This window comes from Panthera pardus, unplaced genomic scaffold (genome assembly GCF_024362965.1).
Source record: "Panthera pardus isolate Hobbes unplaced genomic scaffold, ASM2436296v1 HiC_scaffold_1, whole genome shotgun sequence".
In the NCBI taxonomy this organism is placed as follows: Eukaryota; Metazoa; Chordata; class Mammalia; order Carnivora; family Felidae; genus Panthera; species Panthera pardus.
Window position 1 is genome coordinate 4,433,570 of NW_026526654.1, and position 144,179 is coordinate 4,577,748.

A 144,179-nucleotide genomic window follows, 5' to 3' on the forward strand; every position below is an offset into this window, starting at 1 on the left:
GAGTCTTCTTTGTCTTCACTGTGAGCTTTTATCCTCCCCTAGGCTTGCTGGTAGTACCTCAACTCTTCTGTTTCCACCTACCCCTCCTCCTGTTTCTGTACCACCATGGGTGGAGCAAGCATAACTGGCTCCTGTACCAGTCTCCATGCCTCCAGTGCCAGTGGCTCTGCTCCTTGTATCCTTTTTATCTAGGAGAAAAGAGCACCCTAAGCTGTTGCAACACCTTCTTATGAGGTTCAAACCAGACATGTCCCTAATAAACTTGAAAGGGCCCAAGGGTTCTCTTGGATTTAATCTACCCACCCCGTCTCCCCACAGGTGCTGCACATCTGTCCACATGGACAGTGGGAACAAGGTGACTGGCTCTTATGTCGACCTAGATGCAAAATATTCAATATTGAAACTCATATAAGTTTGTTAGTTCAATTATAGTAGTTAGTTCAATTATAGTAGACTTGTCTTTAGATATATCAGCATTAAGTATAACTTTTCTTCTACCAAGGTTTACTAAAGGCAAACATCTGGACAATTTTCAGGTCATTAGGTCAACATAATGGGAAAAGTTGTATGAAAAACAGATTTCTTCTGAGCTGTGGGGAATAAGCTTAGGAATTCCCTGGGTTTTCACAGATAGGTTAATAAGGCATAAAGAATTAGAAAGTCACAGGATGCTCACACCCAAATTTAGGTAAGCAAGATTAAATAAATAGGTATAGAAAGGGCAGGGCAAAGGTCCCAGTATTGAGAGCACAGGGCAAAGGCCCCAAAACAAACTTATATGAGGTAAACAAGATTAGGTATTCAGAACAGAAACACACTCAACTTAGTACTGTAGCAGAAAGCTGCTTTCACAGGAAGGAAGGACCAAATCAGGTAAACAGGTAAAGAGGGCTATAGACTGCTGTGGGGCAAAGTTGCCCAGAGTGGAGCTAATTAGCAAAGGAAAGGTGCCTTGTTGACCCTGAGGTAGCTTGCTCTATCTTGTCCCCTAGACCAGTTTAGGTAAACAGAGGTGGTACCTCATGTCTGCTGTAAACAAACTTCCACAGGGCTGCCTGGCACCAGGATTTTGTTTGTATTAATTCAAACCCCCAACCCCGAATATCTTCAAAACCCCCTTTCCCTCACTTCCATGAGTTAATGTTCACAGTTTCATTGTCTCTTTGTGCACATCCATCACCATGTTTGTAAGCCTTCTGATCATAACAAAAACGGAGGAAGGACACTTAACTGGAGCTCTTCCCTTCCCCCAGACATTAGCCATCTCTTGCATTTTAATCCTGCATCCCGCTTTCTTGCTAGACAAGAAAGAACCCTAGACCCAGAGTCTAGGACACTGAGCTAAGTTCCAGGGTAAAGAAAAACACAGCTGTTCCTTCGTCTTATTAACCTACACCTGGCCAAGGAAACAGACCTGAGAGAAGAAGGGTCCTGATGCTCACACATAAAGGCTGCCTCCCAGTTGGGGGGTCTCAGTGCTGGAAGGCCAGACCTCTGTCCTCCCATGAGCTATCATGGGTCACAGTCCTGAATTTTGGTTCACTTACATTCACACCGTTTTTAAAATACTGTGAACATGATTCCCAAACAGAAAACTAACTTGTTTGGCCACTCACATAGGGGAAAGTGAAAGCAGGAAGTAAGTGGACTCTGAACAAAATGACTCATGCTTCAAATAGTAAAGGATCAAATAAGAAAGAAGATTAAAGCAGAGTTATTGATAACATGATGAAACAATCTCCTTACAGAATGAAGATAACTTTAACCCTAAATTCTTCATTTCAGTATGGAGATGGTTTTCTGAATTAGAATTTAAACCACTCTTTTACTCTTTCAAGGAAAACAAAATTAGTGACATTCAAGTTGTCTTAATTGGCAGAAGACAAACATGAACAGTGTTACATAATACAGACAGGAGTTCTGTGCACAAGTACAGAGGTTGTGAGATGCCCGGACCTCAACATAGCGCTAGAGAGGGTGTTTCAGGGATGAATTTTAGTAGAGGGAGTCTTCTCCTTTCATCCTACTTTTGGGAATAAGCATTGGAGCACCTGTGCTACATATTTTAGCTCCAATATGTACACAAAAATCAAAAATCAAGAGTAAAAGTGAAAAAAAATAAACTACTTACAAAACTGGGCCAAACAACCTAAATAGGCCTGGTTTACGGTTTCTCTATGTTCGCCATAGACTATATGTGGGTAATAAATACTTATATGAATATATGTACAACATCACTAGCCACAAAGAAAGTATGAAATTAAACCATTATGAGATATCATTGTACATCTGTTGTAGCAAATTAACGTTGTGGGTTTTTTTGTTATGTTTTTTGTTCTTGTTGTTGTTTTTAAGTGACAATGCCAAAAGTTGTAATGGTACAGATAAACTAGATCAATCATACATTGTTAATGTGAATGTAAAATGGTACACATGCTCCAAAAAATAGTTTTATAAATTCTAATAAAACTAAACATCCGAATGCCACATAACACTAAAATTTTATTTTATTTTACATTTTATATTATATTACATTTTATTTTATTTTATTTTATTTTAATTTATTTTATTTTATTTTATTTTTTATTTTATTTTTTAATACAATATTGTCAAGGTAGCTAATATATAGTGTATACAGTGTGCTCTTGGTTTTAGGAGTAGATTCCCATGATTCATCGCTTACATGCAACACCCAGTGTTCATCTCAGCAAGTGCACTCCTCAATGCCTATCACCCATTTCCTCCTTCCCCCTCATCCATCAAACATCAGTTTGTTTTCTGTATTCAAGGGTCTCTTATGGTTTGCCTCCCTCTCTGAAATTATTACCTTCCCCCATGGTCTTCTGTTAAGTTTCTCAAGTTCCACGTGTGAGTGAAAACATATGATATCTTTCTCTTACTTACTTCACTTAGCATAACACCCTCCAGTTCCATCCATATTGTTGCAAATGGCAGCATTAACAAGCAGTATTCCATTTCATATATAAATCACATCTTCTTTATCCATTCATCAGCTGATGGATATTTGTCCTCTTTCCATAATTTGGCTATCGTTGACAGTGCTATTATAAACATTGGGGTACATGTGCCTCTATGAATCAGCACTCCTGTATCCTTTGGATAAATTCCTAGTAGTGCTATTGCTGTGTCATAGGGTAGGTCAATTTTAATTTTGTGAGGAACCTCCATACTGTTTTCCAGAGTGGTTGCAACAGTGTGCATTCCCACCAGCAGTGCAAGAGGGTTCCCATTTCTCCACATCCTCGCCAACATCTGTTGTTGCCTGAGTTGTTAATTTTAGCCACCTGACTGGTGTTAGGTGGTATCTCAGTGTGGTTTTGATTTGTATTTTCCTAATGATGGATGATGTTCAGCATCATTTCATGTGTCTGTTGGCTATCTGGATGTCTTCTTTGGAAAAGTGTCTATTCATACCTTCTGCCATTTCTTCACTGGATTATTTGTGTTTTTTTGGTGTTGAGTTTGGTAAGTTATTTATAGATTTTGGATAATAAACCTTTATCCAATATGTCATTGCAAATATCTTCTCCCATTCCATCAGTTGCCTTTTAGTTTTGTTGATTGTTTCCTTTACAGTGCAGCAGCTTTTTATCTTGATGAGGCCCCAATAGTTCATTTTTGCTTTTATTTCCCTTGCCTTCAGAGACGTGTTGAGCAAGAGATTGCAGCAGCTGAGGTCAAAGTGGTTGTTGCCTGTTTTCTCCTGTAGGGTTTTAATGGTTTCCTGTCTCACATTTAGGTCTTTCATCCGTTTTGAGTTTATTTTTGTGTATGGCATAAGAAAGTGGTCCAGTTCATTTTTTTTTTGCATGTTGCTGTCCCGTTCTCCTAATATTTTAATTCTTGGCCATATTCACAGAGAAATAAAAATTATGTTCAAAAAAGTTGTGTACAGAAATGTCCATAAGCTTAATCTGTATTAGTCAGAATTTTGAAGTAATCCTAATATACTTCAATGAGTGAATAGTTGTACTGTGGCAAATCCATACCATGATATACTACTCATTAATGGAAAGGAAACTGTTGGTACACGAATCAACTTGATGGATCCAAATGGAATTACACTGTGAAAAAATCTAATGACATAAATTATATACTGCATGTGTCTAGCCATATAATGTTTTCTAAATTATAAAATTACATTAATGTGGATTAATTAAGTATTTCACATAGGTTAGGGACTGTGAATAGTATTGAGGTGTAGGGTCGAAGACAAATGCAACTTAAAAAGTGTAACACAAGAGATCTTTTTTGGTGATCATACCTTTGTATTTCCTGGTTGAGGTTGTTACTCACATTACACATAAGTTAAATTGTAAAAAACTACTCAAACACACAAAAAGAAGTCAGTGAGCACATTAAAGCAGTAACACCTGAAAAATTTCTGTGGATTTTAGTCAATTCAGTTTCGTAGTTAATGACATTATGCTGGAGTTCAACAAAATATTACCACAGAGGGAGACGGGAAGGAACTCCCTATACCAATTTTGTTACTTTTCATAAGTCTATGATTACTTCAAAATTAAAAAAAATAAAATACAAAATTTAAGAAAGACAAAGTCATAGGTGCACTTGGGTGGCTCAGTGGGTTAAGCATATTTTGGCTCAGGTCATGATCTTGTGCTTCCTGAATTAAAGCCCCACATTATGCACTGTGCTGACAGCTCTGAGCCTGGAGCCTGTTGCAGATTCTGTGTCTCCTTCTCTATCTGCCCCTCTCCCACTTGCACTCTGTCTCTCTCTCTCAAAAATAAATAAACATTAAAAAAAGAGGAAAAAGTCATAGAAAAAGCATTGATACTAAATGATAAAAGTTGATTTTATATATAGGGGCGCCTGAGTGGCACAGTCAGTTAGGCATCCGACTTTGGCTCAGGTAATAATCTTGCGGTTTGTGAGTTGGAGCCCTGCATCCGGCTCTGTGCTGATAGCTCAGAGCCTGGAGCCTGCTTCAGATTCTGTGTCTCCCTCTCTCTCTGCCCTTCCCCTGCTCATGCTCTGTCTCTCTCTGTCAATAATAAATAAACGTTAAAAAAAATTAAAACACACCATGAGAAACTTAAAATAATATAAATCAGTGTTCTCAGACTCAATGAAATTAACAATGAAATAAAGAGAATGATAACTTTGAAACTTAAAAATACTTGGGCACCAACTGATTTAAACACAACATATGTGTCATGGAAGAAGTCTCTAAAAATTCAAAATAATTCTGAAGTAGATAAAAATAGAAATACATCTTATCAAAATGTGTGGGATGCAGCAAAAACAGTGATTAGAAATAAGTTTATTAATATTAAATAAATAGAAAAGAAGGAAAACTAAAATCAATAATCTAACCCGCCTTAAAAAAATTGGAAAAAGAAATGCAAATTACATTTAAATAAAGAGAATAAAGTAAATAAAAATTAGAGTAGAAGTCAATATAATTGAATCAAGATATAAATAAAGGAAATCAACAAAAACAAGAGCTTTTGATTAATTTTAATTAATTTAATTAATTTTAATTAATTGAAATAATAATTAAAATTGATTAAAGCTCTAACCTGAAAGAAAACTAACTTAAAGATCATTGATATTAGAAATTCATACTAGAAAAAAGTATGGTATCACTCAATTCAAACAGTTAAATATTTAAATATTAATAAGTGAACATGTTTTTATTTTAAGTATTTATTAAAATTCCAGTTAGTTAACATACAGTGTTATATTAGTTTCAGGTATAGACTTTAGTGATTCATCATTTATATAAAACACCCAATGCTTATCACAAGAGTCCTCCTTAATATACATCACCTATCTAACCCATTCCACTGCCCACTTACCCTCCAGTAACCCTTAATTTGTTCTCTATACTTAAGAGTCTGTTTCCTGGTTTGCCTTTTTTTTACCCCCTTATCTTCATCAGTTTTTCTTCTTAAAGTCTACATGAGTGAAATCATATGTATTTGTCTTTCTCTGACTAACTTATTTCACTGAGCACAGCACACTCTAGCTTCATCCGTGTCCTTGTAAATGACAGTATTTTATTCTTTATGATGGTTGAGTAATATTACATTACACACACACACAAACACACACACACACATACATACATATGCCACAACTGCTGTATCCATTCATCAGCCAATGGACATTTGGGCTCTTTCCATAATTTAGCTATTGTTGAGAGCACTGCTATAAACTTTGGGATGCACTTCCACCTTCAAATCAGTATTTTGTATCCTTTGGGTGAATGCCTAGTACTGATTTTCTGGATGGTAAGGTTATTTCTATTTTTAACTTTTTAAGAAGCTTCCGTTCTGTTTTCCAGAGTGGCTGCAATAGTTTGCACTCCCACCAACTGTGAAAGAGGGTCCCATTTCTCTGCATCCTTGACAACACCTGTTGTTTTTGTGTTGTTAATTTTAGGCTTTCTGACATGTGTGAGGTGATATCTCATTGTGGCTTTAATTTGCTTTTCCCCGATGATAAGTGGTGTTGAGCATCTTTTAATGGAACTTTTAGACATCTGTATAGTCTCTCTGAAAAATGTCTGTTCATGTCATCTGCCCATTTCTTAACTGGATTATTTGGTTTTGGTTGTTGAGTTTGATAGGCTTTTTATATATTTGAATACTAACCCTCTTCAGATACGTAATTGGCAAATAGCATCTCCCATCTCCCAAATGAGTGTTTTTGTCATTAAAGGGTGATGGAATATATCAATTTTTTGCATCAACTGAGATGTTAATGCATTTTCCATCTTTCTATTAACATGGCTTCATGTTGCATTACATGCTTTGATGTTGTATGTTGATAGTTCTTGAATTCCAGGAATAAATCCTACTTGATCATGGTATACAATCCTTTAATATGTTGCTTAATTTAGTTTGCTAGTGTTTTTTTTTTAATTTTTTTTTATTTTTCTAAATACATATTTTTAAAGTTTCATTATTTTGAAAGAGAGAGAGAGAGAAAGAGAAAGAGAGAGAGAAAGAGATCTGGGGAGGAATAGAGAGAGAGGGAGACACATAATCTGAAGCAGGTTCCAGGCTCGGAGCTGTCAGCACAGAACCCAACGTGGGGCTCAAACCCACAAAGTGTAAGATCATGACCTGAGCCAAAGTCAGATGCCCAACTGACTGAGCCACCCAGCATGCCACTAGTGTTTATCTTAAAATTTTTACCAATATTCATTAGGAGTATTGGTCTGTGACTTTTTTCATGTAGTGTCTGTATCCTTTTTCAGTATAAAGACAATTATGGCTTCTTAGAATGAATTCAGAAGTGTTTTATACTTTTAATTTTTTAGAAGAATTTGAGGAATTTTGGTGTTATATTTTCTTTAAATATTTGGGAACTAGAATATATTATGTTAAGCAAGTAAGTCAGAGAAAGACGAATATGATATGATTTCACTTATATGTGGAATTTAAGGAACGAAACAGATGTACATAGGGGAAGGGAAAGAAAAAATAAGAGAAAAAAAACAGAGAGGGGGCAAAATATAAGACATTCTTAAATACAGAGAACAAACTGAGGGTTGCTGGAGGAGGGATGTTATGTAGGGGGGGTGTTCTAAATGCGTGATGGGCATTAAGGAAGGCACATGTTGGGATGAGCACTGAGTGTTGTATGTAAGTGATGAATCAGTAAATTCTGCTGCTCCTGAAACCATTTATTACACTATATGTTAACTAAATTTATGCTTTAAATAAAATTTAAATAAAACGTATAAATCACGTAGCACAAAAGAAACTCCCCAAACATGAAAAGGCCAAAAATGAAGTTGTAAAACTGCTGCAAAGATAAAGGGAATAGATCCTAAGTCACCTTAAGTTTAAGTTTTAGTCATGCTTCTCTCAATTTATAGAAGCAACAGACTGACAGGGATTCAGACTGACCTAAGGTTAAATCATGAACTTAGTATTCATTAAGTATATAACTTTTGCCCAGGTACACAAAGACAAGTCTCAGTCTTTCTTTTCTTTTTTTCTTCTTTTTAAAGTTTATTTTAGAGAGACAGAGACACTATGGATGGGAAAGGGTGGACCGAGAGGAGAGAAAGAATCCCAAGCAGGTTCATCACTGACAGTGCAGAGCCTGATGTGGAGCTGGAACTCGCGAAACTTAAGATCATGACCTGAACCAATCAACAAGAAGTGTAAATTAGAAACTTAAGTTTTCTAATTTATACAAGTAATAATGTATGTAATGTGAGTAGGAAAGGATATTAAGTGTATGGTTCAGACACATTTCCTACCTATCATCTATGGGCTTTGCTTTTCATGTCTGTTCAACTTTTAAATATTTGTTTTTAATTCTTAGTCTGATTATTTCTACACCTCTTTATGAGAGTGTGATGCTGATGTTCTTTCCATCTCTTAGAATCTCTTTCTTGACTTTTGTATGCCATGTAATCTTTTTTATTGAAAGCTGGGCCTAAATACAAGGTAAAAACACTGAGGTAGGTAGGCTTTCAGGGGGAAATTTTATGTTTATCTAGCTAGGAGTTAGTCTGTGTCTACTGTTTGCTCTAGCTGTAGGTGTCAAAGGCTAAAATGTCTGCTATTTTTTTAACTCTCCTTTTGCATTTGGGTCTCCATAGAGATTTCTACTTCAATAAGATCTGAAATGTGTTTCTTTTGTTGTATTTCTTTGTTATTTTACAGGATGCTTATTGATATGGTGGTAAGGTAAGGATAAATGGCATACTTTATTTCTATAATTAGGTTCCAATCTTTTAGTGTGCCTGTGGCTTTGCACAACACTTTGTATAAGAGTTTCAAAGCTGTCCCCCTTTTCCTACCCTTAGGTGTGACAGCATGGTTAGTAGGGGCTAGGCTGAGGCTGGGTATTTTGCTCCCAAGTTTGCTAAAGCTCTGGTAAATCTAGTTTTTAGGGTTTGTTAAAATAGTTTCTTTTGCAAACAAGCCTTTTAGGAACAGGATGATTGAGGCAGATTTCAAAATTATCACTTTTTTTTTTAATTTTTCCTACTGTTTGTATGATGGAGGAGATTTTTCTTCAATCTTCACTATGATAATCTAGAAAAGCTCCTGGATGTAAAATTCAGAAAACTGTATAGGTCCCCTTAAGAAGGAGTTCTTTCTTTTAAGATTTAACTCTCAAGTTTATCTATCTCAAACCTCCAGCATTCATCCATTACAGTTTAACTTTTTTCCTGAGTTCTCTTGATGGTTCCTACTATAATAAACTGATTCTCTATATCTATCTGTTGGTCTTTAACTTTGGAGCAGGTGTTTTCTCTGTGATATCAACTTTCTGATGGACCAAAGAAGAGTTGATCCTTTTCAGTTTGTCTTTGAGTTTGTGTGTATATGTGTTGTGTGTGTCTTGTGAGAATTGGAGTGAGGACTTCCACGTTCTTTCCTTACATGCCAGACTGAAAACCACAATCTCTGAGAGTTTATTTATTTTAAATATCAGTGTGGCTTAAGGATATAGAAATTAATGCACATACTAACTACAATGTTCAATGAATAAGTCAAGAGTGTCTTCTAATTTCCAAAAAGCCTTCAACAGGAAAGGGTTTTTGAAATTAGAAAATGCTCTTTTATAAAAAGAAAAAAAATAAGTTTTTTGCTACAACATATGAGTAGTGATATCTCATCAAGGTTTTCTTTCATATTTTCTTTATGGCTACTTATGTCATAAATATTTTCATACAAGTATTTATATGCCTATTCCTTCTCTATAGCTAACAAAGTAACCATAAACAGGACGGACTGTTTATGTTGTTTGGCCCCGTTTTGTAACTAGTTTATTTTTTTTTTCATTTTTACTCTTCATTTATGACGTTTGTGTGTATATTAGGGCTAAAATATGTAGCACAGGTGCTCCCATGCTTATTCCCAAATGTAGGATCAAATAAGGCGAATTTTCCACTGCTAAATCACATTCCTGAAAGATCCTCTCTCCCCAGATGCTTTGGTCTACACATCTCACAACCTCTGTACTTGTAAACAGAGCTTCTGTCTGCATTATGTGACACTGCTCATGCTTGCCTTCTGCCAAGTAAGATAACTTGAATCTCACTCATTTCATTTTCCTTGAAACAGTAAAAAAGTAGTTCAAATTCTAAATCAGAAAACCAATCTTGATACTGAAATGAAGAGTTTAGGGTTAAAGTTTTCTTCATTCGGTAAGGTGATTATTTCATCCTATTATCAGTAACCCTGCTTTAATCTTCTTCCTTATTTGGTCTTTACTATTTAAAGCATGAGTCAGTTTGTTCAGAGTCCACTTACTTCCTGCTCTCACTTACCCCTATGTGACTGGCATAACAAGTTAGTTTTCTGTTTGGGAATCAGATTCACATTGTTATAGAAACGGTGTGAATATAAGTGAACCAAACTTCAGGACTGTGACGCATGATAGTTCATGGGAGGATAGAGGTCTGACCTTCCAGGACTGAGACCCCGACTGGGATGCAGCCTTTCTGTGTGAGCATCAGGACCCTTCTTCTCTCAGTTCTGCTTTCCCGGCCAGGTGAAGGTGAGTAGGACAGAGGAACGACTATTTTTCACTACCGTGGGTCTTCGCTCAGAAGTCATTTTTTCCATAGAACATTCCTTGGACTTCAGCTTTTTTCCCATTATCTAGATGTGAAGACTTGAGAATTGTTCTCATTTCAGTTTATCTTTTTTTTTTCTGCCTTCCTGTGTCCCTTTCCTTTTCTACACTTTTTAGAATAAAATCATATAATTATGCAAATGTAATTTGTTAATATAAATAATATATGAGTAATATTCAAAATACTGGTATTAATCCTGCCTAGTTTATGTGGCGCATTTTCTAAGCTGAGCCTCGAAAAGGAAACTCAGTTTGCTGTCCTGAGGGATGCTCTCTATCCACTGCTGCCAGAACCTACAGTCGGAATCTTTGGGATCCCATGGTCATGTTGCACCCATGCCCTTCATGACCATTGGTAGGGCTATTAAATACTTTTGGCCTTAATAAATGCCTTTATGCTTACATGAGTGCATTGAAATAAGTTTGAATATTACTTCCAATATAGAAAGTTTGTATTTAAATAGTGCTGTGAGGAAATTGGTACAATTGAGAAGACACACACTTGCCAGACAGCAAGTTAGTTGAAAGAAGTTCACGATATTCCATTTGAATTCAAATGTAAACAGTGGAATATCAACACATTTTGTAGAGAATATTCATATTGATTTTAGTGAAAAAGGGGCTATTGAACAATAAGGTAAGTATACACACTTTGCCAAGCAGTAAAAGGGATCCATTTTAAATTCTAAAACCGCATCCTAGTCCACTACCTCAGAAACATCATCTATTAAAAATACAAGAAAACAATTAGTACATTAGAAAATTAATGTGTGCCGTAACTGGAAAAGTAACCTATCATATCTGTGAAGCTCTCTACTTAAAAATTAGTTTTAAAGAGATCAAACTGATATATAAAATTCAAATATTTAACATATACAATTTGTAATTTTGGACATTCACTATTTTGTTTTCTTTCATAAAATAATAAGGTGCAGCCACCATAGGGTATACAGGAGAGGGTCAGGAAAACAAAGCTTGTCTTTCTCACATGTCCTAGATAAAGTCCTATTCCATGAAAAGGGTTACATTGAGAAAGACAGAGAAAGTGCCTGGGGAGGGGGGTCAGCTAAGCAGTTTGAGAGCCTAGACAGTGGAAAGCTCATTGGCAAGTATCGTTATTGGAATCAAGGTGGGATCCATAAATAAAAGGCACAAATAAATTTCTGCATTTGAATATCAAAAGGACCTAGTCTGAGAAGGGCAAGACAGGGAATTTGTGGCAAAGGTCATCTTATCACAGTGGTGCCTGTGGTCACCTAGGAAAAGTGCTCCCAAATCTGTTGGCATGTTGAGGTATCAGGAAACGGTAACATGTGAAAATTTACAATACAAATGCAAACCCTTGTGTAACAATCACCACAATCAAGTTAATCAATATATCTAGAATTTTCCTCCTGCTATGCTGTTATTTTAAATGTGTATGTGTGTGTGTATGTGTGTGTGTGTATGTGTGTGTGAATAACACTTGAGTTATCCCTCTTAACAAATTTCTAAGTGCACATAGTACAATATTGTCAAGTATACATCCTATGTTGTAGCAGGTCTTTACTACTTATGAATCTTGCCAAATGTGAATTTCTCTTTAATTGCAAAAAAGGAGAAGTGGGATGCAGTTTTTGTTAGGGGAGTAGGTAAAATGTTCTTCTGTTAAGCATGTTGCAGGATCATTGAGCATGGCACTCAAGAAAGAAATTTTAGACATTTTACATTGAAGCTTGTTTAAGTTCATTTATGTAGCATGGGGACAGGACCCATGGGCAGAAAGAGCTGCACTTTTTCTGTATGAAGCTGGTGTTTATATGCTTAGTGCTCAAAGGGGAAAGGGTCTACACTGAGTATAAGTATTTTGAGTATAAGTACACTGAGTCATAAGTATTTTCTTCAAATTTCTACTCACAAAATTACTTTTGCAAGATTTCTCTGGTGAATATCATTCAGCTCCATATTGACTTTCATGAGATGCACAGGCAGTCATGACTCTCTTTAAGAATGTAGCAACCAACACATATTTGATCCTTATTGCAACTATGCAGGCCATAGCTAAGCTCTCTTGGTTAAAGGTGAACATTTTTTTGCTTCTAGCTGTCATCATTTCCCTCTGACCAATTTTCATTGCTTAAATCATTAAGGTTTTTGAAGGACAAAGGGCTCATCATCTGTAACTTCTTCAACCTGCAACCTGACAAGGATTGTAGAGATGTCACTACATATGGACTAAAATTGGTCACTATCTGTTCTCCAAGTAATCATTACAGAAGGCTCTTGCTTTAGTGTCTAGAGTGGCCCTCAGGGTGAATTTGTTTCAAGTAGAGGACCATTTGATGTGTAAAGGGTACAGGAATAGGTTGTGTGTATCTCAATAATAGGAGACAACAAAGTGAAAAATACAACATCTCAAAATTATTACTGTAATAAAACTAAAAATTATGATAAGAAGATGTTTTAGTGTGGGCCAACCAGGTAGATCCAACCAGGATCTTAGCCAGTCTTGATTACCCCAAATGTAGGGTTTTAAGAGCACCAATTTGGTTATTTATATCAGTAAGTAATCCTGTTATAGTTTTGTTAAAATGTGTAATGTAGATGCAACATTCCACTTTAATAATGACATATGTTCGTGGTTATGCTGCTGTTAAATTATCTAGTGACATTTTATTGTGTAGAATTTGTTTATGCTTTTGAGTTACTTCAGTGTTTAATAATGTAAAGCTATTTTGTGTTATTTAAGGCCATAATCGTGTATTTATCAAGGGCATCCATGTGCTATATGACATCTAAAACTACTGATGGAAGAAAAATAGATGCTAGATAGTAATACCAAAGAAATATGTATCTTGCCCATTATTGTTTTATGTATGGAAGATTAGTTGGACTTGTGATAGTTAATGCTACAACCAGGTACCCATGCATAACCTATAGTCCATTTCCTAATCCAGCCTTCTGGAAGCTATGGCCACTAATTTTGCCCAAATAGCAACTGTGTTCTGTTAAGTGCCAGCCATGTGATATTTGGTCGCCTTGTCCAGTCAGTGGCAAACCAATTGGTTGCTGGCAAAATAATGGTATGGTCCCAGGCTTCTGGGGGGGGGGGGAGCCATTGCTTTGGTGAGTACCATAGGGTCATGAATCAAGTGTATGTTCTTTCTGTTCCCAGCATAAAAGGACCACTTGGCTTAGTTGTTTTATTGTGGGAGTAAGCCTAATATATCCATCCCATATCTTATCTATTCCTTCCTGAGTGTATTGATAGGAAAGACTACATAGATGTGGAAAGTGTGGTAATGAGTCTACCTGTTGGTTGGCATATTCAGTTAAAATTTTGATAATTCAAGGATAAGAGAAAGGCCTCCTATGACGTGGAGTGGCCCATCTAATTTTTAGCATAATACAGCAAGAAACATTATTATTTTGGGGTTCCTGGGTGGCTTCAGTTGGTTAAGCATCCAACCCTTAACTTCAGCTCACAGTTCATGGGATTAAGCCCCACATCAGGCTCTGTGTTAACAGTGCAGTGCCTTCTTGGGATTCTCTCCCACCCTTTCTCTGCCTCTCTCCTGCTCACATATTCTCAAAAATAAATAATAAAAAAAAAAACTCTATTATTTTTATTAATAGAAATTTCCCTATATGTGCTGGGACTGGGGTGACTTTCTGTTGGGTTTGGTTAAACATGGCCACTGTATGCTTGGCTAAAGCATCTACCTGAAATCTTGGTTCAATAGAGGTGGCTCCAAGGATAAATATGACTAAGGGATTAAACTATGAAGAAAGCTTCTTTGCTTGATGTCTAGACTTAACTATATTATACTTGAAATGAATCACTGGCAAGTGGGCTATGATTTGCTCTGTGAGATAAGGGTATCACCAAGTTCATTCTCCAATCAAATTTTAAGGATTTTATCTCCACAAGTTCATAGCTAACCCCATAGAGTGGGATGTGTTCTGACTTTTAAAGAGCAATTTTGTTATCTCAGCCACATGGAATTGGTCAAGTTGACAGCTAATTTACACAGTTGTTGGGGATTTTATTTTATTGTCTAGATGTTAAATAATCATATGTCCATGGAACACCTGTTATTAGCCCCACAGAGTAACAAATTAGAAGATGGTCTATATGCAAACTCTTATGGCATTTTCTCTGTTTTACCTCAAGTTGTTTAGTTTAGGCAAGTAACAAACACTTAAAGATAATTAATGAAAACTGGAATCTAGCATCCAAAAGGAAACGTTATTAAAACATGTATTTTCTCTCTACATTCTCCTTTATTTCCAGAGATAGCCAAACCAAGGCTAATTTGCTTGTAGATTAATTCCAGTTTTGACAAAATTGGGTTAATTATTTACATAAGCTCACCAAGAATAGTTATTGACCATATACAGCCTTTAAAATCTTGCTGGATTTTAATCTTTCTGGAACTTTTTATGAGGAATCTCTAGACTGAACTCTTAATAGCCTCTTGAGGCCAGAGCCAAGCCAATATTTGTCATCACACTTGCCTACGATACCTGTATATTTTGGTGTATTCCTATTCTTGAGGTCTCCTGGAAATATATATCATCCAATCTATCCTGGATATATATTTCATCCAATATATGCAAGAAACTTGATGTCCCTGGAAGTGATGTTCTCTGCTCACCCGGTAAGACTGCTGGGAACTCTTAAACAAGATATCAGGCCAATATTCTCAAGGGGAGTTATTGGCTTCAAAACATCAACCTTAATTCCTTAAAGCTGTCTGGTCATATATGTGTCTATGCATGTCTGTTTAAAATATTTCACTTCAGATAAAGTCTTGGTAATATAACCAATGTTCCAGTGGTGTCCTGATATGAGGAGACCAGATTTTCATGAAACTTATTCAAATAATTATAATTTCCATGGAAGAAAGAACACTCACTAAGAGTTTCTGAATTCTGGAGGATTCAGTTAGGGGAAAATTTTAAATGCTTCCATTTATTCAACAAGGATTATTCTATCATTTTTTTCAATTCAATCAATTTTGTGTTTTTAATTTTTGTTCATTTTAAGTGCAGCTTGCTCATTAGTTCTGGAAATCTTACCTGGGTCAGTTTTATGATTTTAAAGATACCAAAAACTTGTATTTGTAAAAAATCCTTTCTATGAATCTCCTTGAAGATGAAACACATTTTGCAATAACACTCAAATAATAATTATAAATGACAAAATAAAACCACTCAGAAATGCACATGGTTAAAAATCTTGTATGAAAATTTGTTATAATGCAATTGGCAAGGACATCTGATTATTTCTGTGACATACAGAATTTCAATAATACAAGCAATGACTTTCTATGAGGACATAGAAACTTCAGGAATTTCATATATTTCCTAGAATAATTATAGATTTATCCATAAAATACAATCTAAAGATTATCATTATTGGTTTGAAAATGTCGTCCAAGTAACTTCAAATACCAAATAAACAAATGTAATTTGAAATAAAAAAAAAAAAGAAAAAAAAAAAGAAAACTTCCTGTATAATTAAATCTTGTAAAGCTTGTTAAAACCCTCAGAAAGTTTTAAGCACATTCCTAAAAAGTGTTATAGATAATTACAAATCTAATATTTATATTTAACCAAGGTGACAATAATGGACCCTATTAGGAAATCATATATCAGTTAGCAATACTATACTATTTCAACACTGGAAAGTCTTAAGGTTCTTTTTTTTTTTTTTTTTTTTTCTTTTAATAGGTTCCACACCCACTGTGGTGTTTGAACTCACAACCCTGAGTTCAAGAGTCCCATGTTCTATCTACCCACCCAGGCAGGCACTTTCTTAAGTAATCAAAGACCTGATAAAGACAAAACATAGAAGTTTTGGTTTTCAGGGCAGATAAAGAAAAACACTGGTATTCTGGGTAGACAAAAGAGAAAAGCCCCTTTCTTTATTTTCTTATCATGAGCAGACCAGCAATCTAAATTAAAAAAAAAAAGTCTTTTTAAAAATGAGGAGAAACATTTTCAAACTTATACCAGTGTGCCTTAAATTCCATTTATTTCAAACTTAACCACATATAAAATTATTTTCCAAAGATTCTCCTTCACAAACGTCCTACAGCTTTCTTTTTCATTCAGAATTTGTCCTAAGCCTGTTTTCTCTAAACAACCGGTCTCATTTTAGGATAAAATTACATTATTTTTCCCTCAACAATATTTGTCCTCATTCCTTATGCCTTTCTTATTAAAAACTCATCTTTTCTTAAATACATAGTTTCTTCCCTTATTTCCATCAGTCCTCATTACATTTAGCAGAATTTTATTTTTAGAAGCTTTAGTGTACAGTTAAAGTTAAATAGGAAACAATTGTGAACTGTTCCTCCAGAATTCTTAAGATAGGAAATTCATGCTTACCTTGTATAATTCTAAAAACGTTTTCCATAGTATTCTTTCAATAAAGCATACCACATATTTACCAACAGGCCCAAATATCTTCAGTTTCTCTGCAAGAAAAACCCCAAAACACAAACCTATGTTCAGTAATCAATGCTTTTCTACATTATTTGGACAAGACTTACATATCCAGTGAATTCAGTCCAATTTTATCATTTAATTTAGCTAAAATTCAAATTTTAAGTGACCAAAGATTTTGAAAGCTATGAAAACTTTTGTGTGTAAACCTTTTAATTTATTTCATTTTTTTAAATTATCCATGAAAAGTTTAAGAGAGATGAAACAAACATCTTTTTAAGTTATTTATTTATTTATTTTTTTTGCTGACAAATTACAACAGAAATCACATGAGCTTATTTCACACTTAGTAAGCCTTGGTAGAATAAAAGTTATATATTTAATGCTGATAACTCTAATTTTTTAATGTTTTTATTTATTTTTGAAGGGGAGAGAGACTGAGAGAGAGAGAGAGAGAGGGAGAGAATGATCGGGAGAGGAACACAGAGAGAGGGAGACAGAGAATCCGAAGCAGGCTCCAGGTTCTGAGCTGTCAGCACAGAGCCCAATGCAGGGCTTGAACCCACGAACTGTGAAATCATGAGCTGAAGTCAGACACTTAACCAACTGAGCCACCCAGGCACCCCTAATGCTGATAACTGTAAAGACAAGTCTTCCTTAGTTAAACTAAAAAACTTATATGAGTTTAAATACAGAATATGTTGCACCTAGGTCGACTTCAGAGACAATCCACTTGTCCCCACTGTGCATGTTGACCTGAGGCGTCTTTGGGGAGAGGAAGTGGGCAGTTTAAGTCCAAGAGAACCCTTGGGCCCTTTCATGATGACTGGGGACATATCCAGTTTGAACTTGATAAGAAGGTGTTGCAACAGCTTGGGGTGCTCTTTGCTCCTCAATAGCAAGGGTAGAAGGAGCAAGAGCCAATGGCACTGGATGCATGGAGACTGGTCCAGGAGAGTTATGCACACTGCACCCACTGTGGTGCAGAAACGGGAGGAGGAGCAGGTGGAGGCAGAAGAGGTGAGGCTCTACCAGTAATCTGGGGGAGGATCAAACCCAGAGTGCAGACAAAGAGGACTTCTAGTCCTAAAACTCATCAGCTCATACAGGAACATACACATATTTCTTTCCTCCAACAAAAGTGAAAAAAAGGCAGCTCATGTCAAGATAGAGAAGTCAGGGCAGACACACATTTATTTTCTCCAACAAAAAGTGAAAATAGGCAGTCCATGTTGAGCTGTAGAGATCAGGGAACCTCCCTGAAACAAAAGGAATTTTGGCATCTGCTTGGGAATACTCCTTAAATTCCCTGTCCAGAGGTAGCTGAACCAGATAATTGGCTGCAATTAGCATAGCCATTAATCTAGTAGATAAATGAAGGAGAAAAGTCCACTGAGAACAAGACTCAGGAAATATTCCTCCAGGACTCTCAAAATCTATTCCTGATCCCACATAACAGAAGAAGAAACAAGAAGGAAGCTAGTGAGTTAGGAAAAACACAGCAGGCATGTATAGGATCTTGTTAGCAAAGTGTTTATAAGAGAGACAAGGTGGGGGTGCATAGAAAACATGACAGAACACAAGTGATGTGGTAACTTAACAGAAGTAGAAGAACTGATGCAAATGGGTAAGAAGAAGTTGTCTTTAGTCCCCGTAAAGGAGTATAGACAGATCATCCTTGTGGCACAGGGCCATAAAGATCTGACCAAATGTGATTTTGTTCCATTTTCCCTGAAACCTACAAAAAAGGTCTATCTATAAATAGTATTGAATTTGAAGGTCCCATTAATGGACCAATTTTCATCATTCTTCAGAGAATGTTGAGGCCAGGCACTATTACTGAAGAAGATGAGATGCTTCCTTAAATCCTGTTGTCCAAGGTCACCCCAGTGTGTTAGGAGACAGCCTGAAGGGAAAATCCTTTGGGAGTGAGGAAGTTGATCACATGGTCGATTCATAGAAAACAAGGAGATCACATTAACAATCTAGGAGTCCATTACCAAAATCCCCCTCAGCTCTGAATGCCACCACATCATGAATATTGGTGAAGGTTCCTGGGATCAGAGTGGTGGGAGGCATCCTTCTTTGGTGACCACTCTGATACTTTTGTACTACCTGAAAAGGAATGTTCAAATTTTCACTGCCCTATTGTATCCTAGGCTACAACAGGTGTTGGTGAATGGACTGAAATGCCACAAAGAGTGTGATTTCTTTCCATTTTGAAGGAGTCAATATATTTGGCAACTAGTAATAGCCTCAAGGTCTAGTATTAATGGATAAGGCATAGGTTGTTAAGAAGGGGCAGCTATTTGATATCATATTAAGCATCATATACCTAGGGTAGAAGTACTTTCAATCTCTTGATTTCAGCTCAGGTCATGATCTAACTGAGATTGAGCTTCACATTGTGCTCTCCCTGATAGTGTTGAGCCTGCTTGGGATTCTCTCTCTTAATGTTTCTCTCTGCCCATCCCCTGTTCATGCTCTCTCTCAAAATAAATAAATAAACTTAAACATAATAATAATAATGACAATAATAATAATAACACCAAACCATACTGCAATGACATTGTAAGCAATCTGCTAATGAAATTTGTCGTGGAACAGTCAGTAAGGTTTCAAGAGAGAAAGAAACCTAGCCCACTTTTCCAGCCAAGCTGGTTCAGTCCATTACTTGCATATCTCAAAATATATGATAAAAACTGATACTTAAGAATAATAATATGAAAGTAAATTTTGTTTTAAATTCATTTAGTTATTAGTGTGTTTATCTGTACAACTTTCCTTACATTAATGACATGTGAGCAGTTAGAACTTGGAGCCATGCATGCCTAGGTTAAACATACACAGTGACAGAGTGAAAGTGGTACTATCATGTTTGATGTTTACATTTCAGAATGATAGCCCTCCATCCTTAAGAAAGATATATTCGATGGTGACTTGGGTGGCTCAGTCAGTTAAGCGTCTGACTCTTAATTTCGGTTCAAGTCATGATCTCACGATTTATGATTTCGAGCCTGACATGGAGAACTGCCATCAGTCTCTGTGCTGACAGCATGGAGCCTGCTTTGGAGTCTCTATCTCTTTTCTCCATGACCCTTCCTGCTCTCTCTCTCAAAAATAAATAAATAAACATTTAAAAAATATATTTGAATTTCAATATTGGAACAAAAGATTATGTAGCCTTTTAAAATATATAAGCCAGGTAAAATTTATTGTTTTAAGATTGGTTTTAACCAATGGTTACTCTTTATGCCTATACTCAGAGAGAACTTACAGTAAAATTCTAGAAAATTTATGTTGTAGACAGGATCTCATACTTATGTTCTAAACTGGGTAAATATTATGAATAGAATTATGTTCTTTCTTAACATAACCATTTAAGTTTTAATAGTTTCATCTTATATTTCTTTATAGATTATATTATATAATACATGGTGTAAAGCAAGGAAACATTTGGGTATTACTATTAGAATACTTAGATCATATAATCTAACAAAGAATAAGTATTTAGGGGCAATTTAACATTTACTGAATCCATTAATCATTGACTCAATTATTAATTGTTGACTGACTCAATACTTTCATCTGTTAAATGATAATATATTCTATAACACATGAAATTTTTATAAGCCATAAACAATGAGATTTATATAATTTGAATTCTAATCCTAGGAAAAGGGAAAAACAATTAATATATTTTTTTTAAGATCAAATGACTATTGCATGTTGGCATTATGTTCTGTATTATCTTTTATGCTAACAGTGTATTTGGGCATCTATATTTTATTTTATTTTTTATTTTTTTTTTGTTTTTAACATTTATTTATTTTTGAGAGACACAGTGTGAGTGGGGGAGGGAGAGAAGGAGATGCAGAATCTGAAGCAGGCTCCAGACTCTGGGCTGTCAGAGAAGAGTCTGTTGCATGGCTCGAACTAAGAACCATGAGATCATGACCTGAGCTGAAGTCAGATGCTCACCCATCTGAGCCACCCAGGCACCCCTGGACAGCTTTATTTGAAATCTGTTCATTAATCATCTACAATTTCCTATGTTAATTAAACTGGTCTAATTTTTTACTGATCAGATGGCCACAACCATGCTTGTCAAGGTCTCAGTAATGATTCCATTGTTTTAAAAATTATTTCCAGGGCAATTCCAGGTCATAGGACCAAGAGCACCAGTCATTGCCTTTGTTGGGGAAGAGGTTGTGGTTTCCTGTCATCTCAACCCATCAATAGATGCTCAGAACATGGAAGTGAGATGGTACCGAAATGATCCTTCAGGCTTGGTGCATTATTATGGGACTTCCCAGGATCATATGGACCAGCAAATGCCAGAGTACCAAGGGAGGACCAAGTTCATGAAGGAGAATATTACCAAAGGGCTTGTTGCCCTAAGGATCCATTACATCAGACCTTCAGATGAAGGGGAGTATGTGTGTTTCTTTGAAAGCTCTACATTCTACAATAAAGCACAGTTCAAAGTGTTGGTCACAGGTGAGTCTTTGCAATTAAAACTACTGTCCAAATTGTATTATTTTGTTTCCATCAGCAGTCTAAAGTAGTGTTGTATATGGATAGAGGTGGCTAAATCTATACAAACACTATGACTGAATGCTAAGAAAGTTAAATATGCAATCTAATCAGTCTGCCTCAACATTCTTGGGTGGTAGTAAAAACACATTTTAATCATTTGTCAACATAATTTCTTTGAAGAAAAGAAAAAGTAGGTATTATAGTATGTTCTATCTCAGAAGAGTCCCAGAAGTGTATCTTAGTCTATCTTCTAAATTTCAGAGGGAGTTAAAAGAGACAGAAAGAATATGAGTAGCCTGCCCTCTGGCTAGGTTTTCTACACCTTGCTGCTACCCACTCTGGGAAAAGCCCAGTCACATGTGGTCTTGTTCACTATTTAGTATGACATCCTTCTTTATTCAGATCCCTGCATAATTTGTCCCCTTAGATCTCACTCCTGCTCAGATATTGACCAAAACACACACACACACACACACACACACACACACACACACACACCCCAAAACAAAAGAAGAAAAACCCCACAAAACTATATTGCCAGAGTGAAAGACTAAAGAAGGACTGTAATTCAACCACACACTGAGCCTGAAACACCATTTTCTCTATAGACATTATAGGGCCTTTACTGAGCTCAGAAGATGAGTTTTTGTATCATCTTTCTTACAATGGACATAAGATAAACTAACCCAATATAATGAAAGAGACAGTAATATTGACCTTCCTCCCAAAGGCAGGAAAACGTTTTCCTTCAGAACTCCCTGACCTGTGTGCAAATGCTCCTTCCTCTTATTTAGTGACAATTGTGCATAGGTCCCAAGTAACCCTTATTCCATGTTTACACAATAAAGGATGTGTTCTTCTATAATTATTCATAAATTAAAGGGGAGCATGTGCAAAGACACTCGCCTGCAAGTTTTAAACACCTTTTTGAGTTACCATTTTTGTAACCAGACATTTTGAGCCACACATCCTCTGATAATATTTCTGATGAATCATGGAAAGAATAGTAACCTCCTTCTGAGATTCCTTCCTGAATTTAAAGAATATCTGCTTTTTATGCAAGTATACTCGTGTTCTTCACTGCAAGTGTCTATTGTATGCAAATGACTTTCAGTGTACTGGAGACATTTAACCAGTCACTAAGAGGCATGAATGAAACCAATTATATTCATTCATTCATTCATTCATTCATTCATTAAGTTTTCCCTTTTGAACAGGGATCTTTCACTCTATTGTGGTAACTTCTGAAGCAATCCAGGAGTTAGACATCCACTTCTATAAATCCTACAAACATTTCCTAAACTTTGGATAAACTCTTATCAAGGGCTTTGGATTTGAAAACTGTAATTGCTTCTGCAACGAACAATATGTCATTCCTCAGAATCATCTCAATTTCTTTATCTCAATTTCTTTACTTGCTCCTTGTTGAGAGTAACTCTACCACTAAATAGAAAACAAATTTCCACTATGTGTCCTTTTTAACCCAGTCTTTAGAAGAGTGCATTTCCTACCTTGATGCTCTTGGCACTAAACTCTGACATCATCCTTGTGATTGAATTTGTTTTGAGCTTCAACAATGGTTAACTGACACACCTTCCCGAATCTCTTATATCTTGTACATGAGTTTTTATTATACATCAACTCATTGTTTGTTCCAAATCATTTATGCAAGGGAAGTTGTATTTGCTACCTAAGCACAAAAAGCCAGTGCCAAGCACTTTAATTTGCACTGTGAATATATATTTTAAAAAAAGTATGCATTCCACCCATCTTTTTTATGAAGCCCAGAAGACCCCACATCATCCAAAGATATTTGGTTTTTCTCTTGTTTGGCTTTTCTCTTGTTTCCTGTGGGCAGTACAAATATGTGGATTTAATATTTGAACTAAGTAAAATATTTGCATAAACAGCCTTTGACTTTAGAAATTAATGAAAATAGGTGTACTTTTAAATTCTTAAGAAATTATATCATCCTCTGGCCTATTGTAAAATAAACTGGTATCTAAATATTGACATAATAAGTGATTACAAATAAGCTTTTAAGAATCCAGATTTTTTTCCAAAAAAAAAAAAAAGACTTCTGTACTACTAAAATGTAGGTGTGCTGCTTTTTTGCCACATTTTGTTGATTTTAATGGGAGATATCTCATTTTTGGACCTGCAATCCTCATTCATTATAAATAAGAAAAATAAAGTCCTATATTGATAAAATGCTCTGATGTTCTTACCTCTTCCAGATGAATTATCCATGAGCTTGTGTAGTTCATCCTGGGATGGATCCATTTGTTTCCAATCCCATATCCACTGCAAAATAATATCTGGTGCTGTGTGACTTTATAGTTTTCATTTGTGCCAGATCTTGAGACCAAGTCCTTGGTTTTCTCTAGCTGGATACCTCATATTTTTCTGTGATTGCCTTAGTTACTATGATTTTTGTCATGAATTTCTTTGAAATATCTCTCCATGGAGGAATAACATTTTTCTCAGGGTCAGTAATCAGTTCTGATAAGGATGCAGTCTCTGCAGGCAGCTCAAGAATTCTATACTATCTCCTAGAGAAAAGATTCTTCTGTATCTTGAGTCAAATGGAACCAACTCATCTCCTATTATGTTTAAATACCCAGGAGGTTCTGGGTAACAGAATTTCTGCAGAACCCACAACTGCAGTGAACACCTACATTAAATTCTACTTAAATACAATAAGCATGACTAACTTCTATCTGTTTGATAGTTGTAGAGTATAGGTAAGCAAATCTATCAATCAATAACTATTAAGGCAACCACAAATATAGGTTGAAAACATAACCAAAATATTTTCTAGGAGATAAGAGATAAAAATGAAGGCCCTGATATTAGGTAACATAATCAGATGGTGTCATAATGGTGAAAACTATGAGATTTCTCTCCCTGCCATGGTCATAAGACAATACAAATCCCAGACTCTCAAAATAGATACAATATGTATTAAACTCAGCCTGTGCTATGTCAGAAAACATATAGGTCTCAAGTATGCCCATTAGAAACCCATGAAAGTAGAACCATGGTGACCTAGTTTACTCACCTGCTGGCAAACTTTTCTCCACTTTGACCCTTCAGTCTTGACTTGATAATTCATAAGAGAACATTAATGGCTAAGGCAGCACTTGGAACACATTTTTCAAGCCTGTGAAATTATCCATACCCAACACCCCTAATTTCCAATCCTATTTTTAATTGATGCCAGACCCAGAGGTTGTGTTCTACCCTTAGCTCCCAAATTTAGTAAGGCAAACAGAATAGCATAATTCGAAATACAACTTTTCTCTCTATAGAAAATAAGATACGAATTAAGCATTTATTGTGTTTCTACAAAGACCTGCCAAATATAATCTTCTCTTTAGAAATTACCCATTTCCCTTCAACTCGTAGCAACCAGCCTAAACACATGAAATACAATGGATGGCCTTTCAAATTGAAGGATCCAGCAAATGAAAACCATATTTTCTTTGTATTCTTAATTTATTATTTCTTTAAGATGAATAATATTTATTACAACATAGTAAGCACTATATATGGAGTAATATTTATAGCCATCATATGTGTTGAGACTCTTTTTTTTCCTGGTTTTATAAAAAGGGAATGGAGGCACAGGAAGACTGAGTCATTAGATACACTGGGTCACTAGTCCCAGCAAGTACAAGTGTAACTCTTTGACTACAGAGCCTATTCTCATAAGCATGATGCTCTACTGATTCTCAAAGCCATTGCATTCTGAGAATTCCATGTATCAGTACTAGCACTGGTCGGCACCACTCTGCCACTTAGGTCATTACTGACTTGACACACTATATACTAGTCACCAAATGGTGTTAAGGGTTTGGCCATCCATGCAATATCAGAGATCATTGGATAATTTTCCTTCATAAACTTCCTAGGATGACTATCATAACAAATTACCACAAATGTGATGGACTGAAAACAAAAGACATTTATTTTATCACAATTCTGGAGGCCAGAGTCCACAATCAAAGCGTTATCAAGGTTATGGTCCATTGGTAGCATCTAAGGAGAATGATTCTTTGCCTCTGACAGCTTCTTGTGGCCCAGGCATTCCTCTGCTTTTGTTGGGATCATTCCAATCTCTGGCTCTATCTTCAAAGGACCAGTTTCCCTGTGTCTCTGTGCCTAAATTCCTTTCTTTTCACATAGACAATAATCCTTTTGGATTAAGACCCATCTATTCCAGTATAATTTCATTTTTACTAATTACATGTACAGAAGGCATCCAAATAAATGCACAGATATTAAGGATTAAGACTTGAACATATCTTATAGAAGACAAAATTCAACACAAAACAAGGATAGTTTTGTCCTAATAAATTTTATTTTTTGTAATAGACTGTAATAGTTACTGTACATAATACTGTACAGAATGCTACACTACTATTCAATGAACTCAACACACAGTAGCTTAAACCAGAATTTCTCCCGTGGTACAGAGATAAAGGAACTAGAACTGGAAGAGTAGGTACACACTGTGAGGTTTACACATCTCTCTTAACTTGATGTTTTGCCATATCCACAAAATTCACCTTTTAAGATGATTCATAGGAACTGTCTGTGCTCCAGTCCTTGAGAAGTGAGAAAAAATGAAGGAAAAAAGTGTATCTCCTTTCTCTGAGGGAAATATTCCAGAAAGCACATATATCATTTCCATTTCACAACACTTCTATCAGCATATCAAGGCCACTTTTAAATGTAAGGTGGTTTGGAACATTTAGTCTTAAACAGGACTGGGATATTCATAGTTAAAACTTATATTATTCCCCGAAATGTTCTATCCAAAATACCAGTTACTAACTGCATATTTCTCTTAAATTTAAATTTAGTTGGAATGGATTTAATTGACTAAAATATGAAATTCATTTCCTAACAAAATTTCGGGTGCTCAGGAACGACCTGTAGCTAGTTATTTGGACCACATTGATGTTCATAGCATTCCCAATGTCATGAGAAGTTATTTATTTAAAAATAACTTCTTTAGAGTTAGGCATTAAAAGACAATTGTAAAGTGACTACAAATTTACTACAGAAAACCATCCTGTGTTCCTTTAAATTCAGTGACTGCAAATTAATTGATAGTTTTTCCACTCAACTTAGTTTTTTAAAAATATTTATTTTTTTAGAGAGAGAGAGAGAGAGAGAGAGAGAGAGAGAGAGAATATGAATGATCCAGAGAGGGGCAAAGATAGAAGGAGACACAGAATCCAGAGCAGTCAGCAGGCTCTGAGCTGTCAGCACAGAACCCGATATGGGGTTCCAACCCATGAACTATGAGTTCATGACCTGAGCCAAAGTTGGACACTCAACCAAGTGAGCCACCCAGGTGCCACATTCTTCTAACCAACTTTAAGAATCATCAAATAATATAATCAGTGATGTTTCAACTGGGAGGGCGGCAAAGGAAAACAATACAGACATGCTTGGTATGTGGGTACTTTATTAAATGCTGATACAGCTGATTTTTCCCCAAAGTTCTTTGGCTTAGTTATTTTTCTAAGTCTCTTTTATGAATAAGAAAGATGAACTTCATAGAAGTTAATTAAAATGTAAACTGGCAAGAAAACTCTTGGAGATGCGTACTTTCTCTGTCTCTCTTTGGCTTTCCTAGTCTCGGGTACAGCTCCTCATATTCACATTGAGCCTGGCAATAGGATGGACATGAAGATGACCTGCACATCCATGGGGTGGTATCCAGAGCCTGAGGTACAATGGAGGGACCTTCAAGGCCTACGCTTGGCACCAGCCTTTGAGACAAAGAAAATAGAAGAAAATGGACTGTTTCATGTGGAATCGTCTATCACAGTTGATAAAAATTCAAGAGCAGATGTGTCCTGTGTTATAAGGAACCTAATACTCAGTGTGGAGAAAGAGGTGCATGTCTCCGTAGCAGGTCAGTTTCCTCCAAAGTTGATATCTTGAGAAGTCCCTGTTGATCAGGAAGTTCTTACTGGTAAAGACCTATGACTGACACACCAGAAGGATATTCTAATTTATCCATTTCTAAATTTTAATGCAGATAACCTGGAAAAAGTCATATTCTGTCTTGTTTTATATTTCCTCTTATGATGGAAATGTCATTCTTCTACTTTATGTAGATGAATACATGAGTGGAAAAAAGTAATAACGTTTTTGAGGAAACGATCAAAGTTCTTTCTAAACTTCTCCTAATCCCACTGCCTAGGGAAAGCATCTTTTCACAATTTTCTGTTTTCTCCCATCTTTCAAAATGAATTTGAATCCTGGCAGTGCCATTTATCAGCTTCATGGTCGTGAGTAACTATTGACCTGCCTGTGCTTAGTTCCCATGTGTTAAATATGGATAATCATAGTGTCTACCTCATAAAGTTGTTATGAGTATTAACTCTTATGATTAATAGCACAGGCAGAGAAGAGCTCAGACATTCTGATAACTATCCAAAGTGACAGTTCAAAGAAATAGTTTGCCCATGTGATCTCTTCCAATTTCCTGGATATACAAATATCCTTATTTGAAGTATTGTAGCCTGTCAATAACATTATTTATCTCTTGTCCTTTCTAATCTTTCCAGCTTCATCCTTCAGTCCTGTCTTCCTTTGCCTCCATTTCTTCCTACCCCTCATTCATTCCCAGAACATATTCATCCATGCAATATCCCATGTAGGCTGTTATTGACACATTTCTTCTATTTTTCCTCTAACCAAAGGTTTCTTCCTGCTCCCTCTATATTTAACCTTAACCTCTCAGAAAGCTATTCTGTCTTAAGTGCCCTCTTTACTCATACGTTATTTTGATTATATGTTTCACTATTTCCCTAGAATGAATATAAACTTCTGAGGATACTGTATCTATTTTTTATATCCCCGTTACTTAGAAAAATACCGAGCCACAATATATTTTTCTACAATGCATAAATTTTTGTATCACCTTTAATCAGTAAGTGAAGTGACATTTCCTTTGTGCTTTGGTTTGGGACATCACATTGGTTTAAGTTAGAAAGAAAACTTGAGGTGGAAAATGTGAAAGAAGCAAACACATACACCATGATAGAGAAAACATTTCAAAAATGCTCATATATTTATATATACATATATGTTTGAGATCATCAATTAAAAATTACACAGACATTTTGGGGCATCTGGGTGACTCAGTCAGGACCTCTTTTGAAGTAACAGTATTAAATAAAAGAATATAAAAATTATACTCATTTTTACAGATTTTATTTGCGAGATGACAGATATCTCATAAGAAATGGGGAATTGAAATAATCTCTGTCTCAAGAACCTAGACATGAATTCCATTTAGCTTATCATCCAAGATGTCACAATTTTTCCTTTAATCTTTGGAAAAGCTCCACATGCTTCTTACTCATTGGTATATTGTCAAACTCACATATATATTTATATAGAAAATAATCAGATAGAAAAGACACATGGCAAAGTCAGTGTGGGGTCTGTAGCAGAAATAATGGAGAAAAGGTTGAAAAAATACTTAAATGCATTTTTAGACTTTTATTTGTTGTAAGAGAATTATTTGTTGCAAATATAATAATATTTGTTAAATTTTGATTGTAGGTACATGGATGCCTGATGAATTATTTGCATGTGTTCAGCATATTAAAACATTTGATAATTTATAAAATAAACATCTGAGTCTCCATATATCAAGAACAGGAAAGGAAACTGAAGCCTCTTTAGGATTCCAAAATCCTTTAGAATTGCAGGGAGAGGTAGATGAGGCTTAGAATCTGTGCTCTTCCTCATAATGTCACCTAAAGGAAAATATCTAGGGATTTGTTCCCAACAGCCAAGTCTCTGATAGCAAGCTGGATACTAAGTGAGAAATTTTATATTTTTCAGATACCTTGTTTCCTGAGGACTGTCCTTGGGCAGTGGGGTTTGCAGTCTTCCTGTCTCTCCTGGCCTTTGGTGCAACAATCAGTGTTCTATTTGTGTGTACCCGAAAAGCCAAAGGTAAACTTAAAAAATGGTGAATTGGCTCATTTTTGGAAGAATTAGAATATAACAGTAACAAAAAATTCATAAATGATCTGTAGGTGGTCTTTAGCATTTAAAATTGGGAATAAGAAAACCTGAACAGACTCATCCACAAACTTATAGCTTTGAGTGTTTGTCAGAAACTAGAGGTTATCTGATGAAGGTCAATTACTTCATCAAGGAAAAAAAAAACATGCTTGGTTTGTTTATGAACTGACACTTAAATTTGTGGGTTCAGAAACAAGATTATATAATGCTTTGTTTATGTGTTTATATATGCACTCAGAGATAATCAAATTCTCTACAATATAATTTAACTGAAATCTTAGTGTAGCATTAAGATGTTTTTTTTTTTTTTCTGTCATCAGAATGCCATTTTTCTCTAATATTGGGAGAGGGGGCAGAAATCAGTATAGCAGTATTCAGAACATTTCTTTGTGAGCAAAAGCAAGAAGATATTAACAGATTAGAGCTTTTTCCAGGCCATGAGTGCCTGTGACTGCCTTTCTCCAGTCCCTAGAAAATAATGCATCATAAGAACCCATTTTTCTGTGCTCTGGCTTGATTACGTTTCTCTACATAGGCCTGGCTACCCACAGCCTGTGGCACTTCTGTCCCTCACTCTCAATGTGTTCAGTGAGTTCTTTAAAGAAATGCTCTGTTCAGAAATAATATTTGTGCTGTAGACAGGCTTAGGTCATTATTCCTGTAGAACTATGATATATTTCTATTTACATTTGTACTTCATTGATTGAATTTCCAGTATCTTGAAGGTTACTTTCCTGCCAATGTGATTTACCTCCACTAGGTAGGAGAAGAGAATCAGGGCAGTGATCAAAAGTAAAACAAAACAAGCAAACAAACAACAAAACAAAACAAAACAAAACAAACAAACAAAAAAAAACACAAAACCCTGACCATGAAGAGAAGCATTGCATTGTGTTAAAGTTCTTCTCTCATCACCTGTCAGTTCACAAAAATGATATAGTTCATACTCCTAAATTTTTATACAACTTAGAAATCCCTTTAAATATCCAATACTGTCTACTTGGTCAATATGAAAAAAAATAGTTTTTTTTTCTAAAAATGTGAGAAATATATTTTCATGGCAGAAAAATGGTATTTATCAGTTAGAGCATAGCTGATAAATTTTATTTAATTGAAAACAATTGTTAACTGTACTGGAATTAAAATGAAAAACTTAATAAAAATGTATAGCTGACAATACTACGTTAGTTCCAGGTCTACAACAGATTGATTCAAGAACTCTTCACATTATGCTTTGTTCACCAAAAGTGTAGCCACCATCTGTCACTAACAGCTATTACTATACATAAATTATATTATTTAAGCTGTACCTTTCATTCATGAGACTTACTCAGTTCATAACTGGAAGCCCATACCTCCCACTCCCTTTCACCTCTTCCTCCTCCAGTCCTGCAACAACCAGTGTGTTCTCTGTATTTATGGTCTGGTTCTCTTTTATGTGTTTGTTTTGTTTTGTTTTGTTTTCCACACATAATTGAAATCATATGTATTTTTTCTTTGTCTGACATCTCACCAAAATACCCTCTAGTTTCATCCATGTTGTTGCAAATGGCATGATCTTATTATTATTTTTGGCTGAATAATAATCCATTGTATAAATAATATTTATTCTTTCATCTTTCCAAGGCATTTAGGATATTTCCATATCTTGGGTGTTGTAAATAATACTGCAATAAACATAGTAGAGCATATATATTTTTGAATTACTTTTTCCATTTCTGGGGGGTTAAATACCCAATAGTGGAATTACTTGATTTTACCATATTTCTATTTTTAATTTCATAAAGAAACTTCCTGATATTTTCCACAGTGGCTGCACAAATTTAGCTTCCCACCAACAGTGCACTAGGGTTCTCTTTTCTCCATATCCTTGCCAACACTTAGTATTTATTATATTTTTGATACTACTCATTGTGATAGGTGTCAGAAAACATTGCCTGGTTTTGAATTGCATTTCACTGATGATTAGAGAGGCGGTTGACGATTATTATATGTGTCTGTTGGCCATCTTGGAAAACTTTCTATTCAGATAATCTGCTCATTTTTTAAATGAATTACTCATTTTCTTTTTCTTCCTTTTTTTTTTTGCTGCTGATTTCTTTTAGATATTTTAGATATTAAGCCCTTATCAGAAATATCACTTACAAGTATCTTCTCCCATTCAGTAGGTTGCCTTTTGCTTTGTTGATAGTTTCCTTTACTGCACACTTTTTTTTTTTTTTTTTGGTACAGTCCTAGTAGTGTACTTTTTGCTTTTGTTGACCTTGTCTTAGCAGACATATCCATTAATACGTTGCTAAGATCAATATCAAAGAGATTGCTGCCTATGTTTTCTTCCAGGAGCTTTATGGTTTCAGACCTCAGATATAGGTCTTTAATTTATTTTTATTTTTGGTACGGTGTAAGAAAGTGAGTCAGTTTCATTTGTTTGCATATAGTTATTCAGTTTACCCAGGCCATTTATTGAGGAAGATTTTTTTTCTCCTATCGTGTATTCTTGCCTCCATTGTCATAAATTAACTGACCAAAGAAGCATAGGTTTATTTCTGGGCTCTCTCTTTAGTTCCATCGATTTGTGGGTTTCTTTCTTTTTTGTGTATCAATAAAATACTTTTTTAGTTATTACAGCTTTGTGGCATAATTTTAAAATCTTGGATTGTGATATATCCAGCTTTGTTTTTCTTTCTCAACATTACTTTGGGTATTCAAAGTGTTGTGTGGTTCCATACATTTTATAATTATTTGTCTTATGAGAAATTGCTATTGGTATTTTGATAGGGATTACATTGAATCTGTATTTTGATTTGGGTAATATGGATATTTTAGCAGTATTAATTCTTCCAATCCAGGAGCATGGAATATCTTTCCATTTGTTTCTGTCATCTAAATTTCTATAATCTATATTTTATAGTTTTCAGAGTACAGGTCTTTTTCCACTTTGGCGAAGTTTAGTCCTGGGTATTTTATTTTTTGGTGCAATTTTGAATGGGATATTTAAAGACATTTTTTTTTCTACAGCTTCATTATTAATGTTTAGAAATGCAGCTGTTTTCTGTATATTAATTTTGCACCATGAAATTTTACCGAATTCATTTATTAATTTTCATAGTTCCTTGGTGTATTCTACAGGGTTTTCTAAGCATAATATTTTGTCTTCTGCTAAACGGCACAGCTTTCCTTCTTACTGATTTGGGTGCATTTATTTCTGTGCATTGTCTGATTGGTGTGGTTATGATTTTCATTACTTTTTTTTTTCTTTTTAAGTTCCATTTGTTTTATTGCCATTTATTTATTTATTTATTTATTTATTATTTAACATAATTTATTGTCAAATTGGCTAACATACAGTGTGTAAAGTGTGCTCTTGGTTTTTGGGTTAGATTCCTGTGGTTCATTGATTACACACAGCGCCCAGTGCACATCCCAGTGCCCTCCTCAATGCCCATCACCCATTTTCCCTTCTCCCCCACCACCCCTCATCAACCCTCAGGTTGTTCTCTGCATTTAAGAGTCTTTTATGGTTTTCTTCCGTCCCACTCTGTAACTATTTCCCCCACTTCCTTTCTCCAATGGTATTCTGTTAATTTTCTCAATATCCACATATGAGTGAAAACACATGATATCTGTTTTTCTCTGACTGACCTATTTCACTCAGCATAATACTTTCCACTTCCATCCATGTTACTGCAAATGGCATGATTTCATTCTTTCTCATTGACAAGTACTATTCTATTGTATATATAAATCACATCTTCTTTATCCATTCATCAATTCATGAACATTTAGGCTCTTTCCATAATTTGGCTATTGTTGATAGTGCTGCTATAAACATTGGCATACATGAGCCCCTATGAATCAACACTCCTGTATCCTTTGGATAAATTCCTAGTAGTGTTATTAGTGGGTTATAGGGTATTTCTATTTTTAATTTTTTGATGAACCTCCACACTGTTTTACACAGCGGTTGCACCAGTTGGCATTCCCACCAGCAGTGCAAGATGGTTCCCTTTTCTCTAAATCCTAGGTTGCATGTATTGATTCCTGAGTTGTTAGTTTAAGTCACTCTGACTGGTGTGAGGTGGAATCTCAGTGTGGCTTTGATTTGTATTTCCATGGTGATGAGTGATGTGGAGTATCTTTCCATGTCTGTGTGGGCCCTCTGAATGTCTTCTTTGGGAAAGTGTCTATTCATGTCTTCTGCCCATTTCTTCACTGGATTATTTGTTTTTTGGGTGTTCAGTTTGGTCAGTTCTTTATGTATTTTGAACACTAAATTTATCCAATGTGTCATTTGAAAATATTTTTTCCCATTGGGCCAGTTGCGTTTTACTTTTGTTTATTATTTCCTTTGTAGTGCAGAACTGTTTTATCTTGATGAGGTCTCAATAGTTTAATTCTGCTTTTAATTCCCTTGCCTTTGGGGATGTGTTGAGGAAGAATTGGTTGCAACTGAAGTAAAAGAATTGGTTGCATCCTTTTTCCTCTACAGTTTTGATGGTTTCCTGTCTCACATTTAGGTCTTTCATCCATTTTGAGTTTATATTTGTGTATGGTGGAAGAAAGTAGTCTAGTTTCATTTTTCTGCATGTTGCTGTCCATTTCTCCCAACATTTGCTAAAGAGACTCTTTTCCATTGTATGCTCTTTCCTGCTTTGTCAAAGATTAATTGGCCATACTTTTGTGGGTCCAATTCTCGGTTTTCTATTCTCCTCCATTGGTCTATGTGTCTGTTTTGTACCAATACTGTACTCTCTTGGTAATTACATCTTTATAGTAGAGGCTAAAGTCTGGGATTGTGATGCCTCCTACTTTGGTTTTCTTTTTCAATATTACTTTGGTTATTCAGAGTCTTTTGTGGTTCCATACAAATTTTAGAATTGTGTGTTCTAGCTTCAGGAAGAATGCCAGTACAATTTTGATTCAGTTTGCATTTAATGTATAGATTGCTTTGGGTTCTATTGAGATGTTAACAACATTTATTTTTCCAATCCATGAGCATGGAATGTGTTTCCATTTCTTTGTTTCCCCTTCAATTTCCTTCATAAGTTTTCTATAATTTTCAACATAAATATATGTTATATCTTTAGTTAGGTTTATTCTTACATATTGTATGGTTCTTGGTGCAATTGATAATGGTACCAATTTCCTGATTTCTCTTTCTGTTGCTTCATTATTGGTGTATAAAAATGCAACAGATTTCTGTACATTGATATTTTACCCTGTGACTTTGCTGAATTCTTGTATCAGTTCTAGCAGCATTTTGGTGGAGGCTTTCATGGTTTTCCATGTAGAGTATCATATCATCTGCAAAAAGTGAAAGTTTGACTTCTTTTTTGCCAATTTTGATGCCTTTTATTTCATGTTATTGTCTGATTACTGACGCTGGGACTTCCACCACTATGTGAAACAACAGTGGTGAGAGTGGGCATCCCTGTCATGTTCCTGATATCAAGGGAAACACTCTCAGTTTTTACCCATTGACAATGATATTAGCTGTGGGCTTTTCATAAATGGCTTTTATGATGTTTAAGTATGTTCCTTCTATCTTGACTTTCTTGAGGGTTTTTTATTAAGAAAGGATGATGTATTTTGTCAAATGCTTTTTCGGCCTCTATTGACAATATCATATGGTTCTTATCCTTTCTTTTATTAATGCATTGTATCACATTTATTGATTTGTAAATATTGAAGGAGCTCTGCAGCCCACGAATGAATTCCACTTGATCATGGTGAATAATTATTTTTATATGCTGTTGAATTTGATTTGTTAGTATCATGCTGATAAATTTTGCATCCATGTTCTTCAGGGATATTGGCCTGTAATTCTCTTTTTTTATGGAGTCTCTGTCTGGGTTGGGAATCAAAGTAATGCTGGCTTCATACAATGAGTCTGGAAGTTTTCCTTCCCTTTCTATTTTTTGGAACTTTTTGAGAAGGATACGTGTAAACTCTTCCTTAAATGTCTGGTAGAATTCCCCTGGGAGGCATCTGAGCCAGGACTCTTATTTGTTGGGAGATTTTTGATAACTGATTCAATTTCTTCACTAGTTATGGGTCTGTTCAAATTTTCTATTTCTTCCCATTTGAATTTTGGCAGTGTGTGGATGTGTAGGAATTTGTCCATTTCTTCCAGGTTGTCCAGTTTGTTTGCATATGACATTTCATAGTATTCTCTGATAATTGCTTGTGTTTCTGATGGATTGGTTGTGATAAATCCTTTTTAATTCATGATTTTATCTATTTGGGTCCTCTATCTTTTGTTTTTGAAAAGTCTGGCTAGGGGTGTATCAATTTTGTGTTTTTTTTTTCAAAACAACAGCTCTTTGTTTCATTGATATGTTCTACTTTTTTTTTGTATTCTATATTGTTTATTTCTGATATGATCTTTATTATTTCTATCCTTCTGCTGGCCTTGGGGTTTATTTGCTGTTCTGCTTCTACTTCCTTTGGGTGTACTGTTAGATATTGTACTTGGGGTTTTTCTTATTCTTTGAGATAGGCCTGGATTGCAATGTATTTTCATGTTAGGACTGCCTTTGCTGTGTCCCAAATGTTTTGGACTGTTGTGTTTTCATTTTCATTTGTTTCCATATATTTTTAATTTTCTTCTTTAATTTAATTTAATTTAATTTAATTTAATTTAATTTAATTTAATTTCTTCTTCTTTAATTGGTTGACTCATTGATTTTTAATAGGATTTTCTTTAACCTCCATGCATTTGGAGGTTTTCCCAATGTTTTCCTGTGATTTATTTCAAGTTTCATAGCATTGTGATCTGAGAATATGCAAGGTATTATCTCAATTATTTTATATTTATTGAGGTCTATTTGTGACCCAGTATGTGATCTATCTTGGAGAATGTTCTGTGTGCACTTGAGAAGAATGTGTATTCTGCTGCTTTAGGGTGAAAAGTTAATATATCTGTAAAGTCCATCTGGTCCAGGGTATCATTCAGGGCCATATATTTTCTGTATTGATTTTCTGTCTGGATGATCGGTCCATTGTTGTAAGTGGAATATTAATATCCCCTGCCATTACTGCATTCTTATCAATAAGGTAGCTTATGTTTGTGATTAATTATTTTATATATTTGTGTGCTTCTGAATTGGGAACATAAGCATTTATAATTTTTAGCTTTTCTTGATGGATAGATCCTATAATTATGTTATAATACTCTTTTTCATCTCTTGTATCAACCTTTATTTTGAAATCTAATTTGTCTGATATAAGGATGGTTACTTCAGCTTTCTTTTGAATTCCAGGAGTATGGTAGAGGGTTTTCCAACCCCTCACTTTCAATCTACAGGTGTTCTCAGGTCTAAAATGGATCATTTTTAGACAGCAAATAGATGAGTCTGGTTTTTTATCCATTCTGACACCCTGTGTCCTTTAATTGGAACATTTATTCCATTTTCATTCGGTGTTATTATTGAAAGATATGGGGTTAGAGTCATTGTGTTATCTGTAGTTTTCATATTGTAGTGAAGCCTGGTCCTTCGTGGTCTTTGCAACATTCCACTCACAGAGCACCCCTTAGGATCTCTTGTAGGGCTGGTTAAGTGGTGATGAATTCCGTCAGTTTTTGTTTGTCTGGGAAAACGTTTATCTCTCCTACAATTCTGAATGATAGGCTTGCTGGATAAAGGATAGTTGGCTACATATTTTTCCTATTCATCACATTGAAAATTTCCTGCCACCCACTTCTGGCCTGCCAAGTTTCAGTAGATAGGTCTGCGACTACCCTTATGTGTCTACCTTTGTATGCTAAGACCCATTTATCCCTAGCTGTTTTCAGAATTCTCTCTTTATCTTTGGATTTTGCCAGTTTCGCTATGATATGTCATGCAGATCAATTCCTATTACATATGAAGGGAGTTCTCTGTGACTCCTGTATTTCAATGTCTGTTTCCTTCCCCGGATTGGGGAAATTTTCAGGTATGATTTGTTCAAGTACACTTCATGTCCTTTTCTCTCCCTTCTTATTCTGGAACTCCTATGATTCAGATATTATTTCATTTCATTGGATCACTTAGCTGTCTAATTCTCCCCTCATGGTTCAGAATTTTTTATCTCTCTTTTTCTCAGCTTCATCTTTTTCCATAATATTATCTTCTATTTCACCTATTCTCCCCTCAGCCTCTTCCATCCTCACTATCACTGCCTCTAGTTTATTTAGCACCTCATTTATAGCATTTTTTAAATTCATCATGACTACTTTTTAGTTCCCTGATATCTGGAGCAATAGATTCTCTGCTGACTTCTATGCTTTTTTCAAGGCCAGTGATTAATCTTATGACTATTATTCTAAATTCTTGTTCAGTTACATTGTTTATATCTGTTTTGATTAATTCTTTAGCTGTCCTTTCTTATTGGAATTTCTTTGAGGAGAATTCTTCTGTCTTGTCATTTTTTCTAGTTTTCTGTCCCTTCTGCATTTTAAAAGCTTGTTGTGTACACTGCACCTGCGAGCACTACTATATTATAGAGTGGTCATACACTGTCTAGGCCCTGGCCTTTCAGCAGGTATTTCTTGGAGTATGTTACTTGCTCTTTGTTTTTGTGACTCTGGTTGCTTTATCTCCCTACTCAAAGTGATGTTTTGGACCCTCCACCAGGTGTGCTTTGATATGTTCACGGAAGTGGCCCTATGACCCTCCATGTTGTCCCCATGGGCCCCTGGAGATGTCTTTGTCACTTTGCAGCCCAGACTCTTGGAATTCAATGTCCTTTGGACTCAACACTGCTTTTTTTTGAGGGAGGAGGGAACTTTGGGTCCCCCTACTTCTCCACCATGTTGTATCTCTTCTTCATTACTGTTTTGAATACAAGTGACAAGAATGGACATCCTTCTCTTGTTCTGTTGTTAGAGGAAGAGCTGTCATTTTTTTAACCATTATATATGATAATAAGTGTGGTTTTCCCATGTACAAAATTAATTACATTGAAGTATGTTCTCTCTAAACCCATTTTGCTAAATTTCTTTATCATGATAAATATCAAATTATGTCAGCTGGTATTTTCTGCATCTATGGAGTTGATTACATAACTTCCATCCTTTATTCTATTAATGTGTTATATAATGTTGATTGATTTGTGGATACTGAACCATCCTTGCATCCCCAGAAGAAACCCCCTTGATCATGGTGAATGACGTTTTTCAAGATATTATTAAAGGTGGTGTGGGAATAATTTGTTGAGAATTTGCATCTGTGTTCATCAGGAATATTGACCTGCTTTTATTTTGTTTTGTTTTGTTTGCTTTAATGTCTTTGGTTTTGTTATAAAGGAAAACATTTTTTTAATCTTGGAATTATTTGGAAAATTAATTCGTTTTACATTTTTTGGAATAGTTTGAGCAGAATCAGTATTAACTCTTCTTTAAATTATGTGTGCAATTCACTTGTGAATACATCTGGTCCTGATGTTGTATGTCAAGAGTTTTTGGATGCCAATTCAATATTATTACTCAGAATTGGACTGTTCAGATTTTCTGTTTCTTTGTGATTCAGTTTTGGAATATTATCTGTTTCTAGGAATTTATCCATTTGTTTTGGTTGTCTAGTCTGTTGGTGTCTATTTTTTCATAGTGGCATAATTATAATCCTTTATATGTCTCTGGTGTTGGTTTTGATTTCTCCTCTTTCATTTCTGATACCATTTATTTGGGTTCTTTCTTTCTTTCAATAAGTGTATCTAAAGGCTTATCAATTTTGTTTATTTTTTCAAATCACCCCGCTCTTGGTTTCAGTGATATTTTCTATTTTTGTCTCATTTTATTTATTTTCATTCTCATCTTTATTATTCTCTTCCTTCTACTAACTTTGCATTTTGTTTCTTCTTCTTTTTCTAGTTCATTTAGGTGAAGTGTTGATTGTTTATCATGTATTTCTTGATCTTGATGTAGGCATCTATAATATTGAATTTCCCTGTTAGAACTCTTTGCTGAATCCCAAAGTTTGTGAGAAGTTGTATTTTTATTTTCATTTGTCTCCATGTATGTTCTTATTTCCTCTGATTTCTTAGATTACCCATTTCTTGATTAAGAACATATTGTTTAGCCTCCTCATGCTTGTGTGTGTGTGTGTGTGTGTGTGTGTGTGTGTGTGTGTGTTTTCCAGTTGTTTTCTTGTAAGTAATTTTTAGTCTCTTACTGTTTTGGTTCAAAACATTCTTCTCCTGATTGCAATTTTCTTAAATTTATTGAGTTTTTGTTTGTTTGCTTGTTTGCTTTGTTTTGTTTTGTTTTGCTTTTGTCCTAATGTGATCTATTCTGGAGAATGTTCCTTGTGCACTTGAAAAGAATGTGTATTGTTATGTTTGAATAGGATGTTATGTATAAATGTGTTAAGTTCATCTGGCTTAATTTGTCAGTCAAAGACATTGTTCCCTTATGGATTTTCTGCCCTGCTGATCTCTCCATTGAGATTAGTGGGGTACTAAGGTCCTTTACTATTATTGGATTACTGTCAATTTCTTTTTTTCATGTTTGATAATATCTGGTTTGTGTATTTAGGTGCTCTAGTATTGAGTGCATTGATAATTACAATTGCTATATTCTCTTTTTGGATTGTTTATCTTTAGATAGTGTCTTTCTTTTTCACTTCCTAGAATATTTGTTTTTAAGCCTATTTTGTATAAGTACATCTAACCCACATTTTTCTTCACTTACATTTGCATGGCAAATACTTTTCCATCCCTTCACTTTAATCTTTATATGTCTTTATGTCTAAAGTAAGTCTCCTTCAGGCAACATATACATGGGTCTTGTTTTTTAATCCATTCTATCATACAACATCTTACATTGAAGCATTTTGAACAGTATATTTTAAATAACTATTGATAGGTACATTATTGTGCTTTTATTTGTTTTCTTAGCTTTTTTCATCTTTCTCAGTTTATTTCCTCCCTTGTTCTCTTTTCTTGTGATTCATTACTTTTACTTAATGGAATTCTTGGCTTTTTTCTTTATATTTTTGTAATATCTAGTATAAGTTTTTGGTTAATGGTTACCATGAGGTTCATACATAAGATCTTAAGTATATAACATTTTAACATAAGTTCATGTTCAATTAAATTCAAATACATTTTAAATGAACTTCATTTATCTTCTCACTCTCCATTTTATATATCTATCTATATCTATATCTGCATCTGCATCTAAATCTACATCAACATCTACATTTATATATATCTATATCTATCTATCTCTATCATCTATCATCAATCTATTGATATCTATCTATATCATCTATATCACCTATCTCTATTATCTCTATATCTATCTATGTATCTATGTACTTATGTATCTATCTATCTATCTATATCATCTCTCTACCTATATAGTCATATTTTACATCCTTTTATGTTGTGAGTCCCCTTATCAAATTTTTTAGATATAATTGATTTTAATAGTTTTGTTTTTTAACCATTATGCTGACTTTTTACATGTCTGCTCTACTAACTTTACTGTATTTTGCTTTTACTCATGATTTTTTTTTCCTTTTATAAATGTCTTCCTTCTCATTATGGTCTGTTCGTTTTCACTTAAAAGTCCTTTTAACACTTATTGTAAGGCCTGTTTAGTGGCTATAACCTCTTTTAACTTTCCTTTTTCTAGGAAAGTCTTTATCTCTCTTTGAATTCTGAATGATAGCTTTGCCATCTACACTGTTCTTGGTTGTAGTTTTTATTTATTTTTTCTTTTCAAAACTCTGAATACAGTAGGTCACTCCCTTTTGCTCTACATGTTTCTGCTAAAAAAAATCAGCTAATGGACTTATTGGGATTTTCCTTTTTAGTAACTACTTGCTCCAATATTTCTGCATTTATGTATGTATGTACGTATGTATGCATGTATGTATGTATGAATGTATGTATTTAGTACAAAGGGGGATGAGGCAAAGGGGGAGAGGGAGACAATCTCAGTCAGGCTCCACCCTCAGCATGGAGCTCTATATAGGGTTGATCTCACCAACCTGGGATCATGACCTGAGTCAAAATCAAGAGTCAGACACTAACACACTGAGCCACCCAGTGTGTGTGTGTGTGTGTGTGTGTGTGTGTGTGTGTGTGTGTGTGTCGGTTTGCTAGTATTTTATTGAGAATTTTTGCATCCATGTTCATCAGTGATATTGGACTGTAGTTTAATTTTCAGTGAATACTTTATTCAGTTTTGGTATCATGGCAAAGCTGGCCCCTTAGAATGAATTTGGAAGTTTTCCTTCCTTTTCTATTTTTTTTGTGAAAAATTTGAGAATAACAGTTATTAACTCGTCTTTAAGTTTTTGATAGAATTTGCCTATGAATATAAGTGGCCCTAGATATTTGTTCATTGGGAGTCTTTTTTTATTACTGATTCAATTTATTTTTTTTTTTGATTACTGATTCAATTTATTTTTGTTTACTGTTTTGAACAAGGTTTCTATTTCTTCCAATTTCAGTTCTGCTAATTTATATGTTTCCTTTCTACTCAAAGTTCTGTGGAAAGATTTGCCCCTAGTATATGGGTCTTCCCTTGTATGTTAAGGCCTACTTTTGTCAGTGTATATTGCAAATTTAATTACAATATGACTTGGTGTTGGCCTGCTTTTGTTGCTTTGATAGGAGTTCTCTCTGCCTCCTGGATCAGGATGTCTGTTCCCTTCCCCAGATTAGGCTGTTGTTTAGATATTATTTCTTCAAATAAATTTTCTGCCCCCTTATTTTTCTTTTCCTCTCTGAGACCCCAATAATATAAATGTTATTACATTTGATGTAGTCACTGAGTTCCCTAAGTTTATTCTCCTGTTCCATAATTCTTTGCTCTCTCCTTTGTTCAGCTCCATTATTTTCCATATTTTTTCTATGGAAAAATAGTCACTAATTTGTCACTCTGCTTCTTGCATCCTTCTCTTTATTTCATCAAGCCTGTTTCCAACCTTGTTTATACATTTTTAATTTCTTAATTATTCTTTTCTCACTCTCTTATATCTATGGTAAGATTCTCTCAGATGTCTTCTATTCTTTTCTCAAGCCTAGTGAGTATCCTTATGAATGTTGTTTTAAATTCTCCATCAGGTATGTTTATTTGTTTGGCTTAGATTTCTGATCAGGGCCTTATCTTATTTTTTCATTTGAGGCACAGTCATCCACCCTTCCATTCTGTCTAATTACCTGCCCTCTACAGCATGTCAGAAAAGCTGGTTATGTCTCCTGCACCTGAAAATAATGACTTTATGAAGAACAGACTGTGTATAATCTAGGACCTGCCATTTCATGAAGTTTCTTGTATGAGTGCTATATGTATTCTGCTATAGTGCTTTAGATGATATAACTTTTAGACCAGTCATTTTAGGAGGCTCCCCTTGCCTTCTGTGGGCAGTGTTTGAGGTGAGACTCTGGTCTACTTCTCAAATGAGACCTGACACTACCTCAATAAGAACAGAGGATGTTCAGAACTCTCTGGTTGGGAAATGTGGTATGGGTAGGGTTTATGCTGGTCACATGGGGGTGGAGCCTACTGCACTAGGACTGAGGCAAGTTTGAGTGAGAAGGGTAATCCCATCATAGTTCAGGGGTGTTGCACTTGGTGTAAACAAGTTAGGAAGACAACTTTGATGCTAACCTGCTTCCTACACTTGGCTCTGTATTTATCCTTAAGGGTGGGTGAAAGAATATAAAGCATTATATTTGACAGCCCCTTGGATCTATAGATAGTCACAGAAACTCCTGTGTGATTTGGTGGCATTCTAGGGCTGGATCTTCTCTATTCTAGTTGGTCTTTTTAAACTATGGCTTTTTTTATGTGCTACAGAATGTCCAGGGCTGGCATGGGTCAGGAGTCTGGGGCTCACTGAGGCAAGCCACTTATGTTTCTTAAACTATGTCCCTGTATGCAGTATTAAAGTCGATGGTGTGGGACAAACAGTGGTGCTACCAGCCCCTCCCACACAGAGTTCTACCAGTTCCTGCACTATTTGGCAGGATTCTAGGGCTGGTTCCATTATATTCTAGTTACCTCTTTAAACTACTGGAATATTTTGTGCCCTAGGGCAGACAAATCTGCTCATAGTTCCTTAGTACTATCTTATTTCACTAAAATTTACAGCACTGGGGCAAGATTCCATTTATTTCCATATCTCCATATATCTTGCCCTTTTCTATCTTTTTGTTATGTAGAAACTGTCCAGTAAGCCATCACCTCTTTTTTTCAGGAGGAATTACTCTGTAAATTCAGTGTGTAGATTTGGTGTATCCGTGGTAGACAAGAGTACAGAGTCCTACTACATCACCATTTTCCAAACATATCCACAATAATTTTTTTTTGCTATTTTCATTTTATATTATTTTTTTAATACAGATATTAGCCTGAGCTAACTCCAGGGAAAAAAACAATTAAATAGTCATATAATTTATTGTTGGTAATATATATTTAAAATTTGTTCAATTAATTACTTTTCTTAAAACAGATTACTTTGGGTCTCTGTACATATTTCTGAATGTTAAAACTAAATTAAACTTGTAACTGTGTACTATAGGTTGTAAGAGTGACTTACCAATGATCTGCTACACTCATACTAAAGGATACACATTTATTCATTTATTTTGGATGCATTTATTAAGAAATACTATGCATCAGGATGGTTGTACATTAAGAACATGACAGGCACATTACAGGTGTGATTTCAGTACTTTTGTGGGAAGAAAATGTGTTTTAATCATTTTGTCAAAAAAATTACTTAGTGTCTTGGTGCTCAGTGCATGTGTACTTTTGATCAAGGTATTGATATTTAAAGACAATATGAACCAACAGTCTTAGAATCACCATGTATTTGATGAATGTTAACCTTTCTCCCGCACTAATCTTACCCTCTAAAAAATTGGCATCAGCAGTTGTGAAAGCGAAAGTAGCATTTAAAAGCTGTTTTCCAAACAGTGAACAAAATGACAGAGTTGCCAACCCTAAGCTCTCATTCCCATATAGAAACATCAAAACAAAGTCTCAGAATTGATCATAACCAATTTGTCAGAATTCTGAACAAAAATAAAAAATTTACAAGTAAGCAGAAACTAAATTAATGAAGTGACCATTCAAATGGTAGGGGAGTTTTGTGTCAATTGTAGTTGCCTTTGATTTACCCTGTCTCTGTTGCATTAAGGGTCTTCATTAGGAAATTGCAGGAATCTGCATTAAAAGTCTGGACCCATTTCCCTGAGTTGACAGAGAGAAGGGCAGATAATTCATAAATTATTACATATATCTATCCCAATTATTACATATATCTATCCCAAGTAACATCTGTGTGGATGTTACTTGACAGACTGATGTAAGATGTTTATCTTGGTTTTGCCTATCTCAGAATTGAGAGTTAAAGAGCACTTAGCATTTCTCCAAAACACTACAAGCTGAACTAGCAATTCTTAGAGGACTGGACAAAACATGGTAGCCAAACCAAACAATAGACTGCCTAAGATGAACTCTGGGAAGTTTCTTAGGGAAGCCAGGGCATTCACAAACAGCCTCATGCATGTCCAAAGTAAGCCTCATTCAGAAAAAGTCTTACAAAAATACAATTTTTTTTATCATGGGTTTTCTTCAGGCTCAGTAAAACTCTGACTGAGTGTTAATGGAGAGCCATGAACAAAACCAATCAGCAAACACTAGGGGAGACATTTGCCTTTCTTTTTTGTTTGTTTCTTTGCTTTTTTTTTATTTAATACATTTTTAGTTCCTGAAATTCAAGTAAATATCTTTCTAAACAACTAGCTGAATACAAGTTAAAGAACATGGACTTCGTTGGCCATACATGATAATGTATGATCTTTGTAAAGATAACTTTGGAAAGTAACTAAACAACAACTTCAACAAAATATTCTTGAAGAAGAGCTATGACTTACCAAAAAAGGACTCTAAAGCAAGTTTTAAAATATAATCAAATAGCTAAAGAACACTATGGAAAGAAAGAAGGAAAGAAAGAAAGAAAGAAAGAGAAATAAAGAATGAAAGAAAAGAAAAGAAAAGAAAAGAAAAGAAAAGAAGGAATGGTGGAAGGAAGGAAGGAAGGAAGGAAGGAAGGAAAGAAGGAAAGGACAGAGGGACGGAAAGGATAGGGGCACCTGGGTGGCTCAGTTGGTTGGGTGTCCGACTTCAGGTCAGGTCGTGATCTCAAGGCTCTGAGTTCAAGTCCCTCATCAGGCTCTGTGCTGACAGCTCAGAGTCTGGAGTATTTTTGGATTCTATGTCTCCCTCACTTTCTGCCTCTCCTCCACTTGTGCTCTGTCTCTCACTATCTCAAAATGTAAATAAACAAAAAAAATATTAAAGAAAGGGAAAGAATTAGAGGAAGGAAGTAGGGAAGGAAGGAAGGAGGGAAGAACAAAGGAAACCAGAAAAACTGAATGGACAAAATAAAATTTTAATAAAAATACAAAAATATAAAAAATCAAACAAAACTTGTGGAGCTATAAAATTCAATAAATAAAATTTAAAATTTACTAGAGGGGTTCAAATGCATTTTGAATACATGTTCTAAATAACTAGTGATGATTGCAAATGTTAAATCTGAAAAGCAAAAAAAATATATAGAAAAATTAACAGTCTAAGGGACTTGTGGAACACTGTAATGGTAAATTTTGTGTCTCAACTTGAATAAGTTAAATGATGTCAAAATAACTGATAAAGCATTTCTGGATTTGTCTGTAGGAGTGTTTATGAAAGTTATTTACATGTAAATTAATACAGTAAGTAAAGAAGATAATCTTCACCAATACGGGTAGTCATCATCTTATCCATTGATGCCCAGAATAGAACAAAAAGGGTGAATAACAGAGAATTGACTCTGTTCTTGAAGTGGGACATCCATTTCCTACTGTTGGATATTGATGCACTTGAGTTTCAGGCCTTTGGACTCAGACCAGAATTTACATCATTGGCCTACTCAACTATTAGTCCTTCAGACTCAGATTGAGACTTATGTGATTGGATGTCATGCTTGTTAGGCCTCTAGATTTTGACTGGAACTACACAATGGGGTTTTCTGGGTTTCCAGCCTAAAAGTGGCCAATTTGGGATTTCTCAACCTCCAGAAATGTGTGAGCTAAGCCTACATTATTAAATTTCTTTTCCTTTCTCTCTTCCTCTTTCTTTCTCTCTTTTTCCCTACCAGTAGATTAGATAGATAGATAGATAGAGATATATATATGATCTATCACCTATCAGTTTATACCATATTGGTTCTGTTTCCAGGAGAAGATGGACTAATACAGAATTTTTTACTAAGAGTGGATCTAGAGAAACATCATTTTAAAGATGGGTTGATTCTGATTAGATTTGAAGATACTAGTGACTTAAGGCACCTCGGTGGCTCAGTCTTTTAAGCTTCTGCTCTTGATTTTGACTTAGGTCATGATCTCCCAGTTTATGGGCTTGAGTCCTGTGTCAACCTATGTGCTGACACTAAAGACACTGTTTAGGATTCTCTCCCTCTCTCTGCGCCTTCCCCTGCTCGCTGGCTCTTTCTCCCTTTAAAAATATAAACTTAAAAAATATATTAATGACTCTATTTCCAGTAGTAAAGAGAGCACAGATAGTTCATGTTTTTGACTGTTTATAGAAATATACAAAATATCTGCTTTGGATATTCCTAATCAACCACTTATAAGAAACAAGTAGTTGCATGACTGCATATGATATTTTTCATTTTTTTTAAACTAAAAATGTAATGATGTTGCTTGGTTACTCCTATTGCCACTAGGCAAAGTGATGCAAGAAAAAGATGAGCTCAGGGACTACAATTTCAGCTCAAGTGTGACATAAATAATCTAAGAACTTCTATGTGTGCCTTGAAGAAGTCCCTTTCTTCTTGTAGTTGCATGGTTAAAATTGCTTAAAACCAAACACAGAACCTCAGCCTGTGACTAGGAGAATTGAAACATAAGATAAACTCCCAGTACTGAATGTCATCTACTCTTTTTTAAAATTTTTAAAAAAATGTTTTTAATGTTTATTTACTTCTGAGAGAGACAGAAAGAGAGAGAGAGTGAGTGCAAGCAGGGGAGGGACAGAGAGAGAGGGAGACACAGAATCTGAAACAGGCTCCAGGCTCTGAGCTGCCATCACATAGCCTGATGCGGGGCTTCAAATCACGAACTGTGAGATCATGACCAGAGGTGGAGTTGGATGCTTAACCAACTAAGCCACCCAGGCTCCCCTAAATGTCATCCACTCTTAAAGTGACAACATTGGTGAAGGAGAATGGAATTTTATATGTTGAGATGGGTATGTGGGGAGACCCTGGTGAACCTGGGAACATGTGGCCCCTAAGTTCTGATTTTTTTTAACCAATGGAAGAAACTAACCTACCTCCATGAAGGTTTCCCTCCTCAGTTCTAGATTTGACCTCCCAGCCCACAGAAGTGTCCTGCATAACCCCAGTAGCAGCGGCATCCTTACCCACACTGGCCTCTGAGTCCACCTCCACCTGATGGGGGTTAACTCTGTATTACCTAAAATTAATAATGGTTTCCTCTGAGGAAATTGCCTTACAAGATAATGGTGATTCTCACAAGACTTATAGCACCTTTTTGCTTCTATACTTCTAATTAGACTTGAGTCCCAGCAGAATCCTAAATGTGGTATTAAAGTGTAACCCATGTGGAGGTGTGATACAATCTAAAGGAGTGTAAATTAGAAACTTAAGTTTTCTAATTAATACAAGTAATAATGCATGTAATGTGAGTGGGAATGGATAATAAGTGTATGGAATAATTGTAGAAGGGACATAAATTTGGATCAGGTAAACTTTATTGGTATGAAGTCTGCATTTAATTAATGTTGCAACTCAAGTGGTCAGAAAGCACTTTGTTTGGATGAAACACTGAACAACAAATGTAAGTGAACTGGGTATACCAGACATTACTTTCTTTAATGTGAAGGAAGGAATTCGAAGATTTAGGTAGATTATAAAGTTAGAATGAATTTGTTTTTTAAGACCAGTCACCCATGCTAGGAGGGTCTAAATGACATACCTCACATCATAACTGTGAGGAATAAATTTATGAGACGAGCCTCATTAAGAACATCCTTGAAGTGTACTGTGATCACTCATCTTTCTGGGTCAGAATTCACAGTGGTAAATTCAGTCACTTACTTGAAAATTTTAAATGCAGTGGGAGGAATTAGACCCCAAGGTGGTAAGGGTTAAGTGGAGGCACTCAACCTCCAAAGTCACAGGGGGTGGGACTACTGTAATGGACAGCAGAGTCAAAGCAGCATTTTTAGGAGTCTGACTCATGCAGACTTATGCTGTTGACTAAACATGGTGGTCTTAGAAGTAAAATAGGAAGTCTGCTAAATTTTTGCTTGATTTGTACAAGCAGAAAAGTTCTAAGTCAGGTAAACAGAAGTCTAACTTAAATCATAAAAAAACATAGTCACAGTCATTCAATCATTTTCTGATTTGAGCCAATTTATAGACCAAAGTCCTTAAGTAATGGCAATTTGTGTTTCTTTGAGAATGAACTCCACCATATTACTGAAAATTGATACTCAAACTTTCTCACAGACTTTCCCCAAGGGTTCTAAGACTTTTACCAGAGTAAATGTACATTGCAGTAAGGGAAATAAACAGACAATTTGGGACGACTACACACTATATCTGAACCTACACTAAGTCTAGGAGACCAAAAATGTCACTGTGTCTCACCAGAGTAGAGACAAAACAGCTTCCACAATAATATAGACCTACCTAGTTCAGGGTCCCACACGAAACGAGCAGACTATTGAATCTGTAAATGAGAGAAAATAACACACCCAACTGGGGAAAATATTGCCTACCAAATCCAACGCTGCCCAATGAATGGTGTGCCTCATTCTTGGTTGTAGGAAGGTCCAGATGCAACAACTTATCATGTACCTTGGAAAGAATATCTCAACATGTCCCAAACCACTGCACCCTTAGAAGTTTCTAGACAAGCCCTGAATTTTAGTCTGAAATGTTTCCACCCCCTTTTTTACTGATAAGTATAGAATAGTTGTTACAATTTATCACTAAGTCCAATCAGCATGTCATCAATATTATGGAACAATGTGATATCTCAATGAAGGGAAAGGTAGTAAATAAACTTTAAATGCTCAAGTAGAACACCAAGTAGGTTGCAATATTCACAGGACCAGGAGAACTTTCTCCTGAAGAATGTGTCTGCTCTGAATCAGCATTCAATCAATGGTGCTGATTATCTTAATTCACAAATCTTGAAATCAAAGCAGAGCCAATGGAGTGGCATCATTCACAGTTACCTACAGTGAACCATAAACAAAATTTTAATTTTTGTTCCCATGACTTTATGTTCTGTTGGCCTAGCAGACTTTGTTCCAGAGGGAGGAATGTTCCATTGGGATATACAACAATAATTCCAACCAAACTGGAAGTTGAGAATGCCACCTGGCCACATAGGAATCCTTATGTGTCTGAGCCAACAGGCAGAAAAAAGTTACAGTGTTGGTTGGGGTGACTGATCTTCATTACAAGTGTAAATTGGATGGTGACTCAATAAACATGCCTTAATCCACTTTGAAAGTTTGAAGTCATATTTAGACTTTTTAAACGTCACTTGGAAAATTTAGAAATATGTCAAAACTCAACAATACAAAATAATTTAGTAAAAATTATGATAGAAATTAGAAAATATAGATGAATGAAGGTGAAAAAGAACACAACATAGCAAAGTTTATGGAATACAGTGAAGAAAGTGGCCATAGAGAAAACTATAGTTGTAAACAACACAGTTCTAAAAGAACATCCTTAGTAAATAAAATTAGACATGAGGAAGTAGAAGATTAAAAAAAAAAGAGCAATTTAAATGAAAAGCTGAGAGAAGAAAAGGAAACAATATAGAATAGAAAAAAAATAAATTGGCACTTTATAGTGCCTTTTATAAGGTCAAAAAATTTAGAAGCATTTGACTAGACTGGAAAGAAAAATAGAAGAAAAGAGAATACAAACAAAGCATAAATGAAAGGGGACAGTACTAGGATCTGTGAATAAATCCGAGTTACAATGAGAATATTATGAACAATTGCTTACCAAAAATTGCATAATCAAGACATATAGAACAAATCTCTAGAAACACAAAAATTACCAAAACTGACTCAAAATAATCTACCATATCACAACAGACCTATAAAAAGTAACAAAATTGAATAAGTAAACGTAAGTCTTTCAAAATAAGAATTTTCAGGGCAATATGACTTTAGTGGTGAATTATATAAAAATTTAAAGAATTAAAAACCATGCTTCACAGCACTTCCAAGGAATAGAAGAGTCCAGAACTCTCCATAAATCATTTTATGAGGCAAGCATTACCCTGATACCAAAGCCTGATTGATAGAAAGAAAGAAAGAAAGAAAGAAAAGAAAAGAAAAGAAAGGATACAGACTAATATCCTTACGAGTATTTAACAAAATGCAACCAAACTGAATCTAAAAGCATCTTAAACAGCATATGAAAAGATTCATGCACTATAACCAAGTGGAATTTTCCCGGGAATACAAGAGTGTTTCAATATAAGAAAATCAAATAATGTAATTGGCCATACTAGTGAATTAAAGGTAGAAGACTACATGATAATCTCAAGTGACACAGAAAAGACATTTAAAAAAAATCTATCACTCTTTCTTATTAAAAGCATTAATAAATATACGAATATAAGGAAATTACGTCAACATAAGAAAGGGAAGGTTTTCAAAATCCACAAGCTTGCACTATATGAAAAGGGAAAAACTGAAAGCTTTCTTCCTAAAGTCAGGAACAAGAACAATTTGCCAGTTTTACCACGTCTATTCAACACATTGTACTGAAAGTTCTATCCAGAGCAACTGGAAAAGAAAAATACGTAAAAGATATTCATATTGGAAAATAAAAATTGAAACAAAATCTATTCACAGATGACATCATCCTCTATGTTGAAATCAAACAACCCACAAGAAAGTTAATAGAAATAATGAATCAATTTATCAAATTCATAGGGTAGATAATCAACATACAAAAATTAGTTATATATTTATAGACCTGAAAAAAAATCAGAAAAAAATATATTAAAAAGTCAGTTCTGTTTACAATAGTGTCTAGAAAAATTAAGCAAGGAGAAATGAATTAAACAAGGATGTAAAAAATTGCACACTAAAAACTACAGACCATTTATGAAAGAAATTAAAGACTTCAAATGGAAAGAAATCACAAATTCATAAAAATGCAAATTTAGTATGATTAAGATGCCAATATTACTTAAGTGATCAGCAGACTTAATGCAATCACTATCAAAATTCCAAGTTCATTTCTTACAGTGGGGAAGCTGGTATACAAATTTTTATGGATCACAAGAGGCCATGGATAGCAACAACAAAAAAATCTTGAAACTGAAGAACAAAGTTAGAAGGAGCATAATTTCTCATTTCAAAACTTACTACAAAGCTACAGTAATCAAAAAGGTGTGGTTATTGAATAAATATCTATCTGTCTAACTTCTGTCTATCTATCTTTCATCTCTTTATCATGTATATCATATCTGTATCAATGAAATAGAATTGAGAGTCTATAAGTAAACCTACACCTTTATTGCAAATTGAATTTTCACAAAAGCTCTAAGTCCATTCTATGTGTAAATATTGTCCCTTTAACAAGTGTTTCTGGAATAACTGCATTTCCACATGCAAAAGAATGAAGTTGGATCTCTGCTTCATATATATAGAAAAACTAACTCAAAATATATCAGTGAAATAAAGATTAATAAAAAAAAGTATAGAATAAATAACACGGGCAAGTCATGACCTTGTACTCTTAAACAGGACACCAAAAGCACAAACACCAAAGGGGGAAACAAAACACATAAATTGAACTTCACTGACTTCTTTAATTAACTTTTTAGAGATTTTATTTTTAAGGAATCTCTACACCCAATGTGGGGCTCAAACATATAACTGCACGATCAAGCTGCCTGCTCCACAGACTAAGCCAGCAAGGTGCTCAGAACTTCATTGACATTTAAAACTACTTTGTATCAAAGGACATTACCAAGAGAGATAAAAGACAAATTACCAAATGGGAGAAAATATTTGCAAAATATATATCAAATAAGGGTTTTATCTCAAGAGCATATAAAGAACTTTACAAATTCAACAACAAAACAAACAACCCTAATTTGAAAATAGAAAAAAAAATACATATTTTTCTAAAGAAGATATAAAATGGCAAAGAAGTACATGAAAAGAAGCTCAACACTATTAGTCATTAGGGAAATGAAAACCAAAACCACAATGAGATACCACTTCACACCTTTTAGGAGGGCTATATTATTTTTAAAAGTGAAAATAACAAGTGTTGGGGAGAATATGGAGAAATTACAACCCTTGGACATTGCTGGTTCGAATTTCAAATGCTGCAGCCATTGTGGAAAACTTTTGGCAGTTCCTCAAAAAAACTATAAATATAATTACCATATGATCAAGCAATTCCATTCCTAGTAACATACCTCCAAATAATTAAAAACAAGGAGTTGAAGAGTTTTTTTACGCCAATGTTCATCGTGGCATTATGTATAGCAGCCAAAATATAGAAACGACACAAATGTTCATCATTACATGAATGGGCAAATTAACTATATTACATAAAATAGTGAAATATTTATTATTCATTATTCATAGCAAGGGATGATATTGTGATATATAGTCCAACATGAATGAGCCTTGAAAACATTATACCAAGTAAAATAAGCCTGACACAAAAAGGGAAATATTGCATGATTAACTGATATTAAATAGCTAGACTAATCAGATTTTATAGAAACAGACATAGAGTTAAAGGGAGTTGGAGGTTTGAGACAGTGGGAAGTTACTGATTAATATAGATATTCTGTGCAGGGTGATAAAAATATTTCAGAAATAGTGGTGATATTTGCACAACAGTGGAATGTACTACTGCCAAAGATTATACACTTAATAATAATTAAGAAGTCAGATGGTATCTTATAATTATATTTATCTATCATCTATCTATCTTCCTATCTATCTATCCTACATATATTCTTATATATTTATATAATTTACATATGGTGTGTGTGTGTGTGTATATATATATATATATATATATTTACAATATTTAAAATAATAAGGTATTTTTCTCTATAATGATTGCATTGCAGTTAGAAATAATTAACCCCAGGCTATTGATTTAAAGTCTTTTAGGGGCGCCTGGGTGGCTCGGTTAAGTATCCGACTCAGGCTCAGGTCATGATCTCGCGGTTTGTGAGTTCGAGCCCGCATCGGACTCTGTGCTGACAACTCTGAGCCTGGAGCCTGCTTAGGATTCTGTCTCCCTCTCTCTCTGCTCATGGTCTGTCTCTCTCTGTCTCTCAGAAATAAATAAATGGTAAAAAAAAAAAAATAAAGTCTTTTAAAGTTTTACCTTTATTTCCCCTTTTATTAATCCTTTATTCTACTATTTTAGGTTTAAAATATAGGTATATATGTACACACACACACGCACACACAAAACTTCATGATGCTTTCAAACAGTGGAAGGAAACTCTCTAAAAACCTGAATGTCAAATTGGATTAATAGAGTATCCTCTTGTGAGCCAAAAGAGAAGCTCAACCACACCATAGATAAGTTCTACTAATAAATTCATTTTTGTCTGTTTTTCTTTTTCTTTTTCTTTTTCCTTTTAGGTTCACTCAAGAAGAAGCATGGTGAGTTGGTTTACTTCTAACTCAGAGCAGTTCAAGCATTTGTTTACAGGACAGGGTCACAAATTCAAGTTGTGCCTGACCAACATGAATCCAAAGAAAAGATTGCAGGAATTGTGTATGCAAGGCAAGTTGCCATAGGACTAATCTTATCCATGTTAAAAAAGAGAGCCCAGGATAAGAACTTAAGTAACGGCTATTTAACTGTTTAATATATATGAACATTGTTCTAACAACATCCCTAAGGAGGAGCTGTGATTTGTCAGTTTCAGAGAACTAGGGCAGAAACAATGTACTGTTATGTTCATTAAGTTATTTCTAAGGACCAGCTAAAGTAAATGTTCTCAAAACCAAGAATCGATCAGAATGCCATGGAGAGCACATAATACTGGGACACATCCCTTAATTTTTGGTTCAATATTTCTGTGTTAGGCTCAAGTATTGTCATTTCTAACAAGGTCCCATATGAGAAATGCCAATGCTGTGCAGCCAGGAGCCACACCATGAAGAATGTGGCTGTATCAAAATTTACTTGATAATTTACAAAATTATTAAGAACCATTAACATTATAATTTAAATTTTATTTATAATTACCTGATGGACTAAAGCAATACAGAGTATTAATGCACAAGAAACAGATCAAATCCAGGAAAAAGACATGGAGCTTCCCAGGCTACATGGAAATTGATGCCATTTAACTTTTGGTATTACAATTTGAGAATAAGTGGTAAGATATCTAGGAGTAAACCAAGCCTTGTTTCTAAGGTAAGTAAGCATTCTTCTGCTTTGGTTAAGAAATCACAATATCGAGGTGCCTGAGTGGCTCAGTTGTTTAAGCATCCAACTTCGGCTTAGGTCATGATATCATGGTTCATGAGTTCGACTTTGACTCAGGTTATGATCTCATGGTTCATGACTTCCAGCCCCAAGTCGAGCTCTGTGCTGATAGCTTGGAGCCTGCAACCTGCTTCGGATTCTGTGTCTCCCTCTCTATTTGCGCCTCCTCTCTCTCTCTCTCTTTCTCTCTCTCAAAAATAAATAAACATTAAAAAATTAAAGAAATCACAATATCAATGAAAAAAGTTATTAAGTACTGAAAAGTGTTGAATCATTAGGAAAAACCAGAGCACTTTTGAAAACTGAAATTACACTCTCTTTGTCACTTTGGACTGGGACAGATGCATGTACTTGCATTTAGTTACAATGAGTGCAATACTGTAAGATGTAGATATTGAACATTATTCCTAGTCCTATTCCCAGGACACAGTCTAGCTGAATGAGTCTAGGCCTTTGGGGAGACAGGCCCCTGGAGCTGAAAAGATAATGTGAATCTGGGGTAGTCAGAGATTGAAGACAAGTAGTACCCTATTGCAGGAATTTTGAATTGTGAGTTCTGGGCTTAATCATATACACAGGTATCTTGGGAAGTAGGAGATTTTAGACACAGTAGAAGTTTAAGTGCCATCTCTGGAGACAGCTTTCCATATAGAAAGAAAATACTGTTTTGTTTTTTTTTTTTGTAATGTATTTTTTTAATTGAATTTAGCATATATTATTGAATTTTTCAGGTGTACACCATATTTATTTGACATTTCTATGCTTTGCTCAATATTCACCACAATAAGTATAGTCACCATCTGTCACCATACACTATTATACCATTACTGACTATATTCTTTAGGTTGAACGTTTCATTTTTGTGACTTATTTATTTTATAAGTAGATGTTTGCATTCTTAATCCTTTTTATTGTGCCCTTGTCCACACCCACCACCTGTGTGGCAACAATTTATTGTTTGTGTTTAAGAGTTTGCCTTTTCTTTGTTTCCTTGTTTCCTTGTTTTTTGTTTTGTTTTGTTTTTGTTTTTTGTTTTGAATTTTTGGATTCCACATAGAGTGAAATTATATGGTACATGTCTGTCTGACTTATTTCACTTATCATAATACCCTCTTGAACAATGCATGTTTTGGAAAATGGCATGATCTCATTATTTTTTTAAAGCTAAGTAACATTATATATGTTGCCACCACACCAGGTCCCTAAAGTTTGGATTTTAAAACTCAGCTGGCTTGGCCAGGATAGAAACAAAGCACAATGTGCTTCTCCAGTCAGGCAGGAAAACCAGAAACAGACAGTGTAAAAACAGCAGTCTCAAAAAAACTATCACACAAAAGGGGAAATTATCTGCTCTTCTGGGAGAACTTCCCTGACTGCAGACAGCAGAAACTCCCCATTCTGGGGACAATCGAGCTGGAGTGATAATTTTCCTCCTCTGTCCTGCAGCATAAACTAACTTCATTAAACAGCACAGTGACAACATTGGCTGTTTCAGTTGCTTACACCCAGCCCCACTGTCCGGCATTCTACTGGTACTACTTTTCTCTGGCAAGTGTGTCAAAGGACTAGTAAAGCAGGTCCCATCCAGAGGACCAGCAGAATCCTTCTTATGCACCACCTCTACCAATCATAGAGTTCTGCAAAGATTCATGTATAAGGGGAAGTATAAGGGCAATAGACTCACATCCTTATTAACAAGTAGATTAGAGGACACCTATTTAAAATTTGACAATTTGTGGCCAAGGTCCATACATTCCCCACAGCTGGCAGGAGCAACTCAAGAGGACTAACTTGAGGAATACAGCATGCATAACAGCAGCAGAGTGCCACACCACAGATACATTTTGAAGCATGGGTCTCTGGACATGATTTGACCTGCTCTTCATAAAGCCATTACTCTCAGGAGCACAAAACATAACAGACGTACCTAACACAGAAGAAAAGAGACTTAGACAAAATGTCAAGACCGACCAACTCATTCCCCCAAAAAAGTACAACGAAATGTCACAGCCAGTGATCCACTTGAAACAGGTATAGGTAATATACATGATTCGCAATTTGAAGCAACAATTATAAGAATACTACTTATGCTTGAGAAAAGCATAGAAGACACCAGGGAGCCTATTACCCCAAATAGAAAAGATCTTAAAACCAATCATGCTGAAATGAAACATGCAATAATGGAGATTCAAAACTGACTGGATTCAATGACTACAAGAATGAAAGAAGCAGAGGAAGGAAGAGGTGACAAAGGGGATAGATTTATGGAAAATAAAGAAGCTGATCAAAAGAGAGAAGGAAAATTTTGAACCATGAAAGTAGACATATGCAATCAGTGATTTCATTAAATGTAATGACATTCTTACAATAGCAGTCCCAGAAGAAGAGAGAGACAAGGTGGCAGATGGTTTGTCTGAGACAATTATAGTTGAAGACTTCCCAATCTGGGGAAGGAAATAGACTTCCAAATTCAGGATGCACATATAACTTCCATCAAAACGAACAAAAGCAGGTAAAAATCAAGACATATTGTGTCTAAATTTGCAAAATATAAAGATAAAGAAAAAATCTTAAAAGCAACGAGACAAAAGAAGTCACTAACTCATAAAGGTAGACCAATAAGGTTAGCAGCAGTTTTCTCCACAGACACTTGGCAGGCCAGAAAAGGGCTCCATGATATATTCAATGTGCTGAATGGGAAAAATCTGCAGTCAGTAGTAAGGTATCCAGCGAGGCTATCATTCAGAATAGGAGAGATAAAGAGTTTCACAGATAAACAGAAACAAATAGAGTACTCTCAACCAGTCCTGCAAGAATTATGAAAGGGGACTCTTTCAATGGGAAGAAGACTAGAAAGACACAGAGAGTATCTCTCAAAATAATTACAAAACAATCACTACAACAGCACTAAGACCATTGATTATGATATATCAATAATTATTCTGAAAAAAAATTACACCGTAAATTGAATAAATGGTCTAATCAAAAAACAATGTGTCAAAATGGATATGTAAGAAAAAAGACACACTTATGCTGACTACAACAGACTCATTTTAGACCTCAAGACACAAGCAAACTGAAAGTGAGAGGATATAGAAACATTTACAATGCAAATAGATGTCAAAAGAAAGCTTTACTGGCAATATTTATAACAGACATACTACATTTAAAATTTTTTTTTTAACATTTATTTATTTTTTGAGAGAGAGAAAGACAGACAGAGCATGAGCAGGGGAGGGGCAGAGAGAGACAGAGACAGAGACAGAGAATCCGAAGCAGGCTCCAGGCTCCAAGCTGTCAGCACAGAGCCTGATGCAGGGCTGGAACTCACAAACCATGAGATCGTGACCTGAGCTGAAGTTGGATGCCCAACCGACTGAGCCACCCAGGCACCCCTGGCCATACTACATTTTAAATTGAAGACTATAATATGAGATAAAGAAGGACGTTGTATCATAATGAAGGAGGCTATCCAACAAGAAACTCTAACAATTGTAAATATTTATGCACCCAAAAGGAGAGCACTGCAATTTATAAAACAATTAATAACAAACATAAAGGAACTAATTGGTAATAATAAAGTAATAGGAGAGGAATTTAACATTCACTTACAGCAATGGAAAGATAATATGAGCAGAACATCAACAAGGACACAATAGCTTTGAATGACACCCTGAGCCAAATGGGCTTAACAGATATAGTCAAAATATTTCTTCCAAAACTATCAGATTACCATGTTTTTCAAGTGCACATGGGATATTTTCCAGAATAGATCACTTACTTTGTCACAAATCAGGCCTCAACAAGTACAAAAAACTTTCAGATCATAACATATATGTTTTCTGACCACAATGTCATGAAATTTGAAATCGACCACAAGAAAAAAAAAATGGAAACATCAAAAATACATGGAGGTTAAAGGACATCTTACTCAGGAATGGATGGATCAACCAGGGAATTAAAGAAGAAATAAAAAAAAATACACAGAAACAAATGATAATGAAAACAAGATGGCCCAAGAGCTTTGGGATGAAGCATAAGCTGTAGAAAATGGGAAATATAGAGTAATAGAAGCCTCCTTCAAGAAGTAAGAAAAATCTCAAATACAAAAACTAAGCTTACACCTGAAAGAGCTATGTAAACAACAACAAACAAAGCCTCAAACCAGCAGAATAAGAGAATTAAGACAGATTAGAGCAGAAATTTATGATAGAGAAAATAATGAGGAAAAAAAGAACAGACGAATGGGAAAAGGATCTGGTTGAAAAACTAATAACATTTATAAACTCCTAGCCAGATTTATCAAAAAGAAAGAGAAAGGACCTCAATAAATAAAATCACAAATAAAGGAGTAGAGATCACAACAAATACTACATTAATACAATTATAAGAGAATGTCATGAAACATCATATGTCAAGAAACTGGGCAACTTGGTATAAATGTACAAACTCCTAGAAACATATAAACTACCAAAGTTAAATGGAAAGAAATTGAAAACTTGAACAGACCAATAACCACCACCAACAACAAAAATAGAATCATTAATCAAAAATCCCCCAACAAAAACAGTTCAGGGCAAGAGTCTTCACAAGTGAATTTCAACAAAAATGTACAGAAGACTTAATACCTATTTTTCTAAAAATGTTCCAAAAAATAGAAATGGAAAGAAAACTTCCAAACTCATTCTATGAGGCCAGCATTATTGTGATTCCAAAACCAGATAAAAATCCCACAAACAGGGAAAATTAAAGGCCAATATCCCTCAACAATATCCCTCGAGTAGAAAATTGAATCTAAGGTACAGAAATAGAATTATTCACCATGATCAAGTGGGATTTATTCCTGGGCTGCAAGCGTGTTTCAATATTTGCAAAATCAATCAACATGATACACCACGTTAACAAAATAAAGAATAGGGACAATACATTCCTCTAAATGGATGCAGAAAAAGAATTTAACAAAGTACAGCATCAATTATTAAAAAAAAAAACATAAACCTCAATAAAGTAGAGATAGAGGGAACATGCTGCAACATCATAAAGGCCATAAGGAAAAGGCACACAGCTAATATCATCTGATATGGAGAAAAACTGAGAGTTTTTCCTCCATGATACAGGAGCATGTACGCCTGTACATGGGTACAGTGATACCCACTCTCAGCAGTTATTAAAAATACTACTGGAAATTCTAGCCTGAGATATCAGACGACAAAAAGACATATAAAGCATCAAAATTGGCAACAAAGAAGTCAAATACTATTTGCAGACAACATGATACTGAATATAGAAAATTGTCAAAATGTCTATACTACCAAAAAAATTGCCATATTTAATGCAAACCCTAACAAAATACACCAGCATTTTTCAGAGAAATGGAATATTTCTAAGAATTTATGGAACCACAGAAGACCTGGAATAGCAAAAACAACCTTGAAAATGAAAAGAAAAGCTGGAGACATCATAATTCCAGACTTCAAGTTATATTACAAAGTTGTAATGATCAAGACAATATGATACTGGCACTACAACAGACCCATACATCAATGGAAAAGAATAGAAAACCCGGAAATGGGCCCACAACTATATGGGCAACTTATCTTTGACAAAACAGGAAAGAATATCCAATGTGAAGAACACAGTCTCTTGTACAAATGATGTTGGGAAAACTTGAAAGCAAGAGGCTAAAGAAGGAAAAGGACCACTCTGAATACCATACACAAAAGTAAATTCAAAGAGGGTGAGAGGCATACATGTTAGTGAGGAAATCATTGAAATCCTAGAGGAGAAAACAGGCAGTAACCTCTTTCACATTGGCCATTACTAGCTGTTTCTCCAGAGGCAAGGAAAACAAAAGCAAAAACAAACTATTAGAAATTTACCAAGATAAAGCCTCTCCACAGTGAAGAAAACAATCAAACTAAAAGGAGACATTTGGAATAGGAGGAGATATTTACAATTGACATATCTGGTAAAGGGTTATTATCCAAAATAGATGAAGAACTTTTCAAACTCAACATCAAAACAACAAATAATACAGTTAAAAAATGGGCAAATGATATGAATATACACTTTTTTCTAAAAAAAGGTGTTAATGGCTAAGAGAAGCAAGAAAAGATGGTCAATATCACTCATCAATAAGGAAACACAAATCAAAAGTAAAATTAAATATCACCTCAAACCAGTGAGAAGGGCCAGAATTAACAACACAGGAAAAAACAGATGTTGGCAAGGATACACAGAAAGGGGAACCCCCTTACACTGTTGATGGGAATGCAAACTGGTTGAACCACTTGGAAAACAGTATGTAAATTCCTCAAGTTAAAAATAGAACTACCATAAGATCCAGCAATTGCACTACTAAGTATTTACCCAAAGGATACAAAAAATACTGATTTAAAGGCGTACATGCATCTGTTGTGTTTAGAAGCATTATCTAATATATCCAAACTATGCAAATTTGCAAAAAAAAAGCGCTCAAATTCCCATAAACTGATGAATCAATAATGAACATGTGAAAAAATATACACAATTATTGTGTAATTGTGTGTGTGTGTGTGTGTATAATGGAACATTACCCAGCAATAAAAAAAAAGAATGAAATCTTGCCATTTGGGAAGTCATGGATTTAGCTAGAGATTATCATGCAAGGTGAAATAAGTCATTCAGAGAAAGACACATACCATATGATTTCATTCAAATGTGGAATTTAAGAAACAAAACAAATGAACATATGAAGGGAAAAGAGAGAGACGTAAACCATAAAACTGATTCTTGAGTAGACAACAAACTGAGGGTTGCTGGAGGGAAGGTGGGCTGACCAATGGGTTAAATGAGTGATGGGTATTAATGAGGGCACTGGTTTTGATGGGCAATGGGTATCTATAGAACTGATGAATGACTAAATTCTACTTCTGAAACCAATACTGCACTGTATTTCAACTAACTGGAATTTAAGTAAAGACTTGAAACTCAAATTAAAAAAAAATAGCATTTTCATTTTGGGAGGTAAATACCCAGTGGTGGATTTATGGATCATATGGTGTTTCTATTTTTAAATTTTTGCACAATCTTCATACTGTTTTCCCCAATGGCTCCACCAGGTTACATTCCCACCAACAGTGTCTGAGAGTTCCCTTTACTCTACTCCCTCGTCATCTTATGTTATTTCTTGTCTTTTTTGGAAACAGCCATTCGAACAAGTGTAAGGTGATAATCTTATTGTGTTTTTGATTTGTAAATTGTTTATAATTACTAATGTTGAATATATTATCAAGTATATGTTGACAATGTGTTTGTTTTCTTTAGAAAAAAAATGTCTATTCAGGTCCTCTGCCCATTTTTAAATCAGATTGTTTTTGGTATTGTTCATGCTGTATAAATTCTTTACATGTTTGGATATTAACCTCTTCTTGGATATATTATTTGCAAATTTCTCTCATTCAAGTATTTGCCTTTATGTTTTGTTGATGACTTCCTTTTCTGTTGAAGAATTTTTACCATAGTGTTGTCCCAGTACTTTATTTTGCTTTTATTTTTCCTTTCCTGGGGCAATATGTTCATAAATATGATGCTAAACTAATGACCAAGAGATTACTGCCTCTGTTTTCTTTTAGAAGCTTTATGACTTCAGGTCTCACATTTAGATCATCAATCCATATTTATTGTATTTTTGTGTATTGTGTAAGAAAGTGGTCCAGTTTCATTCTTTCACATATACCTGTGCAGTTTTCTCAACACCACTTGTTGAAAAACCTTGTTTTCTCATGATATATTCTTGCATCTTCTGTCATAGGTTGACTATATAAATGTGGGCTTATTTCTGTGCTCTGTATCCTATTCTATTGATCTATGTGTCTATTTTTGTGTTAGTACTATACTGCCTTGATTACTGCAGTTTGTAGTCTATCATTAAATCTGCCATTGTGATTCCATTATCTTTGTTCTGAAATCAAGATTTCATTAGTTATATAAGTTTTTTTTTTTTCTGTGATTCCATAAAAGTTTTAGGATTATTTGTTCAAGTTATCTTAAAAGATGTTATTGGCATTTTGTTGGATTTGTACTGAAACTTTAGGTTGCTTTAGGTAGGATGGACATTTTAAATATATAAATTATTCTAAAAAGTAAGCATAATACTTTTTTCCATTTGCTTATGTCATTGCAATTTGAATATATTATTATTATTATTATTATTATTATTGTCTAATTGTGGCAGCTAGGATTTTCAGCACTACTATGAGGAATAAAAGTGGTGAGACTGAATATCCCTGTCATATTCAAAACTTAGAGGGAAAGATTTCAGTTTTTCACTATTGTATGATGTTAAGGTTGAATTTTTTGTATATCACTATTATTATGTTGAGATATTTTCCCTCTAAATCCACTTTGTTGAGAGTTTTTATCAGGAAGGAATGTCATAATTTGACAAATGCTTTTTCTTCCTCTAGTGAGATGATCATATGTTTTTTATCCTTTCTCTTATTAATGACATTAATCACATTGATTGGTATGTGAATGGTGAAAACATGCTTGCATCCCTGAAATAATTACTACTTGATCATGGTTAGTGATTTTTTTTAATGTATTGTTGAATTTGGCTTTGCTAATATTTTTTTTGGCAATTTTCATGCATGTTCATCATAGATATTAGCCTGTAGTTGTATTTTTGTTTTTTGTTTTTTTTTTGTTTGTTTGTTTTTGTTTATTTTTAGTATTTTGTTTTGTTCTGTTTTTCTGTACCTTTGGCTTGGTCTCAGGGTAATGCTGACCTCATAGAAAGAATTTGGATGCTTTCTTCCATATTCTATGTTTTAATATAGTTTCAGAAGAATAGGTATTAATGCTTCTTTAGATGTTTGGTAGAACTTACCAGTGACACCATTAGTCCTGGACTCCTGTTTGTTAAAAGTTTATTAATTACTAATTTTATTATTATTAAGTGGCTTTTCAAATTTTCTATTTTTCCTGATCGAGTTTTGGAACTTGGTATCTTTCTAGGAATTTACCTATTTTTTTCTAGGTTGTCCAATTTGTTGGCATTTTTTTAAATAATATTCTCTTATAATCTTTGCATACCTGCTGTGTTTTTTTTCCATTATCTGATTTTATTTATTGTGTCCTCTCTTTTTTTTCCCTTGATAAACCTGGCTATAAATTTACCAATTTTGTCTAACTTTTCAAAGAAACAGCTCTTGGTTTCATTTATATTTTCAACTTTTGTCTCTATTTCATTTACCTCTGCTCTAATCTTCATTTTCAGTAGCATTTTTGGTTGTCCTTTCCCTTTCTAGCTCCTTTAGCAGTAAGTTTAGATTGATTACTTGAGAACCCACAGCTAACATTATACTTAATGGTGAAAAGCTGAAAACTTTTCCTCCACATTCAGAACATGACAAGTATGTCCATTCTCAACATCTTTTTACAACATAGAATACTTATGCATTCTAAAATGCTGAGGCATTTTAACAGTATGGATTCATTGTAACCATAAGCATAGAATTTTTTCCCATTTCCTTGTGTCTTCTTCAATATCTTTCATCAGCATTTTGTAGTTTTTAGATTACAAATCATTCACCTCTCTGGTTAGGTTTATTCCTAGGTATCTTATGGTTGTTGGTGCAATTATAAATAGGATCAATTCTTTAGTTTCTTTTTCTGCTGCTTAATCGTTGATGTATTAGGAATTCAACATTTCTGCACATTTCTATACATTGTACTTCTGTACAAGATTTCTGTACATTGATTGTGTATCCTGTGGTTTTATTGGATTCCTGTATCATTTCTAGGAATTTTTTGATGGAGTCTTTTGGGTTGTCTATATCATTTAATCTGCAAGTAGTGAAAGATTGACTTTTTCCCTATGTATTTGGATGCTTTTTATTTCTTTAACTGTCTGATTGCTGAGGCTTGTACTTTCAGTGTCAAATAACACTGATGAGAATGGATATCCCTGTTTTGTTCCTGACTGTAGATGAAAATCTTTCAATTTTTCTCTAGTGAGATGATGTTAACTATGGGTCTTTCATATATGGCCATTATTTTTTTGATGTATGTTCCCTCAATCCCTACTTTTTGAGTTTTTGTTTGCCAGAGTGTGGCAAATTTTAACTAGGTATGCTCTGGTCTGCTTATTATATGATAGCTGATGTGACTTCCAGTAGAACTGAAGCTTTGCAGGACACTGTGGTTGGGAGACATGGTGTGGACAGCATTTCTGTCGGTCCACTGAGGAAGGAACCTGCCTTGCTGGGACTGAGGCACACTTGACAGGGAATGGAAATATTGGCAGAGCACAGGGGTGTGAGACTTGGTGTAAGCAAGGTAGGCAGCCAGTCTCAGCACTGTGTATTTACTAAAGGTTGTTCTGTGTTTATACTGAGTGGTGAGGGAGACAGATATCACCAACCAACTCCTTTGTTTCCAGTGAGGGGTTCTTGTGTCTGCTGCTCTCAGAGAAGCACTCACTGAAGAGTGAATAATCTCCCCTCTGTGTGCTCCCTGTGTTTTTCAGATTCCCATTTCCATGCTGTCTGTCCCTAGGTAGTTTGCCTGTCTTCTAGCAATGAGCATTGCAGGGTCCATTCCAGTAAAGGCTTCCAACTTTGAAAACAACAGACTTTAGGGACATGGTTTGGGCAGGGGCTGCACTGGTCTTCTGGAAGAGGATCTCATCTCACTGAGACTGATGCAGGTTTTGCTGATAAGGGCAATCACAGGCCAGGAAGACAGTGTCAGGGTTGAGCTGCCTTTGACAGAAGGCTTTGTAATTATTATCAATGGTGTGGGAGGGAAGTGGAACATTCTGACACTTTTGTCCCTGTAGAGGGGTCCCTATGAATGCCACCTGTCACTCAAGTGCTCCAAGAAGAATAACAATCCCTACCTGTGTTCCCCAAGCATTCCTCCAGCCAAGCCACCTGCCCTTGTGGTGTTTGCCTGCCTTCTCCACAGGAGTAGGACAGTACTTTTTGTTTTGTATCCCAGTTAAGCCCCCTGACGTTAAAAACTCCAGGCTTTAAGCCCTATTGGATAAAAAAAAAATTCTAGGAAATAAGCTCCTTTGTTATTCCCAGTCAATGGCTTTGAGGAAGTGTCCTCCTTGTGCATTCCCCTGCATAATCCTCTCTCTCTCTCTCTCTCTGTCTTTGTCTTTGTCTCTGTCTCTGTCTCTCTCTCTCTCTCGTCTTTCTCTGAAACCAGGGGTCCCTCCCTTCCACAGTGCCCAGGATCCATGTCTCCCCCAAACCATGTCTCTGCATTTCCTACTTTCCTCAATGTCGCCTTTTCTCTCCCTCTAGTTGTGAAGTTGTTCTGTCAGTCTTCAGGTCAATTTCATAGGTATTCAGAATGACTTGACAGCCATCTAGTTTTGTTTAAGTAATGAGAAAAGCCTAAAGTTCTCCTACTATGCAATCATCTTAGCTCTGAAGCAGGAAACCTTGAAAAGGAAGGAAAAGCTCATGGTATCACCCTTCTGGATACCATAATGTACTGTAAAGCTATAATAATGAGAACGGTACTTTATTGGCACAAATGTGGATAAATAGATACATGAGCACAACAGAATAGCCCCCAAATAAGTACTCACTTATATGGACAATTATTCAGTGACAAAAGAGGCAAGAATATACAATGGGGAAACTATCCATTCAATAAATGATGTTGAGAAAACTAAAAAGATACTTGCAAAAGAATGAAATTTGACAACTTTCACACCATAAACAAAAGTAAATTGATAATGGGTGGGAAGACATAAATGTAATATCTAAACCATAAAAGTCTTAGAAGAAAACATAAGCAGTGAGTTCTTTGGCAAAAGTCTGAGCAATATTTACTTGAATCTGGTTCCTCAGGCAAGGAGAGCAAAAACAAAAACAAACTATTAGGACCATATCAAACAATTTTTTTTTTCACAGCCAATGTAACTATTAACAAAATGAAAACACAACCCACTTAATGGGAATAGATACTTTCAAATTATGTATCTAATAAGGGATTCACTATGAAAATATATAACAAACTCATACAATTCAATATCAAAAACTCAAGCAACCCAATTTAAAAATGGGCAAAGATCTGACTGGACTTTTCAAAAAAGACGTACAGATATACAATGGTTATAGGAAAATATGCTAAACATCACTAACCATTAAGAAAATATATATCAAAGCCACAGTAATATATAATCTCACATCTATCACCATGACTAATATCAAAAGGACAGGAAACAACAAATCGTAAATATGTGGAAAGGGGATAATGTGAACTGTTGGTGGGAATATAAATTGGTGCAGCCATTATTGAAAACTGCGTGAGGATATTCAAAATAAATAAAATTGAATTATCACATTATCCAGTAATTCCAGTACAAGGTAATTATCTAAAAATTAAAAACACAAATTTAAAAAGCATTTCTATGTTTATTACAGCATTATTTACATAGCCAAGATATGGAAGAAACATAAATGTCCAATGATTGTTGAATGGATAAATAAAACATAGTGTGTGTGTGTGTATATATATATATATATATATATATATATATGTTTATATGTATATAATGAAATATTACTTAGCCATAAAAATGAATTAAGAAAGAATGAGATATTGCCATTTGAGACAATATGGATGTACCTAGATAGTACTATGCTAAGTGAAATAGTTCAGATGAAGCAAGCCAAATACCATATGATTTCTTTTGCATGTGGAATCTAAAACTCAAAACAGAGACACCTGGGTGGCTCAGTTGATTGAACGTCTGACTTCTGCTCAGGTCATAATCTCGTGGTTTGTGAGCCCAAGCCCTAGTTTGGGTTCTGTACTGACATCTCAGAGCCTGGAGTCTTCTTTGGATTCTGTATCTCCCTCTCTTTCTCCTCCCCTCCCACACTTGTGCTCTCTGTCTCTCTCTCTCACTCTCAAAAATAAATAAACATTATTTTTTTAATACAAATAAAAATTAAAACAAACTAAGGAACAGAACAAAACAAACTGTGGTTTTAGATGCAGAGAATAGCTGATGGTTGTTATAGAGGATATTGGTGAGGGAATAAATGAAATGAGTAAAGGGAAATAACAGGTGCTATCTTTCAGTAACAAAATATATTTAGAAAACGGGTATAGTTTCTCAGGATCCACATAAGAGTGAAAACATATGGTATCTGTCTTTCTCTGTATGACTTATTTCACTTACCATGGGGGAGGGGAAGGAAAAAAAAAAGTTAGAGAGGGAGGGACCCAAAACGTAAGAGACTTAAAAACTGAGAACAAACTGAGGGTTTGATGGGGGGTGGGAGGGAGGGGAGGGTGAGTGATGGGTATTGAGGAGGGTACCTGTTGGGATGACCACTGGGTGTTGTATGGAAACAAATTTGACAATAAATTTCATATTAAAAAAAAGAAGTAAAAAATAAAATAAAAAACGGGTATATAATGTACAGCACAGGGAATATAGTCAATACTATTCTATTATATTTGTATGGTGGTCAATAATAACTAGACTCAATTTACTCATGATTTCATAAAACATAAATATTCAATCATTACCTTTTGGTAGTGGAAACTAATAAAGTATATCCGGTCAATTATGCTTCAGTTAAAAAAAAATCTTGCTGTGTGAACAAGGGTTTAAGATAATAACATTTTGCACTCTCCTAAGCATAGAGATATGATTTTGGAGATACATACTTTACTCTCATTCTCTTTGAATGACCTCCTCCAACTGTCATAAATGTAGTTAATAGTGTCAGAAAGAGATTTATTCAAACAGTTTGAAAAATTTTAAAAGCATTTGGCAATACTTGTTACAGTGTTGTCCTTTGGGAATATTTTAATGTAAGACAGCTCAGAACTACTAAATACCCAACAGGTCCACTATTCTCGAGGGAATATCATCCTGAGCAGTGTTAGAGGGTCATGACTCAGACCTCTCTGAATCATAGTACAGGTTCTCAAAACTCTGTGAATAAGCTCTATGAGGATGAAACTTGTATTTGCTTGTTATCCAGCTGCACAACACATGGCTCACAGATACAAAATATAGTTTCCAACCTCCATCTGTAATAAACTGCATCACCTTCACAGAGCAGTGAACTCTCAGAATTTTTAGTTTCACTCTAACTAATTTGTGTATTTCCTCTTAAAGGTAAACTCCGGAAAGAATATGGTAAGTCATTCATTACTTCCTTGTGTATATCATATTGATCACAGTATAAAAAGTCAGGCCTTTTTTGAAGGAAAGTTTTAAGAGAAAAACACTTGGTAAAGATATAAGTATATAAATACCACTTTGGAATTTGGGATTGTGCATTTCCTTTCATTTTTTTCTTTTTTAAAAAAAAATTAAAGGTTTTTACTTTATTATTGAGAGACAGAGAGAGACAGAGCATGAGCAGGTGAGAGGCAGAGAGAGGAGGAGACACAGAATCTGAAGCAGGCTCCAGGCTCCAAGCCGTCAGCACAGGGCCTGACGCGGGGCTCGAACTCACAAACCGCAAGATCATGACCTGAGCCGAAATTGGATGCTCAACCGACTGAGACACCCAGGCGCCCCTCATTTTTTCTTAATTAGGTTGTTCCAGTGTCCATGAGCTCTGTTAGGTCATGCTGTGTCTAATCCCTTGAAGTTTGCAAATGTTGCTTTGATTCTACAGAGAGGAGAAACTGGGTAATACTTGAGGAAAATACTAAAGGAAGGTCTGCAGTTAAATCTACCAGATATACTGAAAAGGTACAGGGTGCTACATTTCAATGCACAACACAGCCTTGTCTACTATCCAAATCTCTACTAATGTTAGCTATTCTCACTTTTTGTTGCTTGTTTGAAGTGCATGTTTACTTGCTAACCCACTTTCACTGGAATTGAGAAAAGGAAGCTTGTGTAAAATGTACTTGGAAAACATTTTTTTTTCTCTTCTGCATTTTCAAAATTTCCTCATGTCTTGAGGATTCTTTCTTACCTATTCTGACCCACTCAAATTTAAAAAATTTTCCTCATGTACCACACACCAGTTTCCAAAGTAGAAATTGCTGTTTGTATTATCATCAGACTATGCTCCTAGATGAAGCATTAGAGGAAAATTATGTCTTTCAATGCCCAGGATTTCTTCTTGGGATGAGCAATAAAGACTAATTAGCTGTTTCAGGTTGTTTCTGGCTCTGGATATATTCTCCTCTCAAAGGCTCACTGATCTTGTCCCACTCTCTTGTAGTTCAAACCCCATGTGTAATCTGGATGAACTTTGCTTGGGAAATATTCTAGGATGACATCCACACAATCAACAGATGGAACAGAATGGACTGACTTAGTTCTTGGAGAAAGGAGACCGTAGATGATGGAGTTATGAGCATATTTCATGATACTATGCAGTCTCTTAGAAATTATCTATTTGAGATAATGTACACAATGCCTTCTTTTTTATTTTTTGGATTTTTCTTCTCTAGCTTTTAATTTTCACCTACTTGCCTAATATTTTACCAAGTCAGATGTTGAAAGATTTGAGTAAAGTCTGTTTCTTTAGAAATTCTTCCATATATACTTTGTTGAATTCTTTATTATATATTTGTTTTTACACAGAGCTCTTACGTGAACAGAAAGGTGAGTAGTATTTGTTTAAATTTTAGCGGCAGACATCATAGAAAAGTATATTGGTCAACTAAAATTTAGCAATTGATTCCATATCATAAACTATTTTTTAAATGGTCTTTCTTTTAAGCGGTCTCTCTATATATGATTAGTCATAAGTTGAAACTATTTTGTATTTTGTAACATTATAAATTATAAGTTCTATAAATGATTTGCATTTTAAAAGAGTCACACTGTGGCATCTTTGTTGAAATCTTTCTCCTGTTTATTATTTGTTTTATTTTTTACAGTCTCAATAAGGTGTTCAGATATTCCTTTATGATTTTTCTACTATTACTTCTTAAATACAAATTAATACCTGAATTTTGATCTTCATATTGGTTTCTTCTAATATCTGAATCTATATTATTAAATAACAATTAATGCTAATTCTATTTTATACAATAGGATGCCAATCAAATATATCACCATCAATATTGGGCACTTTTAAAGACTTTGCATTTTTCTATATGATATATAAAATTTTAAAAATATGATATGCATAAGCTTTGATATACCATATGCATATTTTTGTTTTGATTTTTCTTTATTGTTGGCCTTGTTTTTAGGATAATTTTTTATGGTAATTTGGTCTCTGTACCTTTGCACTTGTTTTTCTCTATTCCTGAAATATTTTATTTCTGTAATCATTTCCTAATTAACTCTGTTTTTCCTGTGGGAACCTGGTGAACCCTCACTAGTTGAGAGAGGGATATGAGTAGTCTATGGTATCCCACAGCCATTTCATTCTCTCATTATTGTTTTTCATGGTGATCTGTGCATGTGACAGGTCAGAGCTATGTGTCCTCCTTTACTGAGGGAGCCTGATCCATGCGGAGCTAAGGGCAGCCAGTCCACAAATATCTGTTGAGTGGAAAAAATTATTTGTATTTATATTTTTCTTTGTCAAATTGTTTTGCTCCTTGTTTTTTCTAGATTATGTATGAAAGAAAATATTAGCTAGGAAACAGACCTAATGGTTTATTTCCTGATCTAGGGTTTAAAGATCACGTAACACCTAATTTTTGGAGAAACACTTATGTCAAAATTAATTTCTTATATTTCCTTAATACTATATTGAATTGAATCTCATGTCTTTGGCCATGCAACTCTGGGCCAAGTGAGGCAAGGTGAAGAATCTTATCCTGGAGATGCCTAGAAATATATTTGGCATGAGACTTTCAGTTAGGCTCTATGTGACCTCAAGAGAGTGATGTGGAGGGAACACTTCCTAAGAGAGTTACTAAGTACTCCTCTCCCATGAAAGGCTATCGTTCGTGTGGGAATTGACAGGGAGGACCTTAAGGAATCTACCAAAATCCTCTCCAAAAGAAAGTGATAATTTGAACATCTAAGCACGCAGAAGACCCTCACGTGAGACAAATTTTTCTCCTTCCTTTACACAAACTCCCACTCCACTCCACCTTCAGTTCTCTTTCCTGGAGGAACCACAAGTTTCATGGGAGGTGAGAGAAGGTAGGAGACCTGAGGCAGAAGGGAAATGGGCTATTGCATGGCCTGAACAATTTAATACTCAAAATAGACATGAAAAAATAATTCTGGGAAATTTATTTGAAACTTTAACAGTGAGATTAAATAAGGTTGTTTTTTGCATAAACTTGATAATTTCTAAGTTATTCTACAAACCAGTTATAAAGCCACATATAACTATGGCCCTATACTCACGTTTGGTCAAATGTTTAATAAATAGCTATTGAAAATATACTTGTTTAAATAAAATTGGTAATATCAAGAAACATACTATATTATTATCTACTTGAGAAAATTCTCAAGAAAGGCCTTGTGAACAGTTTTGCTGACTCTTCTCTGAAACACTCAAAGAAATGGGTTATCCCGAAGTGGTTGGGGGTACAATCCATTGAAATTCCAATCGACCCTCAGTCTGCAGCCATGTGGCGTTTATTCTGGAAGACAAATCTGCAGTAAGTTTATATTAATGTAAGATAAACATGGTATGTTTCCAAGACTGTACATCTAAACAGCCTGTAGTTTGGAACATTTTAAGGTGTGAAGCGGGAAAGTACCTCCTTATTTCTAAAAATCCAAGACAGACACCTTAAGTTTTTATGGTTGCTCAAATAAAGGATATATTGCTAGAGCTGAGTATGCCAAATATACCATGTCTTTAATGCAAAGTAAGGTAAACCAAACCCTCCATTTCAGTAAATCCTCCTTTCTCAGAAGCCCCCCCCCTTTCATTTCCTTCTTATCAGCTGCCAGGTATTGTAAATGAAGTGTGATAAAATGAGGGTCTGAAGGCCACTTTCAGACTTCCCTCTTATCCTGGAAAGAATGGGTAGAATTTGTAGGTCCTTGGCACTTATATTCTCAAATTTGAGACATCATCCAAAAGAGATCACTTTTAGTATCGTATTTTATATCTACATAAACACATTTACAAGTCAAATAGTATGTATTTAGTTTGTGTTTATTATTATTATTATTATTATTATTATTATTCAGGAAATAACTATCTCTCTCTGTGTCACACATATACACTGGATCATTAAGTATTTCTTCTCAGGGTCTCTGTTTTCAAATTGAGACCAAGTAATAGGACAGATATTCCATGAATAGGGATAAGAGGACACGTTCTAACATACATTTTCTTTCTTTATTTCTTCATATAGGGAACATAGAAAAAAAGAACGGTAAGTGATATTTATATTTGACTGAAGCAGTGTTTGGATATCCCATATCAATATTCCAATATTGATGTTCTTTCATTATTATTAAAGAACAAATTCCAGGCACCCCATGTGTGACCTAAAAGTTTTCAAAACAAGTAAAGTATCTTCCTGCTACTTTAAAAAGTGAACATAACTATTTATAAGACAAAGTTTTAGGCATAAATACAGAAGAACAAGATGAATCCATGTGTGCCATTAGCGCTGCAACTCAGGTCTTACATTCAGTGCCATTCAGTGAGGTCATTTGTCTTTTGTATATATAGTAATTAACTGACTATTTTACAGTCAGTGCTTAAGAAACAATGAGACAAAAGGACTATCTTTCTTTATGGAAGTTGCTATAAGAATGATACAAATTCCACATTTAAATAATAATTAAAAACCAAATATTCTAATATTTGTTATGGAGGAAGGTTAATGATGCCATGGATAGTACAACAGTTGGACTGGGCTTAGACATGGGGTTCTAGATTTGCTAAAGAAAGTCAATGCAGAAGAGGCTGGAGATATTGAAAAGGACAGGTAGGTCAAAGAGAGAACTACCATGTGTAAAGCAGAAAGCACAACATGCACTAAACTCTGAGGGGAGGTGAGCCTGTGGTTCTATTAGAAGAGGCAATATTAGCCAGGTGCCTCTGGCTCAGAAAACCTAGACAAGGCTATACGTAGGCAAAGGCTGGTAAATGCCACATGTCCTTACCATTCTAAGAATTTTGAATGCTCTCTAAGAAACAGAATTTTGAATATTATCCAAGAAAATAAGGAAATCATATAAATTCTAAAAAGGGGTACAGTGACAAGATTTTCAATTCAAAATGTTATTTTCTTGAAGGTAGAGAACAGATTATATGGTTAGTGGTAAAAAAGAAAAAAAAAGAAAAAGAAAAGCTAGGACAATCTACTCTGAGATATACACTGAACTAAATAAACAGGTCTTAAAAGTCTGTACATGTTTGTGTACAGTCTGTGTAAAATCGGTAGTTTAATGGAAAAGAGAAATCCTATGTAAAGTCTATGGTTTAATTTTGACTCTAATTTCCATGACCTGGAAGCCTATGTCCCTGCTGTGTTTAATTTTGGAATCCTATTAAGATTTAGATTTTCTATGCAACAAACATTCTCACTTAAGGAAAGCTGTTGATCAAATGTAAAAGTACTCTGAATGGGTCTATATAACATAAGCCCATCCCGACTGAAATCAGAATTAACTACAAATTAATCCAAATCTGAAACCACTATACATATATTTGTTACATTTCCAATAATTTTTCTCAACTCATTTTCCCAGAATTGAATTAATACTTCTTTGGAGTAAAGAAAAACTTGAATTCATTTCATAAAAAATACCAACAAGTATCTTTTCTCTTATCAAAAAAAAAATTAAACGTGATTCATGGAAGAATGAAAGCATTTATCTATAGTTTAACAAAGGTAGGTTTGTCATGTGGGACATATCCTGAGAGGAAAAAAAAATATTTGTCATCATTGTCCTCCTCATCATCATCTTCACCACCAACAACCTACATTTATTTATTAATGCTCTTTACATTTAAAAAATGTGCTTTGCAATAGTAATACATAGGCAAATATGGAGCACATATTTCTTTCTGTCATGTACCTAAAATTAAAACAAGAATAAAAATTAATAAAGTAATACACCAACGAACTAGCAGCAACTATGACTGAGGAGGTAGATAGAAGGCAGATAATAACCAACCTTTTAATTTTAGAATTTAATATTTACCTTATGAGTGGTGAAAGGAACTGAGGAATTCTGAGTAAGTAGGTATTCAACATAAAAATTATAAGATCCGAGTTTTTTGTTTTTTTTTTTTTTTTACATTTTTAATTTATTTTTGGGACAGAGAGAGACAGAGCATGAATGGGGGAGGGGCAGAGAGAGAGGGAGACACAGAATCGGAAACAGGCTCCAGGCTCCGAGCCATCAGCCCAGAGCCTGACGCGGGGCTCGAACTCACGGACCGCGAGATCGTGACCTGGCTGAAGTCGGACGCTTAACCGACTGCGCCACCCAGGTGCCCCTAAGATCCGAGTTTTAAAAAGACTGCATTAGAGAATCCATTGACGTGTGCAGGAGTGGGCATTGGAAGACCAGTAAAGGAGCTTCCACAGTCAATGAGCAAGACTCAGAAGAAGGGTGATGAAGGGTGGAGGTTGGTGGAAGGGCTTGGGAGAGCAGGAAACCTAGGATGGAGCTAGACTCAAATGACCATAATGAATAATTCAATGTGGAGGGTGGAGTGGGAGGTAATGGAGAAGGAAATACAAACAAAATGCCCCTCTTAGTGGCCTGTACAGCTGGATCCAGTGATTTTATTCACTAAGTTGGTAATCAAATTCAATACTTAATTCATCAACTCTCTTAACATTAGTAATCTCTTCAGTTGCCTAAACTTCTGATAATTAGAACCAATCCCTCAGTGACACTTGGCAAAAAAAAAAAAAAAAAAAAGGCTTAATCTTCATTCTCTGCTTTTGATTTATTGTTTTGTCTTTGCTCTTTATAGTCACAAACTGCATTTTTATTTTATACATTTTTTGACAGTCATTTTTCTGTATATCACTTGTCTTTTATTCCCTTTCTGTCAGATCACCTGAAGGATGGGATTTATAAATGAACAATAATTTTGTTTTTAATTTTATGAGAATAAGGGAAAAATCAGTAATTCAACGCTTAAAAAATAAAGTTTTTTAAGTTTTATTTAAAAATAAGTCAGTTAAGGGGTGCCTGGGTGGCTCAGTCGGTTAAGCATCTGACTTCAGCTCAGGTCATGATCTCACAGTCCGTGAGTTCCAGACCCCCGTCAGGCTCTGTGCTGACATCTCAGAGCCTGGAGCCTGTTTCAGACTCTGGGTCTCCCTCTCTGCCCCTCCCCTGCTCATGCTCTGTCTCTCAAAAAAAAATAATTAAAAAAAATTAAAAATAAATCAGTTAATTATGCTATAGAATAGTATTTATTTTCATTAAAATGTTACTGTTAATCTCGAAAAGAATAGAGGACATTATGAAAAACATGCATTAGATTATTCCTTTCACTATTGTGGGGTAAAACTATTCTGCATATTTAGATAATGAGAAGATGGCAAGATATTTTAAAGGGATTATAGATGGGTAATAGACACCTAATGGGTCCCTTTTTCTTTCCTTGACTTTTTTAAAATAAATTGATACATATCATTTTTGTAACAAATTATGTTTATAATTAAACACAAAGAATATAACCCTTGTGAAAATGAGCACAAATACCTCGGATGGCCCTTCTTCTCTTAAAGCACCTTGATTTTGGAATGGTGCTTCAATTGTCAGGCAGCTTGTTAATGCCTCTGTGGGTGAAGAAACTGGGTCTTATTCATCACAATGAAAATAGTGCTTTGTCTAAAAAAGAGTCTCAGGAAAAAATGTGCTGGATAAGTAGAAAATTTTTGCAGTTAAATTAGGAATATCATGAATAAAAAGTAATAAATGCTACTTGTGGACATGTCAGATAAGTTAAATACCAGATGCTGAATGCAGATTTTTTTTTTTCACGTTAGCTCATTTATCCATCACATTGTAAATAACAGTATCAACCTAATTTATGGTACTTTCTTGATATCACACAGATCACACTTGGGAGAGATATAATTTGGTTATATTTGGAAAAAGCTCTGTTCATATTTTGAACCAACTCTAGCTGGCCACCATGAGACTCTAGTTTAAAATTTTATTATCTATTCACATAAGTGCAGTTTCTAACTGCATGACAATTTGTGTTTCATAAATTTTTATATTACTTACAACTCTATGCCCTATCTTTGAATATCAATTTCTTCCTTAATTTACATGACTGTGATTTCTGTGGTAGTGCCTATATTTTTGTGCTTACATATGTAGCACAAAAACAGACAAAAAGATTAAATGATAAATCATGATTATATTATAGTGAAATGATAAATAATTATTATAATTTTCTTAGAAGAATGATTTATTGTCTGGATTATAAAATAAAATCACCATTTTGATTCTGAATGCATGATGCACCCACATATTGATAGTAGACTTTATTTAAAATAAATTACCTTGGGGGTTATTGGGTGGCTCAGTCAGTTGAGCATCTGACTCTTGATTTCAGTTCAGTTCATGATTTCACAGTTCGTGCATTTGAGCCCCACACTGAGCCCTATGTCAGGCTCTGTACCATTAGTGTGGAGACTGCTTGAGATTTTCTCTCACCCTTCCTCTCTGCCCCTCTGCTGCTTGCACATGCTTTCTCTCTCTCTCTTTAAAAATAAATAAGTAAAATTTAAAAAATTTAAAAAAAAACTTTTTTTTCCTAGTAAATGCAAAACTTTTGCAAAGGAAAAAAAATCTATTGATAACTGGATGCTAAATATTCTTAAGTCACATATCAATTTCAGGTACATATTGAACACTATATTGAACACATATTAAACATTATATCTGGCAAAGCTCATATCCCTAAGAATTCTGTTTTTTTTTTTTTTTTAATGTGATACATTTCTATTTGGAATATATTGACCACACTATAACCTGGTAACGTTCACATCAATATCACATCACATAATTATCATTTATTTTTTGTGGTCAGGATATTTAAAATCTAGTCTCTTAGCAACTTTGAAACAGCTCTTTAAAACCAAAATAAAATAAAATAAAATAATTAAATTAAATTAAACTGTGCTTTTTTTTTATCTTTCTCATTGAGATATAATTGACAAATTACATTGTGTAAGTTTACGGTATACAACGTGTTGATTCCATACATTTATATATTGCAATATAATTATCACCAAGGCATTAACTAACAACTCCATAATGTTGCATAATTATGATTTATTTACTGAGTAAGAAAAATCAAGATCTATCTTCTTAACAATTTTGATTTTTCTAATACTGTGTATTTGACAATAATTATTATGCTGTACAACAGATCTCAAAAACTTATTCATTTCCAGTTTTAAGTTTATACCCTTGGGCAAAATCTCTTAAATTCCCTCTACCTCCAGCCTCTGGTAATCATTATTCTATTCTCTGTTTCTATGACTTCAGGTTGTTTTTTTTTTTTAATTCCATATATAAGTGATATCGCACAGTATTTTTCTTTCTCTTTCTGACTTACTTAATTTAGCATAATGCCATCGCAATTCACTTTCATTCATGTGGTTACAACTGGCATTTACTTCTTTTCCGTGGATAAATAATAAACAGTGACAATAATAATAATAATAATATACATAGTGATGTTGACCATCTTTTTATGTACCTGTTGTTCTTTTGGCTATTTGTATGTCTTCTGTGGGAAAATGTCTGCTCATTCCCTTTGTCCATTTTTTAAAATCATATTGTTTGCTTTTTGCTATTGAGTCGTATATGTTTTTATATGGTTTCTACATTAACTCTTTCCTCTTGATTTGCAAATATTGTCTCGCTTTCTGATTGCTGCCTTTTCATTTTGTTGATTTTTCTCACAGTTCTGGAAGCTGGGAAATCCAAGTACAGGGCACCAGCAAATCTGGTGTCTGAGAGTCCACTTCCTTGTTTGCAGATGGCCGTGTTCTCACTGTTCTCTCACAAGGCAGAAGATGAGAGCAAGAACAAGTGTTCTTGGCTCTTCTTATGAGGGCACTAATCCTATTCATGAGGGCTCCACTGTAAAGACCTAATTACTTTCCAAAGCCCCAACTTTCTAATATTATTACACTGTGTTTAAAAGCATATGAATTTTGTAGAAATAAATTCCATCCATAAACATGACATTACAGGCACGGTAGCCAAAAATCTTGTTGTTGACATATTTTTAAAAAATAAAACCTAGCAAACAGGTTACAGAATTTTCTACTTTTTAAATCGCCAGGAAATACCTAAATACTATAACCTTATGGCACTTCACCATGAAAAAGACATGTGACAGCATATATTGCCCCTACCTCCACCAGCATGCCCAACAACTCATGCAAAGGAAGATAATAAATAGTGGTGAAAGAAAGTAGAAAGAGAGGAAATGAACAGAAAATAAATAGGGTTAAAAGCCAAAGAAAGGAAGGGCATGGAGCCCTATACCATTGGTGAAGCTGGAATCTTGTAGTTACTCTGATGTGTCAGGACAGAGAGTTGTAATGCCATTTGTGGGTGGGTGTATCTCATTGTCCTTCTGACATCTGTGCATATGTGTGTATGGGAGTATTTTTCTGTGTGTGTGTATGTGTGTGTGTGTGTTTATATATTTTATATGTTACTGCACCTGTGGATTAAACTGGGTACAGTTTTCTATCCCATAAAAATCACACATAAAAAATGAAAAAATTCATAGTATACTGAAATTCTTTCTTAATATGTTAGGACTAAATTACATTTTCAAAACAAACATTATAGCTGAACTAACTGCATTTAGTTTTTAATTCTTAAGGTGCGGAGAAAAAGAAATTATATCCAAACTCACTGGTGTTTTCAATGCTAATTTCTTAAATTTATACTTTTTTTTTTGTTCTTTTGATGAGGGCAGTCTGTCCATAGGCTTAATACAAACACCTGGGAGAGGCTATTTCTTGTCAAAATTTTGCATTATGATCCTTTGAATTACGATAAAGCAAAGGCAGCCGAAGACTCTAAATACCTATTTTCCAAATATATAACTTGAATTCAATCTCTCTCTTTCTCTCTCTCTCTCTTTCTCTTTCTTCTTCCCAAGCAATTTACATGTGCAAAGATTAGAAAGAGAGTCTAGTTGGGGCACCTGGGTGGCTTAGTCCACTAAGCATCCAACTTTGGCTCAGGTCATGATCTCATGGTTCATGAGTCCTAGCTCCACATTGGGCTCTGTGCTGACAGCTCAGAGCTCAGAGCCTGAAGCCTACTTCTGATTCTGTGTCTCCCCCTCTCTCTATTCTCCTTCCCCACTCATGCTCTGTCTCTCCCTCTCTCTCAAAAATAAATAAACACTAAAAAATTTAGAAAGAGAGTCTAGTTAATGAGTCCTGACCAAATTCTCACAAGACTTGTCACTGTTTTGCATTTCAGGAAAGCTTCATGAAGAACTTGGTAAGTAATATTTCTCTGTGAGGATAGACATGTAAATATATTTCAAAACAAACTCTTACTCTATCTCATTCTTTCAGAAAGGATAAAATTCTTGGGAGAAGAAGGTGAGTAATGAAAATGACCATCTCTAGCCCTGACTCATGCACTTGCCTTTTGACCACTCATCCTTTTCTTGTTTTATTCATTGGTAAACCTTGGTTACAAAACTATACTCTTTTTCTTTTCTTTTCTTTTTTTTTTAATTTTAGGGTTGAAATATGCTCGACGCTATGCAGGTAACTAGAGACTGAAGTATTTGGATATTGGTTCTTATTTTTAGCCAGTACACTGGGCCACCAGACAAGGGGTCTCACAAACTCACACCAAACATATGCGCACGCACACACACACACACACACACACACACACACATCCCTTTTTTTTCTCCAAAATTTCCACTTTGTAATGCTTATTATTGAGTATGTTATAGCTATAGCTCCTTATATATCACAAATGGTCCTGCTTCTGAGGTTCAGTGATGGATGGAAGCAGAACATTAGAGCCCAAAATGATATCATCTAACATGCTTTTCAGAACCAGAAATTCATTGGGGAATGTCTCTAGGGTGTAGCTGACAGGGAATGGGGTAAGGGCAGGCTGCCTTCTTACTATGTTAGGATGGAGGCTACTGACACAATGCTACTAATTTCCAAGGAACCAAAATTTGTGGCCCTTCATTTAATTTGTCAAATTGAAAAACCAGAAGTTTTGACATCTAACAAATTGCCAAATGTATGACCTCTGTTTAATATTAGGAACAACAATTTGTGTTATATTTTCTAACTTTGTATTAATGATTTCAAAGTATTTTCATTTGATTCACACAAATACACTGTGAGGAAAAAATGCCAGGTATTTATTAATATACAGTTATATATATATATATTTATATATATATATATATATATAATGAATATTATTAGGAGATTTCTCCAGTTTATATGACTAATTTACATAATATTTACTTTCATGAGACAACTTTAGAGGCACTCTTACCAATTGAATTAAGTATAGTCTAGATATCAGATATTGCTTTGGAAAAATACCCATGAGCAACTAAGCTGCAATGGCTTTAAGTGCATACAATCTTATATTTACAGTGCTAACTAAGACTAAGAGTCTTTAGTTATTTTTAATATTGCATTAATACTAATGGAATTTTCTTTGTGGTTACACTAATACAAGTAGAATTTAGTTTTACTTATAACTATGATCACTTAATTAATAGGAGAAATACAGTGTACATTAACAGAATCCTGTGTAATTAGGTAAATATCTGAATCAAGTTTAGTTTTGCTTTGTGTGTTTATATACTTAGCATACAACCCTTTAAAAATTATTTTTGTATCCATGTATCTGAATTTTGCACCTATATGAAAGCAGTTTTAGGAAAATTAATTGAATAAATCTAGATAAATTTCATTTGATGATTTATAACAATTTTAAACTGTCAAAACATTGAGAATCAATGTAAATATTTATAATTGTCTTCAGTTAATTCACAAATTGAATCAGGTAAGTCTGGACTTGAAGCTAAACATTGATGGATATTAGTAATCATTGTTGGACAAACTTCTCTAAGTATTTGTTGTCTCAACTACAAAATGAAAATATTTCTTCATTTCATGTTTTGTTTTGAAAATTGAATATTTATAAATGTGCTTCATGTACCAGTAAGCAGAAAAAGTTCCTAGATAAAGGAAGGACTCTTGTATATTGCATTAATTACTGTTGAATATTATTGATCATAGCCAAGACTGACAACATGTTCTTCTATAGAAAATGTTACCCTGGATCCAGACACAGCTAACCCATATCTCCAAATTACTGATGACAACAAAAGTGTGAAAGGAGGTGATACCTTTCAGGAACTACCCAAAAGAAAACAGCGGTTTGATAACCTGGTCTGTGTATTAGGTCAGCAAATTTTTTCCAAAGGTAAACACTACTGGGAAGTGAGTGTGAAAAATAAAATAAAATGGACTTTAGGCATTTGTAAGGATTCTGTCTGCAGACGGGGAGAAATCATGGTGTCCTCTGAGACTGGGTTCTGGACAATAGGCTTGAATAGAAACAATGACTATCAAGCTCTTTTAAACCCACAGAAAACACTCCACCTCGAGGAATCTCCTGAGACTATTGGTATCTTCCTGGACTATGAGGCTGGAAGAGTGTCGTTTTATAATGTGACCAATCTTTCTCACATCTACACCTATAGAAACTGCTTCACAGATTCTCTGAGGCCATACTTTTATCCTGGCCCCCTCTACAATGGTCAAAATGAACACCCTCTCACCATCCTGCCCTTAGGTCATATTAGAAAAGCCATAGGAAGAAGACATTCTATGTGACTGAGCAAAAATTGCCCTATTTTGAATCTGCTGAAACTAGAGATTTTTATGAAGTTTGTAAATATTCTAATATATTTATATTATATTATATTATATTATATTATATTATATAATTATATATGTATATTACAATATTTACAAACTTCATAAAAATCCCTAGTTTCAGCAGGGAAATTTTTATTTATAAATAAATAAAAATAAATATATAAATATTTAAATAAAACAAAAATGTTTTATTTTAGAATGATGGACTTCTCCCTTCAAATAAATCTAAAATCTAAAAATCATTTTGATGCCATAATTTATAACTTTTTATCATTTCAGTTCCTAATATATCTTTTGTTAATGGACAAGAATTGAGTTAAACTACATGATGTAGAACTTACTTGATGACTATTCAAGGCCACAGAACTAAATACAAAACCCAAAAGAAGCATCTACTTGTGCAAGTGATGAAGGAAAGTTAATTCCCAGTTGACCCTCATGGGTATGGTCTCTCCTTCATTCATGTTTTGAGATGGAAGAAGACATGGACTCTGCTCCACATCATCAGGAAATTGGCTGGAGCCCATACCTTATTGACTTTGCCCAAACCTAGAGGAGTATGATGGCTTTGACAAGGGAGTTCTAAACCCAGACTATGTAATATTCACTACAAAAAAAAATCTTCAAGTGAATATGTCTTCCAACTACTCATTTCTTTACTTTTTTACCTCCATTCTTTTTTGAAGTTTAAATGTACACAATCTCCAACTTAATTTAATATAATTGTATCATTTATTCATCTACTTAACAAATGCTTATTAGGTACTGTATATATGTTTTGTAGGTATCTGTAATCTAAAACACCTTAGATTGATTATCTGTAACTGTAACTGTGTATCTGGTACTGCTAATAAACAGGCAAACACTGATAAATTGTTACTAATTTCAAATGTTGTGTGGGAAAGGCTAAAGGTATCCAGATACAGAACAATAGTGAGTGGGTTCACTTCAGTCTACTCATCAGGAAAACTCTCACTGAGAAAGGGATCTATAGAATATGGAATTTCCCACATGCATAGCTGTAAATTATTACAATCAAGACAACATGCAAAATGCAGAAAGACTGGGTCTGGGTGAGAAAGTAGAAGAAGACCTATGGGGCTCAGACAGAATGGTTTTAAATTAGGCTGCAGACTAAGTAGCTTAAGTAACCAGACAGGAGGAGCTGCCATGGATTTTCTTCATGCACCAGCAGGCCATTTGGTGTTATTATAATAAAATATATAATATATAAGTAAGGAAATGTTAAAATAAAATTTTTGAGAAAAATTAACTTATTAATTAATCAGTTAATAAACAAATAATAAATGAACTGTTCTAAATCAATGCTGAACCTATTGTCATTAAGTTATTTCAAGAGATGTGACCTAAATATGATTAAGTGGATCTAACAGCTCACATTCATGGAATATTTCATAAGGTCAAGAGAGAACATGGATAATTTAGGAGAGAACTGTAGGTGTATTCTGAGGTGCTGTCCCCGAAAATTAAGAGCTGGTATGGTTGCCTGCCCCTCACTTAAAACATGTGGGAAAAAATTAAGAAGATAGTCTGTCTCATGAAATCTAAAGAACACAATGGACCTATGTTTGCCTTCTGTCTTGAATATTGATACTGAGAGAAGGGCCAGTAGCTACTCTGTATCATAATGGAGCAGTGCTGCATTGTATGATCTGTGCAATTAGAGCTTTTCTGGGGGAAGATCTCATGTCTCCTGAAGGATAGAATATGGTTCATGAGAAAGAATCCCTCTGGGATGCTGCCTGAAAAAGTGAATACATATTAGTGTATTAGTGGAAATCACATTGTGTATCACAAGATGCCTGGTGGCTGAGAACAGAATCTTGACAAGCCAAAATACAGACATATTTCACCTTCCTCACGTTAACAGCAGAAAAAAAGTCCTCAGATATTTGGGGGCCTTTGAAGAACTAAACAGGGAAAAATGAGCTTGAAATGATTTCTATATATAGCTCATTACAACAATGATCAAGTAAAAAAATCTCACTCTTGTTATAAGATTAATAATAATAATAATAATAATAAATGTAGCTCACTTCAATAATAATTAAGTAAAAATGTTCTGACTCCTGTTACCTTTAAAACCCTCTCATTCCAAAACTCCACAATTCCCTACAATGCATGTTTTCCCTTACTTCAGTGAGTAATATACCCAACTCATCCAATTACAGGTGTTTTCCTGGTAACCTTTACCTAGAGGACATTGATAAATGTTAAGGAAAAAGACATCTATAATATTGAGGCATATTTCTACCAACATTAAACTCTCCTGTAGAATAAGATTTAGAAAATGGTGAGCTCTTTATAGATTTTGGATACTAGCCCTTTGTCCGATATGTCATTTGCAAATATCTTTTCCCATTCCGTTGGTTGCCTTTTAGTTTTGTTGGTTGTTTCCTTTGCTGTGCATAAGCTTTTTATCTTCATAAGGTCCCAGTAATTCATTTTTGCTCTTAATTCCCTTGCCTTTGGGGATGTGTCGAGTAAGAGATTGCTACGGCTGAGGTCAGAGAGGTCTTTTCCTGCTTTCTCCTCTAGGGTTTTGATGGTTTCCTGTCTCACATTCAGGTCCTTTATCCATTTTGAGTTTATTTTTGTGGATGGTGTGAGAAAGTGGTCTAGTTTCAACCTTCTGCATCTTGCTGTCCAGTTCTCCCAGCACCATTTGTTAAAGAGACTGTCTTTTTTCCATTGGATGTTCTTTCCTGCTTTGTCAAAGATGAGTTGGCCATACGTTTGTGGGTCTAGTTCTGGGGTTTCTATTCTATTCCATTGGTCTATGTGTCTGTTTTTGTGCCCATACCATGCTGTCTTGATGATGACAGCTTTGTAGTAGAGGCTAAAGTCTGGGATTGTGATGCCTCCTGCTTTGGTCTTCTTCTTCTAAATTACTTTGGCTATTCGGGGTCTTTTGTGGTTCCATATGAATTTTAGGATTGCTTGTTCTAGTTTCGAGAAGATTGCTGGTGCAATTTGATTAGGATTGCATTGAATGTGTAGATAGCTTTGGGTAGTATTGACATTTTGACAATATTTATTCTTCCAATCCATGAGCAGGGAATGTCTTTCCATTTCTTTATATCTTCTTCAATTACCTTCATAAGCTTTCTATAGTTTTCAGCCTACAGATCTTTTACATCTTTGGTCAGATTTATTCCTAGGTATTTTATGCTTCTTGGTGCAATTGTGAATGGGATCAGTTTCTTTATTTGTCTTTCTGTTGCTTCATTGTTAGTGCATAAGAATGCAACTGATTTCTGTACATTGATTTTGTATCCTGCAACTTTGCTGAATTCCTGTATCAGTTCTAGCAGACTTTTGGTGGAGTCTATCAGATTTTCCATGTATAGTATCATGTCATCTGCAAAAAGTGAAAGCTTGACATCATCTTTGCCTATTTTGATGCCTTTGATTTCCTTTTGTTGTCTGATGGCTGATGCTAGAACTTCCAGCACTATGTTAAACAACAGCGGTGAGAGTGGGCATCCGTGTCGTGTTCCTGATCTCAGGGAAAAAGCTCTCAGTTTTTCCCCATTGAGGATGATGTTAGCTGTGGGCTTTTCATAAATGGCTTTTATGATGTTTAAGTATGATCCTTCTATCCTGAATTTCTCAAGGGTTTTTATTAAGAAAGGGTGCTGCATTTTGTCAAAGGCCTTTTCTCCATCGATTGACAGGATCATATGGTTCTTATCTTTTCTTTTATTAATGTGATGTATCACGTTGATTGATTTGCGAATGTTGAACCAGCCCTGCATCCCAGGAATGAATCCCACTTGATCATGGTGAATAATTCTCTTTATATGCCGTTGAATTCAATTTGCTAGTATCTTATTGAGAATTTTTGCATCCATATTCATCAGGGATATTGACCTGTAGTTCTCTTTTTTTACTGGGTCTCTGTCTGGTTTAGGAATCAAAGTAATACTGGCTTCATAGAATGAGTCTGGAAGTTTTCCTTCCCTTTCTATTTCTTGGAATAGCTTGAGAAGGATAGGTATTATCTCTGCTTTAAACATCTGGTAGAACTCCCCTGGGAAGCCGTCTGGTCCTGGACTCTTATTTGTTGGGAGATTTTTGATAACCGATTCAATTTCTTCGCTGGTTATGGGTCTGTTCAAGCTTTCTATTTCCTCCTGATTGAGTTTTGGAAGAGTGTGGGTGTTTAGGAATTTGTCCATTTCTTCCAGGTTGTCCAATTTGTTGGTATATAATTTTTATAGCATTCCCTCATAATTGCTTGTATCTCTGAGGGATTGGTTGTAATAATTCCATTTTCTTTCATGATTTTATCTATTTGGGTCATCTCCCTTTTCTTTTTGAGAAGCCTGGCTAGAGGTTTGTCAATTTTGTTTATTTTTTCAAAAAACCAACTCTTGGCTTCGTTGATCTGCTCTACAGTTTTTTTAGATTCTATATTTTTTATTTCTGCTCTGATCTTTCTTATTTCTCTTCTTCTCTTGGGTTTAGGCTGCCTTTGCTGTTCTGCTTCTATTTCCTTTAGGTGTGCTGTTAGATTTGGTATTTGGGATTTTTGTTGTTTCTTGAGATAGGCCTGGATTTGGAATGTATTTTCCTCTCAGGACTGCCTTCGCTGCCTCCCAAAGCATTTGGATTGTTGTATTTTCATTTTTCTTTTTTTCCATATATTTTTTAGTTTCTTCTCTAAATGCCTGGTTGACCCACTCATTCGTTAGTAGGGTCTTCTTTAACCTCCATGCTTTTGGAGGTTTTCCAGACTTTTTCCTGTGATTGATTTCAAGCTTCATAGCATTGTGGTCTGAAAGTATGCATGGTATAATTTCCATTCTTGTAAACTTATGAAGGGCTGTTTTGTGACCCAGTATATGATCTATCTTGGAGAATGTTCCATGTGCACTCGAGAAGAAAGTATATTCTGTTGCTTTGGGATGCAGAGTTCTAAATATATCTGTCAAGTTCATCTGATCCAATGTGTCATTCAGGGCCCTTGTTTCTTTATTGACCATGTGTCTAGATGATCTATCCATTTCTGTGAGTGGAGTGTTAAAGTCCCCTGCAATTACCACATACTTATCAGTAAGGTCGCTTATGTTTATGAGTAATTGTTTTATATATTTGGGGGCTCCCGTATTCGGCGCATAGACATTTATAATTGTTAGCTCTTCCTGATGGATAGATCCTGTAATTATTATATAATGCCCTTATGCATCTCTTGTTACACCCTTTAATTTAAAGTCTAGTTTGTCTGATATAAGTGTGGCTACTCCAGCTTTCTTTTGGCTTTCAGTAGCATGATAAACAGTTCTCCAGTCCCTCACTCTCAATCTAAAGGTGTCCTCAGATCTAAAATGAGTCTCTTGTAGGCAGCAAATAGATGGGTCTTGTTTTTTTATCCATTCTGATACCCTATGTCTTTTGGTTGGCGCATTTAATCCATTTACATTCAGTGTTATTATAGAAAGATACGGGTTTAGAGTCATTGTGATGTCTGTAGTTTTCATGCTTGTAGCGACGTCTCTGGTACTTTGTCTCACAGGATCCCCCTTAGGATCTCTTGTAGGGCTGGCTTAGTGGTGACAAATTCCTTCAGTTTTTGTTTGTTTGGGAAGACCTTTATCTCTCCTTCTATTCTAAATGACAGACTTGCTGGATAAAGGATTCTCGGCTGCATATTTTTTCTGTTCAACACATTGAAGATCTCGTGCCAATCTTTTCTGGCCTGCCAAGTTTCAAAAGAGATCAGTCACGAGTCTTATAGGTCTCCCTTTATATGTGAGGGCACGTTTATCCCTTGCTGCTTTCAGAATTTTCTCTTTATTCTTGTATTTTGCCAGTTTCACTATGATATGTCATGCAGAAGATCTATTCAAGTTATGTCCGAAGGGAGTTCTCTGTGCCTCTTGGATTTCAATGCCTTTTTCCTTCCCCAGTTCAGGGAAGTTCTCAGCTATGATTTCTTCAAGTACACCTTCAGCACCTTTCCCTCTCTTCCTCCTCTGGGATACCAATTATGCGTATATTATTGCTTTTTAGTGTATCACTTAGTTCTCTAATTTTCCCCTCATACTCCTGGATTTTTTTATCTCTCTTTCTCTCAGCTTCCTCTTTTTCCATAACTTTATCTTCTAGTTCACCTATTCTCTCCTCTGCCTCTTGAATCCAAGCCATCGTCATTTCCATTTTATTTTGCATTTCGTTTAAATCGTTTTTCAGCTCCTCCTGACTGTTCCTTAGTCCCTTGATCTCTGTAGCAAGAGATTCTCTGCTGTCCTCTATACTGTTTTCAAGCCCAGCGATTAATTTTATGACTATTATCCTAAATTCACTTTCTGTTATATTATTTAAATCCTTTTTGATCAGTTCACTAGCTGTTGTTATTTCCTGGAGATTCTTTTGAGGGGAATTCTTCTGTTTTGTCATTTTGGATAGTCTCTGGAGTGGTGCAGACCTGCAGGGCACTTCCCCTGTGCTGTGGTGTATAACTGGAGTTGGTGGGTGGAGTTGCAGTCAGACCTGATGTCTGCCCCCAGCCCACCACTGGGGCCACAGTCAGACTGGTGTGTGCCTTCTCTTCCCCTCTCCTAGGGGCGGGATTCACTCTGGAGTAGGGTGGCCTGTCTGGGCTACTTGTACACTGCCAGGCTTGTGGTGCTGGGGATCTGGCATATTAGCTGGGGTGGGTAGTCAAGGTGCATGGGGGCAGGAGGGGCAGGCTGAGCTGGCTTCTCCTTCAGTAATCCACTTCAGGAGGGGCCTTGTGGCAGCGTGAGGGAGTCAGACCTGCTGCCGGAGAGGTGGCTCTGCAGAAGCACTGTGTTGGGTGTTTGCACAGGGCAAGCAAGTTCCCTGGCAGGAACTGGTTTCCGTTGGGATTTTGGCTGGGGGATGGGCGAGAGAGATGGCGCTGGCGAGCGCCTTTGTTCCCCACCAGACTTAGCTCTGTAGTCCTGCAGCTCAGCAACTCTCCCTCCCTTTGTCCTCCAGCCTTCCCTCTTTCCAAGCAGAACTGTTAACTTATGACCTCCCAGATACTAAGTCCTGCTTGCTTTTGGAACACACTCCATCCGGCCCCTCCACTTTTGCAAGCCAGACTCGGGGTCTCTGCTTAGCCGGCGGGCTGCCCCTCTGCCCCGGCTCCCTCCTGCCAGTCCGTGCAGCGCCCACCGCCTCTCTGCCCTTCCTACCCTCTTCCATGGGCCTCTCGTCTGCGCTTGGCTCCGGAGACTCCACTCTGCTAGTCTTCTGTTGGTTTTCTGGGTTATTTAGGCAGGTGTAGGTGGAATCTAAGTGATCAGCAGGACACACAGTGAGCCCAGAGTCCTCCTACGCCGCCATCTTCTGACTATCCTCACAATTTTTTTTTAATTTTTTTCTCATTTTTTTCTCTTTTTTGTTTTTGTCTTTTTTCTTGAACACAGAAAAAGGAAAAAATCGCATCTATTTTTAATTTTATTAAAATATTTTTCTTTAATTTTTTTCAACTATATTCTTTACTTTTGTGTATATTTTTTTCAAATTCTATTTTACCCCCAACATCTCAGTTTACTCTACTTCAGTGTATTTATTTTTTCAAATTCTCAAACGATTTCCTTTTTCTTCCCCTTCCCCCTTTTTTTCTCTCATCTGTCAAACCACTTTCAACACCCAGACCAAAACACACCTAAGATCCAGTATCATCTATTCAATTTTTGAGTGTGTGTGTGTTTAATTATTAATTTTAACATTTTTTTACCTTTATTTTTTTTTAATTTCAGTTTTTCTACCTCATTAAATCCTTTCTCCCTTCTAAATGACAAAACAAAGGAATTCACTCCCAAAGGAAGAACACAAAAAATGACAGCCAGTGATTTAACAAACACAGATACAAGGAAAATGTCTGAACCAGAATTTAGAATCACGATAATAAGAATACTAGGTGGAGTAAAAAATAGATTAGAATCCCTTTCTGTGGAGATAAAATAAGTAAAAAATAGCCAGAATGAAATTAAAAATTGTATAACTGAGCTGTAATCATGGGTGGATGCAGCGGCAGCAAGGATGGATGAGGCAGAATAGAGAATCAGCAATATAGAAGATAAACTTATAGAGAATAATGAAGCAAAAAAAAAAAGAGGGGGTGTTAGGCAAAAGAGAACGATTTAAGAATTAGAGAAATCAGTGACTCATTAAAAAGGAACATCAGAATCATAGGAGTCCTAGAAGAGGAAGAGACAGAAATAGTGGTAGAAGGGTTATGTGCGCAAATCAGAGCGAAAAAAGTTCCTAACCTGGGGAAAGAAGCAGACATCAAAATCCAGGAAGCACAAGGGGCCCCCATTAGATTCAACAAAAACCAACCATTAACAAGGCATATCATAGTCCAATTCAGAAAATACTCAGGCAAGGAGAGAATCATGAAAGTAGCAAGGGAAAATAAGTCCCTAACACATATGGGAAGATGGATCAGGTTTGCAGCAACCTATCCACAGAAACTTGGCAGACCATAAAAGAGTGGCAGGATATATTCAGTGTGCTGAATCAGAAGAATATGCAGCCAAGAATTCTTTATCCAGCAAGGCTGTCACTGAAAACAGAAGGAGAGATAAAAAGTTTCTCAGACAAACAAAAATTAAAGGAGTTTGTGACCACTAAACCAGCCCTGCAAGTAATTTTAAGGGGGACTCTCTGAGGGGAGAAAATATGAATATTTGTGTATATATATATATATATATATATCAAAAGCAAGAAAGATTAGAAAGGACCAGAGAACACCACCAGAAAATCCAACTCTACAAGCATCATAATGGCAATAAATTCATAACTTTCACTACTCACTTTAAATGTCAATGGACTCAATGCTCCAATTAAAAGACATAGGGTAACAGAATGGATAAGAAAACAACATCCATTTATATGGTATTTACAAGAGACCCATTTTAGACCTAAAGACACCTTCAGACTGAAAGTAAGGGGATGGAGAACCATCTATCATGCTAATGGCCAACAAAAGAATGCCGGGTAGCTATACTTAAACAATATACACTTTAAAATAAAGACTGGGGTGCCTGGGTGGCTCAGTTGGTTAAGCGTTGGACTTTGGCTCAGGTCATGATCTCACGGTCTGTGAGTTCAAGCCCCGAGTCCAGCTCTGTGCTGACAGCTGACAGCCTGGAGCCTGCTTCGGATTCTGTGTCTCCCTCTCTCTCTCTAATCTTCCCCCGTTCATGCTCTGTCTCTCTCTGTGTCAAAAATAAATAAATAATGAACAAAATTTCATAAATAAATAAATAAGTAAATAGACTGTATCAAGAGATGCAGAAGGGCATTATATCATAATCAAGGGGTCTATCCACCAAGAAGACCTAACAATTGTAAACATTTATGCACCAATTGTGAAAGCACCCAAATATATAAATGAATTAATCACAAACATAAAGAAACTCATTGATAATAATACCATAATAGTAGATTTCAACACCCCACTCACAGCAATGGACAGATCATCTAATCAAAAAATTAATAAGGAAACAATGGCTTTGAATGACACACTGGACCAGAAGGACTTAAAAGATATATTCAGAATATTTCGTCCTAAACAGCAGAATATACATTCTTCTCCAGTGCACATGGAACATTCTCCAGATTAGACTGTATACTGGGACACAAATCAGCCCTAAGTAAGTACAAAAAATTGAGATAATACCGTGCATATTTTCAGACCACAATGCTATGAAACTCGAAATCAACCACAAGAAAAAATTTGGAAAGGTAACAAATACTTGGAGACTGAACAACATCCTACTAAAGAATGAATGGGCTAACCAAGCAGTTAAAGAGGTTATTAAAAAGTATATGGAAGTCAATGAAATTGATAACACCACAACACAAAACCTCTGGGATGCAGCAAAGGCAATCATAAGAGGAAAGTAAATAGCAACCTAGGCCTTCTTAAAGAAGAAGAAAGATCTCAGATACAGAAGCTAACCTTAAGCCTTAAGGAGCTGAAAAAAGAGCAGCAAGTAAAACCCAAAAACAGCAGAAGAAAGGAAATAATAAAGATTAGAGCAGAAATTAATACTATTGAAACCAATAAAACAGAACAGATCAATGAAACCAGAGGCTGGTTCTTTGAAAAAATTAACAAAATTGATAAGCCACTAGCCAGTTTGAATAAAAAGAAAAAGGAAAGAACCCAATTAAATAAAATGAGGAATGAAAGAGGAGAGATCACACCCAACACAGCAGAAATAAAAACAATAAGAGAATATTATGAGCAATTATAACCAATAGAATGGGCAACCTGGAAGAAATGGACAAATTCCTAGAAACATATACACGACCAAAACTGAAACAGGAAGAAATAGAAAATTTGAACAAACCCATAACCAATAAGGAACTACAATTAGTAATTGAATATCTGCCAAAAAACCAAGAGTCCAGGGCCAGATGGCTTTCCAGGGGAATTCTACCCAACATTTAAGGAAAAGTTAACACCTATTCTCTTGAAGGTGTTCCAAAAAATAGAAATGGAAGGAAAACTTCCAAACTTTTTCAATGAAGTCAGCATTACCTTGACTCCAAAACCAGACAGAAACCACACTAAAAAGGAAAACTATAGACCAATTTCCCTGAGGAACATGGATGCAAAAATCTTCAATAAGATATTAGCCAAGCAGATGCAACAACACACTAAAAAAATTATTTACTACAACCAAGCGGGATTTATACCTGGGATGCAGGACTGGTTCAATATCTGCAAAACAATTAACGTTATTCACCACATCAATAAAAGAAAGGACAGGCACTATATGATTCTCTCAATAGATGCAGAGAAAGCATTGGACAAAATACAACATCCTTTCTTGAATAAAAACAATCAAGAAAGTAAGGATAGAAGGAGCATACTTCAAGATCATAAAAGCCATATATGAATGACCCAATGCTAATATCATCCTCAATGGGGAAAAACTGAGAGCTTTCCCCCTAAGGTCAGGAACAAGACAGGGATGTCCACTCTCACCACTGTTAGTCAACATAGTATTGGAAGTCTTAACCTCTGCAATCTGACAACACAAAGAAGTGAAAGGCATCCAAATCGGCCAGGAGAAAATCAAATTTTCACTCTTCACAGATGACATGATACTCTATATGGATCACCTGAAAGATTCCACCAAAAAACTGCTAGAATTGATTCATGAATTCAGCAAAGTTGCAGGATATATAACCAACACACAGAAATTGGTTGCATTCCTATACACCAACAATGAAGCAACAGAGAGAGAAATCAAGGAATTGATCCCATTTACAGTTACACGAAACACCATAAAATACCTGTGAATAAATCTAACCAAAGAGGTGAAAAATCTATACACTGAAAACTATAGAAAGCTTATGAAAGTAATTGAAGAAGACACAAAAAAATGGAAAAAGATTCCATGCTCCTGGATACGAAGAACACATATTGTTATTGATACTACCCAAAGCAATCTACATATTCAATGCAATCCCTATCAAAGTAACACCAGCATTCTTCGCAGAGCTAGAACAAATAATCCTAAAATTTGTATGGAATCAGAAAAGACCCCAAATAGCCAAAGAAATCTTGAAAAAGGAAACCAAAGCATGAGGCATCACAATCCCAGACATCAAACTATACTACAAAGCTGTAGTCATCAAGACAGTATGGTACTGGCACAAGAACAGACACTCAGATCAATGTGACAGAATAGAGAATCGAGAAATGGACCCACAAACGTATGGCCATCTCATTTTTGACAAAGCAGGAAAGAATATCCAATGGAATAAAAACAGTCTCAAAACTCAAAATGGATGGAAGTCCTCAATGTAAGGCAGGAAGCCATCAAATCCTTGAGGGGGAAGTAGGCAAAAACCTCTTTGATCTTGGCCGCAGCAATTTCTTACTCAACACGTGTCCAGAGGCAAGGGAAACAAAAGCAAAAATGAACTACTAGGACCTCATCAAAATAAAAAGCTTCTGCACAGCAAAGGAAACAATCAGCAAAACTAAAAGTCAACCAACAGAATGGGAGAAGATTTTTGCAAACGACATATCAGATAAAGGGTTAGCATCCAAAATCTATAAAGAACTCATCAAACTCAACCCCCAAAACCAAATAATCCAGTGAAGAAATGGGCAAAAGACATGAAGAGACACTTCTCCAAAGAAGACATCCAGATGGCCAAATGACACATGAAAATAATGCTCAACATCAGTCGTCATCAGGGAAATACAAATCGAAAGCAGAATGAGATACCACCTGACACCTGTCAGAATGGCTAACATTAACAACTCAGGCCACAATAGATGTTGGCGAGGATGCAGAGAAAGAGGATCTCTTTTGCATTGTTGGTGGCAATGCAAACTGGTGCAGCAACTCTGGAAAACAGTCTGGAAGTTCCTCAAAAAACTAAAAATAGAACTACCCTATGACCCAGGAATTGCACTACTAGGCATTTATCCACGGGATACAGGTGTGCTGTTTCAAAGGGACACATGCACCCCCATGTTTATAGAAGCACGGTCAACAATAGCCTAAGTATGGAAATGTCCACCGATGGATGAATGGATAAAGAAGATGTGGTATATATATATACAATGGAGTATTATTTGGCAATCAAAAAGAATAAAATCTTGCCATTTGCAACTACGTGGATGGAACTGGAGGGTATTATGCTAAGTGAAATCAGTCAGGAAAGGCAAAAATCCTATGACTTCAGTCATATGAGGACTTTAAGAGACAAAACAGATGAACATAAAGGAAGGGAAACAAAAATAAAATATAAAAAGGGAGGGGGACAAAACAGAAGAGACTCATAAATATGGAGAACAAACTGAGGGTTACTGGAGGGGTTGTGGGAGGGGGGATATACTAAATGGTAAGGGGCACTAAGGAATCTACTCCTGAAATCACTGTTGCACTATATGCTAACTAATTTGGATGTATTTTTTTAAAAATTATATATATATATATATATATATATATATATATATATATATATATATAATAAAAATCTACCTCACCAAAATTAATGTAAAAAATAAATAAAATTTTGACTTAATGTTTTCATATATGTATACACTGTTAAATAATCACAACAAACCAGCTAATTAATATATCCATCAACTTACACAGTTGTCTTCTTTTCTTCCTCTTTCTTTCTTTCTTTCTTTCTTTCTTTCCTTCCTTCTTTCTTCCCTTCTTTTTTTTTTATCCTTTCTTCTCCTTCTCCTTATTCTACCCCTCCTCCGCCTCCTCCTCCCCCCCCTTCCTCCTCTTCCTTCTTCTTGGTTTCCTAGTGAGATCACTTAAGATTAACCCTTGTAGAAAATGTCAAGCATACGATAAAGTATCATTAACAATATTCACATTGTAGAAGAGATCTCCAGCTTTTATTCATCTTGCATAATGGAAATTTTATAGCCTTTGACCCAAATCTCACCACATATTGTTACAAATGGAAGTATTTTCTTTTTTAATATTTTCTTATCCATTCATTTGTTGATTAGCATTATGGTTCTTTCCATATCTTAGCTATTCCAGGTAATGCTGTAATAATCATAAGAGTGCATATAATTCTTCAAGATATGGATTTCACTACCTTTGGATATAAACTTGAATTGGGATTGTAAAATCATGTATTATTTCTATTTTTTTTTTATTTTTTTAGAAACTCCCATACTCTTGTATTTAGTGGCTGTACCAGTTTACATTTCCACCAGCAATGCACAGATATCCACTTTTGTCTACATTCTGACCAATACTTATTATCTTTTGTCGTTTGATAATAGCCATGAGTCACTTAATTGCCAGACAGGGTAGGAAATGGTAACTGCACTACTGTCCATGCTGTTAAGTTGGAAGGAGAATGTAAACCTTGGTTCTCACAAACCTCTCCATCCCAGAGAGAGTTTCAGCAGCTTCTCTACCATTTGTAGAAATTCAAGTCCTGAAACTTTTATGATGAGGAAAACAAAGGCAGAAAGAATGGAACCAAAAGGAATAACCTTACAAAATGGGTCCTGCAGATGCACATCTGAAACATACAGAAGACATTTCTAAAGGGTCTCATGACTAATGTGTTAGTAGATAATAAAAGGTAATCTTATGTTTACAATAGCCAGACCTACAAAGTCTTTTAAACCTCATTTGAACACACAAATTCTTAAGAGTTACTTATCCTTAACCAAAGTAATGAAAAATAATCAGTCACTCCTCACAATAAGAAGCGCAACTCTTTCTGCCCATTCATCCTGTACCTGTACTTTAATAAAAACATCCTTTTGCACCGAAAACATGTCATGAATTCTTCCTAATCTTTTGACTGATGGCTCCACATCATTTTACATTGTATGTGCACTTATAAGTTGTGTTTATTTTCTGCCCTAGGGCAGAAAAATCAGTTCAAGTTCCCTTAGTAGTGTCCTGGTTGACTATATTTCACAGCATTGTGGAGTGGGAGGTTCCTTTGTTACCAAGTTTCCATCTTTCTTTTCATTCTATATATGGTCTTTCTATCTTTTGAAGTGTAGATGCTGTTCACTCAACCCATATTTCTTCAGGAGGAATTTCTTTAAATACGTTTGTAGAATTGCTGTGGAAGGGAGGAAGTGAGTCCAGAGTATACCTGGATCACCTTATTGGAAAAGAACTCGAGTCTGCTTTGCCTTTTCTTTTCTTTTCTTTTCTTTTCTTTTCTTCAAAATAATTAATTGTGGATTTCAGGGAAAATGGCAGAGTAGGAGGATCCTAAACTCACCTTGTGCTATGGACACAATTAGAAAACACTCATTTTTTGTAAACAACCCATAAAAGGACCAAAACACTGGCAGAATAAACCACAACTAAACGTAGAGAAGAGGCTACATCAGAAAAAGTAGGAGGAGCAAAGATATTATCTGTAGCTAAACATAACGACAAGACTTTATGTGGGAGTGAAGGACGCTACAGACACTGTGAGAGAAGAGAAAAAGACCCACACAATGGGGATGCCACACAGGTCTGTGGAAGTGATGTCAGTTCTAACGTCATAAGCAGACCAAAGTACACCTAGGAAAAACTTGTCACCTCCGGGCAAGAGACCAAACACTGCCCGCACCTGGCAAGGAGAGCCTCTGCAGATGACTTGTCTCAAGGACAGATCAGCCAAAAAAACACAGCACAGTGCAAAAAGCACACAACCATTTATAACTGCACCAAATGCCATTATATATCTAGGAACAAACTTAACCAAAGAGGTGAAATGCCTGTGCTCTGAAAAATATAAAACACTGATGAGAGAAATTGAAGATGATACAAACTAATGGAAAGGATTTCATGCTCATGAATTGGAATATAAATATTGTTAAAACGTCTCAACCACCCAAAGGAATCTACACATATAATGCACTCCCTATGAAAATACAATCAATACTCACACAGCTAGAATAACTCTAAAACTGGTATTGAACCACAAAAGAGCCCAAATGGCTAGAGAAATCTGGGAAATAAATAAATAAATAAATAAAGCAAAGCTGGAGATATCACAATTCCAGAATTACAGACTTCAAGTTGTTACAAAGTAGTAGTTATTTATCAAGCTACTATAGTAGTGTTACAAAAACAGACACACATATCAGTGGAAGAGAATAGAAACCCAGAAGTGAAATCACAAATATATGGTCAATTAATCTTCAACAAAACAGGGAAGAATATCCAGTGGAAAAAAAGACAGTCACTTCTACAATTGGTGTCTGGAGAACTGGATAGCTACATTCACAAGAGTGAAACTGGACTACTTCTCACATAATACACAAAAATATTTCAAAATAAATTAAAAGGCTAAATGTGATAGGAAGCCACTAAAATCCTAGAGGAGAAGAGCACAGTCAGTAACTTCTTGGATTTCAGCCTTAGCAAGGTCATTTTCTAAATGTATTTTTTAATGTTTATTTATTTTTGAGAGAGAGAGAGAGAGTAAGCAGGGAAGGGGCAGAGAAAGAGGGAGCACAGAATCGGAAGGAGGCTCCAGGTTCCAGGCTGTCAGCACAGAGTCTGATGTGGGAGTTGAACTCATGGACTGTGAGATCATGAACTGAGCCAAAGACGGATGCTTAACCAACTGAGCCACCCAGGTGAGCCAAAAAAGTCATTTTACTAAATATATCTTCTGATGTGAGGGAAACAAAAGCAACTAAACAAAATAAACTATTGGGATTTCATCAAAAGAAAAAAGTTTCTGCACAGTGAAGAAAGCAATCGACACAAGTAAAAGGCACCTATAGTTGAGAGAAGTTATTTGCAAATAAAATATCTGATAAAGGGTTAGTATCCAAAAAATGTAATGAACTTATGAAATTCAACATCTAAAAACTTAATAATTTAATTAAAATGGGCTGAAGACAGGAACAGACATTTTTTTTCCAAAAGAAAAGAAAAAAAGACATCCAGATGGCCAACAGAGACACGAAAGATTCTCAACAATCAAAAGTACAATGAAATGTCATCTCGCTTTTGCCAGAACAGCTAAAATCAATAGTATAAGAAACAACATGTATTGGCCAGGATGTGGAGAAAGGGGAATTCCCTTGCACTGTTAGTGGGAATCCACACTGGTCAGCTACTCTGGAAAACAGTATGGGGCCTCTTCAAAAATGAGAGAGGGAAACAAGTCAGAATAGATTCTGAATGATAGAGACAAAACTGAGGGTTGATGGATGGAAGTGGGTGGGGGATGGGCTAGATGTGTGATGAGCATTAAAGAGGGCAATTGTTGTAATTAGCTCGGGTGTTGTATGCAAGTGTTTGAATTAATTCTACTCCAGGAACCAACAGTGCACTGTGTATTAACTAAAATTTTATAAATAAATAAATTAATTAATTAATATTAAGTGAAAAATGGAATTACCTTATGATGGGTAGTACTCATTGTACTACTCTGCATTTGCACAAAGAAAATAAAAATACTAATTCAGGGATTATATGCACTCCAAAGATTGTAGCAGCAGTATCTACAATAGCCAAATTATGGAAACAGCCCATGTGACCACTGGCTTATAAATAGATAAATAATGCATAGTATTATATATATAATATATATTATATATATTTATACATTATATTTATCTACATTTATTTATTTATATATAATATATATTTTAATATATATATTTATATATTATATAAATTTATATATTATATTATATATAAATTATATATAAAATTTATATATATTATATATAATATATTTATATACTATATATAATATATTATATATATTATATAAACATATATTTATAATATATAATATAATATATATAAATATATATATTTTGTGTATATATACACATATATACACATATATGTATATATATGTAATATTACTCAGTCATAAAACACAAGATAATTTATTTGCAGTGGCATGGATGGAGCTGCAGACTGTAATGCTAAGCAAAATCAGTCAGAGAATAACAAATACCATATAATTTCACTCATATGTAGAATTTAAGAAAAAGAAACAAGGAAAAAGAAAAAGAAAACAAAGAGTAAAAAAAAGACAGAGAGGGAAACAAAAAAGATTCTTAACTGTAGAGAACAAATGGATAGTTATCATAAGGAAATTGGGCAGGGTAATTGGTTAAATAGGTAATGGAGAATAAGAAGTGGACTTGTGATGAGCGCCAGGTGTTGTATGGAAGTGTTTATCACTATACCACATACCTTAAAGTAAAATTACACTGTATATTCACTAATGGAAATTTAAATAAAGACTTTTCATAAAACAAAAGTACTACCAAAATAACCACAAAAGAAGTAAAAGAATGGCCATAAATACATATCTATCAATAATTACTTTGAATGTAAATGGACTAAATTCTGCAATCAAAAGGCATAGGGTGAAGGAATGGGCAAAAAACAAGCTCTATCTCTATGCTGTCTAAAATAGTCTCATCAGTCCTAAAGACTCATGCAGATTGAAAGAAAAGGGATTGAGAAGAATTCATTATGAAAAAAGATTGTTAATAGAAAGCAGTGATAGTAATACTTATATGGGACCAAATAGGCTAAAAAAGAAAGATTGTAAAGAGAGACAAAGAAGGAAAATACATAATCAGAAATGGAACAATCTAACAAGAAGATATAACAATTGTAAATATTTATGCACTCAACATGGAGGTATCCAAATTATAAAGCAGTTAATAACAAACACAAAGGAGGTAATTAAGAGTAATATAATAATAATAAGGGACATTAAAATTTCACAGACATCAGTGGACAGATCAAACAGAAAATCAACAAGGAAACAGTGGCTTTGATTGATTTTTGGACCAGAGAGATTTAACAGATATATTCAGAACTTTCTATTCTAAAATAGGAGAATACACATTCTTTCCAAAAGCATACGGAATATTCTCCAGAATAGATCACATATTAGATCACAAACAATTCTCCCCAAATTAAAACAAGATAGAAGTCATACTGCACATATTTCTGATCACAACTCCATGAAAGCAGAAATCAACCACAAGATTAAATACGGAAAGAGCTAAAACAAGTGGAGATTAAATAACATGCTTCTAAACAGTTAATGGTTTAACAAAGAAAACAAGGAGGAAGTTATGAATGCATGAAATGAAAATAAAAACATAATGGTCCAAAATCTTTAGGATGCAGGAAAAGCTGTTGTAATTGGGAAGTTTATAGCAATAAAGGTCTACCTCATGAAGCATGACTAATCTAAAATAAAAAGATAATCTTTCACATAAAGGAAGTAAAAAACAAGCAAACCAAAGAAAACAAAAGCAGTAGAAGGAAGTAAATAATAAGTATTAGAACAGGAAAAAGTATTAGAACAGAAATAAAGACACTAAAAGCAAAAGAAAAAAAAAAAAAAAAAAAGAAAAGAAAAACAAGCCAAAATGGAACAGAACAAAGAAACAGAGACTGGTTCTTTGACAAGATCAACAAAATTGATAAACCTTTACCAGACTCAAAAAAAAGTAAGCAACTCAGGTTAACAAAATCACAAATAAAGAGGAGAAATAACAACTGCTACCACAGAAATATATAGGATAAAAAGAGAATATTATAAAAAGTTAAGTACCAATAAATTGGACAAACTAGAAGAAATTTATCCTAAACACACATAACTTTCCAAAGCTGAATCAGAATGAAATAGAAAATTTGAACAGACTGTTTACCAGCAGTGAAATTAAATCATTAATCAGAGAAGTCTCAAGTAACAAAAGTCCAGGACTAGATGGTTTCACAGGTGAATTCTGCCAAGCATTTAAAGGAGATGGATTACATATTCTTCTCCAAATATTGCAGAATTTAACCAAAGGAAGGAAAATGTCCAAATTCATTTTATGAGCGCAGAATTACCCTGATACCAAAACCAGATAACCCCAGTATAAACAAAAGAGAATGGCAGGCCAGTATCTCTAATATATATGCAAACATTTGTCAACAAAATATCAACAAACAGAATCCACCAATACATTTAGAAAGTCATTTACCACAATCAAGTTGGATTAATTTGTGGGATGCAAAACTGGTACAATATTTTCAAATTAATGTGATTCATTACATCAAAATAAAACATAAAAAATGCAATCATTTCAATAGATTCAGAGAAAACATCTACAAAGTAGAACATCCATTCATGATAAAAACCCTCAACAAAATAAATTTCAAGGGAACATAACCCTGACTAATAAACGTTGTATATGGAACAACAACAACAACAACAAAGCACAGCAAGTATCTTACTCTAGGGAAAAACTTTATTTCACCTAAAATTAGGAATACGACAAAGATTTTCATTATCAACACTATTATTCAATATAGGTCTTAAGGTCCTAGCCAATGAGACAAGGAACAGGAATAAAGATATCCAAAATGGTAATGAAGGAGTAAAACTTTAAACATGTATTGATGACATGATACTATATAAAAAACCATCAGGACTTAACAAATAGCACCAGAACTGAAAGGAATTCTGTAAGTTTGTAGGACACAAAATAAGTGGTCAGAAATCCATTGCATTTATGTATTCCACTAATGAAATAACAGAAAGATAATTAAAAAAAAAAAAAAACGAATCCCATTTGCTATTGCACCAAGTATCATATAATATCTAGGAATAAACTTGATCAAGTAGGCTAAACACTTGTACTCTGTAAACTATAAATTACTGATAAAAGAAATTGAAGATGAAACAAACACATGGAAAGACATTTCATCCTCATGGATTGGAAGAACAAATAATGCTAAAGTGTGTATAACTGCATAAAGCATCTACACATTAAGTACAATCCATTTTTAATGGATTACCAACAGCATTTTTCACGGAATTTGAAGAAACAATCCTACAATTTATATGGAATCCCCAAAGACTCTGGATAGACAAAGCACTCTTGAAAATGAAAAACAAAGCTAGAGGTATCAAAATTCCAGATTTCGAGTTCTATTATAAAGTTGTAGTAGTACACTATGGCACTGGCATAAAAATATATTCATGAATCAATGGAACAGAATAGAAACCCAGAAATAAGCCCACATTAACATGTCAATTAATATTTGACAAAGTAGGAAAGAATATCCCATGGGAAAAGACAATCTCTTCAACAAATAATGTTGGGAAAACTGGAGAGCTCCATGCAAAAGTAACCATGCGAAGTTGGACCACTTTCTTACACCATACAAAAAAAAAATCAACTCAAAATAGATTAAGTAGTTACATTTGGGACCTGAAATCATAAAAGTCCTAGAAGGGAACACAAATAGTAATTTCTCTGACATCAGATATAGCAACATTTTTCTAGATATGTCTCCTGAGATAAGAGAAACAAAAACAAAAATGAGCTTTGGGATTACATCAAAATAAAACCTTTCTGAACAACAAAAGAAACAGTTAAAAAACGTAAAAGACAACCTTTTGAAGGAGAGAGGCTATTTGCAAATGAATATCTGATAAATGGTTATTCTTTATAATATATAAAGATTTTACACAATGAAACACCAAAAGAAACAAATAATTCAGTAAAAAAATGGGCAGGACACTAAGCAATATAATCTAGTCAGAAAAAGACAAAACTATATGATTTCACTAATATGTAGAATTATGAAACACATAAAATGAAAACAGATGGTTCCCAGAAGGGAGGTGGGTTGGGGGATAGGTGAAATAAGTGTAAGGGATTAAGAGTACAATTATCTTGATAGGAACTGAGTAATATGAACAGTTGTTGAATCACTAAATTGTAGATCTCAAACTAATATAACACTGTATGTTAACTATAATTGAGTTAATATAGAAAATAAATCGGGGCATTTTGGTGGCTTAGTTGGTTAAAGGTCCAACTTTGGCTTAGGTCATGATCTCATGGTTCATGGATTCAAAGCCTGGGGCCAGGCTCTGTACTAATAGTTCAGAGCTTGGATCCTGCTTTGGATCCTATGTCTCCCTCTCTCTGCCCCTCCTCTGTCTGTCTCTGTATCTCAATAAATAAATAAATAAATAAATAAATAAATAGATACAAATACATACATACACAACAAAAAATAAATAAATGTGATCATTGATTTAATTTAATTTAATCATTGATTTCAGATCTATGTGTCATCAGGGATATGCAAATTAAAAGAGAAATAAGATAACATTACATACATATTTGGTTAAAATCCAGAACACTAACAATTCTAAATGCTGCTGAAGACGGGGCACAATAGGAGGTATCATTTGTTGCTGGGAAGTTTGCAAAATGACACAATCACTTTGGAAGATAGTTTGATAATTTCTTAATAAATAAGCTAAACAACATCCCAGCAGTCATTAACTTGAAAATATGTCCACACAAAAATGCACACATGATGTTTATGGAAGCTTTATTTATAACTATAAAACTTGAAAGCAAACAGGATCTTCTTCATTTGATGAACTGATACACTGTGGTGCATCCAAACAATGAAATATTATTCAGTGATAAAATGACATAAGCTATCAATTCATGAAAAAGCATGGAGGAACTCTAATGTATATTATTAATTGAAAGAAGCCAATCTGAAAAGACTGTATATACTATGTAATTCCAACAATACAATATTCTGGAAAAAGCAGAACTATGGAGACATTAAAAGTTCAGTAGCTGCCAGTGTCATGAGTAGGAGAGGAATGAATTGGCAGAGCACAGGTTTTAAAGGCAGTAAAACTACTTGTGTGGTACTATAGTGATGGATACAAGGGGAAGTCTGTATAAACTTAGAGATGGCAGTTTTTTCAAATGCCTGTTTTTTTTTTTTGACAAAAACAACAAAATAATCGTAAGGCTTACAAAAAAGTAGGAAAACATGGACCATACTTTGAAAAAAAATACATCGATAGAAAATGTCTCTGAAAAAACACAGAAGAATTGCTAGACAAAATATTAAACTGTCTTTAATATAATCAGATGGGCAAATAAAAAAATAAGTCAAGGATTTTGTTTAAAATGGCATATAAATAAAATGAGAATATATAAAAAAGAGATGGGAATCCTAAAAAAGAAACAAATCAGAAATTCTAAAGCTGAAAAGTACAAAAACTACAATGAAAATTTACCAGAGAGATAAAATGGAAGATTTAAACAGTCAGAAAAAAAATAAGGAAGACAAAGTCGGGAACATATATGTAAATTCTGAGAACAGAAAGACCAAAGAATGAAGGGGAACATAACAAAGAGTTTAAGTGGGAGTTCATCAAGTGGAACAATACATGCATTACAGGAGTCCCAGAGGAAATTAAAGTTAAAGGGGCAGAGAGATTGCTTGAATAAAAAATAGGTAAATCTTCTTAAATATGATGAAAGACATGAATATAAAATCCAAGAAACTCAAGAAACTCAACAAACTGCAGCTAGGATAACCTCAAAAAGATTAACTAACAGCTACAATTAATCAAACTACCAAAGATGGAAGGAAACTATTGAAAACAGCAAGACATAAGAAACTTGTCAAATTTAAGATTGTCAGTAAGATTATCTGTTGAGTTCTCAGCAGAGATTGAGAATTGAACATGATGAGAAATATATTAAAAATGATGACAGCATTACAAACTTCTAACGGAAATTATATCTGGAAAATTTCCCTTCAAAAAAGAAAGAGAGAAACAAAGATATTTTTGGTAAACAAAAGCAATAGAAATGCATTATTAATAGACCTTTCCTAGAGGAACTATCAAAAGGAGACCTTTAGGTTGAAATAATATGATGCTACACTGTAACTTGAAGCCATATGACATTCTGAGGTTTTCCAGTAACTTAAATACATGGGAAAATATAAAAGTTGATATTACTCTAATATTGATTTGTAAACCTAATTTTACACAAAATATAAAGAATTAGTGACCTCAATAACCTAAAGTGAGGAGGAAATATGTATAGAAATAGAGTTTCTATATGTGATTGAATTTCAGTTAGTATCAGTTCAAATTAAATTGATAAACTTCTAAAATATTACATGTAATCTCAGTGGTAACCATAAAGAAAATAACTATAGAGTATATACAAATGGAAATAAAAGGGAATCAAAAATTGCTACTACAAATAAAATAAACTACACATGAACAAAAGAGAGTACTGGGGAAAATAAGAAGCAAACAAACTATCATATATACAGAAATCAGATGGCAAAATGGCAACATATAGTCAATCTTCATCAGAAATTACTGTAAGTGTAAGTGGATTAAATATCCCAATTTTGCCATACAGACATTATACATATATAAGGGCATGCAGTCTAGAGATTCACTTCATATATGTAAAGTCTCAAAAAAATAGTCTCAATAGCCTGAAAATAAAAGCATGTGAAACAGAAGATAATCCACAAAAAGTATAGCCAGAAAAAAATAGTTACACTAATATCAGACAAAGTGGAACTTAGGTCCAAAATTATTTGTAAGAGATAAAGAAGGACATTATACATGATTTACAGTTGAATTTAAACTAAGAATATATAACAGTTATAAGCATATATGCACCAAACCTCAGATTCCCAAAATATGTGAAGCACATATTGAAAGAATTGAATGGAAAAATAATTGGATACTATTCTACATGAACAGTTGAAACTTCAAGTATCCCACTTTCAGTAATGGATAGAACAACCAGATAAAAGAGATATTAAAAAAAAAAGACTTGTCGGGGCGCCTGGGTGGCGCAGTCGGTTAAGCGTCCGACTTCAGCCAGGTCACGATCTCGCGGTCCGTGAGTTCGAGCCCCGCGTCAGGCTCTGGGCTGATGGCTCGGAGCCTGGAGCCTGTTTCTGATTCTGTGTCTCCCTCTCTCTCTGCCCCTCCCCCGTTCATGCTCTGTCTCTCTCTGTCCCAAAAATAAATAAAAAACGTTGAAAAAAAAAATTAAAAAAAAAAAAAAAGACTTGTAAACTAGTCAGACTTAAAAGATACAAACAAAACTCTTCTCTGAACAACATCTGAATATGCAATTTTCTTAAATCCGTATGGACACGATAGACCACATCCTGGATTTTATCATGAAATACATTGTAATAAGATTAAAATGTTGAAATCATATAAAGCAAATTTTGTGATAAAAATATAAAGAGGCAAGCAATGAATAACAGAAGAAAAACTAGAACTTATAATTATATGAAAATTGAACAATACACTATTAAATAGAAAGTTTAAGAAATCACAATGGAGATTCACAAAAAAACAACTTGAGGCATATGAAGATATAAACAAAGATACTGAAACTTAGTAAGCTGAGAAAAAGCAGTGCTAAAAGGGAATTTATCACAGTAAACAAATACATGTTAAAAATAAGGAAGGTCTCAAATCAACAAATAAATGTTATAACTTAACTCGGAAAAAAATACAAAAGTAACGAAAGGGAAAAAAAATACAGAGAAGAGATGGGGCACCTGGTTGGCTCAATAGGTAGAATATGCAACTCTTTTATTATTTTTTTGACGTTTATCTATTTTTTGAGAGACAGAATGCAAGCGGGGGAGGGGCAGAGAGAGAGGGAGACAGAGAATCTGGACATAGAATCTGGAGCAGGCTACAGGCTCTGAGCTGTCAGCACAGAACCCCATTAGCTGTGAGATCATGACTTGAGCAGAAGTCTGCCACCCAACTGACTGAGCCACACAGGTGCCTCACAACAGTGACTCTTGATCTCGGGGTTGTGAGTTCAAGCCCAACTTTGGGTGTGAGATAACTTACAAAAAAAGTGGAGGTAAATAATATATTGTATAGAAAAAAACACCAAAGAAAACATCAAAACTAATACATGATTCTTAGAAAATTTACAAAATATTAACCAAAAAACAAAAACAAAACAAAACAAAACCAGAAGGCTCAAAATATCAGTATCAGCGAAGAGAGTGGGCACATTATTATAAACTGTATAGAAGTCAAATAATTGTGAATTGAATAGAAATAATCATACATTAAAAATTGGGTAACCAAGAATAAATGGACACATTTTCAGAAATACACACACTACCAAGAGTGAATCAGTAAATGATGCTGGGAAAACTTGACAGTTTGATGCAAAAGAATTAAACTATACCATTTTCTTACACCATACACAAACATAAACTCAAAATGGATTAAAAAAAAACATAGGCAGTAATTTCCATGGCATTAGCCATAGACACATATCACTCCTATGGCAAGGGAAATAAAAATCCAAATTAAACTATTGGAAATACACCAAAAATGTTTTTTTAAATACATTGTGAAAGAAACTATCAACAAATAAAAAGGCAATCTTCTTAACTGGAGAAGACATTTGCAAATGATATATCCAATAAGAGGGTAATATCCAATATATATAAAGAACATATATACAAGAGAAATAATATTCAAAAAGTCTGAATAAATATATTTGTTAACCCACTGAACTGACCTTTAACACAACTATGAAAACAACTACACAAATTATTAGAACTCATTTCCAAACTTTGGCCTAAGGCCATGCAGAGCTATTGGTGATTTAACTTACATTATTAAAGTCTCAGTGGACATTCCCAAATGAACACACACACACAAAAAAACACCAAGTGTTATCCTTAATCTCCATGATGTCCTGAAATCATGATTGCTGTTGAGTCCTTATGGAGTTATCTAAAATGTCAAGTGCAGGGATGAGAGATAAATATAAACATTGATTTGAAAAATATTCAAAGAAGTCTATTCAGAAAAAATGACTTTGTTCATATGAAGACTGGAGGACCAATATCAGCTATTCAAACTAGTAAGTGTGTAAGTGTGAGAGATAATAAAAGGTACATGTCTCCATTGTATTTTAATTTATTAATCATTTATTTTTTTTTAATTTTTTTTAACGTTTATTTATTTTTGAGACAGAGAGAGACACAGCATGAACGGGGGAGAGGCAGAGAGAGAGGGGAACACAGAATCAAAAGCAGGCTCCAGGCTCTGAGCCATCAGCCCAGAGCCCCGACGCGGGGCTCGAACTCACGGACCGCGAGATCGTGACCTGAGCGAAATCGGACGCTTAACCGATTGAGCCACCCAGGCGCCCCAAATTTATTAATCATTTAAAAGTTGAGATACTTCTGCAAGTGCTTAACATAATTTTGATTAGAGTTAATAAAAAACTATTTTTAGTAAGCTATTAGAATAAGCAGCTGATACATTTTAAATCATCTAATTAACTATGGAATTTCAAAGGAAAATTTTATTTGACTAAACTTGGTTTAAGAGATATTATACATTTGTTATATTTTTATATATTTTTATATAAATATATATATTATATATATATACAATAATTTATATATATATAAATAATAAATATTTTATATATTTTTATATATTTTATATATTTATTATAATTTGTTTTTAAATTTTATATATAATTAAAATAAGAAGTAAAGAGATTGTTTATACACTTGTATACTTAAAAAAAACATAAAAATCTCTTTAAGCCTAAAACAAAACATTATGTTTTTCTGGAAAAAAATGGTTTTACACCTAATAAGCTATTGTGAAGTGGTAGTAGAATATGGTGGAATTGATATTATAATCAATGGCTGATATTTTCTATGAGCATCTATGAACTTCTATTCTGGGTTTATGGTAAAGAAAACTATAGTAGACACTAATTTAATGAAAATATGGCCACTTTAAAAATAATAAATCCCTGTGATAAAATACATAGTAAATATTTATATGAATGCAAATGGGCCTGCAAGTGTGAGAAGACTTTGTCTGAACCAAGACATTTTTAGAAAAAAATAACTGATTTTGAAAGATATATATTATCCATTGACAAAGGAAAGGTACACTGTGTCTAGAGCCTATAATGCACTCCCTGCCAATGGGAAAGATTGCAGATAAATAAAGACTGCTTTGGTATAGTGCATGTAACATAGATTTTATTCTACAAAAATAGAGCTGTTTTCATGCATGCATATGATGAGGTCACATAGATGATCCTATCGAGTTAATTCTTTTGGAATTATATATTATTGACTGGAATGAAATCATTCCAGATTTAAGGTTGTCAGTTTAGAAAAAGAGTGACATAATCTATGTGAGAGTTGTCCAAGTTCAGATTAGAAGATTTAATGTGGAGTTGGAGTTGCATTTTTTACAATAGAAAGTGGTATTGGGGTGCCTGGGTGGCTCAGTCGGTTAAGCATCTGGGTCTTGATTTAGGCTCAGGTCATGATCTCATGGTTCATGGCAAGAGCCCAGTGTTGTGCTCCATGATGAGTGGAACCTGTTTGGATTCTCTGTCTCCCTCCTACTCCACCCCTCCCCTGCTCACCAATTCTCTCTCTTTCTCAAAAATAAATAAATTTTTAAAAAGTGGTTTTGGAGCTAGTTCATAAACATACTCTCTGGATAGGAGGAAATGAGGGTCTTTGTAAGAGACAGGTTTAAGTCATATTGGGAGAGGCTTTAGATGGGCTCACATGAAATTCAATGAATGAAGCTCTCATGTGGCCACCAATCAGCAATAACATTTCCTTTTTCTTCCTTGGATTGGGGACTAGGATTATTTTGTCAATGAGTACAAAGTGGTTTAATGGTTCCCAAGGTAAACTTATTATTGCTTATGCACATTTTTCCTTTTATATGAGTCTGTCATTTCTAATTAAATGATTTCTTGCCTAGATTTTATTCAAAAGTATCAGAATTTATAATAAAAGTCAAATAGTAATGACTAAATATATCTGTCTATGGAAACGGTAATATATTTCCTAATGTAAATGACACCTTCTGGAAATAATTTAGGTATTCATAAGTAGAGTGGAGATATTATGATTATTTTTAACACAAATTTTCCCAAATGTACACCTTTATGTGTTTAATTTTTGCATTAAAAAAAAGAAAAACTCTTTGTATACCACTAAATTTCCAGTTAAATAATAATTATACCTGTGTTATCATCATAGGATGTTTTTTGAAAACATTGAAACATTTTGGGAACAATGTCACTGAGAAATCTAAGAATGACAGGTGTGTGGATAAAAAAAAGATACGATGGTAACTTTGTAGATTTTAGTGGCAATGGTGCTGATAAAAATGCTAAAAAATGTTACAGACTGTTCACTGATCACTCATGCAGCTCACAATTGAAATATCCAGTATAAATTATCCCATTCAATCTTGTAACAACTTATCTTTTCCCCAAGATTTATTGAGGTATAATTGACAAAAATTGTGTGTATCTAAGGTGTAAACTGGATTTAAGATACTTACATATTAAAATAACCACTACAGGGGCGCCTGGGTGGCTCAGTCGGTTAAGCGGCCGACTTCAGCTCAGGTCATGATCTCACGGTCCGTGAGTTCGAGCCCCGCATCGGGCTCTGTTCTGACAGCTCGGAGCCTGGAGCCTGCTTCAGATTCTGTGTCTCCCTCTCTCTCTGACCCTCCCCTGCTCATGCTCTGTCTCTCTCTGTCTCAAAAATAAATAAACGTTAAAAAAAATTTATAAAAAATAAAATAACCACTACAATCAAATTACTAATGGACAAATCCATCAACTACCATACTACCATCTGGTGACATCTACTCTAATAGAAGATTTCAAATATACAACGTTATTAACTACATTTAAATTGCTGTACAATAGATCTGCAGAACTATTAATTAGGTATAATGGAAACCGTAGCATCTGACCCACATCTTCCCATTGTCTCTCTCTTTAGTTGCTGACAACCACGATTCTGCTAATTCTAAAGGTTGACCATTTCAGATTCCACACGTCATTGTAACTAAACAGTGTCTTTCTGTGTCTGCTTGATTTCACTTATCTTGATGTACTCCACATTCATCCATGTTGCTAGCGTTGTTTGAATATGTATATGTGTGTATATATATGTGTGTGTGTGTGTGTGTGTGAAATGTGTTTATACGTGTATGAATATTTATATATTAATATGTATATAAATATATATACTCACACATTTCATTTTGTTGTGATATTCATATATATTATATTTCATTTATCCATTATTTGTCAATGGACATATAAAGTTAATGTTCATACTTTAGATATTATGAATAACACTGCAATAATAGTTACAGAAATGCAAGTATCTTTTCAAGTAACTGATTTCATTTCATTTCATTTAGATATATAATAGAAATGGGATTGCTGGATCATATGGTAGTTTTATTTCTAACTTTTTGATGAACTCCTATTTTTCATAATGGTTGTGCTAATTTATATTCCCATCAATAAGGCTCAAGTGTTCTCTTTTCTCCACATTCTCTTTAATTTCTTTATTTTTGCTTATACGCTTTCTAAATGGTATAAAATTATATCTCATTGTGATGTTGATTTGCTGTACTTAGGAGGCACAGGCTCAGAGATTTGAATTCATTAATCCAAGTTTACATTTCTAGTAAGTGGCAGAACTAGAATCCAATCTAGCATTGGCTCAAAACTGTCTGCATCATGTCTTTACACTAAAGCAAATAAACATATCTTGTGTCTGAATCCAAACTCACAGTATATACTGGTGAATCATACATCTCTCAAAATATCTGTCTACCTACTTTCCTATTTGTCTATCAATGCTGATTCACCATTGTGGAATTTCATGAAAAAAAAATATGTATATATATATATATATATATATATATATATATATATATATATATATACTGTTATATGCACATTCAAATACTGTACATATTAGATCTCCTTTTACAATAAAATCCTCATGGATCACAAGTTCTATAACATTCTAAACATCTAAAAATACGCAATGCTTCAATATTTAATAAGATTATTATTTCCTTAGTCACTAAAGTATTATGACTTTTTGTTTGTTCTTTTTTAGTAGAATCTGCTATAGAAACATTAAAAGGGATGAAAATTTTATATATATCTCCAAGCAGAAATACTGTAGAGAACAATGCTTGGCTAGACTCCAGAAGACTCTCCTCTTGTCATCTGATTCAGTTAATGAAAGCCATTTCACAATCCTGCTAATTCTAAATACATGATAGGAATGGAAAAACAGTTACAATCTATGGACATGGAGATAAAAGTATACCCAATCTTTTTAAAGAACTAAGGTAGACTTTGTGGAACCAATAAGTTCCGGTTGTCTTAGGGGGGGAAAAATGTGATCTTTTATAGAACTTTTTGTTTACAGGTGAAGTAAGAAAGTTCCCTTTGGTAAAGTTCAGCACTCAAAATATTCCAGGGTTTTTGAAAAGAGAAAAAGCAACCCAAATTTACATGAAAACTGGTGAAGATTTTTTTTTTTACATTCAAATACTTTTAAAAGTGTAGTCTGATTCTTTATAAAATTTTCAACAAAGCAATGGAAAACTTCTTTGGCAAATGTATATTCTTGCTACAGCTATACAAATAATCAGACCAAATCTAATGTGACCAGACTATTTAATGATCTGAAAGATTTTTCTTCGAAATTAGTTTGTTTCAGAAGAAAATTCTATATTGTCTAGTATCTAGAGGACACCTTTCCAGATCTGCCACTGGATCACTCTATAGTTTTAAATAATTTACTTCTAATCACTTGGAATCCATGTTTCATCTTTATAATAATGAACCTATATTGAAAAATCTATTTATTCTGTAAATATGTGAATCAAAAAAGTGACATGCTTTACAAATTTTGTTTGCAATTGAATACAAACGTGGGAAACATGAGAAACATAATACATACAAGCTAAATAATGCCTAATAAATTAATTAAATTAAATTAAAATGGTAATATGGAATTTATTTTTAAACTGGACATAAGAGAATTTCCTTCACCATGATGTAGGAATGAACTGAATATATACATTTACAACTTGATCTACAGAGGAGATAATAGAGAGGAGGACATTTCTTTGTAAACAAAATCACCCAAGGACACTGATACTGGGGCAAAACATGGATTAGAATTCATTTAGAGGACCTGGGAGTGATTGAGAGGATCTGGGAGTGCTGTGGGTATTCTCTACCTCATGGATTAAAGTTGTATTGCTGCAGGGAGCAACTGGAAATATAATTAAAACATCAAATTAGAGGAAAGAGGAAAGATATTGAAATGAAGAAAATATAGGCACTTATCCAATTCATTTGGTCATTAAAGGAACTTACACACCTTCTTGACTCTCTTGCATCTATAGTAAATTTTATTTTAATAGCTTTATATTTTTCTTTTTATTTCTCTTTCAGTTTTGAGCAGCTAAAAATAATCTTTTATTTCATAACTGTTACCAAAATTTTTAGTTATAAGATTAAATTAAAATAAAAATTAATATATAAATATTTTCATCTATCTACCAAGCATTTAAATTCAGGCAGAAAATCCCAAGAATTCACTTAAATCTCTGAAACTTGATTTATCATCTGCAAACATCCATAGCCATATTTATGGCTATATCAACCTCAAGAGTTGATTAAAGGATTAAAGAAAATTGATTCTTGGTACAAATCTTGACACATGTTAGGTCCTACCCAGTGGAGATGGCCACTGAAAGTGTATAGTTCTATTTGTTCTACCATGTATGGACCTTGTTTGTGTTCAAGGTTTAGTTCTCCAACTCACCTAGAAACCATTTGTGTCCCTTTTTCTCCACTGCATATTCCCAGTAATGCTGAGGACCAAACCAAAGTTTTAGTGAAATTTAAAAGATTGAAGCAGGTGCAATTTTTTCCACATGGTATGTAAATAGATTAGTTTTCATTATTTCACTGGGTAAAATCAAAATAAAAGGGAAATAATCTTATCATTTTACCTAAAAAATATAGTTCTTTACTTTAGATCTTGAAACAGGTATTTAATAGCTATGGTGGCTTTCTTGTCAGATGCAAAACTTCTTTCAATGATATCACATGGCAAGTTATTTAGCATGTAAGAACAAAGGAAGATAGATAATCAAAATCACTGCCTTAGCAGTCATGTGATATGGCATTATTTTTGTTCTGTGTTGTTTTTTCTCATGATTAAACAGAAATAATACTAACTACCTCATGGAATTTTTGTCATAACTGGCCCTGTATAAAATATAAAAGATAGAAGTAGTAACAATGTTAATGTCCTTGGTAATTACAATTATTACATTTTCAATCTGGTTGATAATTGAAACTACTAATACAAATTATAGCCATGATATCAGTCTAATATGCTCTTCTCATGCCTATCTAAATGCCACTTTATAAACAAAGCTAGATCTCCCAGTATTTCCTTTGCACATCGACAGTAAGCACACAATAATTGAAAATCAGTTGTTTCACATAGACCCTAACCCTGCTGCAAGTACTTCACAGTGGATTTGGAGATTCACATCTGCACTAATTTTACTATGTAAATTAGGAACTGAAATTACTTTTATATCACTTTAATATGTTATACAAATAATGTATGGACATGGCATCAACAAACCACAGAGTTGAATGATGGTCCCATAACCCACTCCTCTTGAAACCCAAAGCTAATACTTCAAATTATTTTACAATCTTTTCCAATACTTCCTGTGTTTTAAACAATATGCTTATCTTCTAATGCTTTATTCTTAAATCCCAAATACCAAGACCATGATTTGTAATTTAGGCCACTGTGGATTAAGTCTCACCTCCTCCCTATATCATCAACCTTTTCTCTCCTCCCACCTCTAGCCCCCCATTCTCTCAACAGAGTTACATCCAACTTTATGTTTAAGGACATGCATTGATGGTATTGTTCCATCTTCTAGAATTTATTGTTTGCATATAAAATATATAACATCATTAAGAAACATGAGTTTGTTTTATTTATACTACTGGATATATTTATTCTCATATTATCATAATTTCTCTCAATAAGATTTTAGAGCACCTATTTAGCTTATATTAAGAATTACCAAGAAACTGTTTTCAAGAAACTAGTGTTTTCATGAAAATTCCATTTGATAAATTAATTCTAGTTTATTTTTCTGTGTTCTTTGCATCCTCTTTGAACATTGTAGCTCATGTATAATGGTTTCTAAAATTGTTTTGTATAACATGTAAAATAAGTAAATATTTTGTCAAAAATAAATTGATGTCATATGCATTTATAAGAATATCCATAAGTATATGTTGGGTCATTTTATACTATTCCTCATTCTCTTATCATTCTAATATCAAATTTTATGTTTCATTGTTGCACTATTTCTGGTTAATTTCATCAATTGATTGTTTGAAACTTTCATTAATTTTTATGTTAATTATTATCCTTTTTATTTCCAGAAGTCTTTTATTGATATTTGGCACTTCAGTTTATATAGAACATGATATTTTTTACTTATATTTAACAAATTCTCATTTTTCTCTGAAGACATCAGATTTTTTTGAAATGTTTTCTTGCATTTATCCCAATCATTTTAATTCAGTGTCTGTCTGTGTGTAAAGGTGTGTGTGTGGGTAGGTGGGGGTGTGATTACATCTGTCTTTCATGTAAAGCCTTCCTCAAGAATTTAATGGCTTTGGTTCTAGAAGAGCATTAGAGACTGAAGAACTACTATCCATTCTAGGTATAACATACTGAGCTTACTCACTGATGGTATTCCTCTGGAGAAGATTCCCACCACTCATTTCCACGTAGAATACTCTCAAAATGACATTTTGCCTTCTCCTTTTATGTTTCTTAAAGTTTTTTTTCCCCCAAAAAAGTTCTTAACTTTTTTTTTTATCTCTGATTCCTTCCTCTTCTCTCTTTCCCAGTTTCTTTAAATTTATGCTTATTTTTTCTCATTATTATGTTAGTTGAGTTTAATGACAAAGAGGTGATACATATATGGATAAACTCTCATACTTATCTAGAAATAGAAAGAATTTTAAATAAGAAAAACAAGAGGGAAAAAGGACTGGGTAAGCAAAAGTGCCCTAAGGCCAATGCATAATGTTAAATAACTGCTGAGAAGCAGATGAACAGAATATGCATCTTTTCATAATGCTTGAGCAGAGTCATGTAAACTATAACAAATTCACAGAATAAGGTTTCATGGAAGGGGTTTCCTAAACTAGAGCATTTGAATGTTGAGGGGGGAAGAAAAAATATGCTTCATATAAACATATTTGACAATAATTATTAATTGTAGATTTCTAGGGGAAAAAGCAGATAATGATGCTTAGGATCTATAAAGCTTGATTTGGCAAGATTTTGGAGGAAAACTAAAAAAAAAGAGTATGTGAGCATGACTGATAGGCTACTCTATTTTCAGAAATAGTGCTTAATTATAAAAGGAAAAATCATTGTCTAAGGGTCATAAAATGTATTCAGATATGGGTCTATAAGTTATGCATTTACATTGATTTACAATGAGTATATTATAAAACCTATAAGTACTGATGTTGATATCTAAATTTATGTAGAAACATAAAACATATATTTCAATAAAATCATTACAGAAATATATTATTCTTAGACATTTACAGATTTGTCTATGAAATATTTCATAGACATATGCATGTCCTATAAATATTTTATCTATGAAATTAAAACTGGCAGGTTTGTTTTATCAAAATATGTGTTAAGTTTTTTAAGAGTTACAATGTTTCATTAATAAATCACAGTTTGGAATGAAAATAATGAATTAACAAGAGCTTAATTTTCTGTACGTAATGCATGTTTCTCTTTAGGGAAAGCTAAATTAATGTCCCATGGAAAATAGTAACCAAACATCTACTGATTTTTTCTTATTGGGATTATCCCCACCATCAGGAATTGGCCTGTTCTTCTTCATTTTTGTTTTTCTCATTTTCCTAATGGCTCTTTTTGGCAACCTGTCCATGATCATCGTCATCCTCCTGGACATCCATCTCCACACACCCATGTATTTTCTACTTAGTTCTCCCTCATGGACCTGAACTACATCTACACCATTGTCCCCAAGATGGCTTCCAATTATCTCTTTGGAAACAAGTAGATTTCTTTCATTGGGTGTGGAGTTCATAGTTTCCTCTTCATTACCTTAGCTGGTGCAGAAGGATTATTATTGGCCCGTATGGCTTATGATCGTTATGTGGCCATTTGCTTTCCTCTTCACTATGCCATTCATATGACAAAAAGAGTATGTGTGCTGATGATAACAGGATCTTGGATAATGAGCTCGATCAACTCCTGTGCTCACACTGTATATGCCCTCCATATCCCTTACTGTCAATCCAGAACCATAAATCATTTCTTCTGTGATGTCCCGGCCATGTTGACTCTGGCTTGCATGGACATTTGGGTCTATGAGTACACGGTGTTTGTGAGCACGACACTCTTCCTTGTGTTACCTTTCATTGGCATTGCATGTTCCTATGGCCGAGTTCTCCTCACCATCTGCCGCATGCACTCAACAGAAGGGAGGAAGAAGGCCTATTCCACCTGTAGCACACACCTCACTGTGGTGACTTTCTACTATGCACCCTTTGCTTACACTTACCTACACCCAAGATCGCTGAGAACTCTAACAGAGGACAAAATTCTGGCCGTCTTCTACACCATCCTGACCCCAATGCTCAACCCCATCATTTACAGCCTGAGAAACAAGGAGGTGATGGGAACCCTGAGAAGATTGATTCAGAGGATCTGCTCTGTGTAAGTGTCGACAAAGTTCTCATTAATCCTGCTGCTTTAGAAATACATCATTTTCACCTTTTACACTCATTGGGAACAATGCCATTCCAAGATTGAAGACAAAGATTATATTAATCTAGAAAATTAAGATAATTGACACTTGACAAATAAATTTTATATTCCCAATTACTCTATTATTGTGGGAGTTTTTCAATAAATATAAATGGCATATATTTCCCCTTAATATGTGGGTAATAAGATTTTATTAATACATTGAAATGAGATTGGAAACAGTCCAACTTGATGGTATTATCCATTATAATAGTTCTAATATATTTACCATATCACCCCAAATAGATAAAATAGGACAAAAGAACAAGAAATGCTATAACATTGCCAGATTTATTTGAAATCAATGCAAACACACACACACACACACACACACACACACACACATCAATGGATACTTAGGATACTTATGTTGTTTCCCTATCTTATCTTCTTAGCTATGGTGTATAATGCTGTAAGTGACATAGAGATCATATCTTTTACAAGGAGTATTGTTGTATTATTTGGATAAATATGCAGCAGTGGAATTGATGGATCATATGGTAGTACCATTCTTAATGTCATGGGAAACCTCCATAGGTTTCTCCATAATGACTGCACCTGTTTACATTCCCAGCAATAGTGAAGAGACTCCCATTTTCCCACATCCTCACCAACACTTCTTATTCCCTGTCTTTTTGATAATAGCTGTTCTAAATATTTAAGATGATATCTCACTGTGATTTGTATTTGCATTCCCTGATAACTTATGATATTCATTTTTTTGTATCTTTACCCATCTGATTATTCTTCAGAAAATGATCCTTCCTCACAACTCTGCAAATTTGTACTCTTTTTTTTAAATTTTGAATTATATGTGTTCTTTATATATTTTGCATACCAGCCCCTTTTCACACATATGACCTCCAAGTATATTTTCCCTATTCAATAGGTTGTCTTTTAATTTTGTTGATGGTTCTATTTGCTGTGCAAATTTTTAGTTTGAAATAGTCCCACTTGATTATTTTTACTTTTGTTCTTTTTGCCATTAGTGTAAGATAATATATTATATAATATATAATATAACATATATAATACATATACATATATAATATATTATATTATATATTATATTAATTATATTATATTATATATGTTATATATTATATATGTTATATATATATATATAATATATAATACATTTAATTATATAGACCTCTGTCTAGAAGTTAACCACTTGTTTTTTTCTAAAAATTTTATCGTGTCACTTTTTACATTTTATTTAGTCCATTTTATTTTATTTTATTTTGATTTTTATTTTTTTTAAAGTTTTTTATGTTTATTTATTTTTGAGAGAGAGAGAGAGAGACAGGGCATGAGCAGGGGAGGAGCAGAGTGTGAGGGAGACACAGAATCCAAAACAGGCTCCAGGCTCTGAGCCATCAGCACAGAGCCCAATGCAGGGCTCGAACCCACGAACCATGAGATTGTGACCTGAGCCCAAGTCGGACGTTCAACCGACTGAGCCACCAAGGCGCCCCTATTTAGTCCATTTTAAACTAATATTCGTGTAGAGTTTAAGATAATGTTCTAATTTCATTTTTTTTTTGCATGTGGCCATCCACTTTCCCAACTGCAAATTACATAGAATATTTATTTATTGAATAGTCTGTCTTTTCTCCATAGTATATTCTTAACTTCCTTGTTGTAAATTAGTTGACCATATATTCATGGGTTTATTTCTGGTCTGGGCTTCCTTACTTTTCCTCATCTTTAGAATACACTGAGTGCCACAGTTCCATGCCATTCTCACCGTCTTTGCATCTCTTAGAGAAGTATGCATCCACACTTTCTCTACATTGTTTAGGAAGCACAGAAGTATTTTAGGATCGCTGTGTTATCTGGGATTTATAGGTTGTTTGGGATTCAGTACTTCTCTGATTTAACAGAGACTTATCTCAATATGTCTATCATCTGGTATTCACCCATGGTTGTTGTGGTTCCTTAAGGATAAGTCTGCCCTGAAATCACACCTACAGGTTCCATTGTATCCTATATTCACATTCTACTGAATTTTGAACTCAAATCCCCACATATATTGTGGGTAGTTCTGAGTTATGAACTAAAATGTCTTCATTTGCTATAGAAATTTAGATTAGTACAACCATATCTACACACCTAATAAAATGTTTTCCTCATTTTGCTGCACACATGTGTTTCATGCTGTAAGAATAAATATTCCTAATTGCCTGAGTACACCAGGGATAGTCTGCTCTTATATTCAAAAGCAAGTTTTTATTTTCAGCTTGGTAAAAATAACTTTAATTTTTCCTAGTCAATCTAGACTAGGCTAAAAATTCAGTGCCAAAAATGCTCAGTAATTCTCTTGGTAGAAATTATCAATATATTCAGACTTCTGGTTTCTAGGTTTTCCCATAAGAAATCTGGGAATCTGTTGTTATTTTACCAAGTAAAAATGTAAACAGATTGAAATATTGAGAACTTTGTTTATATCCAGAAAATAAAGAAGAATAAATGCTCTGTCGGTTGAGCATCAGACTTTGGCTCAGGTCATGATCTCGTGGTTCATGAGTTTGAGTCCCACATTGGACTCTGTGCTGACAGCTCAGAGCCTGGAGCCTGCTTCAGATTCTGCCCCTCCCTTTCTCTATGTCACTCCCCAGCTTGTACTCTGCCTCTCCCTTTGTCTCTCAAAAATATAAGGAACATTGACCAAGTGGGATTTATACCTGAGATGCAGGGCTGGTTCAATATCTACAACACAAATAACGTGATTCCTCACAGCAATAAAAGAAAGCACAAGAACCATGTGATCCTCTCAATAGATGAAGAGAAATCATTTGACAAATACAACATCTTTTCTGATAAAAAACCCTCATGAAAGTAGGGATAGAAGGAGCACACCTCGAGATCATAAAAGCCATATATGAATGGCCCAACGCTAACAATATCTTCAAAGGGAAAAAATGAATGCTTTCCCCCTAAGGTCAGGAACAAGACAGGGATGTCCACTCTTGCCACTGTTATTCAACATAGTATTGGAAGTCTTAGCCTGTGCAATATGACAACACAAAGAAATAAAAAGCATCCAAATTGGACAGGAGGAGGTCAAACTTTCACTCTTCACAGATGACATGATATTCTATATGGAAACCCAAAAGATTCCACCCAAAAAACTGCTACAATTGATTCATTAATTCAGCAAAGTCGCAGTATATAAAATCAATGCACAGAAATCGGTTGCATTCCTGTACACCAATAATGAAGTGACAGAAAGAGAAATAAAGGAATCGATCCCATTTACAGTTGCACCAAACACCCTAAAGTACCTAGGAACAAATCTGACCAAAGAGGTGAAAAAACTATACACTGAAAACTAGAAAGCTTATGAAAGAAATTGAAGAAGACACAAAAAATGGAAAAAGATTCCATGCTCCTGGATACGAAGAACACATATTGTTGCAATGTTGATATTACCTAAAGCAATCTACATATTCAATGTAATCCCTATCAAAATGACACCAGCATTCTTCACAGAAATAGAGCAAATAATCCTAAAATTTGTATGGAACCAGAAAAGATCCCAAATAGCCAAAGCAATCTTGAAAAAGAAAACCAAAGCAAGAGGCATCACAATCCCAGACTTCAAGCTATATTACAAAGCTGTACACCAAGACAGTATGGTACTGGTACAAGAACAGACACTCAGAACAATGGAACAGAATAGAGAATCCAGAAATGGACCCACAAACGTATGGCCAACTCATCTTTGATAAAGCAGGAAAGAATATCCAATGTAATAAAGACAGTCTCTTCAGCAAGTGGTGCTAGGAAAACTGGACAGCAACATGCAGAAGTATGAACCTGTACCAGTTTCCTACACCATACACAAAAATAAACTCAAAATGGATGAAAGACCTCAATGTAAGACAGGAAGCCATCAAAATCCTTGAGGAAAAAGCAGGGAAAAAACTTTTTGACAGCAACTCCTTACTCAACACGTCTCCGGAGGCAAGGGAAACAAAAGCAAAAATGAACTACTGAGACCTCATCAAAGTAAAAAGCTTCTGCACAGCAAAGAAAACAATCAGCAAAGCTAAAAGGCAACCGATAGAATGGGAGAAGATATTTGAAAACTACATATCAGATAAAGGGTTTGTATCCATAATCTACAAAGAACTTATCAAACTCAACACCCAAAAACCAAATAATCCAGTGAAGAAATGAGCAAAATACATGAAGAGACACTTCTCCAAAGAAGACATCCAGATGGCCAACTGACACATGAAAAAAATGTTCAACTTCACTCATCATCATCAGGGAAATACAAATCAAAAGCAGAATGAGACCTGTCAGAATGGCTAACATTAACAACTCAGGCCACAACAGATGTTGGCAAGGATGCGGAGAAAGAGGATCTCTTTTGCGTTGTTTATTGGAATGCAAGCTGGTGCAGCCACTCTGGAAAACAGTATGGAGGTTCCTCAAAAAACTAAAAATAGAACTACCCTATGACCCAGGAATTGCACTACTAGGCATTTATCCACGGGATACAGGTGTGCTATTTTGAAGGGACACATGCACGCCCACGTTTATAGCAGCACTATCAACAATAGCCAAAGTATGGAAAGAGCCCAAATGTTCACTGATGGGTGAGTGCATAAAGAAGATGTGGTATATATATACAATGGAGTATTAGTTGGCAATCAAAAAGAATGAAATCTTGCCATTTGCAACTACATGGATGGAACTGGAGGGTATTATGCTAAGTGAAAATAGTCAGTCAGAGAAAGACAAAAATCCTATGACTTCACTCATATGAGGACTTTAAGAGACAAAACAGATGAACATAAGGGAAGGGAAACAAAAATAAAATATAAAAAGGGAGGGGGACAAAACAGAAGAGACTCATAAATATGGAGAACAAACTGAGGGTTACTGGAGGGGTTGTGGGAGGGTGATGGACCTAATGGGTAAGGGGCACTGAGGAATCTACTCCTTAAATCATTGTTGCACTTTATGCTAACTAATTTGGATGTAAATTTTAAAAAAAAATTAAAAAAAATATATGGAACATTGAAAAAAATTTTTAAAAAACATAAAGAAGAATATAGGAGAAACCGTGGACCTTAACATTAGAGATATTGTCAGGTGAATGTAAAGCTCCATAGCTTACTGTAGCAATGACACATTAGAGCAGATATCAGAGCATAAACCAGTGTTGAAACAGGACAACCTGAACTATAATTGATTAATTGCTAAAGTCTTATTGTAGACAACTCTGAAAGTTGAAATCTCCAGGAGAATCCTGAAATAAAGAGTCCCTATGCTTAGAGGTCAGGTTCTCACAGTAAATCCTAGAAAAAAAAAATTACTAAAGCTTTCAGCAGGGAGAAGGAAAACAAGAAAAAATAAATACTCCAGTGCACTCTTAGTTTTACCAAGTTTTTCCCTCAGGAGAAACTGTTAACCAGAGCCTAACATATTTATCCGCCCTAACATGGATTAATAATCACAACTTAATTGACATGTGGAAATAGAAATACCCAAACACTAAGCAGTCTCCCACATGGGAGAAGAAAAACACCCAACTCCACCTTAAGTACACATACTTCCCCCTATGAAGAGACAAGATGAGAAATATTTGTGAATTTCACAGTCCAGAAACAGAAGTGTGTTAAAAGTTAAAGACAAATCATAAGAGTATCAAATGCTGTCTCCTCAACTACATACCTCACCATCAAATAACTAAAAGGCTTTATACACCATTTATTTTAATGGGTGCATAATCATTGCCCATCTAAAAAAGTTACAAAACACTCTACAAGGCAAAATAAAATGTAAAGAGGCACAACAAAGTTCAGAATCATATGTGGCAGAGATGTTAGAACTATTAAATCAAAAATTTAATTTTTTTATTTCTTAAAGTGTATTTTAATTCTAATTATTTATTATGTAGTGAAATATTGGTTTCAGGAGAATTCAGTGATTCATCACTTACATACAACACCTAATCCTCACCACATCAAGTGCCCTCCTTAATGCTCATCACCCATTTAACCTACACACCACTTACTTCCCTTCCAGCACCCCTCATTTTGTTCTTTATAGTTAAAGAGGTTTTTTTTTTGTTTGTTTTTTTGTTTTTTTGTTTTTTTTAGTTAAAGAGTTTCTTAAGGTTTGCCTCCTACACTTATATTCCCTTTCAGTATGTTCATCTGTTTTGTTGCTTAAATTCCACACATGAGTGAAATCATATATTTGTCTTTCTCTGGATGACTTATTTCACTTAGCATAATAGCCCCCAGTTCCATCCAAAACAAACTGATGATTCCCAAATTGGAGATGTCCTTTGGATGGGTGAAATAGGTGATGGAGATTAAGGAGTACATCTAGTATGATAAGCACTGAATAATGTAGAGAATTGTAAAATCACTATATTGTATGCCTGAAAATATTATAATACTCTATGTTAACTATATTAGAATTAAAAATAATCGATGATGATAATAATAATAATAAAAGACAAAAAATACATAAGAACATTTTTCTAACGGAGATAAGTCAGAGAGAAAAGGAAAATACTGTGTGTTTCCACTTATATGATGTAATTAGAATTGGCAAATTAATTCATACAAAAAATTGTTAGCAGAATTGTAGGATGAGAAGCTTCAATTTGGGATGGTGAAAATATTCAAGAAAGGGATTTTTATGATAATTGAACAAAAATGTGAATGTACTTAATTTCATTGAATTGTACAGTCAAAAATGGTTAAAATTGTCAATTTTGTGTTATATATATATTACCACAAAAAAAGTTAGAAAAAAACCTCTAAACTAATTGGTGGTACTCCTCAATATAAACATATCACTGGTGAAAGTATTGGAGACCACAGGAAATCTAAGAACATTTAAAGGGTTATCTGCAATAAAAAAATACATTATTGAATATTATGTAAATAGCAGTCTATCAAAAGCAGTAGATGTCATTTTACTACCTATTTTAAAATGTAAATTATATTTTATAATTTAATTGTAATCGCCAATGTAATTGGAAAATTTCAAAAATCAGTATCTACTCTAAATTATTATCAGATAATATAAGAATTTCTGATTATTTGTTTATATTAAATTCATCGTATTCCCTTATAGTGTATCAAATTTTCTAGCCAATAGCCTCCAAAGTGCCAAAGAAATTATTTACCAGCTATTTTTATGCAATTACTGAAAAACAATATATAAAATATATGACTCCATATGTGCTAAGAGACATAATGATATTGGAAGAATATGGAAAATATATTTTTGATTCCCCACTAAATTGACCCTTAAAACATGTCAGAAAACTTGTAAATAAATGATAAGAAGTCCTTTTCAATCTTGGTCTGAGGTCATCTTCAGTTATCAATGAATTATTATTCAAGTCTCACTGGACTTTCCCAAGTGAACACACATACACAAGAGAAGTCTTATCTTTAATGTCTAGGTAAAGAAGCACTACAGTCATGTTGTTCCTGAGTCTTTACAAAGTTATCTAAAATGACAAGTGCTGGGATAGGTGATGAGAATATACATTTGTTTGAAAAGTGTTCATAGATGTCTGCTTAGAAAAATAACTGTTCATATAATGACTGTATGACCACTGTCAGTTATTCAATCTAGTGATATAAAACTGGAAGATAACAGAAGGCTCACGTCCTAATTGTACATTTATTTTAATTTATCACATAAAAGGTGAAACTCTTTACCAAGTGCCTGAAAGAATTTGATTACAATTAGTTAAAAAATGTTATTTAAAAACAATTAAAAAGCAATTGATATATTAAGGCATCTCACTACCAAATATTTCAAAAAGGACATTTAATTTGATTGAAGTGGATTTAAAAGATCGTGTGTGTATGTGTGTGTGTGTGTGTTTCTGTACAATTACAAAATGAATCTCTTTCCTAAGCACTTGTGTACTTAAAAAAATGAACCTTTCTTTAAACCTAAAAATTGGGGCGCCTGGGTGGCTCAGTCAGCTGAGTGTTCAACTTTGGCTCATGTCATGATCTCACGGTCCGTGAGTTCGAGCCCCGCATTGGGCTCTGTGCTGACAGCTCAGAACGTGAAGCCTGCTTCGGATTCTGTGTCTTCCTCTCTCTTTGACCCTCCCCCGTTCATGCTCTGTCTCTGTCTCAAAAATAAATAAAACATTAAAAAAATTACAAAAAATAAACCTAAAAATTATATCATTATACAGTATTGGAAAGAATTAGTTTGACTCCTGAAATCTATTGTAAAATAGCAGTGAAACATAGTAATGTTGATAATAAACTCAAGAAAGAAGTTCTTTCTTGAGTTCATGGACTTCATGAGGAGTTCATGGACTTCATGAGAAGCCATGAACTTCTTTCCTGGATTCATGCTGAATAAGACTGATGTCTATACAAAATGATATCATGTTTGTGAAAATATGGTCACTTGAAAAATAATTCTTTGTGACAAATATTAGACTATGTTTAGTCAAATATTACAATTTAGTATGCATTTTAATATACATGGATGCAAAGGGAACTTCATTTGTGAGAATTTATTTGTAAATAATCATACCAATATATTTTCAGAAACAATTGCATTTGAAAGATTAATTATATTTGTTGAGGAAGAGAAGATGCATTGTGTTGAGAGCATGTGATGAATCTTCTGGACATGGGGAATGGTAGACAGTGGGTAAAGTTTTAATACTGTATGTGTAACATGAATTATATTTCCTAGGAGTAGAACATGTGATGTGTTCACATATATGTTGATTCCATTGCATTAATCTTCTCACAGGTTGGATTGTTGTTTGTATTAAATCATTATAATTTTAAGGTGGTCTTTAAAATTAGTAACTTACTATATGTAAGAACAAAAATAACACATGGTGGCTCAGTCAGTCAAGCACCTGACTCTTGATTTTGGATCAGGTTGTGATCTCACACTTTGTGCATTTGAGCCCTGCATCAGTCTCTGGGCTGATAGTTTGGAGCCTGCTTGGGATTCTCTCTCTCCATCTCTGCCCCTTCCCCAACTGCTCTCTCTGTCTCCCTCTTAAAAGTAATAACCTGGAAAAAAAATTTAAAAAGAACAAAATTAACACATAAGAGTCAAAAATCATAAATAACAATTGTACATAGTAGAATTTCCATTTGCTCACATGGATTTTTGTTGGGTATATATATTATTTTTAAGTTTTTTTTTTTAATATGAGTATAGTTGACACACAATATTACATTAGTTTCAAGTGCAAAACATAGTAATTTGAAAAGGGTATATATATGATATGTTCACTATAAGTATAGCCACAATCTGTCCCAATACAGGATATTACAAAATCATTGACTACATTCCTCATGCTGTGCTTTTATTCCTGTGATTTATTTATATCTAAAAAGCTTATATTTCAATCTCCTCCTCTTTGTAAGTTATTTTTTGCTCATAGGCACAGTGGTTACATGATTGCTAGGGCAAATTTATTATTTCTCATATTCTTTTAATTTATTTGAATCTGTTATTTCCAATTAAATTATTCTTTGTCTCAATTTTATCAAAGTATAAAATTGAACTTATAAGAAAGACAAAACTGAATTTATCTGTCAGATCAATTGCTCTGATATATATATATATATATATATATATATATATATATATATATATTAGATATATATTTTCTAAATTTGAAGGACATCTAGAAATAATTTAGGTATTCATAGAAATACTGGAATCCTAGGGTGTGTGGGTGGCTCGGTCCATTAAGCTGACCCAAATCTCCTTACATTTCTCCTTCCCTTCAGTCATTGACTACTGCCATTTAACTTTCTCCCTTTATGAGTTTTACCATTTTAGATTTCACCTATGTGAAAATGGGCACTTATTATATTTATGTATATGGCTCATTCTAGTTTGCATAATACTTTCCAGGTTCATCAATGTTGTTACAAATGGAAGTATTTCATTTTTACATATTTCTTTATCCATTCATTTGTTGATTAACTTTTTGGTTCTTCGCATATGTTAGCTACTGCAGGTAATGATTCAATAATCATAAGAGTGCATATAATTCTTCAAGATATGGATTTTAATTCCCTTGGATATATACCTAGAATTGGGATTGCAAGATCATATAGTGTTTCTATTTTTTAATTATTTTAGGAACTACAATAATCTTGTATATAGTGGCTGTACCAATTTACATTTCTGCCAGTAATGCACAAAAATCCTCTTTTCTCTACATCTTGACCAACACTTATTAACTTTTGTCATTGTGATAACATCCATGGCTCATTGGCAGGGAGAGTAGGGCATGGTAAATAAAGCAAGCAAAGCTGGAAATATCACAGTTCCAGAATTCCAGACTTTAAGTTGTAGTGCAAAGTGGTAGTTATCAAGATAGTATAGTAATGTTACAAATACAGACACACAGATCAATGGAACAGAATAGGAACACAGAAATGAAACCACAAATATATGGTCAATTAAACTTTGACAAAGCAGGAAAGAATATCCAATGGAAAAAGAAAGTCACTTCAAAAATTTTCAGCACAGAGCCTGGTCCAGGGATTGAACTCAGTGACCATGAGATCATGACATGAGTCGAAGTTGGGTGCCTAATGGACTGAGGCACCCAGGTGCCCCAGCAATGTCCTTTTCACTAAATATGTCTCCTGATGCAAGGGAAACAAAAGCAACTAAACAAAATAAACTATTTAGACTTCATCAAAACAAAACGTTTCTGCACAGTGAAGAAAACAACCAACACAACTAAAAGGCATGAGTATGAGAGAAGAATTTTGCAAATGACATATGTGATAAAGGGTTGGTATCAAAAAATATAATGAACTTATGAAAGTCAACATTTAAAAATGAATAATTTAATTAAAATGGGCGGAAACAGGAATAGACATTTTTCTCCCCCCACAAAAAAAAAGACATCCGGATGGCCAACAGAGGCATGAAAGATGCTCAACAATCAAAAGTACAATGAAATGTCATCTATCTTTTGTCAGAGTGGCTAAAATCAACGACACAAGAAACAATATGTGTTGACCAGGATGTGGAGAAAAGGGAATCCTTTCGCACTGTAGGTAGGAACGCACACTGGTGCAGCTACTCTGGTAAACAGTATGGGGCTTCTTCAAAGAGGAGAGAGGGAAACAGGTTACAAGAAATTCTGAATAGAGACAAAACTGAGGATTAATGGAGGAGGTGAGTGGGGGATGGGCTAGATGGGTGATGGGTATTAAGAGGACACTTGTGTGATGAGCCCTGGGTTTTGTATGTAAGTGATGAATCAACGAATTCTACTCCAGAAACCAATAGTACACTATGTATTAACTAAAATTTAACTAAAATTTTATTAACTAAAATTTTATAAACAAATAAATAGTATCAATTAAGTTAAAAATATAACTACCCTATGATCCACCCATTGTACTACTATGAATTTGCACAAAGAATACAAAAATACTAATTCAAGGATTTTATGAACTTCAAAGTTTATAGCAACAGTATCTACAACCTCCAGATTATGGAAACAGCCCAAGTGACCAAGTGACTGCTGGCTTATAAATGGATAAAGAATACATAGTATTCTATATACATACATACATACAAACATACATACATACATTTTATAATATATACATTTGTACAATATATATATTGTATATACAATGTGTGTGTGTGTATATATATATATATATATGTACACACACATATGTACAATGTAATGTTAGTCATAAAACACAAGACAGTTTCTCTATTTGCGGTTTCATGGATGGAGCTAGAGAGTATAATTCTAAGCAAAATAAGTCAGCAAGAAAATAAGAAAAAACTTGATGTAATTTCACTTATATGTGCAATTTAAGAAAAAGAAACAAACAAGCAAAGAAAAAAAAAGGAGGAAGAGAGGGAAACCAAACCAATCAAAACAAACAAAAAAAACCCTCTTAACTATAAAGAACAAATGGATAGTTACCCGAAGGAAGTTGGGTGGGGTGATGGGTTAAATAGGTGATGGAGAAAAAGAAGTGTACTTGTGATGAACACCAGATGTTGTATGGAAGTGTTTAACACTATATTCTATACCATAAAGTAAAATTATACTGTATGTTAATAAACTGGAATTTCAATAAAGACTTTTCATAAAACAAAGGTAGTACAGAAATAATCAGAAAACAAGTAACAAAATGGCCATAAATACATATCTATCAATAATTACTTTGAATGTAAATAGACTAAATTCTCCAAACAAAAGTCATAGGGTTGGAATGGGCAAAACACAAGGCCTATCTCTATGCTGCCTAAAATAGTCTTATCAGGCCTAAAGGCTTATGCAGTTTGAAAGAGAAGGGATTGGGAAACATTTATTATGAAAAAAGATTGTTAAATTGAAGGAGTGATAGTAATACCTATATGGGACAAAGTAGGCTAAACAAGAAAGACGGTAGAGAGGGATAAAGAAGGAAAATAGATAATCACATAAGGAAAAATCTCACAAGAAGTTATAACAATTGTAAATATTTATGCACCCAACATGGTGTATCCAAATTGTAAAGCAGTTAATAACAAACATAGAGGAGGTAATTAAGAGTAATATAATAATAATAGAGGACATTAAAATTTCACAGACATCAGTGGACAGATCAAACAGAAAATCAAAAAGGAAACATTTGCTTTGATTGATTTTTGGACCAGATAGATTTAACAGATATATTCAGAACTTTTCATTCTAAAACAGAAGAATTCACATTCTTTCCAAGACAATATGGAATATTCTCCAGAATAGATCATATATTAGGTCACAAACAATTCTCCCCAAATTCAAACAAGATAGAAGTCATTCTGCACATTCTTTCTGACCACAACTACATGAAACTAGAAATGAACCACAAGATTAAATATGGAAAGAGCTCAATTAAATGGAGATTAAATAATATTCCTCTAAACAGTTAATGGTTTAACCAAAAAACCAAGGAGGAAGTCATAGAATGCATGAAATGGAAATAAAACATAATGGTCCAAAATCTTCAGGATGCAGGGAAAGCTGTTGTAATTGGAAGTTTATAACTATACAGGCCTACCTCATGAAGCATTACAAATCTCAAATAAAAACCTAATCTTTCATATAAAGGAAGTAAAAAACAAACAAACCAAAGAAAACAAAAGCAGTAGAAGGAAGTAAACAATGAGTATAAGAAAAGGAAAACGTATTAGAACAGAAATAAAAAAAATTAAAAGCAAAATAAAAATAAATAAATAAAAAGGAGAAAAGAAAAACAGGGCAAAAATGGAACAGACCAAGGAAACAGAGACTGATTCTTTGAAAAGATCAACAAAATTGATAAATCTTTACCAGACTCAATAAGAGTAAGCAATTCAGGTGAACAAAATCACAAATTCAAGAGGAGAAATAACTGACACCACAGAAATATATAGTATAAGAAGAGAATATTATAAAAATTAAGTAGCAATAAGTTAGACAACCTAGAAGAATGGATAAATTCTTAAACACACATAACTTGCCAAAACTGAATCAAATTAAAAAGAAAATTTGAACAGAGTGATTACTAACAATGAAATTGAATCAGTAAGCAGGGAATTCTCAAGTAACAGAAGTCCAGGCCCAGATGGTTTCACGGGTGCATTCTACCAAGCATTTAAGGAAGAGGTATTACCTACTCTTCTCCAACTATTGCAAAAATAAAAATGGAAGGAAAATGTGCAAATTCATTTTATGACGGCAGCATTTCCCTGATACCAAAACAAGATAAACACAGTATGACTAAAGGAGAATAACAGGACAATATCTCTGATACAGATGCAAAATTTTCTCAACAAAATATTAACAAACAGGATCCACCAATACATTTAAAAAGTCATTCTCCAGAACCAAGTTGGATTTATTTGTGGGATGCAAAAGGAGTACAATATTTTCAAATCAATTAATGTGATACATCACATCAATAAGATACAGGATAAAAAATACAATCATTTCAATAGATGCAGGAAAAACATTCTACAAAGTAAACAATCCATTCATGATAAAAACCTTCAATAATAGGTTTCAAGGGAACATAATCCTACCTAATAAAACCTTTATTTCCCCTAAAATTGGAATAAGACAAAGATGTTCATTATCAGCACTTTTATTCAATGTAGGTCTTAAGCTCCTAGGCACAGCAATGAAACAAGGAAAAGGAATAAAGGCATCCAAAATGGTAATGCTGGAGTAAAACTTCAAACATGTACTGATGACATGATATTATATAAAAAACCATAAGGACCCTACCAAAAAGACACCAGAACTGAAGGGAATTCTGTAATTTTGAAGAACACAAAATAACTGGACAGAAATCCATTGGATTTATATACACCAGAAATGAAGCAGCAGAAAGAGAAAATAAGAAAATAATCCCATTTACTGTTACATCAAAAATCATATAATATCTAGGAATAAACTTAACCAAGTAGGTTAAACACTTGTACTCTAAAAGCTATAAAATACTGATGAAAGAACTTGAAGATGACACAAACACATGGGAAGACATTTCATCCTCATGGATTGGAAGAACAAATATTGCAAAAATGTGTATAGCTGCATAAAGCATCTACACATGAAATACAATCCCCATCAAAATACCAACAGCATTTTTCACGGAATTTGAACAAACAATCCTACAATTTATATGGAATCACCAAAGACCCTGGATAGCCAAAGCACTCTTGAAAAAGAAAACAAAGCTGGAGGTATCACAATTCCAGATTTCAAGTTCTATTATAAAATTGCAGTAGTTAATACTCTATGGTACTGGCATAAAAATATATATACATGGATCAATGGAACAGAGTAGAAAACTCAGAAGTAAGCCAACGATTATATGGTCAATTAATAGTTGACAAAGGAGGAAAGCTTATCCCAGGGGAAAAAACAGTCTCTTCAACAAATGATGTTGGGGAAGCTGGAGAGTACATGCAAAAGTATAAAACTGGACCACTTTTGTACACTATACGCAAAAATCAACTCAAAAAAATTAACTACCTACATTTGGGACCTGAAATTATAAAAGTCCCAGAAGGGAGCACAGATAGTAACTTCTCTGACATCAACTATAGCAACATTTTTCTAGATATGTCTCCTGAAATAAGAGAAATAAACACAAAAATGAACTATTGTGATTACATCCAAATAAAACCTTTGCACAACAAAAGAAACAGTTAACAAATGAAAAGACAATCCATTGAATGGGAGAGTCTATTTGCAAATGAAATATCTGATAAATAGTTATTTTACATAAAATATAAATATTTTACACAAGAAAACACCCAAAGAAACAAATAATTCAATTAAAAAATGGACAGGAGTCTAAGGACCATAATGCAGTCAGAAAAAGAAAATCCTATATGATGTCACTAATATGTAGGATTTAAGAAACAAATAAAATGAAAACAGATGGTTACCAGAGGGGAGGTGAGTCAGGGGATAGGTGAAATAAGTGTAAGGGATTAAGAATACTTATCTTGATAGGAACTGAGTAATATAAACAGTTGTTGAATCACTATATTGTAGATCTCAAACAAACATAACCCTCTAGGTTAACTATACTTGAAGTAAAATAAAAAATAAATAGGGCACCTTGGTGGCTCAGTCTGTTAAGGGTCCGACTTTGGCTAAGGTCATGATCTCATGACTGATGGGTTCAAGCCCCGGATCGGGCTCTGTACTGATAGCTCAGAGCTTGGAGCCTGCTTTGGATCCTCTGTTTCCTTCTCTCTTCCCCTCCCCTGTCTGTCTGTCTGTCTGTCTCTGTCTCTCTCTCTCTCTCTCTCTCTCTCTCACACACACACACACACGCACACAAACTTTTAAAAATATATTAAAAAATAAATTAAACAAATAAATTAGTAAATACATAGCAAAAATAAATAAATGGGATCATTTATATAAGAGCTGTGTGACTTGTGTATAATTCAACTAGATTAAAAACAGAAATTAAATGTAAACTATTAGGATTTTCTTTATTATTCTTTCATTTATTAGGATAAACCAAATGCCATGGCATCACAACATGGTTGATTTTGTGGTGTCTCTTGGGGATATATGTGGCACCCAGTCCCCACCTTTTATTGATACACATTTGGGGAATGTAGGGGTATTTCAGGATCACTTCACTCATTGAGTTTGCTGAGCCATGGTAGTGTTGTCTCACTCAGTTCTTTTTTTTTTTTTAACTTTCTTAATCTTTATTTATTTTAGAGACAGAGAGAGCACAAACAGGAGAGGGACAGAGAGAGCCAGAGACAGAATCTAAAACAGGCTGCAGGCTCAGAGCTGTCAGCACAGAGCCTGACCTGGCGCGCAAACCCTCAAAAATTAAGATCATGACCTGAACCGAAGTCGAACACTAAACCAACTGAGCCACCCAGGCACCCCATGTCTCACTCAGTACTTCTATGACTGGATACAGAGTTATCTTGACCTCTCCACACATGCTAATTGTGTCTGGATAATGCAGGAATAGGAGGATCTGGCCCACATCTCTTCACACAAACATGAATATAAATAACCATCCATCCACAAACATACTTCTTTTAGAGTTCTGGATTCCAGAAAAAAGTTCAAATAAACTGAAGAAGGTAGGAAGGATATTTACACTCTATGTGAGACACCCCTCTTTCATACCATGTAACACGGATCAGAGAGAGTTCCTCTGCTTTAGAGCACTCCCGTAGGGAAAAGAGTGTCAAGTGAGAATGCAAAATCACTACAGACACAAAGTATCAAGCCCAATTAACCATGGACCCTGTGAGGAGATCCATTTATGATAACTTCTTGCTGGCCTGTCCAAAATTTCTGGCTAAACTGGTGAAAGACTTTCTCTGTCAAATCCAGTCTATAGAAAAAGAAAAACTGACTAGTTACTTCAGTGTAATCCTGTAAGATTCACAAAGTGTCAGGGAAACATGATACTACCAAAATAGAATGAAACACAAACAATAGCCAAGTTATGAAAAGAGTCCAAAGTCCATCCCCTGATGAATGGAGAAAGAAATCGTATATATATGCAATGGAATATTATTCAGCCATCAAAAGAATAAAATCTTGACATTTGCCGTGATGTGGATGGAGTTAGAGTGTATCATGCTAAGCAAAACAAGTCTGTCAGAGAAAGACAAATACCATATGATTTAACAAATGCGTGAAATTTACAAAACAAAACAGATGAACATAATGGAAGGGGAAAAATGAGAAGGAGGCAAGCCATAAGAGACACTTAGGACAGAGAAAAAACTGAGAGTTGATGCAGGGGAGGTGGTTGGGGGATGGGTTAAATGAGTGATGGGTATTAAGAAGGGCATTTGTTGTTATGGGCACTGGGTGTTGTATGTAAGTGATGAATCACTAAATTCTACTCCAGAAACCAATATTATTACACTATATGTTAACTAACTGGAATTTAAACAAAACTTGAAACAAAAAATAATAAAACACAAGCAACTGACTGTAAAGAAATGGAGATCTAAAAACTACCTGGCAAAGAATTCAGAATCTTTACCTACATGAGCACAGAAAAACAATATTTGAAAGAAATGATGTTTAACAAAGTTTAAAACCATGAAAAAGGGACCAATGGAAATTCTAGAACTGAAGAACATAATGATTGAACTGAAAAAAATCAACACAGAGGCTGAACAGACTTCATCAAGCACAAGAAAGAATCAGTGAGCTCAAAGACAGATACTTTGAAATTATACAGTCAGAAAAATAAAAGCAAAATAGACTAAAAAAGAGTTTAAAAAAACTACAGAACTTATGTTCCCCAAAGAAAACTTATGTATGCATCATGACACCAGAAGGAGAAAGAGAAAGGGGCAGCAGGCTTAGTTAAGGAATTAATAACATAAAACCTCCCAAATCTGAGGAGGGATATAAGCATGCAGGTCCTTAAAGTTCAAGGAACTCAAAATAGATTGGACATAAGAAAGTGGTTCTGAAATACAATATAATTAGGAAATCAAATAACTTAATATTTTTTTCATTTTACTTGCTATTTTTTACCAAGTAAAAAGTCTAAGTAATTCAGTTAATGGAAGACAGGAAAAACATAAGTATATTTAAGGTATTTTCTGCAATGAAATTGTATTGTGAAACATTTTCTTAAAATATCGCAATAAAATGAATAATATTATTTTTATTATTATTTAGTTTAGTAAGTAAACATTGTGCCATAGTTTAGTGTTTTTTTACCAGAAGAATGGATATTTTGAAAATATGTCATGCCTAAATAAATTAAAGGTAGATCTCATATTTACAATATTTTAGTAATTTCCTATATGTTTTATTAAACTAATCATATTGCATTTAACTATTAAAATTTTTGGCCAGTATAATCAAAATTGGGAAATAAATCAATGTATGCAGGTATGTATTTACTGTGAAATTACTCTGAGCAATATATAAAATATATGATCCATAAAACTTGAGAGACACAATAATATTGATATAAATTGAATAAATATATTTGTTTCTCTAACCACTGAATTGATCCTTAACACACCTGTGAAAACTTCTAAAGAAATCATTTGAGCTCCTTTCCCAACTTTGGCTTATGTCTATCTTGGGCTATTAGTAACTTAACCTATGTTGTCCAAGTCTCAGTTTATAGTAAGTACAAAGAAATAAAACAAGCCAAACACACAAAAAATGCTTTATATTAGATATCCAGTTAAAGAAGACATAGAATCATCATTGCTGCTGCGTTTTTTGGAGGGATCTCAAGTCTCAAGTATGGAGACAAAAATGTACACTCATTTGAAAAATATTCAAGAAGCTGACAGATGAAATGACTCTGTTCATCTGATGAAATTGGGCCACTGTCAGGTAACCAAGCCAGTGCATTTGTGAAAGTACAGACTGCGGAGATAATACAAGCTACAATAGTAATCTCAGTTTGCTTTTTGTTTTTTTTTTATTTTGAATAATCATACAAGAAGTGAGCATCCTCAGCAAGTGCCTGAGAAAATTTCATTTATAATCTAGTACCTTTGTGTATAAAAAGCAATACATACATTTAAGCATTTCATCAACCAGAGAATCCTATTTTTTAAATTTGATTGAAGTAAGAATAAACAACATATAATACTCTATATTTGAGTATATAGCCTTAAAAATTAAATAAATGAATCGATTACTTGAAACTCGTACATTGTTTTAAGACATCACATTCTTTTTAAATTTAAAATGTGGTATTGTACAATTCTGAGAATCAATCTGATGATAATGATTGTGAAATGATGTTGAAACATAGTAAAATTGATAATAATGGCTACTGGTGATATTGTCTATGAACACTGAATTTGTGAGGAATAATATATGAGCTTACTCTTAACTATACCATATTCTGGAGTATAATTGATAGTAATTATGATACTCTATTCTAAAATATATAATAAATGTTTATATATAAATTAAAATGGTACTTCAAATATAAGAATTTTGTTTTGGTAATAATTGAACCAAGACCTTTTGAGAAAAAAAGTTGAAGGACAAACAATATTCTTTAAAAGAATGGAGAATTCATTTTATCCACTGCCTATGAAGCATCTTCTGGAAATGGGGAAGATTGCAGCCTCGTCAAGAATGCTTTAAAGAGAAGGAGAGAGGGAAGATGGCGGCGTAGGAGGCCACTGGGCTCACCGCGCGTCCTGCTAATCACTTAGATTCCACCTACACCTGCCTAAATAACCCAGAAAACCGCCACAGGATTAGCAGAACGGAGTCTCTGGAGCCAAGTGCAGAAGAGAGGCCCACTGAAGAGGGTAGGAAGGGGGGCGAGCCGGTGCCCGCTCCACGGACTGGCGGGAGGGAGCTGGAGCGGAGGGGCGGCTCCCCGGCCAAGCAGAGCCCCCGAGTCTGGCTGGCAAAAACGGAGGGGCCAGACAGACTGTGTTCCGACAGCAAGCGCGACTTTGTGTCTGGGAGGTCATAGGTTAACAGCTCTGCTCAGAAAGCGTGAAGACTGGAGGACAAAGGGAGGGAGAGTTGCTGAGCCCCCGGACGACAGAGCTCAGTTTGGTGGGGAACAAAGGCGCTGGACAGCGCCATTTCCCCCTCCCATCCCCCAGCCAAAATCACAAAGGGAACCAGTTCCTGCCAGGGAACTTGCTCCCTCCGTGCAAACACCCAATTCTGTGCTTCTGCGGAGCCAAACCTCCGGCAGCGGATCTGACTCCCTGCCTCTGCCACAGGGCCCCTCCTGAAGAGGATCACCTAAGGAGAGCTAAGCCTGCCCCTCCTGCCCCCGTGCACCTTGCCTACCCACCCCAGCTAATATGCCAGATCCCCAGCACCACAAGCCTGGCAGTGTGCAAGTAGCCTAGAAGGGCCATGCCACCACACAGTGAATCCCGCCCCTAGGAGAGGGGAAAAGAAGGCAAACACCAGTCTGACTGTGGCCCCAGTGGTGGGCTGGGGGCAGACATCAGATCGGACTGCGGCCCCACCCACCAACTCCAGTTATACACAAGAGCACAGGGGAAGTGCCCTGCAGGTCCTCACCACTCCAGGGACTATCCAAAATGACCAAACGGAAGAATTCCCCTCAGAAGAATCTCCAGGAAATAACAATAGCCAATGAACTGATCAAAAAGGATTTAAATAATATAACAGAAAGTGAATTTAGAATAATAGTCATAAAAGTAATCGCTGGGCTTGAAAACAGTATACAGGACAGCAGAGAATCTCTTGCTACAGAGATCAAGGGACTAAGGAACAGTCACGAGGAGCTGAAAAGCGCTTTAAACGAAATGCAAAACAAAATGGAAATGACGACGGCTCGGATTGAAGAGGCAGAGGAGAGAATAGGTGAACTAGAAGATAATGTTATGGAAAAAGTGGAAGCTGAGAGAAAGAGAGATAAAAAAATCCAGGAGTATGAGGGGAAAATTAGGAACTAAGTGATACACTAAAAATAAGTAATATACGCATAATTGGTATCCCAGAGGAAGAAGAGAGAGGGAAAGGTGCTGAAGGGGTACTTGAAGAAATTATAGCTGAGAACTTCCCTGAACTGGGGAAGGAAAAAGGCATTGAAATCCAAGAGGCACAGAGAACTCCCTTCAGACGTAACTTGAATCGATCTTCTGCACGACATATCATAGTGAAACTGGCAAAATACAAGGATAAAGAGAAAATTCTGAAAGCAGCAAGGGGTAAACGTGTCCTCACATATAAAGGGAGACCTATAAGACTCGTGACTGATCTCTCTTTTGAAACTTGGCAGGCCAGAAAGGATTGGCACGAGATCTTCAGTGTGCTAAACAGAAAAAATATGCAGCCAAGAATCCCTTATCCAGCAAGTCTATCATTTAGAATAGAAGGAGAGATAAAGGTCTTCCCAAACAAACAAAACCTGAAGGAATTTGTCACCAGTAAACCAGCCCTACAAGAGATCCTAAGGGGGATCCTGTGAGACAAAGTACCAGAGACGTCGCTACAAGCATGAAAACTACAGACATCACAATGACTCTAAACCCGTATCTTTCTATAATAACACTGAATGTAAATGGATTAAATGCGCCAACCAAAAGACATAGGGTATCAGAATGGATAAAAAAACAAGACCCATCTATTTGCTGTCTACAAGAGACTCATTTTAGACCTGGGGACACCTTTAAGATTGAGAGTGAGGGGATGGAGAACTATTTATCATGCTACTAGAAGCCAAAAGAAAGCTGGAGTAGCCATACTTATATCAGACAAACTAGACTTTAAATTAAAGACTGTAACAAGACATGAAGAAGGGCATTATATAATAATTACAGGGTCTATCCATCAGGAAGAGCTAACAATTATAAATGTCTATGCGCCGAATACGGGAGCCCCCAAATATATAAAACAATTACTCATAAACATAAGCAACCTTATTGATAAGAATGTGGTAATTGCAGGGGACTTTAACACCCCACTTACAGAAATGAATAAATAATCTAGACACACGGTCAATAAAGAAACAAGGGCCCTGAATGATACATTGGATCAGATGGACTTGACAGATATATTTAGAACTCTGCATCCCAAAGCAACAGAATATACTTTCTTCTCGAGTGCACATGGAACATTCTCCAAGATAGATCATATACTGGGTCACAAAACAGCCCTTCAAAAGTTTACAAGAATTGAAATTATACCATGCATACTTTTAGACCACAATGCTATGAAGCTTGAAATCAATCACAGGAAAAAGTCTGGAAAACCTCCAAAAGCATGGAGGTTAAAGAACACCCTAGTAACGAATGAATGGGTCAACCAGGCAATTAGAGAAGAAATTAAAAAATATATGGAAACAAACGAAAATGAAAATACAACAATCCAAACGCTTTGGGACGCAGCGAAGGCAGTCCTGAGAAGAAAATACATTGCAATCCAGGCCTATCTCAAGAAACAAGAAAAATCCCAAATACAAAATCTAACAGCACACCTAAAGGAAATAGAAGCAGAACAGCAAAGACAGCCTAAACCCAGCAGAAGAAGAGAAATCATAAAGATCAGAGCAGAAATAAACAATATAGAATCTAAAAAAACTGTAGAGCAGATCAACGAAACCAAGAGTTGGCTTTTTGAAAAAATAAACAAAATTGACAAACGTCTAGCCAGGCTTCTCAAAAAGAAAAGAGAGATGACCAAAATAGATAAAATCATGAATGAAAATGGGATTATTACAACCAATCCCTCAGAGATACAAACAATTATCAGGGAATACTATGAAAAATTACATGCCAACAAACTGGACAACCTGGAATAAATGGACAAATTCCTAAACCCCCACACTCTTCCAAAACTCAATCAGGAGGAAATAGAAAGCTTGAACAGACCCATAACCAGTGAAGAAATTGAATCAGTTATCAAAAATCTCCCAACAAATAAGAGTCAGGACCAGATGGCTTCCCAGGGGAGTTCTACCAGATGTTTAAAGCAGAGATAATACCTATCCTTCTCAAGCTATTCTGAAAAATAGAAAGGGAAGGAAAACTTCCAGACTCATTCTATGAAGCCAGTATTACTTTGATTCCTAAACCAGACAGAGACCCAGTAAAAAAAGAGAACTACAGGCCAATATCCCTGATGAATATGGATGCAAAAATTCTCAATAAGATACTAGCAAATCGAATTCAATGGCATATAAAAATAATTATTCACCATGATCCAGTGGGATTCATTCCTGCAATGCAGGACTGGTTCAACATTCGCAAATCAATCAACGTGATACATCACATTAACAAAAAAAAAGAGAAGAACCATATGATTCTGTCAATCGATGCAGAAAAGGCCTTTGACAAAATCCAGCACCCTTTCTTAATAAAAACCCTTGAGAAATTCGGGATAGAATGAACATAATTAAACATCATAAAAGCCATTTATGAAGCCCACAGCTAACATCATCCTCAATGGGGAAAAACTGAGAGCTTTTTCCCTGAGATCAGGAACACGACAGGGATGCCCACTCTCACCGCTGTTGTTTTACATAGTGTTGGAAGTTCTAGCATCAGCCATCAGACAACAAAAGGAAATCAAAGGCATCAAAATTGGCAAAGATGAAGTCAAGCTTTCGCTTTTTGCAGATGACATGATATTATACATGGAAAATCCGATAGACTCCACCAAAAGTCTGCTAGAACTGATACATGAATTCAGCAAAGTTGCAGGATACAAAATCAATGTACAGAAATCAGCTGCATTCTTATACACTAACAATGAAGCAACAGAAAGACAAATAAAGAAACTGATCCCATTCACAATTGCACCAAGAAGCATAAAATACCTAGGAATAAACCTAACCAAAGATGTAAAAGATCTGTATGCTGAAAACTATAGAAAGCTTATGAAGGAAATTGAAGAAGATATAAAGAAATGGAAAGACATTCCCTGCTCATGGATTGGAAGAATAAATATTGTCAAAATGTCAATACTACCCAAAGCTATCTACACATTCAATGCAATCCCAATCACAATTGCACCAGCATTCTTCTCGAAACTAGAACAAGCCATCCTAAAATTCATATGGAACCACAAAAGGCCCCGAATAGCCAAAGTAATTTAGAAGAAGAAGACCAAAGCAGGAGGCATCACAATCCCAGACTTTAGCCTCTACTACAAAGCTGTCATCATCAAGACAGCATGGTATGGGCACAAAAACAGACACATAGGCCAATGGAATAGAATAGAAACCCCAGAACTAGACCCACAAACGTATGGCCAACTCATCTTTGACAAAGCAGGAAAGAACATCCAATGGAAAAAAGACAGTCTCTTTAACAAATGGTGCTGGGAGAACTGGACAGCAAGATGCAGAAGGTTGAAACTAGACCACTTTCTCACACCATCCACAAAAATAAACTCAAAATGGATAAAGGACCTGAACGTGAGACAGGAAACCATCAAAACCTTAGAGGAGAAAGCAGGAAAAGACCTCTCTGACCTCAGCCGTAGCAATCTCTTACTCGACACATCCCCAAAGGCAAGGGAATTAAAAGCAAAAGTGAATTACTGGGACCTTATGAAGATAAAAAGCTTCTGCACAGCAAAGGAAACAACCAACAAAACTAAAAGGCAACCAACGGAATGGGAAAAGATATTTGCAAATGACACATCGGACAAAGGGCTAGTATCCAAAATCTATAAAGAGCTCACCAAACTCCACACCCGAAAAACAAATAACCCAGTGAAGAAATGGGCAGAAAACATGAATAGACATTTCTCTAAAGAAGACATCCGGATGGCCAACAGGCACATGAAAAGATGTTCAACGTCCCTCCTCATCAGGGAAATACTAATCAAAACCACACACAGATATCACCTCACGCCAGTCAGAGTGGCCAAAATGAAGAAATCAGGAGACTATAGATGCTGGCGAGGATGTGGAGAAACGGGAACCCTCCTGCACTGTTGGTGGGAATGCAAATTGGTGCACCGCTCTGGAAAGCAGTGTAGAGGTTCCTCAGAAAATTAAAAATAGACCTACCCTATGACCCAGCAGTAGCACTGCTAGGAATT

General features: G+C 34.7%; 1 protein-coding gene and 1 pseudogene across 5 annotated transcripts; both read left to right on the forward strand.

Moving 5' to 3' along the window:
• Positions 1 to 10,275: 10,275 nt before the first annotated feature.
• Positions 10,276 to 84,252, forward strand: LOC109259553 (butyrophilin subfamily 1 member A1-like). Of its 5 annotated transcripts, XM_019437162.2 has the most exons (13): positions 10,276 to 10,521; positions 21,184 to 21,531; positions 27,221 to 27,502; positions 29,449 to 29,562; positions 54,335 to 54,355; positions 69,334 to 69,354; positions 70,765 to 70,785; positions 73,464 to 73,484; positions 80,563 to 80,583; positions 80,661 to 80,687; positions 80,832 to 80,858; positions 82,402 to 82,560; positions 83,298 to 84,252. In XM_019437162.2, the coding sequence occupies exons 1-13, from the start codon at positions 10,455 to 10,457 to the stop codon at positions 83,336 to 83,338; spliced, it is 1,170 nt and encodes a 389-aa protein (XP_019292707.2). In that variant the 5' UTR covers positions 10,276 to 10,454; the 3' UTR covers positions 83,339 to 84,252. The 5 variants fall into 5 exon arrangements, with proteins under 5 accessions (XP_019292707.2, XP_019292700.2, XP_019292703.2 ...); XM_019437155.2 differs by lacking the exon at positions 83,298 to 84,252 and having other exon boundaries at positions 82,402 to 83,022; XM_019437158.2 differs by lacking the exons at positions 80,832 to 80,858; positions 83,298 to 84,252 and having other exon boundaries at positions 82,402 to 83,022.
• Positions 84,253 to 118,131: 33,879 nt separating this feature from the next.
• Positions 118,132 to 119,060, forward strand: LOC109259546 (olfactory receptor 2L5-like; annotated as a pseudogene).
• Positions 119,061 to 144,179: the final 25,119 nt, after the last annotated feature.

What these genes read in the sequence shown, in the direction of transcription:
- LOC109259553 (XM_019437155.2), top strand. Translation starts at nt 10,455, where the DNA reads ATGCAGCCTTTCTGTGTGAGCATCAGGACCCTTCTTCTCTCAGTTCTG. An exon ending in GTGTACCCGAAAAGCCAAAG is followed by an intron (nt 29,563 to 54,334) that starts GTAAACTTAAAA and finishes TTTTCCTTTTAG; the next exon opens with GTTCACTCAAGAAGAAGCAT. An exon ending in ATATGCTCGACGCTATGCAG is followed by an intron (nt 80,859 to 82,401) that starts GTAACTAGAGAC and finishes GTTCTTCTATAG; the next exon opens with AAAATGTTACCCTGGATCCA.